At 33.9% G+C, this 144,179-nt stretch overlaps 1 protein-coding gene across 1 annotated transcript; it reads left to right on the forward strand.

Moving 5' to 3' along the window:
• Positions 1-30,896: 30,896 nt before the first annotated feature.
• Positions 30,897-101,149, forward strand: TACR3 (tachykinin receptor 3). Its single transcript, XM_074273111.1, has 5 exons — positions 30,897-31,829; positions 63,070-63,258; positions 68,006-68,156; positions 90,960-91,156; positions 100,075-101,149. The coding sequence occupies exons 1-5, from the start codon at positions 31,258-31,260 to the stop codon at positions 100,394-100,396; spliced, it is 1,431 nt and encodes a 476-aa protein (XP_074129212.1). The 5' UTR covers positions 30,897-31,257; the 3' UTR covers positions 100,397-101,149.
• The last annotated feature ends 43,030 nt before the right edge of the window (positions 101,150-144,179 follow it).

Here is a 144,179-nt window from a genome sequence, read left to right on the forward strand (position 1 = left end):
ACTATAATGAACCAAAATGCACAGGAATCAAAGGGAAAACTTCACTCAATAAAAAGGGAAATTGAGAAGAACAAGTAAGAAAAGGATATCTTTTTTCATAAGGGAAGAACCAGATCATTACTATGGACGTATACTTTTCAAACAGAAAAGCATTGCTGTTATGAAGCCTTTGAAAAAGCTTTAAATATAAAGAAGATAATGCAATTTGTACCGAATGTTCCATTGAAGCATAAGGGAGAGAATTAACATCAATTATAGTGATCCGAAATGCAAAGGAAACCAAGTGAAGACGAGATTCAATAGAATGTGAAATAGAGAAGAACAAGTATGGAAAGGAATGGATTTTTCACAAGGGAATAAGTGGAAGATTTCTCTACACATTCACTCTTTCTGCTGAATAGGACTGCTGTTAAGAATCCTTTGATCCAGCTTTAAATGTAAAGAAGATAATGCATTGTGCAAAAAAAAAGTTGCATTGAAGCAAAAGTGACTGATTTGATATCAACAATAATATCGTAAACTGCACAAGAAACAAAGGTAAATCTAGACTCAGTAGAATATGAAATAGAGAAGAACAAGTAAGAAAACGAATTTTTTTTTTTGTAAGGGAATAAGCAGAATGTTGCTTTGGACTTAGACCATTTACATTGAAAAGAATTGCTTTTACAAAACCTTTTATGGATTATTCCAAAGGGAAAATCTGGAAGATTTCTGTACACATTCTGTCTTTCCGCTGAATAGGACTCCTGGTAAGAATCCTTTGACCTACCTTTAAATATAAAGAATATAATGCATTGTGCACAAAAAGTTGCTTTGAAGCAAAAGTGACTGAGTTGATATCAACAATAATATTGTAAACTGCAGAAGAAACAAAGGGAAATCTAGACTCAGTAGAATGTGAAATAGAGAAGAACAAGTAAGAAAAAGAATTGTTTTTTGTAAGGAAATAAGCGGAATGTTGCTTTGGACGTAAAATTTTACATTGAAAAGGGTTGCTTTTACAAAACCTTTCGTCAAGCTTTTAATATAAAGAAGATAATGCAACTTGTACCGAAAGTTCCATTGAAGCAAAAGTGACAGAATTAACATCAATTATAATGATCCATAATGCAAAGGAAACAAAGGGAATACTATACTAAATAGAATGGGAAATAAAGAAGAACAAGTATCAAAAGGAATGGATTTGTCACAAGGGAATAACTGGAAGATTTCTCAACACATTCACTCTTTCCGCTGAGTAGGACTCCTGTTAAAAATCCTTTGATCTAGCTTTAAATGTAAAGAAGATAATGCATTGTGCACAAAAAGTTGCATTGAAGCAAAAGTGACTGAATTGAAACTGCAAAAGAAACAAAGTGAAATCTACACACAGTAGAATGTAAAATAGAGAAGAACAAGTAAGAAAAGGAATTGTTTTTTCATAGGGGAATAAGGAGAACATTACTTTGGACGTAAAACTTTTACATTGAAAAGGGTTCCTTTTACAAAACCTTTCATCAAGCTTTTAATATAAAGAAGATAATGCAACTTGTACCGAAAGTTTCATTGAAGCAAAAGTGACAGAATTAACATCAATTATAATGATCCCAAATGCAAAGGAAACAAAGGGAAAACTATACTAAATAGAATGGGAAACAGAGAAGAACAAATATCCAAAGGAATGGATTCGTCACAAGGGAATAACTGGAAGATTTCTCTACACCTTCACTCTTTCCGCTGAATAGGACTCCTGTTAAGAATCCTTTGACTCACCTTAAATTATAAAGGAGATAATGCATTGAACAAATAAACTTCCATCAAAGCAAATACGAGAGAATTAATATCAAAAGAAACATCCCAGGGGCAGAGCCAAGATGGCAGAGAAGATACACGCCACTGTGTAAGCTCCTTTCTTCCCTCACAACCAACTAGATTTAATTAGCCTCAGAAATAGCTTTGGACTGATAGAATCCACAAGTACTGGAAGCACGACTTAGCAGCTGAAGAGAATCTGGAGTTTCAGCAGGAAAGGTCAGCTCCCAGGGGAGGAAGAAGAGAGGCCAGCACAGACCGTGCCATAGTGGCACACTGTGCTGGTCGCGCTGGGGAAGGCTCTGGGATCAGAGAATCCACTGACATAAAAGAATCTGGCACAGGCTGTTAGCTCTTCTCTGCTTATAAAACAGCAGTTCAGAGGAGAAATATAAGCCACTTTAAAATTCAAAACTAGATTGGATCTTCCCGGATCCCAGGGGTGACTCAGCAGATCTTGGCACCAGGGGTGTGGCCAACATAGGCAATACAGGCTTTCACCTCTGGGTAGTTAAGAGATTGAAGAGTGGGCGGGGCGGTAACTCATAGTGCCTGGCTTGGCTGGCTGGAGGCTGTGGAACGGAAGTCCCAGAAAAGCGGAACCTTTGAACTAGGGACTGTGGTTCCTGGCAGACACTTCCAGTTTGAGTGCAGGGGCTTTTCACTTCACCTGCTGCAGACATCCACGTCCCACCGGGACGCATAGGCTAGGCTTTGAGTGGCCTTTACTGTTCAGTCTCAACCTCAGGGAAGCCGCTAAAACACAGTGCCCTCAGGGCACAGCAGTGCTGATCACCTCTGGGGCACTTCCAGGGATAGGGTGGGGAACTCTCTCCCAGAGCTCTCTCTTAGCTCAGGCGCAGGGGCCGCTGCATCCATCCAGTCTGGGAGGAAGCTGGTAAAGAAATAAATAAATAATTTCCTACCCCAGGGACAGACCCCAAAAGATTTTTTTAAGTATGAGCAAGAAGCCCCCAAAAAACCATAGATTCCTTCTACACAGAGAAAGAGCGGGTATCCAACCCCAAGGAAATTAACAGCAGAGAGTCAGCAGATAACAACCTAAAGGGGAACGATTCCTGCCTCCCTTCACATAACTCTGTCCATGAAGAGACTATTAAAAAGTTAAGAGAGTTTGAAGAAAAATGGGGAAAGGAAAGGGAAGCTATGATAGAGAATAATAAGGTTCTGAAATTGGAGTTGAAAAAAATAAAGAATTCACAGGAGATGCAGGGAAACAAAATTAGTGAATGAGAAAAGGTAAAAAAATCACAGGAAAATAGGATTTCTGAATTGGAAAAAGAAAATAATTCTCAAAAAAAAATTAGGGGAATGGAAAAAAATTCAATAGAGCAAAATAATTCATTTAAAAACGAAATTGGGCATTTACAAAAAGAACTAAAAACTGTGAAAGAAGAAAATAACTCCTTAAAAGTCAGGATGGAACAAATAGAAATGAATGATTCACAGAGAACCCAAGAATCAGTCAAACAAAACAAAAAAAAATGAGAAGTTGGAGAACAACGTCAAATACTTACTGGGAAAATCTATAGACCTGGAAAATAGATCTAGGAGAGATAATCTACGGATCATTGGACTTCCAGAAAACTATGACCAAAAAAAGAGCCTAGATTCTATTTTACAGGAAATTATCAAAGAGAACTGTCCAGAGATAATAGAAACAGAGGGGAAAGTAGATGTTGAAAGAATTCATCGAACTCCTTCTGAAATAGACCCTAAAAAAAAGAAAAATATAGTGGCTAAGCTGCAGAATTACCACACAAAGGAGAAAATCCTGCAAGCAGCTAGAAAAAAACAATTTAAATACCAAGGTGCCACAATAAGGGTCACCCAAGATCTGGCTGCCTCCACATTAAAAGATAGAAGGGCCTGGAACCTGATATTCCGTAAGGCAAAAGATCAAGGACTGCAACCAAGAATGAACTACCCAGCTAAGTTTAGCATCTTTTTCCATGGAAGAAGATGGTCATTCAATGAAACAGAGGAATTCTATATGTTTCTAAGAAAAAAACCAGACTTAAACAAAAAAATTGATCTACATCCACAAGACTGAAGAGAAACAGAAAAAGGTACACAGAACCCTTGAGAACTGTAACTCTGTTGTGGGTATATAAAAAAAATACTCAAGGATAATTTGATTTTACTGATATAAAAAAAAAGGGGGGGGTGTAGTAAAGGGAAGGAGGTCGGTTCAGAAAAAGGGGAAGGAGTGATAAAAAGAGGGAAACTACATCCCAGGAAGAGGCATAGAAAATACACCATATCTGAGGGAACTTAGTGAGGGGGAGAATCATTGTGTGAATCTTACTCTCATCAGGAGAGGCTCAAAGAGTAAATAATTAACATATTTGTTTTTCAGAGAATTTTCTCTCACCTCATTAAAAGGGGGGAGAGGAAAAGGGAAAAGGAAAAGGAGAATAAGTGAAGGGACTTGGAGGGAGGGGGGAGGGATCCTAAAAAAAAAATAAAGAGGGAGGGTTGCGCGTCACAAAGGGGGTCTGTAAATTAAATATCGGGGAGGGGGATCAGGGGGGTCAAGGGAAAAAAGCATAACCTGGGGATAATACGATGGCAGGAAATACAGAATTAGTAATTTTAACTGTAAATGTAAATGGGATGAACGATCCCATCAAACGGAGACGGATAGCAGATTGGATCAAAAAGCAGAACCCTACAATATGTTGCCTACAGGAAACACACTTAAAGCAGGGAGTTACATACAGAATAAAGGTAAAAGGTTGGAACAGAGCCTATTATGCTTCAGGTAAAGCCAAAAAAGCAGGGGTAGCTATGCTTATCTCAGATCAAGCAAAAGCAGAAGTAGATCTCGTTAAAAAAGATAAGGAAGGAAACTATATCCTGCTGAAAGGTAGCATAAATAATGAAGCCATATCAATACTAAACATATATGCACCAAGTGGTATAGCATCTAACTTTCTAAAGGAAAAGTTAAGAGAACTGCAAGAAGAAATAGACAGTAAAACTATAATAGTGGGAGATCTCAACCTTGCACTCTCAGATTTAGACAAATCAAACCACAAAACAAACAAGAAAGAAATTTAAAAAGTAAATAGAATATTAGAAAAACTAGGTATGATAGACCTTTGGAGAAAACTGAATGGCAATAGAAAGGAATATACTTTCTTCTCAGCAGTTCATGGATTCTATACAAAAATTGACCATATATTAGGACATAAAGATCTCAAAATTAAATGTAGGAAGGCAGAAATAATAAATGCCTTCTTCTCAGACCACAATGCAATAAAAGCTACATTCAGTAAAAAGTTAGGGGTAAATAGACCAAAAAGTAATTGGAAACTGAATAATCTCATCTTAAAGAAAGACTGGGTGAAAGAGCAAATTATAGAAACAATTAACAATTTCACCCAAGATAATGACAATGATGAGACATCATATCAAAATCTTTGGGATGCAGCTAAAGCAGTAATAAGGGGAAATTTTATATCTTTAGAGGCTTACTTGAAGAAAATTGAGAAAGAGAAGATTAACGAATTGGGCTTACAACTTAAAAGGCTAGAAAAAGACCAAATTATAAACCCCCAACCAAAAATTAAACTTGAAATACAAAAATTAAAAGGAGAAATCAATAAAATTGAAAGTAAAAAAACTATTGAATTAATAAATAAAACCAAGAGTTGGTTTTATGAAAAAGCCAATAAAATAGATAAACCTTTGGTAAATTTGATCAAAAAAAAGAAAGAGGAAAATCAAATTGATAGTCTTACAAATGAAAAGGGGGATCTTTCCACCAATGAAGAGGAAATTAGAGAAATAATAAGGAGTTACTTTGCCCAACTTTATGCCAATAAATTTGATAACTTAAGTGAAATGGATGACTTCCTCCAAAAATATAAGCTCCCTAGATTAACAGAGGAGGAGATAAATTGCTTAAATAGCCCCATTTCAGAAAAAGAAATAGAACAAGCTATTAATCAACTCCCCAGGAAAAAATCCCCAGGGACAGATAGATTCACATGTGAATTCTACCAAACATTTAAAGAACAATTAGCCCCAATGTTATATAAATTATTTGAAAAAATAGGGGATGAAGGAGTCCTAACAAACTCCTTTTATGACACAGACATGGTACTGATACCTAAACCAGGTAGATCGAAAACTGAGAAAGAAAATTATAGACCAATCTCCTTAATGAATATTGATGCTAAAATCTTAAATAAGATATTAGCAAAAAAGACTTCAGAAAATCATCTCCAAGATAATACACTATGATCAAGTAGGATTTATTCCAGGAATGCAGGGCTGGTTTAATATTAGGAAAACTATTAATATAATTGACCATATTAATAATCAAATTAATAAGAACCATATGATCATCTCAATAGATGCAGAAAAAGCATTTGACAAAATCCAACATCCATTCCTACTAAAAACTCTTGAGAGTATAGGAATAAATGGACTATTCCTTAGAATAATCAGGAGCATATATTTAAGACCTTCAGTAAGCATAATATGCAATAGAAATAAACTGCAACCTTTCCCAGTAAGATCAGGAGTGAAAAAAGGTTGCCCACTATCACCATTACTATTCAATATAGTACTAGAAACGCTAGCCTCGGCAATAAGAGCCGAGAAAGAGATTCAAGGAATTAGAGTAGGAAATGAGGAAATTAAACTATCACTTTTTGCAGATGACATGATGGTATACTTAGAGAACCCCAAAGACTCTGCTAAAAAGCTACTAGAAATAATTCAAAATTTCAGCAAAGTGGCAGGATACAAAATAAATCCACATAAATCCTCGGCATTTTTATATATCACTAACAAAATGCAACAGCAAGAGATACAAAGAGAAATTCCATTCCAAACAAATGTTGAGAGTATAAAATATTTGGGAATCCATCTACCAAAGAAAAGTCAGGAATTATATGAGAAAAATTACAAAACACTTGCCACAAAAATAAAATCAGATTTAAATAATTGGAAAGACATTCAGTGCTCTTGGATAGGCCGAGCGAATATAATAAAGATGACAATACTCCCCAAACTAATCTATTTATTTAGTGCTATACCAATCAGACTCCCAAGAAACTATTTCAATGACCTAGAAAAAATAACAACAAAATTCATATGGAACAATAAAAGGTTGAGAATTGCAAGGGAACTAATGAAAAAAAACTCAGAGGTACACTCTAAGTGTACCTGATCTAAAGCTATATTATATAGCAGCAGTCACAAAAACCATTTGGTATTGGCTAAGAAATAGACCGGTAGATCAGTGGAACAGATTAGATACAAAGGACAAAAAAGGGTACATCTATAGCAATCTAATCTTTGACAAACCCAAAGATTCCAACATTAGGGATAAAAATTCATTATTCGGAAAAAACTGTTGGGAAAACTGGAAATTAGTATGGCAGAAATTAGATATGGATCCACACTTAACACCATATACCAAGATAAGATCAAAATGAATCCATGATTTAGGCATAAAGAGGGAGATAATAAATAGATTAGAGGAACAGAGGATAATCTACCTCTCAGACTTGTGGAGGAGGAAGGAATTTATGACCAGAGGAGAACTAGAGATCATTATTGATCACAAAATAGAAGATTTTGATTACATCAAACTAAAAAGTTTCTGTACAAATAATACTAATGCAAACAAGATTAGAAGGGAAGTAACAAATTGGGAAAATATTTTTAAAAACAAAGGTTCTGACAAAGGTCTCATTTCCAAAATATATAGAGAACTGACCCTAATTTATAAGAAACCGAACCATTCTCCAATTGATAAATGGTCAAAGGATATGAACAGACAATTCTCAGAGGGAGAAATTGAAACTATATCCACTCACATGAAAGAGTGTTCCAAATCACTACTGATCAGAGAAATGCAAATTAAGACCACTCTGAGATACCACTACACACCTGTCAGATTGGCTAAGATGACAGGAACAAATAATGATAAATGTTGGAGGGGATGTGGGGAAATTGGGACACTGATACATTGTTGGTGGAGTTGCGAAAGAATCCAGCCATTCTGGAGAGCAATCTGGAATTATGCCCAAAAAGTTATCAAACTGTGCATACCCTTTGACCCAGCAGCGCTACTACTGGGATTATATCCCAAAGAAATACTAAAGAGCGGAAAGAGTCATATATGTGCCAAAATGTTTGTGGCAGCTCTTTTTGTTGTAGCTAGAAATTCCATATGTTTCTAAGAAAAAAACCAGACTTAAACAAAAAATTTGATCTACATGCACAAGACTGAAGAGAAACAGAAAAAGGTACAGAGAACCCTTGAGAACTATATCTCTGTTGTGGGTATATAGAAAGTACGCATGGATAATTTGATTTTACTGATGTAAAAGAAAAAAAAAAAAAGGAGGGGCGTAGTAAAGGGAAAGGGGTAGTATCAGAAAAAGGGGAGGGTGTGATAAAAAGAGGGAAACTACATCCCAGGAAGAGGCATAGAAAATACACCATATTTGAGGGAATTTAGAGAGGGGGAGAATCATTGTGTAAATCTTACTCTCATCAGAAGAGGCTCAAAGAGTAAATAATTGTCATATTTGTTTTTCAGAGAATTCTCTCTCACCTCATTAAAAGGGGGGAGAGGAAAAGGGAAAAGGAAAAGGAGAATAAGGGAAGGGACGTGGAGGGAGGTGGGAGGGATACTAAAAAAAAAAGGGAGGGCTGTGCATCACAAGGGGGGTCTATAAATTAAATATTGGGGAAGGGGTTCAGGGGGGTCAAGGGAAAAAGCATAATCTGGGGATAATATGATGTCAGGAAATACAAAATTAGTAATTTTAACTGTAAATGTGAATGGGATGAACGCTCCCATCAAATGGAGACGGATAGCAGACTGGATCAAAAATCAGAACCCTACAATATGTTGTTTACAGGAAACACACTTAAAGCAGGGAGATACATATAGAGTAAAGGTAAAAGGTTGGAGCAGAATCTATTATGCTTCAGGTAAAGCCAAAAAAGCAGGGGTAGCTATCCTTATCTCAGATCAAGCAAAAGCAGAAGTTGATCAAATTAAAAGAGATAAGGAAGGAAACTATATCCTGCTGAAAGGTAGCATAAATAATGAAGCCATATCAATACTAAACATATATGCACCAAGTGGTATAGCATCTAACTTTATAAAGGAAAAGTTAAGAGAGTTGCAAGAAGAAATAGATAGTAAAACTATAATAGTGGGAGATCTCATCCTTCCACTCTCAGATTTAGACAAATCAAACCACAAAACAAACAAGAAAGAAATTTAAAAAGTAAATAGAACATTAGAAAAACTAGGTATGATAGACCTTTGGAGAAAACTGAATGGCAATAGAAAGGAATATACTTTCTTCTCAGCAGTTCATGGGATCCTATACAAAAATTGTCCATATATTAGGACATAAATATCTCAAAATTAAATGTAGGAAGGCAGAAATAATAAATGCCTTCTTCTCAGACCACAATGCAATAAAAGCTACATTCAGTAAAAAGTTAGGGATAAATAGACCAAAAAGTAATTGGAAACTGAATAATCTCATCTTAAAGAATGACTGGGTGAAAGAGCAAATTATAGAAACAATTAATAATTTCACCCAAGATAATGACAATGATGAGACATCATACCAAAATCTGGGTGATGCAGCTAAAGCAGTAATAAGGGGAAATTTTATATCTTTAGAGGCTTACTTGAAGAAAATTGAGAAAGAGAAGATTAACGAATTGGGCTTACAACTTAAAAGGCTAGAAAAAGACCAAATTATAAACCCCCAACCAAAAATTAAACTTGAAATACAAAAATTAAAAGGAGAAATCAATAAAATTGAAAGTAAAAAAACTATTGAATTAATAAATAAAACCAAGAGTTGGTTTTATGAAAAAGCCAATAAAATAGATAAACCTTTGGTAAATTTGATCAAAAAAAAGAAAGAGGAAAATCAAATTGATAGTCTTACAAATGAAAAGGGGGATCTTTCCACCAATGAAGAGGAAATTAGAGAAATAATAAGGAGTTACTTTGCCCAACTTTATGCCAATAAATTTGATAACTTCAGTGAAATGGATGACTTCCTCCAAAAATATAGGCTTCCTAGATTAACAGAGGAGGAAATAAATTGCTTAAATAGCCCCATTTCAGAAAAAGAAATAGAACAAGCTATTAATCAACTCCCCAGGAAAAAATCCCCTGGATCAGATGGATTTACATGTGAATTCTACCAAACATTTAAAGCCCCAATGTTATATAAACTATTTGAAAAAATAGGGAATGAAGGAGTCCTAATAAACTCCTTTTATGACACAGACATGGTACTGATACCTAAACCAGGTCGATCGAAAACTGAGAAAGAAAATTATAGACCAATTTCCTTAATGAATATTGATGCTAAAATCTTAAATAAGATATTAGCAAAAAGACTTCAGAAAATCATCCCCAGGATAATACACTATGATCAAGTAGGATTCATACCAGGAATGCAGGGCTGGTTTAATATTAGGAAAACTATTAGTATAATTGACCATATTAATAATCAAATTAATAAAAACCATATGATCATCTCAATAGATGCAGAAAAAGCATTTGACAAAATCCAACATCCATTCCTACTAAAAACTCTTGAGAGTATAGGAATAAATGGAATATTCCTTAGAATAATCAGGAGCATATATTTAAGACCTTCAGTAAGCATAATATGCAATAGAAATAAACTGCAACCTTTCCCAGTAAGATCAGGAGTGAAACAAGGTTGCCCACTATCACCATTACTATCCAATATAGTACTAGAATTGCTAGCCTCGGCAATAAGAGCCGAGAAAAAGATTCAAGGAATTAGAGTAGGAAATGAGGAAATCAAACTATCACTCTTTGCAGATGACATGATGGTATACTTAGAGAACCCCAAAGACTCTGCTAAAAAGCTATTAGAAATAATTCAGAATTTTAGCAATGTGGCAGGATACAAAACAAATCCACATAAATCCTCAGCATTCTTATATATCACCAACAAAATGCAACAGCAAGAGATACAAAGAGAAATTCCATTCCAAACAAATGTTGAGAGTATAAAGTATTTGGGAATCCATCTACCAAAGAATAGTCAGGAATTATATGAGAAAAATTACAAAACACTTGCCACAAAAATAAAGTCAGATTTAAATAATTGGAAAGACATTCAGTGCTCTTGGATAGGCCGAGCGAATATAATAAAGATGACAATACTCCCCAACCTAATCTATTTATTTAGTGCTATACCAAGAAACTCCCAAGAAACTATTTTAATGACCTAGAAAAAATAACAACAAAATTCATATGGAAGAATAAAAGGTTGAGAATTGCAAGGGAACTAATGAAAAAAAAGTCAGAGGAAGGTGGTCTAAGTGTACCTGATCTAAAGCTATATTATATAGCAGCAGTCACCAAAACCATTTGGTAGTGGCTAAGAAATAGATCAGTGGAACAGATTAGATACAAAGGACAAAAAAGGGTACATCTATAGCAATCTAATCTTTGACAAACCCAAAGATTCCAACATTAGGGATAAAAATTCATTATTCGGAAAAAACTGTTGGAAATACTGGAAAATAGTATGGCAGAAATTAGATATGGATCCACACTTAATACCATATACCAAGATAAGATCAAAATGGGTCCATGATTTAGGCATAAAGAATGAGATCATAAATAGATTAGAGGAACAGAGGATAGTCTATCTCTCAGACCTGTGGAAGATGAAGGAATTTATGACCAGAGGAGAATTAGTGATCATTATTGATCACAAAATAGAAGATTTTGATTACATCAAACCAAAAAGTTTCTGTACAAACAATACTAATGCAAACAAGATTAGAAGGGAAGTAACAAATTGGGAAAATATTTTTACAGTTAAAGGTTTTGAAAAAAGTCTCATTTCCAAAATATATAGAGAACTGACCCTGATTTATAGGAAACCAAACCATTCTCCAATTGATAAATGGTCAAAAGATATGAACAGACAATTCTCAGAGGAAGAAATTGAAACTATTTCCACTCATATGAAAGAGTGTTCCAAATCACTACTGATCCGAGAAATGCAAATTAAGACAACTCTGAGATACCACTACACACCTGTCAGATTGGCTAAGATGACAGGAAAAAATAATTATGAATGTTGGAGGGGCAGTGGGAAAACTGGGACACTAATGCATTGTTGGTGGAGTAGTGAAAGAATCCAGCCATTCTGGAGAGCAATTTGGAACTATGCCCAAAAAGTTATCAAACTGTGCATACCCTTTGACCCAGCAGTACTACTACTGGGCTTATATCCCAAAGAAATACTAAAGAGTGGAAAGAGACCTGTATGTGCCAAAATGTTTGTGGCAGCTCTTTTTGTTGTAGCTAGAAACTGGAAGTTGAATGGATGTCCATCAATTGGAGAATGGTTGGGTAAATTGTGGTATATGAAGGTTATGGAATATTATTGCTCTGTAAGAAATGACCAGCAGGAGGAATACAGAGAGGCTTGGAGAGACTTACATGAACTGATGCTGAGTGAAATGAGCAGAACCAGAAGATCACTATACACTTCAACAACAATACTGTATGAGGATGTATTCTGATGGAAGTGGATATCTTCAACATAAAGAAGATCCAACTCACTTCCAGTTGATCAATGATGGACAGAAATAACTACACCCAGAGAAGGAACACTGGGAAGCGAATGTAAATTGTTAGCACTACTGTCTATCTACCCAGGTTACTTATACCTTCGGAAGCTAATAATTAATGTGCAACAAGAAAATGGTATTTACACACATATATTGTATCTAGGTTATATTGTAACACATGTAAAATGTATGGGATTACCTGCCATTGGGGGGAGGGAGTGGAGGGAGGGAGGGGATAATTTGGAAAAATGAATTAAAAAAAAATATGTATGGAACTACATGCCATCTAGGGGAGGGGGTGGAGGGAAGGAGGGAAAAAGTTGAAACAGAAGTTTTTGCAAGGGTCAATGTTGAAAAATTACCCCTGCATATGTTTTGTACACAAAAAAGCTAAAACAAAAAATAAAATAAAATAAAAGAAGTAATGCTTGCTGTTAGTTTTAGATAAATACTGCTTATAATTTTGTGGAAAGCTCCCTTTATGCCTATGCTTTCTATTATTTTTAATAGGAATAAGTACTGTATTTTGTCAGAAGCTTTTTCTGCCGCATTGACATTATCATATAATTTCTGTTAGCTTTGTTATTGATCTGGTTGATTATGTTAATAGTATTCTTGATAATGAACCAGCCTATAAATCCCACTTGTTTATAGTATATTATACTGCTGATAAGTTGCTGTAATCTCTTTGCTAATATATATATTTTTTATTTATTTTATATTTATTAGGGAGGTTGGTATGTAATTTTCTTTCTCTGCATTTGTTCTTCCTGGTTTAGATATCAGTGCTATATTTGTGTCAAACAAGGAATTTTATAGTATTCCTTGTTTACTTATTATTCCAAATAGCTTATATTGTGTTGAAAGTGATTGTTCTTTAAATGTTTGGTTTTACGTTACTTGTGAATCCATATGGCCCTGGAAATTTTTTCTTAGGGAGCTCATTATTGACATGTTTCTATTCAACATTTTTTACCAATATCTCGAATGAAGGCACAAGGGAATGTTTACAAATGAAAACAATTGAAGATCTTTAACAACACATAGTAATAGAACACAATAGGGCCTATAAGCTTTTAGAATTAAAAGAGATCTCAAGTCAGACTAGGTTACCAGATTTCTGTAACTTTCTTAAAGGTCTGTTAGACTGGTGGATTAGGAAAATGGCAAATCACACACATATGTTATGTATTATATATAGATTCATATGCATAAGTAAATAAAGATATATAGACGTATCTATAACATTGAACCAGAAGGAACTGTAGAGTCCATGGAGTTCAAAAACTCCTCATTGAACAAATGAAATAACAGAGGCAGAGTGAGTTCAAGTGGCTTGCCCAGAATCATATAGCTAATAAATGTCTAAGATGGAATTTTTTGTTTGATTGTGCTTTGTTTTTGTTTTTTTTTGTTTGTTTGTTTGTTTGTTTGTTTGTTTTGTTTTTTGTTTTTTTTAAAGAGGCAATTGTGGTTAAGTAATTTTCCCAGGATCACAATTCTTAAATGTTAAGTATCTGAGGTCACATTTGAACTCAGGGCCTCCTGACTCCAGAGCAGGTACTTTATCCACTGTACCATTTAGCTGCCCCTGCTTTTTGTTTATGTTTTCCTAAAATTGAATTTTAACTCATCCTGAGTACATTTGCCAACACTCTACCCACTATACCATGCTGTTCTCAATTCAGAGGCTGGTATTAGAAGAGACAACTAGATGAGTGAAAGGATGAAAAACCATAACATCTGAAGACTTATTGGAAAAAATGGGGATATTTGTCCAAGATAAAATAATTTAATTTATACCAACATCTGTCTTTAGACATTTGGAGAGCTATCATGAGAATTAAACGTGTTTGATTCAACCCAGAAGAAAAAATTAAGAGCAACCTGGTACAAGATTCAGAAGGGCAAATTGGTTGAATATAAGAAATAAATTTCTAATGATGTGAATGCTTTAAAAGTTAAATAAAACATTTTTTTAAAATAGGAGGTTCTATGGCTCTTTAAGTAAATCAACTTATCACAGGAGGTCACAACTCTCAACATTTATCTGTGATTTCAAAGCACTTTTGTACTTTAATATACTTATTATATTGTGTTTATTTGTAAAAAATTCTTCTCTTTCTAGTATCTTGTAGCATCTATGAGATCAATGATCATATCTTTCTTTATGTTCAGCTCTAGGGCCTGCCAATGTATTATATGTAGTAGGAATGTAGCAAATGTGGCTTAAAATTTAAGATTAAAAAAAGGATATCCATTAATAACACTATTATTCAATATAGTCATAGAAATATTAGTCTTAATAATAAGAAAAGAAAAAAATTAAAGGAATTATAATAGTCAATGAGGAAATAAAACTATAACTCTTTGCAGATAATATGAGATAGTTAAAGAATCTTAGATCATGCAAAACCTCTTCAAAACAATTCACAGCTTTAGCAAAGTTCCAGAATGTAAAATAAAACCACACAAATCATCAGCATTCTTGACAAAGCTCAGCAGTAACAGAGAAATTTCATTTAAAATTACATAGATAATATAAAATATTTGCTAAGACAAAACCAAGAACATAAACCCATGAACACAATTACAATACACTTCTCATACAAATAAATTCAGATCTAAACAACTGGAAAAATATCAATTATTTATGGATAGGCTGAGCAAATATAATAAAAATTGACAATTCTGCTTAAATTGTTCTGCTTGTTCCTTGACATACCAATCAAACTGCCAAAAATTTATTTTATAGAAATACAAAAAAAAAATAACATAATGAACACAATGTCAAGAATATCAATATGAAAAAAATACAAAGGATGGTGGCTTAGAAATACCATACCTAAAACTATATTATAAAGCAGCAGTCATCAAAACCATTTGGTACTAAGAAATAAGAGTGGTGGATCAGTGGAATAGGTTAGATACACACAATACAATGATTAAGGTCTATAGCAATCTGGTATTTGACGAAGCCACAAACTCCAACTTCTAAAGTAAGAATTCACTATTGAAAAAAAATTGATGGGAAAACTGGAAAACAATATGGCAGAAACTCAGTGTAAACCTAGATCTCACACCCCATACCAAAATAAGGTCAAAATGGACAGATGATTTGGGCATAAAGGATAATACCATAAACCAATTAGGAGAGCAAGGGATAATTTATCTATCAGATCTCTGGAGAAGGGAGGAATTTATGGCCAAAAAAGGACCAGAACATTATGAAAGGCAAAATGAACAGTTTTTGCACAAACAAAACCAGCAGAGATAAGATTTAAAAGAAAGTACAAAGCTTGGAAAAAATCTCTATAGCCAGTGTTTCTAATAAAGATCTCATTGCTAAAATATATAAAGAACTGTGTCAAATTTATAAGAATACATGTCATCCCCCAATTGATAAATGGTCAAAGGATATGAACAGATAAATTTCAGATGATGAAACATAAACCATCTATAGTTATATGAAAAAATGTTCTAAATCACCCTTGATTAGATAAATGCAAATTAAAACAACTCTGAGGTACCATCTCACACTTCCCAGATTGGCTAAGATGACAAGAAAAGTAAATGATAAATGTTGGAGAGTATGTGGGAAAACTGGGACACTAATGCAATATAGGTGGAGTTGGTAAATGATCCAACCATTCTGGAGAGCAATCTGAAACTATGGCCAAAGGGTTATCAAATTGTGCATACTCTTTGACCCATCAGTGCCATTACTGTGTCTGTATCCCAAGGAAATCATAAATAAGGGAAAAGGACCCACATGTGCAAAAATGTTTGTAGTAGCTCTTTTTGTGGTAGCAGAGAATTAGAAAATGAGTAGATGCCCATCAATTGGGGAATGGCTGAACAAGTTGTGGTATATGAAGATAATAGAATATTATTGTTCTATTAAAAAAATGATGAACAAAATGATTTTAGAAAAGCCTGGAAAAATTTACATGAACTGATGATGTAGAGCAAAACAAGCAGAACAAGAAATTCATTGTACACTATAATAGTAAGAATATATGATAATCAACTATGAAAGACTTGGTTCTTCTCAGTGGTTCAATGTTCCAAAGTAATCTCAATAGACTTTGGACAGAAAATGTCATTTGCATCCAGAAAAAGAACTATGGAGATTTAATGTGCATCAAAAAAAGCTATGTTCACTTTTTTCTGTTTTTTCTTTTCTCCCATGGTTTTTCTCTTTTGATCTGATTTTTCTCTCCCAACATGATTCATAAAGTAATGTGTATTAAAAATAAATAAATTTTAGAGGAACAGTGCCATATATTTGAAATCATTTTAAATTTGATAATAACTGTTAATCTCCATCTTTTAAAAAAAAAGTCACTTTTTTCTGGGAAGCATTCAAAAAAGAAATATTGCCCCCAAAGTCCTATGAGCTTTGACAAAAGTTTAGAATGATTTTCACTAATATTATTAGTGTTTTCACCCTTCACTTCAAAAGGCATCCTATTGCCAACATCATTTCCATATATGTTACGTGCAGTCCTAGAGCTACTACTCTCATAATTCATAATTATATTATATCACCTACTTAAGAGGACAAGAAAATTAAAAGAACATTTGGGATTAAATGACTTTTGATTTTTAAATTTTTTTTTTCCACTAGTAATTGAAATGAATAGCCAATGAGTTTAATCATATACTACCCATGAATATCTTGTACAGATTGAGGAAGAAACATTAATTTTTTTCAAATATTTTAGGGTGTATTATAAAACAAAGTTAAATTTCATTTATTTATTCATTCATTTGTTTATTATGATTATTTATGCTTTTAGTGAAAAAGCGAATCACTCATAGCTATAATTAAGGCAGAGAAATCAGCTTTTGTCTCAGGGTGCTGACATCTGAGGGAAGAAACATTCTTTGTCTCCTTAATTGTCTTCCAGTCCAAAATACCAGCATCTCTTTATCCTCCCTCCCCTCCACTACTGAATATGGACTTTTGACATAATTATATTAAATTGAGTGCCAGTATCTTTTGCCATTCCCTTTTTATCTGCACCACTTCCCTTTACCTATGGAGTAAACTTATTTTCTAGAACCTCAAGAATTCCCTCCCAAGTCCCTGTTTAGCTGTCATGGAGATATTTCTTAAATATGGACATTTAAATTAAATATTTAGAATTGTGAATTCTGCTAAAAATCATTCCCTTGTTCTTTTTTTGTATAATGCAAATGGGTATTCCGATTTAGCAGAAATATATACAGTATTCAAGCGATTATTAATAATGTAAGTAGGTTCTAAATTAGGTTTTTAAAAAGCTATCAGTCACCTGGAAAAACTCAAGTAAGGCTTAATATAGTCACTGAAGTGAGGAATATAAAATGCATTATTAGTAATAATGCAAGCATACCTTGGAGGACTTACCATAAATAGCTCTTAAAAATAATAGGATTATATATCAGGAGCTAGAACAGTCTACATAAATTCTCTACTCCATTTCCCTCCTTTATAGATGGGGAAAAAAATTAAAAGCTCTCTGATTAAGCAACTTGAAGTTTGAACTCAGAACTTCTTACTCAAGAGCTTATATTCTCCCCACAGTGTCATACTGCCATCATCTATTCGTCTTAGTCTGGATACAATTTTCTGATGTATTATAGGCAACTTCAACTGAGATGTTAATATACTTAAGAAATACCAACTGAACTGAAACCCAAAACAATCTGTAATATAAGCAAATAAAAACAAAAATACAAACCTCTTCAAAACTGCTACTTGACCACTATGGATCTTATCAAGAGGCTAATGATTGTTTTCATTATGGTTATTATTTTATGAGGTTTTGCTTTGATTCTTTTCCTATCAAAAGGACTACTTATCAGTCACTTTTTAAATTCCTTGCACATATACATGGGAAAGCAAGGGGTAATGAAACAATGTCAAAAATTCTTTTCAAAAAGCAACTGTTACTCAAATATTTATTTAAAAATTAACCCATTCCCTTCTTCCACAACTCTACAGCTAAAAAAAATACAGCATATACTATTAATTTTTTGGTCTTAATAAAATCCTTTATGCAGTACTTTTTATTTCAGTTTCCCTCTTCCAACTGCAATCACAACGTCAATTCCCAATATTTCTACTTTGCTCCAGAAGCTTCTCCATTCCAGCTCTATATTTCCTATATTGGTAATACCTTCATCCCCATTAGAATGTGAGTTCCTTGAGGATAATAATTGTAACGAGCTGTCGTCTCTAGAAGCTGCCGGATCACTCTCTGGGAAGAGATCTGCTGTGTCTTCTACTCAAATCTCTCCAACAGATTCTTCTTCCTGTAACGAACCGTTGTCTCCAGGCAGTTGCTGTTAACTCTTGTCCAGAGAAGTGACTTCCCTTCCTGCAGAGAGCCCCGTCAAGCCTGATGCAATTCAGAGTCTTCTCCTTGAATCCTGGCTCTGAATCTCCTCCAGCTCTTATCCTTCTCCAGGCAGACTCACTTTCCAGGCCCACTGTTGCTTTTTATCCTCCCAGAGAATGGGCGTGGGATAATGCAAGGGCTTCTGGGAAGAACCACTTCAGCCAATGGGCTTGCTCCTTCTATCAAGTCAACCTGAGTTCTCACCTTGTAATTGTCCAACCTGAATTCTCTCACCTTGTCACTATCCAGACAACCTCAGTTCTCACTTAGTAATCCTAACAAATAATTGTCTTTCTATTTGTGTTTGTGTTCCTATTTTTCAGTACAGGGTGTATCATATAATAAATTTCATAAATGTTAATTTGAAGAAAAAATACTCTCTTTTTTAAACAAAAAAAAAAATTTGTCAGGATTTTTTCCTGTTTATTTAAATTGAAAAAAAAAAAAAAAAAAAAAAAACACCAGTGGACTTTGAAAACAACTACAAATGTTCTGTATTACTAGAGTAATGAAGATCTGGTGTGTGATCAGAGCTTGATTTGGGAAGAATAATGGAAATGTCTGGGGTGTGTGTGTGTGTGTGTGTGTGTGTGTGTGTGTGTGTGTGTGTGTGTATTTAACTGGGTGTTCAACTGATTCATGCTGACTAAGCACAAGGTTGAGAGAAAGCTTTTTGATTGTCCAGCACCAGATGAGAGACAGATTTTAATAATTTCTTCTCCAATATCACATGGCCTTAGCAAGAAACCCCAGTTCTTGGGCTCTAGGTTTGTTTTTTTGGTTTTTTTAGATTAAAAAAAGATTGGAGCTTATTACCTTGTAAGTTTCACAAAGTGAGATGAGCAAGCCACAAAAATTCAAAAGGCTAAATCCAACCCTGGTTTTTCAGACAATCTGGCATCAATGCTAAAAAGAACAGGGAGTGAACTAGAGGATATAGGGTAGCATTGGCTCTGAGGTATTGGAAACAGTTGGGGCAGGGTGGAGTAGTATCCGGACTAGCTCTCTGGAGGATCTCCATAGCAGCCTGCTATGTTTTTGATCTTAGGAGAAGAGTGAAGGGATGGGACCCCACATGGATGGTCAAACATAGAGTCTATTTATTTCAAGTTCTCTCAGCCTTAAATACCCTAGTACAATTATATTACTACAGCACACTGAGCATAATGCTAATAACACCAAGCATTCACCAACTATAGGATGCAAAAACACCTTATTATTATTATGTAGATGCCTCTTTGCTGCAAATATCTCTGCTTCAAGTAGAACACATGCTCCCTGAATTCTCAGAAAGGCTGACACTTCCAAGGGAAGATGAGAGCCAAACCAGACATTGCCTATAGTCTCCCTCTGGGCTTAAGGTCTTATATCTCACCCAGAGTTCCCCTACTATCTGTGGCCCTCTATGGTGGTGAGGGACTGGGGGGGGGGAGAGAGAAGGAAATCTGTGGGACCTTGAGCCATAAAAAAGACAAAATACTGACTCTAGGATGCCTTGAACTGAAGCTCCACTAGCACTGGCCTTTAAGTTCTCAGATCACATGTGCATGAAGACGATATGTCAAGAGAAGACTTTAGTGGAAGACAGGATAAATGAGAAATTACCTGAAAAAATGCATTTAATTAATATAAAGCCATGACAGACTAAGTGATCTAATATTTGCTTGTTTTTATAGATACATTTTATATGCAAATACTTGAATTCAAATCTCCTATATCACATATTGTACTTGTTTCCCAATCTTTCATAATTTTTAAAAATTATACATGTTTGCTACAGACATAGCAAACTCTCTGAGAGAGAGGGATGAAATATACTATATCACACTAATATTTTTGCAACACATATTTTTGTATTTCTGTTTTAAAAAGTCCTTGGAATGCCTTCCTTCTTAATTTAATCCTTTTAGAATCCCTAGCTTCCTTCAAAGCTCAGTGAAACTTTTTAGATGAAAATGTTACTGTTTCCCCTTTGCTAATGCCTCCATCTCCCCAAATCCCATATTTTTGTATACATAGTTTGAACTTAAATATTTTCTCTGATAGGATATGATACTTGAGAAGAGAGATGATTTCATTTGTATCAGTACATAATAGATACAATGAATGTTTGTAAATTTCAATCCAATCCAATAAACATTCATTAAGCATCTATTAGGTGCTGAACATTGTACCAGTTGCGAGGGATACAAATTAAGAACAAGAAAAATAGTCCCTGCCCTCAAGTAGTTTACAATCTATTAGAGAAATACAACAGACAAAAGGAGGTAGTAAAGAAGTCAGGAAACACTAGGGTGAAGCAGATATAAGGGTATCTTTTTCCATGGAGTTGAAACAAGGTAGAGCAACAAGTGTACAGATATGTAGCAATTGATCCAAGTCTCTCAGCCTCTTCTCTCCTTTGGGGGGGCTATAGGGTAAAGCACTAAACTCCTTCCAAAGTTTTCCTTTATAAAGAGCTGGTATCTGGACTTTTCAAATAATTCTCCACTTTCCATCTACAGCTCTTCTTAGTTTGAACTCTAAGGAGAAACATGATGTCCCTGATGGCCCTACACTGGGTACCACTTGATCTCCACTATCACCACTTACAGCTTCATTTTGTGTTTTGCCTTTCCTTATTAAACTTTCAAAGCCTGGCATATAGAAGACATTTAATAAAAGCTTGTTGAATTTAATTGAATGTTTTTTGTTGTTCATAGATTAGCACCAGAAGAGAACTTAGATGTCACTTAGCACCACTTTTCTCATTCCATAGATGAGAAAAGTGAGACCTGGAGGGTTTAAATGATTCACCCAAGGTTATACATGTGTTAAGTGCCTGAAATGGAATTTCAAATTATTTCCTCTGACTCCAAAATCAGCACTCTTTCCATTATGGCAAAGAGTTCCTAAACTCTGTTTGTAATGCATTTTTAATGTTAGGACAAGTCTCTAGTGTGTACAGCATCAGCTGTGAGCACCATCTGTCAAGTCTAGCCTAGCTTCTAGGAGGAGATCCAGGAAGGGATCTAATGAAGGAAGCAACCACAGGTCAATCAAAATAAAGATAGAAAGAGCCAGAGGCAAAGAGTCTCTCTGTATAATGGATATTTAATCAAAACTGTTAAAAAGAAAGGGGGAATAACACATAAAGAATTCTTCAATGAGAAAAAGATGGGAAGGCAGAGAAACAACCAGAATGAGAGACCAAAGAAAGAAATCAATTAAAATTAAAATGAGAACTCTATGAGGCCAGAGAAGTTCCAAGCAATACATAATCATTTGTCTCACTATTTGTCTCTCTATTTGTAGAATATCCTGGAGGCTTTTATGCTGGGGAGTGTTTAGTTAGTTCCACAGATGTGGTTTTTTCACTCGTTGCCAAAGATTCTGATTTTACTTTTTCCTTTTTTCTAGGTGCAAATTTGTTATAAGTTATCCATTGAGAAGGAATCTCAAAGATCATCTTATCCAAATCTCATTATTTTACAGATGAGGAAATAAAGATCCAGAGAAATTATGTGACTTACTAAAAGTTACACCAAACCTGATACTGTTTTTTCCTGATCTCTAACTGTGTGTAACCATACTGCTTAAAAGAGACACTTGTGTGTAGAATAACAGCAGAAACAATCTCTCAGGGATGTATGGTTTCACATGGATAGATGCTTCCATTGCTACCTTTTAGCTTTTGGGTTGGGGGAACTACTAGAGAATGGAAGGAATAAAATTTGCTATGACAATTTCAGTCATTTTTCAGTCATGCTCAACTCTTTGTGACCCCATTTGGAGTTTTCTTGACAAAGATACTGGAGTTGTTTGTCATTCCCTTCTTTAGCTAATTTTACAGATAAGAACCTGAAGTAAGCAGGGTTAAATGACTTCGATTTGAATTCAGAAAAATGAATCTTCTTAATTTCAGGATGAGTATTCTATCCATTGTCTCCTTAGCTGTTCACTAAGACCATTAACCAATCTAAAATTCCTGAGCTCCTGCTCCTCTGCTAGGATTTGAAAACTTATGGCAGCAATGAAGAGAGAGCAAGAAAGAGAATTGTAGTAGAATGAAAGATTCCTTCTTCCACTATTCTTTGAAATAAAATAATATTCATTTCCATTTAACTTTGGAAAAAAACTATTTTTAAAAGGTTATTTTTCTCAAAAATGTTTCATTTATCTCCATATTATTTTAGTTTTCCATGCTCACATGAATTTAGAGCCCCATAACACAGGAAGGTGTTACAAAATCCTTTTAAATAATGAGTGTAGGGAGAGGTACCAAATACTATTCTTAAAGTACCATATTAAGAATAAAGCTCTAAATCCTGAATCAAAAGGAATATTAGTTCCATAAACTCAAAGTCAACTTCTTTCCATGTGGAGAAAATGTAGTTCCCTAAAAACCATAGTTATAGAATTAATGTCAGTTTCATACTCAAAAAGGAAAGATTTTCTTAAACATACCAGAATAGTAGAATCATTAATTCAAAGATGGAAGAAACTTCAGAAACCATCTAGGATAATTCATTATCATTTTATAGATAAGTAAATCAAGGTACAAGAAAATGAAAGGTCAGGCTGAAGTATCAATTACACAGATTGAAGGATCAGAGATGGTAATTAACAGAGATCCTGTGAATATAGGGGCAATATTCTTTCTATTATATCATGCTGGAATGGATTTTGGATTTTTCTTTTTTACCTTTTTGCTTATTCCCCAGAAAACATTTCTTTTTTTTTTCTTTTTTAAAACTTTATTTTATTTTCAGTTCATGGAACAAAATAATCATTTCCATAAAATAGAACAATAAAAAAGATGATTGCCCCTGAAACTGAAAGACCTACCAGGTACAATTATTCCTTCCTTTTTTTCTACCTCAAACCAGAGATGACTACCATTGAACACAAATAGATAAACACATACTTTTATTTATTATTTCTTTCTCTGTATTTAGATGTATCTTTCTTCATATCTTTATTTTTAACTTGTGTATTTATAATAATCAAAATTATTAGTCACTCAAAGTCTTTCTTAAAACAATAATATTATTGTTACTGTATACAGTGTTCTCTTAACTCACTTTGTTCTTCATCATTTCATTCAAGTCTTTCCAAGTCTTTCTAAGATGACAAAACACATCATATCCTATAGTACAGTAGTACTTCATCACAACAATACATCACAACTTATTCAGTCATTCCCCAATTAATAAAGATCTCTGAAATTGCTAGTTCTTTGTCATCAAAAAGAGTTGTTATAAACATCCCATTTACATTCAAAGTTATACTTATTAATTGTGAATTTCCCACCATCTTATTTTTTTCATTATTTTCTTTCTCAAACTCTCTTTATATTCTCCATTATCTTATCTTCTCCCCTATATTCCCACCCTTCACTTCAATAACCTCTCCTATAGTCTCTCCATCCCCTAATTACAATACACATACACCTCCAAAATTACCCCTATTTTCTTCTGCTATCCTTCTAAATCCCAATCCAGTCACTCTTCTAAAACTCCCTTCCTTGCCTTATTCTCTCACCTCTCAACATGTTCAAAGGACTTCTACATCCATCCAGATATACATGTTGTTTCCTCTTCTATCCAGAATGGTAAGGTTCCAATAGGGCTAGTAAGTTCTCCATCCTCACCTTTTTTCCACTGTATAAGTTCTGCTTTTCATTTATTATTTTTTTATAAACAATTGTTCCTTTTTCCTACTCAATTTTGTTTAGAATTATATATTTCATACACTTCTCAACCCCAACTTATCTTTCCAACTACTCTAGTAATGAAGACAGTTTTAAAAACACTGATAACATTTTCCAATATATAATTAGTAAACAGTTGGACCTCGGTATCTTATATTAGCCGTTATGGCTTTTATTATATTTCTTCTCGATCTTTTATATAAAATTTTCCACTGAGTTCTGGTCTCTTTGTTAAAATACCTGAAAGTTCATCAAATATCCCTTTTTCATATAGGATTATACTCAACTTTATTGGGTAAATTATTCTACAATGTAACCCCAGATCTTTTACTCTTTGATATATAAGGTTCTAATTTCTAAAATCCTTTAGAGTAAAACTACTAGATCATGTGAAATCCTGACTGTATTTTCACAGTATTTAAATTGGTTTTTTTCCTAGTTGCTTGAAAGATTTTTTCCTTACACTGGGAGTTTTTAAACTTGACTACAACATTCTTGTAAGTTTTATTCTTGGAACTTTTTAGGTAGTAAACAATAGATTTTATTTTCTATTTCTACTTTATCTTCTTGTTCTAGAACTCTAGGGCAATTTTCTTCAATAATTTCTTGTAATATTATATCCAGATTCTTTTTTTCAATCATGACTTTCTGGTAGTCTTACAATTTGTATACTGTCTCTTTTTAATCTGTTCTCCAGATCAATTGTTTTTTAATGAGATGTTTTCAGATTCTTTTCTTGTTTTTTAGTTTTATTATTTCTTGGTTATTTCTTATAACCAGTAATTTCATTATTTCTTCAAATGTAAATGAATATAATCTTGTCTAACTCTAGATTTCAAGGAGTCATGTTATTCTTTAAGATTTTGTACCTCTTTTTCCATTTGGTTGACTTACTTTATTTTTCACAATTGTCTTGCATTGCTTTTTTTTTTCCTAAATTTTCCTCAAACTCTCTTATTTTACTTTTGAATTTCTTTTTAAGTTCTACCAAGAAGTCTTTTGGGGTTTTTGACAATTTAATGATAATCTTTTTGGGTAGAAATGTTTGTGTTTTTTGTTTTTTTTTTAACCTCATTATGTTCCTCTAAATATGAATGCAGATCAGAATATGTATCCAAAGTATCTATCAGTGGTGGGCTTCTTTTTCCTTTGCTTATTCATTTTTATTTTGTTTTTCATTTGTTTGTTTTTAAGAATATTATTATAATGAAGTTTTAATTTCTAAGATGTTGCCCTAAGTCCTCCTTACTATTGTTTTTATTATTATTATTATTATTATTATTTATTTATTTATTTTTTATTCTGTCCAGGAGCACAACCTCTGGGACTCCTCTCTTTCTTTCCTAAGTCACACTTACACACTGTCCTAAAAATGTACTTGCTTCTTATGGTACCAGTTCTGCATTCACCAAGCATGTTTTCATCCCTTCTAGCCCATAGGCACAACTCAAGATCACCTCTGGTTAGCACTGCTAAGCCTAGGTTTTGAAAACAGACTCAAAGATGGCTATTCCCTAGATCAAAGTTTGTGAAGTAAATAATTTCTGAGGCCATGGGTGAAAATTTTTGAGGTGAAATATCATGAGGCCTAGTCTTCTTTTTAACAGAGTTATCCCAGGGCCTGCTGTTTATTGATTCATTGAAATCAGCCTGGAGTTGTCTACACTTTACTCAGGTCAAACTTCAGCCCCTGAAATCTTCTCTGAAATTATCTCAACTTGTCTTAGGATAATTGCTTTAACCTTTTATTTTTTGCTTTTTAAAAGAAATCTTGTTTTAAATCTTCCAGAAATTCTAGTGGTGTTTAAGCCTAAGTTATGTTTCTTTTTAATCATTGCTTGTAATATTTTTTAATTTCTATTTTTAAGTAGCTCATTAGTACTCTGTAATTTTTTTCCTACCACATATTTTTATCACCACATATTTCTATTCTTTGAATATTAAAGATAAGGGAAGGAACAATATTTTGTGCCATTTTTATTCTAAATTAAAAATTTATCTGAAGTTCATGATAACAATTAAGGACTATTAAAAAGAAATGTGCACTCAGAATTTTTATGCACATATGTAAAGTTCATTAAATTATATCTTGTTCTCAATACTATATGATGATCATTTCTGATGGACGTGGCTTTCTTCAACAATGAGATGAACTAAATCAGTTCCATTTGTTCAGGAATGAATAGAACCAGCTATACCCAGCAAAAGAACTCTGGGAAATGAGTGTGAACCACTACATAGAATTCCCAATCCTCTATTTTTGTCCACCTACATTTTTTATTTCCTTCACAGGTTAATTGTACACTATTTCAAAGTCTGATTCTTCTTGTGCAGCAAAATAACTGCATGGACATGTATACATATATTTTATTTAATTTATACTTTAGCATATTTAAAATGTATAGATCTACCTGCCTCCTAGGAAAGGAGGTGGGGGGAAAGAGGGGAAAAATTGGAACAAAAGGTTTTGCAATTGTCAATGCTGAAAAATTACCCATGCATATATCTTGTAAATAAAAAGCTGTAATAAAAAATGTTTAAAAAATAAATTATACCCAAGGAAATACTAAAGAAGGGAAAGGGACGTGTATGTGCCAAAATGTTTGTGGCAGCCTTTTTGTAGTGGCTAGAAACTGGAAAATAAATGGATGTCCATCAATTGGAGAATGGTTGGGTAAATTATGGTATATGAAGGTTATGGAATATTATTGCTCTGTAAGAAATGACCAGCAGGAGGAATTCAGAAAGGTTTGGAGAGACTTACATGAACTGATGCTAAGTGAAATGAGCAGAACCAGGAGATTATTATACACTTCAACAATAATACTGTATGAGGATGTATTCTGAATACATGGATATCTTCAACATAGAGAAGAGCTAATCCAATTCCAATTGATCAATGATGGACAGAATCAGCTACACCCAGAAAAGGAACACTGGGAAATGAGTGTAAACTGTGAGCATTTTTTTTTCTTCCCAGATTATTTTTACCTTCCAAATACAATTCTTCCTTTGCAACAACAACAACGACAAAACTCGGTTCTGCACATATATATTGTACTTAGGATATACTGTAAGATATTTAATATGTATGGGAATGCCTGCCATCTAGGGGAGGGGGTGGAGGGAAGGAGGGGAAAAATTTGGAACAGAAGGGAGTACAAGGAATAATGTAAAAAAAAAATTACCTATGCATATGTACTGTCAAAAATTGTCATAATTATAAAATTAATTTTAAAAATCTTCATTTAAAAATTTAAAATAAATAAATAAATTATATCTTGTGCTTAATAAGGAAAAGGGGAGAGTATATCATCCAGATGTCTTCAAAAGTCCATCATTAATATTGTTTCCTCTTCAATAAAACTAGAGAAATCACTATTGATCTTATTTAAAGAAGTCTCAATTTAACAACTATAAAGTGCAGAAGAATTATGGATGTGTGGTAGTATGCAGAGGAAGCCATTTCTTGGCTAATAAGATCTTTTTAAAATCATAATAAGATTACTTATTTTAATACACATCACTATGAATCATATTGGGAGAGAAAAATCAGAACAAAAGGGAAAAACTATGGGAAAGATTTTTTAAAAAGAAAAAAAAATGAACATAGCATGTTTTAATTTACATCCAGTCTCCTTAGTTCTTTTTCTGAATGCAGATGGCATTTTTTGAATTTTGGGATTGCTTTGAATCACTGGACCACTGTGAAGAACTATGACTTTCATAGCTGATCATCACACATTCTTGCTGTTATTGTGTACAATAAGCTGTTAAGATCTGGTATAATTCTTTCTATAGGGCTCAGCTTCCTCAAATATAAAGTACATAAGTGAGCAAAATGGGGGCTGATTATAGATAAATGAAAAATATAGACAGATGAAGATAAAGCATTTATTACGTATAAAAAGTGTGTTATTGTTGTCTTTGCTGTGTGTCTACCTAGGTCTATCTAGATGTTGCTCAGAGAAAGAAAACAGATATTTCTATAGGCTCTTTCAGCTACCTTTCTCTAAGAAAAACTAATTCCTGCCAGGAAGGGAAGCAAGAATTTGGGTCCAGAGGCTGGTGACCACTTTCCTTGGGGGAAAAGGCAGCAGAGTAGAATATTATTTATCTGTTCTTTTAAACATTGATAGATTAGAGGGGATAATTTTTAATTTCAAGTTGAGCTTTTGATGTCCACCCTTTTAATGTAGAAGGATTCTTCCAAGTTATATATCTTCTGAAAGGGGGAATCTTTGACAGAGGAGAGGGTCTCCAAGACATTGTCCCCACTGAAAGACATATTTCAGAAACAAAGAAGTCAATTCTGAATAGAACAGTGCTGGCAAGGTATAAAGGACAAGGTTGGTCAAAAGAACGCCATCTAGGGTTCAGTCACATGAGGAAAAGGAAGTCCCTCCATATGGTCACATTATTTTAACTAATTGTTCTTTTTCACAAGATGCTAAGGTCAGTTGTGTTCACTAAATTTCAGCAATGCAATAAAGGTCCGAAATTAACCACACTTCCTTTTTTGATATATGTGTGCTAGACTGGCCTATCAAAGGTAGTTATGGACAGCATAAAGAGACTTCAACAAAGCGTGTAAAAAAAAAATCTTGTATATATGATAAAGAAAAAGGTAAATTGCCTTTTAACCCAATGCTATCACTGGAGGGGTGAAAAGCAATCAGTCATTAAGATAAGTAGTATTTTCCTAAGAAAATGAAAAATTCCATCTTCATCATTAGAGTAGCTAATAGTTGCTTACCTGTAAAGAGCCATAATCAATCAATTATACCTGTATATTTTAATGAGCATCCTGATGGTTTGTTGGTGATAAAATTTGTGGAGGGATGAAAGGTGCAAAGAGGAGGACCAGGAGAGTAATTCAAATGTTCTCGTAGGAATGTATTGCTTTGTCTTTATTCCTCTTCCATTTGAGTTCCTGACTCTCCATTTGACTTGATCTATCATGTCAGAAAATTGTAAACTCACTCCACTTCTGAACTACTTCGAATACTGGAAGTACCTTTTGTCTCTGTGACTTCTCCTCATTGTCTGGTTCCTCCTAGAACTTTTCTCTTAGAATTTCAGTTCCTCCCCAACCTGTATTCTTCACTCTGGACTTCATTTCTTCTTCTCTGACCTTTTCATCTTCCTTTTCTACATTTTTTTCCTCCACTAGAATGTAAGCACTTTAAGGGCAGAGAATGAGATTGCATTTGTATTCCCAGAATTTAACATAGTGCCTGGTACTTTTGAAGAGCTTGATAAATGCTTGTTAACTTGATTTTTCTTCACCTCTCAGTTTCACAAAGATGTCTTCCAAGACTATAAATTGCAGAGCACATGCTGATTAACCTTGGCAGACAGACTGCTCCCAAATGGATTCCTACACACACGCACTCAGAATTCACACAAAAGAACCCCCAGGTCTGAGTCAAAACAAACAGGTAAACATTCACCAACAAAAATGTTTATAGAAAGAAAGCCTTCTCTTGGAGTCGCCAGAAATTGTTAGTTTGCTTGAGTACCCCAAATGGGTAAAAGGCATCTCCCCATTATCTTTTCCATCCTGAGATAATCTCATATTCCACCTCCTCCTTGCTTTAGCACCTGAGCTCCTGTATTTGTTTGACTGACCACCTGGAGATCCAACACTTCTCCTATGATAGCTTCTGCCAAAATTCACACACCTGTCTGTGTTTCGTGTCCTACTCTCCTCATGGGTATCTGACCAAACACCATTGCGTACGCCAAGTCCAAACTCCTGGAATTCCATCTTCTGAAATCGAGCTTCTGGCTGCCTCTGCATTAAGGTTGGCTATACTAGATGAATTAGAACCTTCGCTCCGCCCGCCCCCTGCCCTCCCCCCCCCCCAGCCCCGCCGCCCTTTAATTTAAGAGTATTTCCACTGAGCAATTTTGTTTTGTTTTGTTTTGGTTTTTTCCGCTTGACAATAGAAATTGGAAGAAAGAAGTGTATTGATTTCAAGGCTGTGAAACAGTGAATAGAAGAACAATCTTGGGGAAATAAAGATGAAAAGGATTTTGACTGGAAGCAGAAATGTCACAGAAAAGCATGTATATCTGTAGTTTGCATGAATGATGACTTTTCTCCCCAATCCCTTCAATAGCCTTAATAAGACACTTAATCATTTGATTAAAGAGAATTTCCTGGAGCACGGGGAGCTTTAGAATAGGTATCTGCTATAGGCACAAGATGACCATCTAAGAGTATCTGAAGCAGCTAAATGAGCCTCGCGGCTTCAGGCAGCTTCTAAGTACATAGCGACAAAGCCTCTAGCCTCGGTTCTCTCTGACGTAGTCTATAAAGGACGTGCAGGTTGCTGCAGCGCAGTTACTTTAAGCCCAGAGCGAAGGATGGCTTGAGCTACACTTCCTGCTATCCCAGCCCCGCCAAAAGGACAATAATACTTCCCATAGCCTCCGTGGGGCTAGGTTAAACCCTCTAAGAGAAACACCGGCTTCTTTCCTTAGTTATAGTTTCCCTGCTCATGTCCCTCGATCTTCCGGCCCCAAAATCTCTCTCGACTGTAGAAGTGTGTTTTGCTACTCGTGCAGTTCAACCCTCAGGGTATCACTTTGCTTTCCAAGAGGTAGAAAACGACGTTTGCATTGCTCCGTTGGAAGGAGAGAGAAGAGAACAGGAGGGAGTCAGGGAAATCTGAGAGGATCCGTTGTCTGTGGCACGAGGGTGGATTAACTTCAGCAGCAAATGCAATGATGGAATCTATCTCTGGATTTACAAACTGTACAGAGGGGGTTAGTGGAGGCAGCACCACAGACTGGGAAAACCTGAGTTCTGCTGTCCCAGGAGCTCTGGAGGCAGCGGGAATCTCAAGAGATGACTGGATGCAACTGATGGCTCAGGAGAGGAACTTCTCTTCAGCCTTGCCCTCTCTGGATTTACTCGGAGGTGCATTATCTACTACCTCCCCAGGCTCTTTGGAACCAACTGTAAACCTCACCAACCAGTTCGTACAGCCGTCCTGGCGCATCGTGTTATGGTCCCTTGCCTATGGCATAGTAGTGGCTGTGGCTGTCTTTGGGAACCTTATAGTAATTTGGATCATCCTGGCCCACAAACGCATGAGAACGATGACCAACTACTTTCTGGTAAATCTGGCTTTCTCAGACGCCTCCATGGCTGCCTTTAACACCTTGGTCAATTTCATCTACGCCCTGCACAACGAATGGTATTTCGGAGCTAACTATTGTCGTTTTCACAACTTTTTCCCGATAACTGCAGTTTTCGCCAGCATCTATTCCATGACTGCCATTGCGGTAGACAGGTAAGAAGGAAGAAGGGAGAGGAATGAGGTGAGCAGGACTATGAGTGAGAATTTAAAAAGAGAAGATGAAACATCCAGGGAAGAATCCTCAAACCAGTTTGCAACAAGGGACAGTAATTTGGGAACTGAGTGAAAATAGCCGGGAAGAGGGAGGAGATGGGTTAGATAATTTGAAAGGGAAAATACAAGGAGGTCGTATTCCCTGGAAAGAAAGATTCCTTTTTTCTTTTTTCTTTTTTTTATTCTTTCTTTGCCAAAGGGGAGAGTCCTGAATTAGAGCCCTTTTCTTCATAATCCTAGCTTTTAGGACCTTAGTTTTCAACCTGAAAGGGATTTCAAAGAATATACAATGCAATCCCTTTATTTTACAGATGACACTGAGATCTGGGGCAGTCAAGTAATTTTTGAATCCACTTCCTTAGATTGCAGGATTATTTCTCTTTCCACTCTACTATGTTCCCTTGTAATTTCATTTTTCTTTCACGTGCTTATCACCAACCTATGCAGCAATTCGTTTTTGCTAGGTTGGTTTGGGATTACATGTAAGAACCCTTCCTTAATCCAGGGTATGATGGGGAGGGAGGGCTGGGGAATATTGACTATGACCTTGATTTCTTTCTCTACCTTTGCCGAATGGGTAGAGTTGAACAAAACTTAATTATTATTATTACCTCAAAACTAATTAATCTGGCTAATATTCTTCGGGCGGCAGTTTGGAATTTCATTTACCTGTTGCTGGCTTAAACTTTATTTCCTATAGTCCTAGGATTTAGCCTGAATCTCTCCATCCTCCTCCCACAACCTCATTTTGTGCTTAGAGGCTTTAAAGCCCCAGTTCCCTTTGGTTTGGGGCTGGTGACTCACTGCCTCAGCAGAGTTTCCTGTGTTTGATGCAGGACCCACAGCAGAGCTGCAGGCAGAGAGAGAGAGAGAGAGAAATAGCACTAAGGGACTCATCATCTCCCCGGACCCCTCCCTCCCTGCCCCGCTCCTTTCCTTCTGTCATAAAGCAAGAAAGCACACTAATGGAACTGGTCTAGTGGTTTCCCAAAGCGGCATCTTGCCCAGGGATTGGGATTATCAATTATCATCTCTATCTTTCTATTATATATCTTTTTTTTCTATTATCTTATATCTCTTTTTCTTTCTTTATCTCTATCTCTATCTACCTTGCAGTGACATAGTGGATAAAGAGCTAGCCCAAGTCAGGAAGAATTGGGTTCAAGTGCTTCCTCTGACATATTAGTATGCAATACTAAGTGTATTACCTTTTCCCTGGATATGGGCAGCAAAAGTCTGCCTATAGATAGGACTAAAGGAGTTGGATTGTACATACAATACATATTGCCCATCATAAAGATTGCTTCCTTATAAATTACATTACTTATATTTGTAAAGAACTCCAAAGTCCTTTCACATCATAATTTTAGGGGAGGTAATTCCCTTTCCCAAGATGCCCAAATTATTAGTGTTACATAGATATTGTGCCCTTTAAAATATATATATATATATATATATATATATACATATATATATGTATATGTTTTTATATAATATAAAATAACTTTGTTGAATCTCCATTCTCAGTATGAACACAGTGAAGCACATCCAAGGAAAAACAACTGTGAAATCCTTATCTATCATGAAAGTTACTTGCACATTCAGTTCAACCTGTATTAGGCAAATATATGGATAGATGTATGGATATATAAATGTATAATAGAGATAGGAACTGCTTTTATGATTTCTTTGATTTAGAAGATTCTACCAATGCAAGTCATCATTTTCTCTACAATTTACTTATTGTCTTAGAGAGTTACTTAAAGCACTAAGAACAATAGCTTGCCCAGGGTGCCAGAGGTGAGATTTGAACTAAGGTCTTTCCACTTTGGAAAACAGTGCTAAGATCACTATGGTGATGTTCTTTCTCAATGTAATATATAAATATACATGAATGCAGATATATCATTTTAACTGAAATAACTTTAATATCCATCTTTCATCTATATACCTCTCTAGCCTTTTTGAAATGAAATAACTTTAACATTCATCCACGTGTCTATGTGTATGTGTGTATCTATCATATATCTTCTCTCTATCATCTATCCTTTCCCTATCTATCTAGCTTTTTATAATCAATTTTTCTCTCTTTCTTTTACTTTCTCCTAGTCTAGGCAACTTTAAGATTTCAAAATTGCAGAGCCATGGAAAGGTGGAGGGAATTTCCTTAAAGAGGTCCCCATACCATAAAGTGCTATGTCTAGTCTAGCTGACAATTTATACACACACACACACACACACACACACACACACACACACACACACACACACACCCCACACACACCTAAATTGTATTTCCAGTTCTCTGTCTTTCAGGATAACATTGACTAAATCACTTAAGAACTTGGGCCTGAGATGGTTTGCTTTCTGTGACAGAAGATGAAAGAATTATTTTCCATAACTCACAGAATTCTTTTGAGATTAAAAGAAAATGATATGTTTCATGTATCCGAATCTTTTTATCACTTACCCTTCTCTATTTAAGGAGGAAATTAAGAAGAATAGTTTTCTTGTGTAATAGCTCTTTTTGGGGGGTCCACTCCCTCTCCCTGTGCTGAAATAATAATCACTTTGGATTTGGAGGCATTTTGAAGAACATCAATCAACAGAAGTGACAAATAATTAAACCAAAGGAACAGGGACTGCTTGCCACTGGCTGGGATGAGGATAATGAATCAGCATTTACAGCTTTAATCCCATAGTTGCCTCTTCCCCTACCCCTTCTTTGTATCTTTATTTCCTTCCTTCTCATCTCCATCCCCTGAGCTTCATCAGAATGTTAATTGCCCATAAACAGTTTCTGCCTTGCTACAAGGTAAATATTGGCCTTTGGGTATTTGTTGCATTTCCTAAAGTGAAGTAGTATATTACTGTTACAATTGTTACAATAAGAAGTTATTCCTTATGGTACTGTGGAGATGGGGAGTTTTATTCCTTTAGTCAGTTTTCCTGAATCTATCTGTCTCTTCTCCTCTCCTTCCCTTCCTTCTTCTCTTCCTCTTCCTCGCCTCCTTCTTCTCTTCCTCCACCTCGCCTCCTTTTTCTCCTTCTTCTCCTTTTCCTTCTCCTCCTCCTCCCCTTGTTTTCCTTATTCTCCTTCTCCTCCTCCTCTTCCTCTTTTTCCACCTACTCTCTTCTTTCTCCTCCTCTTCTTCTTCCCCTCCTCCTCCTCTTCTTCCCCTCCTCCTCCTCCCCTCCTCTTTCTCAAAACTTCCATTGCATGAAATTATTTAATATGCTATTTTAACCACCCTAAAAGATTTCCAATAATTAAAAAGCCCTAAAACTTTTTGAAGAGGATCAAACTCTCTGAACCACAAGCCTTCCTGAGTAAATAAATCTTTTTTTAAAATTTTATTTTATTTAGAACTTTTTTCACAGTATATATGCATGAGTAATTTTTTTTTATAATATTATCCCTTGTATTCATTTTTCCAAATTATCCCCCCTCCCTCCATTCCCTCCCCCCATGAAGGCAATCCCATACATTTTACATGTGTTACAATAAAACCTAGATACAATATATGTGTGTAAATACCATTTTCTTGTTGCACATTAAGTATTAGATTCCAAAGGTATAAGTAACCTGGGTAGATAGACAGTAGTGCTAACAATTTACACTCACTTCCCAGTGTTCCTTCTCTGGGTGTAGTTATTTCTGTCCATCATTGATCAACTGGAAGTGAGTTGGAGTAAATAAATCTTTAAACAAGAATTTTCAATATATTGCAGAATAAAATGAAACACAAAAATGATATCAATACACATACCTCTAGAGAATTAATTTGACTTTTAGTTTAAACCCATTCAAAACAAAGAATTCCTACGTGAAGTAGATAAGAGTATATAAAGATCCTTACATAGAGCAAAATTTAAATGATATGAGCTTTTAAAATCAAATGTTGATGTATTTAGACTATACCAAAAGGATATGCTTTATAAAACATAGGAAGGAAGGTTCATGATTATAATAATTTATGCAATGCTGAGATCAACAGATCATAGAAGAAAAATATGAATGTGACTTTATTGGTTAAGTTTTTGGACAATGAAAGTTTTTTTTTATTAATTTTATAATTATAAAAATTTTTGACAGTGCATATACATGAGTAATTTTTTTTATAACATTATCCCTTGTATTCATTTTTCCAAGTTTTCCCTTCCCTCCCTCTACTCCCTCCCCTAGATGACAGGAAATCCCATACATATTAAATGTGTTACAGTATAGCCTAGATACAATATGTTGAGGGCCGTAGCCCCTTGATATTCCTTGTTTGATCTCCAACTTCCTTTGGGACTTGGACCTTTGATACAAGATCTGGTCAAACTAGTTTGGGCTATGTGAGCTGGCTGGGGTTTTACAGCTCCCATTCTAATCTGCTCACATAGATCAAATGCCAGCAGGAAATTCCTTTTTGGGAAGAGACTTCTGCTTGTCCCCAAAAGATAACAAGAAATCCTTATCTTATTTACATCACTCTCCAGAACCTCCTTACATCACTGCATCTGAATGATTGTGCTCTTGTATAAAACAGAGTCCTCAAAAATCTATTCTTTGCAAAATTGGCCTTGTACCATGCAGCCATTTTGCCCACCGGCTCTCCGGTGTTTCCATTCTAATCAATAAAGACTATGTTTCCATACAGCATTAAGTAGCAAATTCCTTTGCTGCCGAACCCGCCCTTGGTTAATTTGGGGAAGGAAGGAGAGAGAGAAAAGGAACTGACCCATCTCTGTTTAGAACCTCAGTTTACTCCTCATCACAATATATGTGTGTAAATCCAATTTTCTTGTTGCACGGTAAGAATTGGATTCCAAAGGTACAAGTAACTTGGGTCAAAAGACAGTAGTGCTAACAGTTTACATTCAATTCCCAGTATTCCTTCTCTGGGTGTAGCTGTTTCTGTCCATTATTGATCAACTGGAAGTAAGTTGGATCTTCTTTATGTTGAAGATATCCACTTCCATCAGAATATATCTTCATACAGTATTGTTGTTGAAGTGTATAGTGATCTTCTGGTTCTGCTCATTTCACTCAGCATCAGTTCATGTAAATCTCTCCAAACCTCTCTGTATTCCTCCTGCTGGTCATTTCTTACAGAGCAATAATGTTCCATAACCTTCATATACCATAATTTACCCAACCATTCTCCAATTGATGGGCATCCATTCATTTTCCAGTTTCTAGCCACTACAAAAAGAGCTGCCACAAACATTTTGGCACATACAGGTCCCTTTCCACTCTTTAGTATTTCCTTGGGATATAAGGGTATGCACTGTTTGATAACTTTTTGGGCATAGTTCCAAATTGCTCTCCAGAATGGCTGGATTCTTTCACAACTCCACCAACAATGCATTAGTGTCCCAATTTTCCCACAGCCCCTCCAACATTCATCATTATTTTTTCCTGTCATCTTAGCCAATCTGACAGGTGTGTAGTGGTATCTCAGAGTTGTCTTAATTTGCATTTCTCTGATCAGTAGTGATTTGGAACACTCTTTCATATGAGTGGAAATAGTTTCAATTTCATCATCTGAAAATTCTCTGTTCATATCCTTTGACCATTTATCAATTGGAGAATGGTTTGATTTCTTATAAATTAGGGTCAGTTCTCTATATATTTTGGAAATGAGGCCTTTATCAAAACCTTTAACTGTAAAAATATTTTCCCAATTTGTTACTTCCCTTCTAATCTTGTTTGCATTGGTTTTGTTTGTACAAAAGCTTTTTAATTTGATATAATCAAAATCTTCTATTTTGTGATCAATAATGATCTCTAATTCTCCTTTGGTCATAAATTCCTTCCTCCTCCACAGGTGTGAGAGGTGGACTATCCTCTGTTCCTCTAATCTATTTATGATCTCATTCTTTATGCCTAAATCATGGACCCATTTTGATCTTATCTTGGTATATGGTGTTAAATGTGGGTCCATATCTAATTTCTGCCATACTAATTTCCAGTTTTCCCAACAGTTTTTTTTTTCAAATAATGAATTCTTATCCCAAATGATGGTATCTTTGGGTTTGCCAAACACTAGATTGCTATAGTTTTACCCTATTTTGTCCTGTGTTCCTAATCTGTTTCACTGATCGACTAGTCTATTTCTTGGCCAATACCAAATGGTTTTGGTGACTGCTGCTTTATAATATAGCTTTAGATCAGGTATAGCTAGCCCACCTTCCTCTGACTTTTCATTAATTCCCTTGAAATTCTCAACCTTTTAGACAATGAAAGTTTATTTATTCATTCAATATATGTCAGTTGAGAGCCTAATATATGTAAGGCATTGCTTTAAAGAATATCATGATGAATTACACATGATTGTTTGTCTCAGGATACTTACAGTCATTACACTTTATGCATTTATTGGAAAAGGAAGCTGTATAGGTTATATTATATTTCACATGCAGTGGGGACACTATATAATATTATGTTATTTCATGTCATACCAATTATGGTATTAAAAATAATTTAATAAGATAGTAAAGACTACATAAGTTGGTCAGTTTCACTGGAATACCTTAATATGTATTCCTCTAAAACTTTTACCACTTAAAAAGCAAATAGCTCAATCTTTTTTGAGACAGGAAATTTGGGAAAACCGAAATCCCATTGTCATATCTCTTGGCTTTCATTTTGTACTTGGCTTTTAAGGAATATGGTCCCTTCATTATTTTAGCAGTTAAATTGGCCATGTTTGGAAGTTACATCAACTCTTTCCCAATACTATTTTAGTATTTAGTATATTGAAATAGTAATTTATTATATAATAGTAAATAGTTTTAGTGCAGTTTCCAAAAACAAATTAATTCAAATACTAAAAGAATCTGGCTCATTAATACAATTTATTTAATTTAAGAGACCTAAGAAACTAGTCACTTAATCTCTCCATGTCCCAGGAAAAACTAAACAAAGATTAATTGCTAAATAGTTGTAGATGTGTTAGTACAAGTTGAGTCAAAGAGACAAAAAATTATTCAACATTTGATGTTTTGTGGAGAAAATATTTCTTTTCTATGATTTTAGTACATGAATAATATTCAAAGCAGCACTACCACTGGTGCTCCTAAGACTTTATTGTGCAGATATAAAATTGTGTCCTCATATTATGAAACAAAGCCTCAAATTCAAAATAAATCACAAAAAAAACTTAATACAATTTAAATAATTATTGCAAATATTTTAAGCACAAAAATTTTCTTCAATCCTACAAAAAAATACTGCTTATTTTTACCTAAAATACAACTATTATTCCACTCATGATCCTTTCCATGTGGAAAGAATGTACTTTTTAATGCATTATATAAGCATTTTTTTTTACCATGTAGCCTTAATCATTGCTTAGTTTAGGAAAAGCAATAGACTAACTTAAGTTACATTATTATTATTATTATTATCATTATCATTATCATTATCATATCATTATTATTAGAGACAATGAGGAATCACCAGAGCTGCTTGAGAAAGCAAGTGACTTGGATAAGACACTTGCTTTAGGAATATCACTTTAACCACTTTAATCACTCAAATCCACACTGGATTTGAATAAAGACTTGAAAGCAGGAAGATAAATTAGGAGACTATTTTAATAGTCCAGGTGAAAGGAAGAGCTGGAAATGTGTGGTAGAGGAAAGGAGTTAGATGTAACAAACTTGGACGGAAGTAGAATTGATAAGACTTTACAACCCATTAGATATGGAGTAGAAGGTGAAGCAGATGGAAAAGTTTGTAATAAATTTTGAAGTTTTGAACCTGAGGGTTGGAAGAAGAATGTGTTCAACATCACAAATAAGGAAATTAAGAAGAGGAGATGACTTGGGAGGAAGATGACAACATCTCTTTTGGATATGTCAAATTTAATATTGCTTACAGGATATCTAGTTGAAAATATTCAAAGAGCTGTTGGTGATTCAGGACTGGAATGCAGTGGAGAAACTAGGGCTGGATATTTGGACTTCAGAGTCATTTGCTTAGAGAGGGGGAAAAAAATGAACTAATGGAAATTAAAAAGATCCTAATTGAGAGACAAGAGAGAAAATCTAGGAGAGCTAGCTAGGGGCCAAAACTCAGCAAAAAGGGAGAGAGAAAAAGACAGACAGAGAAAGAGACAGACAGGCAGAGACAGCGATACAGAGAGACATAGAAACATAGAGATAGAAAGCCAGAAACAGCGAGTCACAGAGGGAGAGACAGAAAGGGAGAGACAAATACGCAGACACACACAGACATACAGAAGGTGTTGGGTCTGGGGTGAGATGAAAACTCATGGAAACAAGAATACTTAGAAAGCAATTCTATCAAATGCAAAAGAAAGGTTAAAAAAACAGGGAATGAAGATTAAGAAAATGTCATAAACATTTGATTAAGAAATCAGTAATAACCTGGAGATGGCAATGTTAGTTGAATTGTGAGTTCAAATGCCATTTTGAAAAGAAGAGAAACAAGCATTAAGAACCTCACTGCTTTGTATCTTCCACTATGCTAAGAACATTATATTATCTCCTTTTGTCCTCACAACCCTAAGAGGTAGATGCTACTATTACAATAATCCTAAGAGGTAGGAACTATTATTATCCCAGATTGAGGAAATTGAAACTGACAGTGGTTAGATGATTTACCTAGAGCCACACAGCTACAATATGACTGAGTCTGGATCAAACTCAGTGATCCCAATTCAAGATCCAGATCTACCCACTGTGTCTCTAGGGGATGAGGAGAAAGGCAAGGAAAACCATCAGAATTTTGTTTTATTTTTGTTTTTCTGGATTCAGACTATGGAAGCTTGCAGTGATATAAAACAATAGTTTGAGACACAGTCAAGGAAGGTTGGTTTTTTATGATTCTTTAGAAGATGGAGAGTAGTGGAGCAAGCTTATTGACATCAGGGGAAAAAAATCTAATACGTAAGTGTGTTATTAGAGATTACTGAAACTGGAAAAAGTGATATTTATCAACCATTATAATTCATTTATTTATTTTATTTATTTATTATTATTTCATTTATTTATGAATTAACAAAACCTTATGGTTTACTTTTATTTAGATTAATGTTGGTAAAGAATTCAAGGAACTGTATATTTTTTTTTTATTTATTTGATTTATTTCACTGATCCTAGTATCACTTGTCTATAATTTAGAGATTAATAGATTTGCCAAAAACTTTGGGGGCCCCACAATTACTAAGTATCATTCCAAAGTTGAAATCAGAACCATGTCTATGCCCCATACCAATTTGCATCTGTCAAAGAGAAGAAAAGAATTTAGAGAGCTTCACCATTAGTTAGAAAACTTTTGTTTAAGTTTATAGACTATTCTCAAAAATATTAGCAAATAGTTTAAATACACATATATTGCTGTTGTTCAGTAGTGTTCCACTCTTCATTACTCCATGGACCATACTATCCATAGGTTTTGGGTTTTTGTTTGTTCATTTATTTTTGGTGTAGGAGAGGGAGTTTGGTTATATATGGCTTTTTATCTTTGTTTTTTTGACAGAGAAACTGGAGTGATTTGTCATTTCCTTCTTCAATGGATTAAGATGAATAGAAGTTAAGTGATTTGCCCAAGATCACATAACCAGCAAATGTCTAAGGTCAATTTTTGACTGCAGGTTCTAATCCCTGAGCCATCTAGCTGCCAAGTATATGAATAATGTACTTGCCCCCTTGTTTGATGCCTTTCTTGATGTAAATACTTATTCAGGCACTGAACAGTTATCTTCAGAGTCTCATTCCTCACAAAATCATTAAACTATAACATCTATGTAGAAGAAAATATTTTTTTGGAGGAAAGTCTTCAAGATTTTATTCTGTTTTTACTAAGGAAAATGCTTTTACAAATCAATAAACAAAAACATAGAGCAAAGCTTCTTAAACTTTTTCCACTGTCAACCCCTTTTCACCTGAGAAATTTTTATGTGATCCCAAATATATAGATATGTAAAATAGGTATACAAATCAAACATTTACTGATAATAAATCATAATTTTGTGAGACCCCAAATGGGGTAATGAACCATAGCTTAAGAATCTGAAACATAGAAGAATGTTATATTTTTAAAAACTGTCTATCATATCTATAACTATAAATTTGTAATCTATCCTAGAAAATCATATGGAAAAAAACCTGCCTCTTTCAATCACATGGCTTTATTAAGGATATTCTTGATTCATGGAAAGATCATTCTTATAAAGAATTCATAGAATTCTATTCTTTCATTTTAAATTACTTTTTTGGGAGCTGATATAGCAGCAGTACAATCTGTGACCTTCAAAAAAAATATAGTTAATTTTAATTTTTAATGATGCCTTTTAATTAATTTAATTTTTAAATTATTTTGTGAATATATTTTGAATATATTCTTCCCCCTTTCCTACTACTCAATGGTCATCCATTATGATAAAAATACCATTATATAAAATCAACTTTGTCATATAATAAAGGCTAAACATCCACTGTCCCCACCTCTATTTTCAGAGACTTAGAGTATTTTACATGACAACGATAATAACATTTATATCCTTCAAGTTTTATTAAGTGCTATGAAAATATTATTCCATTTTATCCTCATAACTACCCAAGAAAGTAGGTGCTATTATTAATCTCATTTTATAGTTAAGGAAACTGATGAACAGAGTGGTAAAGTTACATGCCCAGAATTAAAAAGAAGTAAGTATGAGGCCAGATTTGAACTTGGGTTCAGAAAAGTGAGGTGATTCACTAGCATGGAATTTAAGGTATTGCATATTTAATACCAGAATATTAATTATGCAGTACCTTAAGTTTTATGACTTCCCCCATTATTATAACTAAAGGTCAAATTTAATTGTATGAGAAATATTGACTTCATCTTGAGTATGATAGTAAATTTAGAAATCTACAAATGGATTTCACAATTTAAATGGTTGAAAAACCTTTGAGAACATGAATTTCTCAGAAATTTTGAGGAATTTGGGAATTCTAGATCTCATTAATTCTTACCTAAAGCTTCTCAAAAAGTTTGCAGAACCTTCATTTTAGAATTTCCTTGGACAAAGAGGAAGCCAGAGAGGATATTTAACCATTGCTGTATATTTGATAATTTGATATTAAATCCAAATGGAAATCCTTGTGTCAATCCAGGGGTCCTAGACATACCAAGTGCACCTTATAATTTAGGATTCGTCTCAGAGACCTCTTTTACATCCAGAAAATCCAAGCAGAAAGCTACAAAACAGAACTAAGATTTAAATCCAAGGACTATGACTTCAAATCCTGTTTACTTCCCATGATGCTATAGTACCTTTTGAATGGTTCTGGGGCTAAAAGTTTATTTAGAGAAGAGGGTTATTTTGGAAGGCTGGGTAAAACAGGATAGAATGAAAAAAAATTATTTGAGATCCTTTGGAAATTAATGGATTATATAATAAACCAGAAAATTCCACATTAGATTTATTTCTTTGTTCTGTTGTGCAAAGCAGTTATATACTTTGTATTTATACATTCTTTTATTTGGTAAATACCTATTAATTACCTATGTACACTACATGATTAGGTTCCAGTGCTCTGTATGTGTGTATATAGATAGGTAGATATAAATATAGAATATGTATGTATACATACAACATAAATATAGATAAGTGTATTCTATTGTGTACATATATCTATTAAATACAAAAACATCTTTTATATGCATAGATATTCATCTATCCATTTATATTTATTTATGCATACAAAAAACAAAAAAAGAGATCCCTCTCCCCAAAGATCCTAAAGCAAATAAGACTGACTCACAAGTAATTATAATACATTTTTCCTGATAAGTGAATAAGAAAAGTGAAAAGTACAACAATTCTTCTAGAACATTCCTGAAACCTAAAATCCTGAACTAAACCAATCCAAAAGACTTATTTGATGATCAAGAAATGTAATATAGAAGAAAATTTACTTATTTGCCTGCTATTAAATTCAGATTCAACTTAAATGAATGGCTTTCTTGAATGGTATTTAATGAATAACTTATTTAATGAATGACTTTATTTAGATCCTAGAATAATTTGGGCTAATAGCTCCAAATCACATGAGAGATAAATTAGTAGTTTTATTTATTATATAAATATAAGTTTATATTTAATGGAAAGCATTATGCATGTATCTAAACTTTTAAGAAATCTATCAGTACTTAAAATATCTAAATTAAATATTTATCAGTACTTAAATTCTATATTAACTATTTCTCTTCAAGCATTCTCCTTGACTTTCAGAAGTTATAGCAATAAGAAAAAGTTGCAGGTTACAACAATAAGAATGCCTTCAACAATAAGAAATCTCTCCACTCATAGAATCAGAAATGCAAGGCATTTATCTGACATTTTAAATGGAAAGATAGTCATATATACTATATAATCTCATGATTTATCTACAATCTAATGTTCCATTATAAATGCATATGTATATATGTATATCTAAAATAGATCTAGGTAAATAGATCTACAGAGCTACTAAATTCTTATTAGATGCAAAGCTCTGGACAAGATATATAAAATATGTAATTATGGGAAAAGTTGGGCCTAACATGGAAGGACATATTCAACAAAGCTCAAATTGGAATGGAGATGGTGAAAGGATGTGGGGAAGAAATGATGGCATAACACTGCATGCACAGGAATGCTTCAAGTCAGCAATAAGGATACAATAACTTCTTATGCCTCAGTTTCTCATTTATAAAATGGGGGCAAACTGGAGAAGAAAATGGTAAACCAGTGCAATATCTTTGCCAAGAAAATCCCATGGACAAAAATCCATATGTTTTATAAACATTTTATTTGATCCTCACAACAAACCTATGAGATAAATATTGTTATTATTATTATTACCATTTTATAGTGAAGAAAATCAAGGCAGACAGAGCAAAGTAACTTGTAGATCACTTGAGCTCAGGAGTTGTACATTGTAATGGGCTAAGAAGATTGAATATTTACCCCAAATTCAGAACCAATTCAGTAACAATCCCCCATCGCCCCTTCCGCCCAAAGCTGCCTGAGAAGTAGGATGACTGACCCAGATTATCAATGGAGATTAGTGCAGATCAAGCCCATAAACGGCCTTTGCACTTCCAATCTGGTCAGAATAGGGAGACTTAGATTCAAAAACAAGCAAACACAATTATCATCTCTTCTCCATCTCAGTTAAAAACAGAGTAGAAAGAAATGGGCTTAATTTAGGGAAAAGAAAGAATTTCCAAGTATCTTGAAGAGTCATATTTTTAGTCAAGCTTGAAGTACAATTTTGAAACTTTTTGACTCCTCCCTCTCTTTTACCAGTCACCAAACCCTTCATACATTTCCTTTATTTCATAATCATTTGATTACTGACTTTCCCCGTGGTTTCCTTATTTCTATTATTTATTTCTTCATTCCTGTATAACCTGGACATTTCTTAGGTCCTACTTGTTTTGAAACACTTTTATTATCACCTATGCTGTTATGTCATTTACAATGGCTTTCATTTCTGTGTTAAATGGTATTCAAGTTCCATAGCCTTAAATTCTACTAATCAGTAAGTACTTATTGAGCAATTAGTATGTACCACACATTCTATTAGGTTCTATGAATATAAAAGCCAAAATAATGAAATAATTCTTGTTTTCAAGACACTTATATTGCTTTGAGAACCATGTGTACAATGTGAAGCATAGGCAGAATAAATTTTTAAAATACAAAATTAAAAAAAAAAACATGATAAAGAGAAACTGAGGCCAAAAGTTTTGAATGTGATTGGGTACATATCTATATACCAAAAATAGTTGGGTAATATAAACTAAACTAGGACTGTGACCTAACACAAAAATGGAGAATAGGTTTTTCTTAGCTTTACTCAGGTAAGGGTGGGTTTCCAGAACTCAGAACAGGAAAAGCACAGGATTTACTAACATGCTCTGGAAAGTTTTATGGTGAGCAAATATCTTAATACAAAGTTGATTTACACCCTCCATAGTCTGCATAAGTTGACAGATTCAAGTCTTGGTGGTTTGACTTAGTACATAGGAATAGAGAAGTTAAACTTTTACAAATTCTGCCATAAGATTTATACTATCAAGTCCAAATCTGATACATAAATATTGATTCCAGTGATTATATACAATTGCAATAATAAATAAATAATAAAATGGGGTATCAGATTTTAATTTCACAGTACTTAATGATTAGTTACAAGGTAGTTTGAGAGGGAAAGCACTAATAAGGAGGGAGCAGGGAAGTTTGTAGAGCAAGTGATATTTAGAAAGAGTTTTGAAAGAAGTGGTGATGCTATGAGTAGAGCTGAGGAATGAGTGAATTCCAGATATGAGGGTCAAATAATTCAAACACAAAGAGATAAGGCATGTAGAGTTGTGTTTGAGTAACAGAGAGAAAACCAGTTTGGCTGGGCTATAAAATTATGAAAAGGGAGTAAAATATAATGAGGGTAGAAAGAGAAATTGAGGCCAAGTTTTTTAAAGGTTTTAAAAACCAAACAGACAAATTTAAATTTTGCCCCAGACACAGTAATGAGCTGCTGCATTTAATTGAGTAGGGGAATGATAGTCAAATCTTCACTTAAGGGGAAAAAAATCACTTTAGTGTCTATACAGAAGATCTATTCAAGTGGATAAGTGACTTAAAGGTTGGAGACCAATTAGGAGGACCTTGCAATAGTCTTAGGGGCTTACTTAAGCTGTGTAAGAAGAGATAAGGGGTCAAGGGTGAGAGATGTGGAGATTAATTTGGCAGATTGGGTATTTAAGGTGAAGGATAATGAAAAATCAAGAAATTTCATCATTTGACAGTATCATACTCATTTAACCTTATCTATGAATGCTTTTCAATCCTAACTCTCCTCCTCAACCAAAACAAATTTTTATAATTTGCAGTTCCTATTTTGTTCCTTTATTCCTTCACATTTTTAGTTAAGTATGGACAAATCTTTTCTTATGGTAGTGATGGGGAGAAGACCTAGAAGCAAAAAAACTACTGATGCAGGCATAGCCCCCTTTAAGATTCCTTTTTCTGATCTACAACTTCCTCTGGGACTGACCTCTGATTTACAAGATCTGGTCAAAACCACTCTTTTGTATTCCAAGGGGAAAGATCCGGATCTGAGCCAGTTTGGGCTATACCCAGCCCCCATCCTAATGATCTGCTCAGGTAGCCCAATCCCCACCTGGTGGGTTCTGGCTATCAAGGAATCAACCTGGGCTCCATCCAAGGGTGCAATGGGCTGGTTCTTGTTTTTGTTCAAAATTGATGGAATGGTCGTTATTGATTTAGGCATTGAGTACTTGGAATTGACAACATGGCTTGCAATTCCACTGCTTATCATTCTCATAAAAGTGCCAATATCTGGGAATCACATCTAAGAAAAAAAAGCAGCAGTCAATAGGTGGAGAGATTGGCCCTTCCTTAAATAGAGGAGAAACCTTACCTTCCTTGTGTGGGCTATACCATTCCTAGCAGTTTTCTTCACTTTTCAATCTAGATTTTGTCTTTGCAGCATTTTCCCTGGTAGGAAGCCAATGTTTTATATATTAACTCCAATCTGAATCTATATTTTATGATCTTTTGAACATCACATTTATTGAGGGGATACAAAAGAAGGAAAAAGGAACTAAAGAGAGCTGAAGAGAATCTGGTTCACTTCATGGCTAATGTTGTAAATATATTCAGTGAGTAGAAATGAGGATCTTGAGTTGGGGTCTGTGAGACATTTAAACTGTTTATTCTTGGGAGCAAAGAGAAGCAAAGATTAAAGAAGAAAAGAATAAAGGAAGATGTCATCAAGTTTTTAAAGATCCGAATTATTTAAATCTCTTGAACATTTATCTCAGCCAATCTCTAGGTTTTAAAGCTATGGGGATTGGTGGAAAGAAAACAAACATTGACTTAGGTATTTTGTTCAGCATTTTTTCTTTGGGGTATTTTGCTAATTGGTAGTGCTAGTAGAATACTAATAAAAAATATCAAACTAACAGAAAATCAAGCTAAAATGAGTGCAATATGGGAGGCAATGTAGTATAATGGAAAGATCACTGGTATAAAACGCAAGCTCTTTGAGGGGTATTTTTGGTTTGTGGTTTTGTTGCTGTTTTACTTTTTAAATTTTTTATTCCCAGCATCTATTGAAGAATGTTGACATAGAAGGTTACTCGTAGAACATTGTTGCTTATTAAATTGAACTTAAATCAGAAGATTTGTGTTCAAATCTTGGTTATAGCCTTTATTCATTGGACTACATAGTTCCTAAATGTCTTTCTTACACATTACACATGGATCATTTGTAAAAATGGATGATGTTTACTTTGGAGAAGAAAGAGATGACTGGGACACCTGTTTGCTGTCTCCAAATATTTCAATTTAGAATTTTTGTGTAATCCAGTTCCTATCCTTGGATAAATTCTACTAGATCAGCAGTGGGGAATATTCAGCATATAGGCTGTATAAGGCCTGAAAAATCAAGTGTCAATTGCAGATGATGAAAACTAGGTAGCACAACTTTCCACTGCTTTAGCTGTATAAGTTGATAATTTTATATGGCCCACAAATTTATGTTATCCAAATGGCCCTTGGCCAAAAAAAAAAAAAAAAAAAAAAAAAAAAAAAGTCCCCTATTCCTGAACTAAATGAAGCTGGATACTCATCTTTTAGAGATGTTGCAGAAGGGGGTCATGCTTAAAGTGAGAGTTTTATTACATCACTGAGGTCTCTTTGAACTCCAAAATTCTATGAGTTTATGCTTCTTTAACTTATAATCTGTAATGGATAACATTCTTCTTAATGGGCAGAACCATGTAGATTCTTTAACTCAAACATAGATTTATGACCAAATTCCCCAAAATTAGGTTACAATTTTCTTGAAGGTAGGAAGTTATCTTTTTCATTTAGTATATTTCTATGATATTTTATTTGCTGCAAAAAAAATGAAGTGGGACAAATATCCCATTGATTACCATTTTACAATACCTTATGCTATCCTGACTTCTCTTAAGGCTGGCCAGTTCACACATACAGCTTATTTTTTTTGATATTTATAAGAGTAGTTTATTCATAAGCAAGAACTTCCTGACAGCAAAATTGCCAATATGACAGGATATATTGGAAAGTTTTGAATCTCCTTCTGGGGAAACTTTAGAATTCTTACATATCTGCTTAGAGTGGTTACAATGAAGCTTATTCATAAGAAGGGAGAGAGAGAAATACCAGGTCAGTGTTTCTACTATTTGATTATTGTAGGCAAATAGTTCAGGTTTTAATAGAATGCATTTTCATTATCATTTGAATTCTACTATTAGTTCTCAAAATGGACATTTATTTTCTCACTCATGTTCCAGCATCATTTAATTTTTATTTTCTTATACCCCCTTCTGTGATCAGATTACAAAGTACCTAGAATGATTCTGCTTCAGTTAATGATGACCAGTACATTTCTTTCGAATAATTTTGAGAGTTTGCTCAGGCCTACAATTTTAGAGCAGGAATGGCTCCACTAAATATACTGTGTGGAGAATCTATTCCTTCTCCCTTTTGTGTGGAGCAAGTATGAAGTAAGATATGGTGAAGAACTTACAGGAATGTTAAATTCCTTTTCTGTATTCTATCTTCTCTAGGTCTCTGTGACCTGCATAAGTATGTTCAATGTTTAGGCGACTAATTGCTTAGATTTTGAGATATATTATGACATTTATGTCTGTCCAGGCTATCAATGTTTAGGTGACTAATTGCTTAGATTTTAAGATATAGAATGACATTTATGTCTGTCCAAGTTACCAATGTTTAGGCGACTAATTGTTTAATGTATGGTTCTTCCCTGAACCGGAGAATCTGTTGTTTTTGACATGAATAATAACATTCAATTAACTGGTGGGGAAAGGAGCACCTATCCCTTAATGTTCCCCAAACTCATGATGTAATCCTTTTGCAATTAAATCTATAAAAACTGTATATCTTCCCTTAGTTCTTTAGCCCTTCTACTGTGAGCTTTCTTTCCCTCCTCACGGTGCAATTGCTCATTCTCAAGAGAATTTGTTAAATAAACTACTTTTCTGCTTTTTACTTTGAGAGGTCTCTAAGAAGTCATTTTTGGATAGGATTTTCTATCCCTCTCACTTTCACAAGAAAAGAGAAACTGAAGAACTTCCCACAGATTTTAGATACCACATATTCATTTCCATGGGGGAAAGAAGCTTTGAAAACATCACATTTATAGTAAGCTGAATATTACTATCTTATCATAGTTAGACTCTATGAATAAGAAAGACATTTTCTTTCAACAAGAATTTGAATTTTCAAATGAAAGAAGTAAGCAGTTCTGGTTGTTAAATCACAAAAAAAAAAAAAAAAAAAAAAAAATGCCATCTATTAAGAAAGAATTAAGCTTCCATGCTGAACAGACCCTCTCAATTTTAATCAAGATGCCCTTTTGAAGTTCTAAAAATACAAGACTACAAAATAGTACCATTTTTAAATTTATGTATATACAAGAGGGACTGCAACACAATGACACTAGCCTAAGGATGCTTAAGCCAAGAACTTTAAGCCTTCATTATATTTAGCTTTTATCCTTTACTGAATTAAATACAGATATTTTAAAGGCTTCATCAGAAAAGATTTAGATTAACATTCAGAGCAAAGACTATAATTTTTTTTTTTATAAAAAGGGATTAAAGAAATCCAATTTTAGCTACAAAAGAAAGCACTAAAATGAATAGCTTTCCTCTGTAAGCAACTAGAGACAGCCAGTATTCCACAGCCTTAGGAGCCCAGTAGATAATGATCAGTAGTTAACAAAGAGTTAGATAAGACTCCTTTGACACAAATCAAAATTACATGTTAAGCTGCAGCAACTCATAAATGAAGCATAAATCTCAAAGATTAAAAGAGTTTTCAATTTTCAGACACAGATGAATAATCATATTCCAAATATCCTAGAAATAACTACTTTTGTTTTTGTCAGAGTATAAGAACACCATACAATATTTCTAACTGGTTGATAAATTCTACTCATAAAATTAAAGCAGGTATAAATATTGTTGTTATTTAAAAAATGTATTAGAGAAATGAATTACATAATGGAGTAATGAAGGAAAAATGTCAACTGAAGCTAAGTAACTCAATTCCATGGGGTTGCAACTAGATTTAAAACTGTTTTGTAAGTTTCCTTTTCCAACATCAGAGTTTTTCCTTGCAGAGGTTTTCAAACTACAGCCTGCGGGCCACATGTGGCCAGCTGAGGAAGTTTATGCAGCCTGCAAATGAACTGAGAGGCGGAAACAGAGTGTGAGCTTTTGTTTTTACTATATATAGTCCAGCCCTAGACTGAGGGACACTGAAATGGCCCCTTATTTTAAAAGTTTGAGGAGCAAGTGTTTTTAACCTGGAGCCTATAAACTTTATTTTTGAATATTTTGTTAATTTTGTTTCAACATAAGCAACTATTAAAATTCTTTGTACTTTATTGCATATATTTAAAAACATTCTGAGAAAATGTCCATCAAAGGGATCCATGACATATACACACAAGAAAAAGGTAAGGAACTCCTTAGTCTATGAATATGAATAAAGCTTACATTTACTCTAGATTTCCCAAATGTGGGTAATAGACTTCTCAACTCTTTCAAGACATTAATTATGAACTTTTAAACCTTTGTGAACTTTTAAACAGAAGAAACACCAGGTCCCAAAAAAAAGGGGACCTGGAATGAACTAGAGTCCAAGCACAATTTACACAGATTGTAATTTCTTTTTTGTTTTGTTTTTTAATAGCCTGAAAAAAAAAACACTTGCAAACTGGAACAATGTCTGTTTTAATATGTTCAAAGCCCAATTGGAAAGAGTGTCATATTTATACAATTTTTGAACAAAGAAAGAATAGGCAAGAATTTGGGCAGATACTAAGAAGAAGCCCCAGGAAACAAGTGAAATGAATAATTCTAGGTGTTAGAATGGAGGCCTTTTGGTCCACAAATCAGAAGGCATTCTTGATGATAAACAATTCATAATTCAAGGCTTGATAAGGAGATGTCTCCAAAAACAACATATTCCTTAAGTCTTATAACCAAAGTTAGGTGATTCTCTAGAGAAAAGTTTGTCTTTAGAAAAACATAAAATTGCATGTCTCTAAAATCTCATAATATATAGAAATCTTTGAATAACTTTTGCAAGTCCATAAAATAGGTTCAAATCTTATATGAGCTTTGCTGATTTTTCTTGCAAAGGATTATTGATAAGTCAGACATCCTTAAGTATCAGAAGTCCTCCTGATTGACGGATTGTTGTGCTATTTCATCATCTGATTCCCCTATGAAAAAGTGAAGTTCTAGAATATTTAATCAGTTAGTACAAGCTTTACAAAGCCCTTGCTCATGGTATCAAGTACTGAACAGCATTTATTTTATTCACCACTGTAAATATGAAATATGCAAAATTCTCACAGGATCCTATCTGCAGAAGTACTCAAGTAATCCATTAGTCAGTAAATAGGCAATTATTGAATATCTACTATGTGCTGCCACTGTCCCTGGAGGAGTTTGCAATCTAATGAAGGAACAAAATACAGAAAGTTATGTACAGGATAAGTTGGAAATAATAAATAAAGGGAAGATAAGAGGAATTATGTTGCCTGGATTGTGCATTGTAACTCCCTATAGAAGATGAGATTTTAGCAGGAATCTGAAACCAAGAGGTCAATGTAAGAAAGTATTGTAATCATGAAGGATAGCGAAAATGTCTAGATTAGAGTAATAGAGTGTCTTCTTTGAGAAACAGCAAAGAGGCCAGTATTACTAGATCAGAGTATGTGAAGGAAGGTGGGATGTTACATGTAACCCATATGAAAAGGTTTTGGTAATGTTGGTAATAAAGGACTTGAATAACAAACAGAAGATTATTAATCTCCTCCTGGAAGATAACGCCATTTCAAAGATCTGTCGAACAAGTGATCCAGATCACCTTGCCCATTTTCTTTTTCTTTTTTTTTTTTATTTATTAATTTTATAATTATAACATTTTTTGACAGTACATATGCATAGGTAATTTTTTACAACATTATCCTTTGTACTCCATTCTGGTCCACATTTTTCCCCTCCTTCCCTCCACCCCCTCCTCTATGGAAGGCATTCCCATACATATTAAATATCTTATAATATATCCTAGGTACAATATATATGTGCAGAACCAAATTTTGTTGTTGTTATTGTTGCAAAGGAGGAATTGGATTCGGAAGGTAAAAATAACCTGGGGAGAAAAACCAAAAATGACAGTTTACACTCATTTCCCAGTGCTCCTTTTCTGGGTGTAGCTGATTCTGTCCATCATTGATCAATTGGAATTGGATTAGCTCTTCTCTATGTTGAAGATATCCACTTCCATCAGAATACATCCTCATACAGTATCATTGTTGAAGTGTATAATGATCTCCTGGTTCTGCTCATTTCACTCAGCATCAGTTGATGTAAGTCTCTCCAAGCCTCTCTGTATTCATCCTGTTAGTCATTTCTTACAGAACAATAATATTCCATAACATTCATATGCCATAATTTACCCAACCATTCTCCAATTGATGCACACCTTGCACATTTTCTAAAGAACTCACCAAGGTTTGGTCCAAATCTCTAGACTTGCTTTAATTCTTTAGTTATAGAATGACTCTGTTTTTTCTCAAAGGGATGTTATTGAGGAATGCTGCCACCAGGAGGAATTCTCTAGCTTGAATTCAAGCTGGAATTCAAGCCTATGAAAGCTTGAACTAAGGAGTTTTGGAATTCAGGGTATACCAAGGTATATTTTAGTATAGACCTATAAAAGTGTATATATTCAAAGTATACCAGGATATATCTTAGTATAGATTTAAGAAAGTGTAGAATACTAAAAACCAAGTATTAGGAAACATGGAGCTCATTATAAGACAGTTAAACAAATTACGTTTATTGAAGGAAGATCTTCACAAACAGGGAGATGGAAATGACATTCTACTGAGATCTCAGAGGGAAGGAATTACCCTCCCCAAATGAATAGTTTTTTAGGTAAAGGTTTTTTAGGGCTCTTATTTGGGTAAAATTTTGTGCTAATAGATTAGGGAGAAAAAAATTGATATTCAAGCACCTCTCCATGAGAAAGGGGCTTTGGGCCTTTAAGTCTGGTCTTAATCTGACAGGTGACTCAGGGAGTTGAGCTTCCTTGGAGCTTCTTCATTTGATAGAATGTAGAGATTTACCAGTAAAGTTATTGTAATACCAATGGGGCATTACATTTCCCAAGATGTAGCCTCCATGGTTGGAGATATCCAGTTTCAGGAACTCTAGTTCAAAGAAGCTAGGTTTCATTGGAAAAAAAAAAAAATCTTTTGTGCTGGGAAACATTTCAGGGAAAAGAAAAGGGAGATGGCAGAGGATAAGACTAGTAGATAGTGTCATAGAAACAACAAATATGAATTGACAGACTTTTAGAGACAATAGAGGGTAAAAGAATCTGACATATATGATCCATAGGGTCACCAAAAAGTCAGATAAGACTGAATGACTGAATAAAAACAAATACATTTAAAATAATTATTCTGGAGTTGAAAAGGACATTAGGGACCATCTGCTAGTCTAACCCCCTCATTATTAGAAAGACCGGGCTCATCAATTGCATCAATTGATACAAAAACTTATTTAAAGATTATGATTTTACTACAGTTTCTCCAATCTATGCAAATATACTTTAATGTAAGTGATTACAAGCAGATGTTATGATTTTTCTTTGAAGTAGAATTTTTTCTCCTAATATTTTGGTATATACAAATGTACTATGTCAATTGCCACAGCATATGTCTTCTGAGGTATTCTTCAAATATGGTCCTTCTTAATACTTGGGAAAACCAAAACATACAGATATTAAATGAATCATCTGAGATCAGACTTAGAATAGTAAGCATCAAAGAGGGGATTTAAAAGAGTGTTTTTTTGACTGTACCACACTCCTTCCCATATGTAGACTTTAATTGCCTTTGTGCCTTTTCCTATCAATATATTATTTTGTTACTTAATATCTAGAATTCAGGATAAACATTTTTGTTATATCGTGTATGTTCATGCAAATTTTTGTAGTTATTAAATGGAAGTCACTTGCCAATTGCTAACATCATCTGTTAAGTACTGATGGAGGCAGAACATTGTGAAAGATGTATCTTCAATGGGTGGGTGTGTGTGCTTAAATTTATGCAAGACTTGATCACAAAGAAGAAATTATAAACTATATATCCCTCCCTTCTTTGAAGAGATGAAAGACTACATAGACTATCATTTGGATGGTATTGTTTGGTTTTGCTGAAATTCATTTTTCCCTCTCACTTATTTGTTCTTTCATGTATGAGATGACTGAAGAGGGCAGGATGATGATAGGTATATTTGAAAATGAAAATTATATAAAAATGAAATTCATGAATAAAATTTTTTTTTAATTCATAAGAGTTGGATGGATTTACAACATTAAGGCTGCTGTTTTATTAGGTTTGTTTAAAAAAAAAACATTGGCAACATGCACAAAATATTTCAAAATAAATGGAACAAATGAGGAGTACAATAGTTCAGAATTGATGTGCCTTTTGTTCCATTTCCCATTTTAAAATCTTGATATTGTTAATTATGACAAGGTATAATGCAGTCCATTGTTGAAATTCTACTGTAAGATATTTTTATATTCCTTAAATTTCTGAGGTTTCTTGTAACTTGAAATATCCAAATAAATGGATGGATAAAGTATCCATCCACCTCCATTTGGAGACTTCCAATTATAAGAAATCAATTGTAGATGCTACTTAGGATCTGGGTTATGAATTGATCTAGATTAGGAATTTTTAACCTGGTATCTAAAAACTCCTTAAGTATCTATGGATAGATTTCAAAAGGCTCATGAACTTAAATGGGGAAAACAGTTTTATTTTTAACTAACCTCCAACAAAAATTTATCATTTCTTGTATTTATTAATGTAGCAACAAACATTATTCTGAAAAAGGGGTCCATAGGTTTCATTGGACTGGCAAAAGGTAAAACAGGCAGATATAAGAATCACTGCTGGGAATATTGTCTGATATTCCTTCAAAATATTAAAATTTTATTATTTTAAGGCAACATTTGAATCTTAAGATACATCTGAAGGAACTTGTTATCATTTATTGCTTTCAGACAGTATAATCATTCTGAGTAGCATCTACCAGTGAATTTCTTAGAACTGAAAGTCTCCAAATGTAGAGTGCATAGGTTATCTATCCATCCATCCATATGAAGACTTCCAGTTACAAGTAACTCACTGTTGAAATGATTGTTCATTCTATTTTTAGACAATGTAATTTTTAAAATTTATGTTGAGTCAAATCTACTTCGTTTTCAATAGCAGATTTTCCAGGCATTCTCTTCAACTAGATTAGACTTTTGTCTTCTATTTCCTGAGAGGCAGCAACCAGACAGCCAATTTATTATGATGAAATCCAGAAGATAGGCTTAATAATTGTGTTGCAACACAGACTCAACCAGATCTTTCCAAACTCATCAACCAGAAATAAGTTAAGGACCTCTCTAGCAATTGTAACTTCTGTAATATAAAGTTCTTACTATATTCTTGCTTTTTTTTTTATCATGGTAACAAAAGTAACAATAATTTTGGAAAAAATATTTACCTAGCAAAATGTAGTGTATAAATATCATGAATATAATTGTACCATAAGAAATAATGATGAACAAATGAATGAAAAAATATTTATTACATATTTATTAAGTGATACAGTGAGACTGTATTCTAAAAGGTAAAGGTAACATAAATAGATAGACAGATAGATAGAAGATTGATAGATAAGTAGTGAGCCAGAGGAATTGGTAAGTTGGATCTTTAATTTATAAGAAATCAAACCATTCTCCAATTGATAAATGGTCAAAGGATATGAACAGACAATTTTCAGATGATGAAATTGAAACTATTTCCACTCATATGAAAGAGTGTTCCAAATCACTATTGATCAGAGAAATGCAAATTAAGACAACTCTGAGATACCACTTAGATTGGCTAAGATGACAGGAATAAATAATGATGAATGTTGGAGGGGATGTGGAAAAAACTGGGACACTGATGCATTGTTGGTGGAGTTGTGAAAGAATCCAACCATTCTGGAGAGCAATCTGGAATTATGCCCCAAAAGTTATCAAACTGTGCATACCCTTTGACCCAGCAGTACTACTACTGGGCTTATATCCCAAGGAAATACTAAAGAAGGGAAAGGGACCTGTATGTGCCAAAATGTTTGTGGCAGCCCTTTTTGTAGTGGCTAGAAACTGGAAAATGAATGGATGTCCATCAATTGGAGAATGGTTGGGCAAATTATGGTATATGAATGTTATGGAATATTATTGTTCTGTAAGAAATGACCAACAGGATGAATACAGAGAAGCTTGGAGAGATTTACATCAACTGATGCTGAGTGAAACAAGTAAAACTAGGAGATCATTATACACTTCAACAATGATACTGTATGAGGATGTATTCTGATGGAAGTGGATATCTTCAACATAGAGAAGAGCGAATCCAATTCCAATTGATCAATGATAGACAGAATCAGCTACACCCAGAAAAGGAACACTGGAAATGAGTGTAAACTGTGAGCATTTTTTTGTTTTTCTCCCCAGATTATTTTTACCTTCTGAATCCAATTCTTCCTTAGTAACAATAACAACAACAAAATTTGTTTCTGCACATATATATTGTACCTAGTATATATTATAAGATATTTAATATGTATGGGAATGCCTTCCATCTAGGGGAGGGGGTGGAGGGAAGGAGGGGAAAAATTCAGAACAGAAGGGAGTACAAGGGATAATGTTGTAAAAAAAATTACCTATGCATATGTACTGTCAAAAAAAAGCTATAATTATAAAATTAATTAAAAAATAAAAAATAAACAAACAAATAAATAAATAAAAAGAAAAAATCTATTATAGTAAACTGTAAGAGTCTATGCAGATTCTGCTATAATTTTATTGGAATTTGATGTCTTCTCCTTCTAATGGGATTATGATCTTTCCACTTGTGAAAAAAAAGGGATTTGATTAAAATTGATAAAGTGGTTAGTTTTATTCCATTTCTGGTTGGAGTTTATTTGATATACCTTCTTTGTTTAGATTGAGTAATTTTAGAAAATATCTAAATCTTATTTGGATTTGAACAATTTAATAAGGTTTGAGGTTGGATTTTGTTTTGTTTTGTGTAACAAGCAAAAATTTGGGCCTGATTGTAGGTCAAAAAAACAATATTTTAGTTCAGTTCATGGCTTGAAAAGTTAATTGATTCATCATAGTTTGTAGATCAAATGGTCTGGAAAACAAAAACAACATTCTTTTATCCTAAGAGATAGAAAATGGCAGTTTATTTTTCAGTTGTTAAATGAAAGCCAAAAAAAAAATTCTTCACATTAAGTCTGATGAATTCAAATTTCATGTGCAGCAACAGGCATTAATCTTTATGATGGGAAGAAGAGTTGCCAGGCTTCATTCAACATTGGGCTTCACAGATTAAACTATTTTGTACAGAAGCTAGAAGCAAATGGAAATACAGTCAGGTACTGTAATACAAACAAATGTGTACTACCAAGTCCTACCAAGCAAGTGTCTGAAAATGTTTCATGACTTTAGAGAAGTAATAATGAGCAGCCAAAGAAAATATGTTACAGTAATCTCACCTACAGGGTGTCCAGAGATACAAACAGTAAAGACATCAAGTAAGATAAAGTTGACTTAACAATGGTAGCTAGAGAGGAAGATGACAAAAATCATCTAGAAAAGCAAAGAAGTTTCAGATAGAAGGAGATAGTTAATAATAATAATAATAATAATAATAATAATAACTGAGATTTATACAGTACTTACTACCAGGATTCTGTGCTAAGTGCTTTATAATTATTTTCTCATTTGATCCTCACAAGCATCCTATGAGATAGATGCTATTATCATTCTCATTTTTAGGATGATGAAATGAGGGAGACTGGGGTTACATGACTTGTCCTGGATAACAAAGCAAATGTGTAATGTTCTTCTTTAAAATGTAGTGTTTTCCAAGAGCAGGTTTCTTGAGGGGCTTCTGGAGGCAGCCTTCCTTTCAGTTCAGTGTAATAATCACCCCAAATGCACCCAGGAGCTAAAAGTTCAGATCCTTTTTTGCCTCCTTCAAAATAACCTGGTTAGCTTTCTTAGAGGCCTATCTCTCTCCATGGTTACGAGAGTCTTGCCACTAGTCCTTTGCCTCTGCCGGTTTCAGACTCTCCTCCTCCAGCACAACAAGGTGGAAGTTGGGATGAATCTCTCTCTGCCTCCAAGAGTGGGCTAGTGTTCTAGTGTGCTTGTCCTTATAGTGGCTTGTGGGAGCTCCTCTCTTATGTATGTTTCTCTTAAAAGTGTGAATCTTGTGGAAATATAGTAAGTACTAAGTACATGTCAATTAGAGAATCATTATCTCATCAAAATCCACGTAGTACCTTTGTTTCAAATTCCTGGCCCATAACATATCTTTATAGAAATCAGATCAGTCATACACTGAACTATGCTAAATTAGATAATTATTGTCTCTATCAATTCCACTGTCTTAGTAACTTATAAGAATCTTAACATCTCCTGCTTTCTTTTGAGTTAAGGAACATAGGTGGTCATAGACCTCCCTAGACTTCTCAAGAAGGGAGATGAAAACACCAAACAAAATAGGAAATCAAATCAGATTATCAGGTTTCTGAAGGACTCACTCTTAAAACAGGTATACATAAATCCATCAATATGGATAATTATATAATTACATAAATTACATAAGCACACGCTAGAAGTGATGTAACAAATAACATGAATCAACATGAGGGATTATACATATCCATAAGTCCTAGAAATAGTCCAAAAGGAATTTATTGTCCATTAATTCATGTGGCAGGAATCTAATAATTCCTGCAAGTTTTGAGGTCCTGAAATACTCTCATCAACAATTTTTCATCTCAAGGAATTCAATGATCCCTGCTGGTTTTCAAGTCCTGCAACAGTCTCATCTTGTGTTAGGCAATCCAGTGATTCCTGCATATTTTGTTCTTAGGTCTTCTCCTTTGTTTCGAGGTTTCTCTCTCTCTTTTTTTTTTTTTTTTTCTGTCTCTCTCCAGGTGCTTGTTGCCACCCATCTGATTCCCTCTCCATCTGTTTCCTTCTCCATCTGTAAGAATACGAGCAAGCCCTCTCTACCAGGCAGTTAACCTATCTAATCCCTTCTATTTACCATTTTCTAAATCTTTCCTCATCATCTGGTAATTACATTGGAGCTGTTTGCATTGGACACTGCCGTGTTGGTTTAAAAAGCCTGTATTCTCCCCAATTGTAATTTCTTTCTGCTATCTGATTGCTTTTTAATTGATAGATCATGTAATACCTTTCTGCCATGTGATGGCTTTTCAGCTGATTGATCACATCAGAATTCTGAACTTCTAAAGACTCTCTGGGTATAAACTCAATTGCCATCATGTCTTTTGTATATATATATTGGAGCTGGCCCTGCCTCTCATTTCCCTGGGTCAATCTACATTCTGAGGCCCAGTGGAAGCCCTTGTGGCATTTTGGACATAGGATTTTAGGTCTTCTCTCACCCTGTCTTCTCACTTTATCTCTGTATCTATACTGGGTTCTCAGATGTACTAGTTTTCCACAATGAAAACATCGATGATTTTCTCTAGAAGTCCCTGGCCAAGAGGGTCCCTGTGTTTCCATGTTCATCATATCTGGGTATAATAAGCATTTGTGCCCACTGTGGCACAGTGTCTTATGATCTCCTCTAAAGGAGCATCTTTGTGTAGTCCCCATATAATTCTTCTGCAAACTTCATTGGCATTTTCCTTAGACAGTTGTCTGATCATTATTCTTGTAGCTACATTTTCTCCAATAGTTCTTGTGACAGCTGTCTGCAGACGTCCCACAAAATCAGCAAAAAGTTCATTGGGACCTTGCTTTATTTTTTGAAGGCTTTACCTCCATCTTTCTCTGGAAGAGAAAGCCAAGCTTTTGTTGAAGCAGCAAAGATCTGTTCATAACCTGTCATGGGGTTCTGTTCTGAATTCTCTCCATACTGATCTGCTAGTTGGTCAAAAGTGATTTGTACATTAACTCCTGTTTGCCTATTGTGTCTGGCTTGAATCCTAAATAATTCATAATACTCCAAAAGCCACAAAAAGTTTTGTCCAAGTTCTAAACACGTCCTTGCTATGGATTTCCAATCACTAGGAGTTAGGATTTCATAAACCAAACTATCTAATAATATCTTAACATAAGATGATGTAGCCCCAAAGAGTGAAATCCTTTTTTAAATCCTTAATTTTTTTCCAGATCAAAAGGAATGTATCTTCTCCTTTTGTGACCTGAAAGGTGAAGCTCTTCAATCAGAGGATATGCATTTATTTTTAAATCAGATATATCCTGTCCTTCATTTTTTGCCGTAACCAATGCCTTTTGTAATCTTGTCATAGGCTACTTCATAGATGGTGCTGAATGTGTTACTGCCTTTCCCCCTCTTCCTTCTCTCTACCCATGAAGGGTTACTTGAGGAATGTAGGTCAGGAAATGGGAAATGAGCCTGCTGTGAAGTGCCACACTCAGAATTGTACTTAACTTCATTCTTATCTGATTCTTCATCCTTTTCACCTAGTTTAGTTGGTACCACCCCCTCCTGTTCTTTTTTCTTTTTCCTTATTCTATAACATATAATTTCCTAAAGCCAGTTGTATTAAATTATGTGTATTAAGTGTGTCTTTGGAAATTGAGTCAGATCCATTTTCATTTTAGAATTGACATAGTTGCTCTCCTACTAATTTCCACTCCTCTAGATCCAATTATTTTTTCATAGAGAACCAAGGAGATGTGTACTGTACAGTTTCTAAAAGTTCAGTGATCTGCTCCCAAATTATAAATTTGAATTTATTTATTCAAATATTTGAATTCAATATTGTTCTACTTGTGCTAAGAAGGCAAAATAATTGAAAGTTGAAAGAGGCAAATCTGCACTTGATGTTAGGAAAAACTGGTAATGATTAGACTATCCAAAAGTAGAATGGGCTGACTTGAAACGTAATAAAATCTCTCTTATTAAGGGTCTTCAGTCAAAGATTAGGGGACAAATAGTGAGGTAGTTTATAGTGAGTTTCCCTTTTAAATATAAAAATTCTGTAATTCTATGATATCCTTACCATTTGATCTAGTACTCAAAGATTGTCTTTTTATATTCAATCTGATTGTAAAAATATCAAGGAAATGAGTAAAATGTCCAGGTTCAAGAAATAATCCATAAAAGAAAGGAAGTCATGTTTTACTCAAGTATATAATTCATGATACAAACTTGGATCCTTAATATATTTTATTCTCAGTTCTCTGTTGTCAAAAATCTGTATTTCAGAAAATGAATAGGTGTCATCTTCGTTTTTTCAGAAACATATGCAATATGGAATTGCTCTTGGAATGTAACATTTAAAAGAAAAAAGAACCTATATGTACTAAAATATTTATGACATTCTCTTTACAATTACAAAAGTGGAAATTGAGGGAATGTCAGTCAATTGTGGAATAATTGAACAAGTTGTGCTATGTAATTGTAATGGAATACTACTAATGTTATAAGAAATGATGAGCTCAATGATCTTAGAAAAAACATGCATAGACTTACATGAAATGATGAAGAGAAAAGAAGAAAAAACCAAGAGAACAGTAGATACAATAATAGCAAAATTGTTTTAAAAACAACTTTGAGTGACCAAAGTTATTTTGACTATTATAAATCCCCAAATTAATTATAAAAGACATATATGAAGGAGGAAAGAACTGATAACTAGAAGAATATATAGAATGATTTTACATAAGCATACATATTTGCATCTAATAGTAGCCATCTTGGGAAGAAGAGAAAAAAAGTCACATGATAACTTTATCATAACAGATTTGCAGTTTCCTATATAATCAACTATTGTGTTATGAAAATGTTTGTTTTATTAAGTTCAGAATAAAACAAATAAAATTTTAAAAAGTTTACCCATCTTCCTTTTGCTTTACAGGACAAATTTAAGAACTGAATCTTGAACTTTTTCTATATGAAATTCATTCTCCTAACAAGAATTTGAATTATTATTTTGTTTTCCAAACAGGTACATGGCCATTATACATCCTCTGAAACCCAGACTATCTGCAACTGCTACTAAAGTCGTCATTGGAAGTATTTGGATTCTGGCTTTCCTTCTTGCCTTTCCCCAGTGTCTTTACTCCAAAACCAAAGTGATGCCTGGTCGAACACTTTGCTATGTACAATGGCCAAAAGGTCCAAAACAGAATTTTATGTGAGTTTAATTTCATCTTTTGTTCTCCTTATAAATAAAATCAGGGCAGGAAAAAATCATGAAAGACATGGAATAGTAGGAAGGGCTTTGTGTTTCTCTACTATGATTATATTTGGGGTATATATTGAAGAAGAAAAACAAAAAGGGAAACATTCTTTTTTTAAGAACTTCAATTTTAGACAATATGTCCCATTGAATGATGAGAGAAATAAAAACATTCAATTATGCATGTCCTGGAAATCTCAGATTGTTTTAATCCTGTTCGATTATATAAGGACATCTGAAGATGTTTTATTTTGTATTGCTATTTGCTTCTACTGTTCTTATGGTAACATTAAATGTTATATATAATAAAAGACATGAGAGTACATATAATACACAATTATGTATCACTTATTTTCAACTGAAATTTCAGTATTTTCTCTACCAGATTGATTTTTCCCTTTAGAAATAATAAATTATTCAACTATTGTGAAGGTCCCAGCTAGCTCCTCTGAAGGGCTCAGAATAAGTCCTTGTCAGGATAAGTAAATGTCTTTGCCCCACATTGTGGGCGCCAAATTGTAAAGTTCTGATCGTCTTTCAGTTATAACCCTTCTCTGGGAGGAGGTTTCTTTTCTCTGTGAATCTTTTTCTCTGTCCTCTTCACTTGCAAACCCATGGATGTCTTCTCCTTGATCCAATACAGAACTGACTTTCCAGACTCTAACTTCTTCTTTTATCCTCTCAGAGAATGTGTGTGGAATAATTCAGGAGCTTGTGGGAGAAATACTTCAACCAATTTGAACTTGCTCTTCTTAAACATGTAAGCTCCTGTCCAAAAGTTCAAAGGTGTAAAACTCCCTTTAAAGGCCAGAACTAGAGAATTGTTAAGTATCAATTTAGCACTTAGTAAGAACCTAATATCTCATTATCTCATTAGCACTTAGTAAGAACCTAACAAACTATGATTGCCCTCTATTTACAATAATCCTGTCCCTGAATAAAGATGGAGATATACTTTTCTAAACTTTATTTTTCTTGGCTTTCTTGGGGAGAAGAGGGGTCTGAGTTTTCTTTCACAACATGATTAATATGAAAATAAGTTTTGCATAATTACATATGCATAATTGATAATCTATACTAAATTGTTTGCCTTCTCAGTGAGGAAGGTGAGAAGGGAAGAACAGAGAATTTGGAACTCGAATATTTTAAAAATGAATGTTTAATTTTTTTTTACATGTAATGAGGAAAAAATAAAATATTTTTTAAAAGTAAATTGCAATTTAAAAAATAATAATCCTGTCAGCTTAGATTACCAAAAGATGAAAAATAGTGAAGAAAAAAATGTAAGGGAGATCTTAAGAAAAATAAGATGATAAGAATTCATATTCAATACATTAACCTTCAGAATCTTTGCTTTAATAATGCTAGCCTTTCGATTTGTTTAATGTCATCTAAATGTCAACAGGATTATTCTGTCAGGTAATCTTAAATCCACACATGTATAACAAAATAAGAAAATAGAAACTAACAGTTTAAATTTTTTCCCACCAAATTCATCAATCTATTTATGAGGTTGTTTGCCTTTTTTTAAGTTCCCAGAATAGTTAAGGATCTTTCTTTCTATCTTTAGCATCTAGTAAAGGTTTGAGACTCAAACAATTTCAGAAAGATGGCATCTCATACTTCTGGACTTTATAGTCCAGATTTTAAAGTCTGGACCCTGAAATCCAGGACTTTCTCTTGAATTAGAAACTATCCATGTAACTTTGAAATATTGTTTGTAATTGCTGTGAATTTCTTTATATATTTAAAAAAATAATTTGTACTGTTCCATTGCCTTTATAAAGTAACAAATGTATTTACTTTGACAACTTAAGAATGTAGTTCTGCTGCCTGCTAAAAGATGTCAGTTATACTTTGACCTTAACAAGAGGTATAAACAATTGTTTCAAAATTGTTTCAGCTGATAAAAAAATGAAGACTGATGGATCTATGTATAATATCTGAACCTATTTATAATATCTATTTGTTTATAAATATATGTTTTTAGATAATTATGTATTTAATTATATTACTTAAAATTAAGAATCTATTTATAATATCTGTTTCGGGATAGGTGGCAGAAAGTGCAAATGCTCGACCCACTTCAAAAAGGAAATGTGACAGATAATTCCTCTTGTATCAAACAGGTCTACTAAAATTAATTATATTTGTTCATCTAGATCTGGGGACTTATTTTGCCATTCATTATGGCATTTATTATGTGCTTAGGCTCAGCTTTAGTCACTGGGAATACAAAAGAAAAAAAAAAAGTAAAACAGACTTTGTCCTCAAGAAAGTTGAATTCTATTCAAGTGGTCATCATGTGCATGAAAAAATAAAGACAAAACAGAAAACTTATATGCATAAATGATAACAAACTGAGCTTTGAAGGAAGCTGGGAGAGAGAGGTAAGAGCAAGTGAATTCCAGGTATGTCCTGAGTACAAGGCATAGAGGTGGTAGATGGAATTCCATAGATTAGGAACAGCAAACAGTTTGATACCTTCAAGTTTTCAACATCCTACACTGTATAGTGGCATCATGAATAGATAGATCATTGGTTCTGGAATCAAGAAGCCTCTTCTTCATGAGTTCAAGTCCTACTTCAAACACTTTATTAGCTATGTGACCCTGAGCAAGTCTCTAATCCCTGCTTGTCTTAGTTCTGCATCTGTAAAATGAAATGTAGAAGTAAATGGCAAATCACTTCAGTATGCTTGTCAAAAAAAAAAACCCAAATGAGGTCACAAGACTTCCTTGAAAAATGACTCAATAATAATAAAAACACTTTTTAGACTGATGAGGGTCTAGTGGTAGAAAATGAGGTGTTAGAATCCCCTCTGGTCAGCGCACTGGTTCAATGAGAAAGAATTTGCAAACCCGAAAAGTCTGAATGGCCAAAGGAATTTTTTTTTCTTATTTTTTTTCTTATATTTTTTTAATAATATTATCCCTTGTATTCATTTTTCCAAATTATCCCCCACCTCCCTCTACTCCCTCCCCCCGATGACAGGCAATCCCATACATTTTACATGTGTTACAATATAACCTAGACACAATACATGTGTGTAAAAATCATTTTCTTGTTGCACAATAAGCATTAGATTCCGAAGGTACATGTAACCTGGGCAGACAGATATTAGTGCTAACAATTTACATTCACGTCCCAGTGTTTCTTCTCTGGGTGTAGCTACCTCTGTCCATCATTGATCAACTGGAAGTGAGTTGGCTCTTCTTTATGTTGAAGATTTCCACTTCCATCAGAATACATCCTCATACAGTATTGTTGTTGAAGTGTACAGTGATCTTCTGGTTCTGCTCATTTCACTCAGCATCAGTTGATGTAAGTCTCTCCAAGACTCTCTGTATTCCTCCCGCTGGTCATTTCTTACAGAGCAATAATATTCCATAACCTTCATATACCACAATTTACCCAACCATTCTCCAACTGATGGACATCCATTCATCTTCCAGTTTCTAGCTACAACAAAAAGAGCTGCCACAAACATTTTGGCACATATAAGTCTCTTTCTGCTCTTTAGTATTTCTTTGGGATATAAGCCCAGTAGTAGTACTGCTGGGTCAAAGGGTATGCACAGTTTGATAACTTTTTGGGCATAGTTCCAAATTGCTCTCCAGAATGGCTGGATTCTTTCACAACTCCACCAGCAATGTATTAGTGTCCCAGTTTTCCCACATCCCCTCCAACATTCATCATTATTTGTTCCTGTCATCTTAGCCAATCTAACAGGTGTGTAGTGGTATCCCAGAGTTGTCTTAATTTGCATTTCTCTGATCAGTAGTGATTTGGAACACTCTTTCATATGAGTGGAAATAGTTTCAATTTCATCATCTGAAAATTGTCTGTTCATATCCTTTGACCATTTATCAATTGGAGAATGGTTCGGTTTCTTATAAATTAGGGTCAGGTCTCTATATATTTTGGAAATGAGACCTTTGTCAGAACCAAAGGAATTTTTATTGGCACTGGGAAGCCAGCTTTGCTAGGAAGACAGACTCCTTAGTGGCAAAAGGTCCTGAGAGAAGTAACAAAGGTTATCACTGAAAAGAGAATGTCTTCATAACAGGCAAGAGTCCTGGAAGGCAGCTGTGCCAAGAAGAGAGGTCCCTTGGCAAAGCATAATCCTGCTTTGGACTTCTGCAGAGATTGATTTCAAAATTGTTTTATTAGGACAATTTAGGCTGGGGCTTCTATTGAATGAGATTTCTTCAATGTTGTCAATGCCCCCAGGCTTGGAAAAGAAAATACTTATCTTGGAGTTTCAAGACACTCAATAGGAATATCAGGCCCAGATCTTCAACTGAATGAGACCACTTAAGTTTGAGCTACTGGGAGTGGTCCTGGGCTAATCTTCAACTCCATGGAGGGTGCAGCTACTCAATAGAAGGTACAGCTAGCCACCACTGAGATTTCCAACAGAATGAATCTACTTAACTACTTCAGGGCAGGTCTCTGTCAGAGGAGAGTTTCAGAGTCCACTCCCATTGCTTCTCCCCAAAAGTCAAAGGGGAAAATTTCAGGGTTTACCCCCGTCAAAACTACTTCAATGTATATATGCGTTTTTTTCTGTTCTGTTTTTAAATGTAAAAAGCACATTCAGAGGATAAGGCAATGTTTTTTTGAAGTTTTTCTGTTTGATTCATAACCAGTCATGTCTTTTCTTAGGGTCCTCTTACAAGATTTGTCTTTTCCATTGCAGGTACCATATTGTTGTGACTGTACTGGTGTATTGCTTTCCATTACTCATCATGGGCATCACCTATACCATTGTGGGAACTACCCTTTGGGGAGGAGAGATACCAGGTGACACATCAGACAGGTATCATGAGCAGCTCAAAGCCAAAAGAAAGGTACCACTGTTCCTAATTACATGTTAATTCCCTCTTCCCCATCTCCCTTTGATTAAGATGAATTAGCTAATAAGCTTCATGGCAAATGGAATGATTTCATCATGGTAGTTACATTGAGAGGGGAAAAATACCTTGATGAAAGTTTCTCCTTCCAAAAATATTTTCTCCTAGATTTATTTCTAGTCAGTAGGTTTTTAATTAATTAAAAATATCTCAAGAAGGAACATGCTTGGCTCAAATTACTCAGCAACTGAAGACTTTCTTGGACTCCCAGTTATTTAGGCTTTTTCTACTTCAAGCTTGATTCATCATGCCTTAAACCCAAATCACTTTGATTCTTTCTCATTGATTGTCCACCAAAAGGACCCAGGCCAAATCCCATTTGGTCATTGCATGGTCTTGATTGACTCAAGTTGAATGTAAATAGCAGTCATTTCTGCTTTGGCCAGAAACCCTGAGGGTCTTCCCCTCCTAGATTTATTTATTTATTTGTTTGTTTAGAGAATTGTTTTGTTGTTGTTGTTGACTAGATAAAGAAGAGATTCTTTGCCTCAATTGCTGCCTTGCCTTGTAGGTGTCCCATTGCATCCAGTTGTCCTGAATTATATCTAGCCACTGGACCCAGAAGGCTCTGGAGGGAAAAGTGAGGCAGATGACCTTGTCCAGCCCTCCCTCACTTAAATCAGAGGTCCTCTTTAAGAACAAAGGATAAACAACAACAACAGCCCTAAAGGCATCTTAGAGAAGGCTGATCAAGGATCATGTGCTTCATGCTAATTATGCGATTATTCTATTCCCCCCCCCCAGCCTTTTAAAAAGGGGGAGTTAGTTCCAGTCATATCCTACTATTTATGACACCACCTGAAGTTTTTCTTGGCAAACATTGGAGTAGTTGCCATTTTCTTCTCCAGCTCCTTTTATAAATAAGGAACTGAAGCAAATCAGCTTAAGTGGCTTGCCCAGCCAGGGTCACACAGCTAGTAAGTTTGTGAGGTGAGATCTGACTTCAAGAAGATGAATCTGACTCTAAGCTTAGTGTCCTCTCCACTATAGACTGGCTGTCTATGCCTCTAGAATTATGAGAATCTAAATGGACATTTTTACTTTTTTAATACTGTAAAATTCAGCAATCATAACAACACAGCAATTTTTTTTAACTATATATGGAAATCATTCAATAAAATCTAAGAGCTATATTCTCATTGTGCTTATTCTCAAATCAGGTAACAAGACCCATGAACTTTAGAGAGCCAATATCATCCTCAATATTTATTTTTAAGTGTTATCTAGTCCTTAGAGATTCTTCTACCAGTGTATATAATATATGTATGTATACATAAGTATGTATATGTCTCAGACCAATGATTCCATTGCTATAGGTAACTTCCTATAAGAAAACTCTATTAATAAAGATCACAGCCTGCTTGATAGTTTATTGCTTTAGAGGTTTGCCTAAGAGATATCAGTACTATAGCCAATAAATATCAGAAATAGAACTTGAATCCAGACTGCTTAGCCCAGCTCTTAAATATTATTTTCATCACAAGCCTTTCTTTTTTTCTTTTTTTCCTACTTCATGGGTTGTTGTGGTGAAAGAAAGTTCTTTACAAACTTAGACAAATGAGTTATTTCATTCATTTCATGTTTTTATGAATTTTGTCATTATTATTTATTGTTGTATTTAATGCCTTAAATCTCACAAACTGTTTTTTCCACAAACCCTAGGGAGTACAAATGATTCTGAGAAAGTCTCTTAAACTATCTGCCTCAATTTCCTCATCTATAAAATGGGGATTAATAAATAATTATATCTAATTCTCTCTTTTTAAATTTTTTTTTATTTTTTATTTTTTTAATTTTATAATTATAAATTTTTTGACAGTATATATGCATGAGTAATTTTTTTTATAACATTATCCCTTGTATTCATTTTTCCAAATTTTCCCCTCCCTCCCTCTACTCTCTCTCCTAGATGACAGGCAATCCCATACATTTTACATGTGTTACAGTATAACCTAGATACAATATATGTGTGTAAATCCAATTTTCTTGTTACACGTTAAATATTAGATTCTGAAGGTATAAGTAACCTGGGTAGATAGATAGTAGTGTTAACAATTTACATTCACTTCTCAGAGTTCCTTCTCTGGGTGTAGTTGTTTCTGTCCATCATTGATCAATTGGAATTGGATTAGCTCTTCTCTATGTTGAAGATATCCACTTCCATCAGAATACATCCTCATATAGTATCATTGTTGAAGTGTATAATGATCTCCTAGTCCTACTCGTTTCACTCAGCATCACTTGATGTAAGTCTCTCCAAGCCTCTCTATTCATCCTGTTGGTCATTTCTTATAGAACAATAATATTCCATAACGTTCATATACCATAATTTACCCAACCATTCTCCAATTGATGGACATCCATTCATCTTCCAGTTTCTAGCCACTACAAAAGGGCTGCCACAAACATTTTGGCACATACAGGTTCCTTTCCCTCTTTAATATTTACTTGGGATATAAGCCCAGTAGTAGCACTGCTGGATAAAAGGGTATGCACAGTTTGATAACTTTTGGGGCATAGTTCCAAATTGCTCTCCAGAATGGCCAGATTCTTTCACAGCTCCACCAACAATGTATAATATCTAATTCTCAAAATTGTTGTAAGGATAGAATAAGATGCTTGTAAAGCATTTTACAAATCTTAAAGCTTAAATCTTATAAAATCTTAAATCTTATAAATGTTAGCTTTATTGTTCTTTTTCTTTCCTTGGCTCTGCTTATTTCCTTTTGCATCAGTTCATATAAGTCTTCTCATGATTCCCTGAATTTTTTCGTAGTCATTTGTCTTACAAAACTGTGATATTCCATTTGTAGTCATGTACTAAATTTATTTATCCATTCCCTGATCAATGGGCATCTATTTAATATCAAATTTTTCAGGACTACAAAAATGGCTGCTAGACCTTTTTTGTTTTCCTTTTTACCTTTGACCTCCATGGAATGTGTATCTAGTACTAGGGATCCCTGGACTAAAGGGATATTTTGACAACTTGCTTATATAATTTAAAATTGTTTTATTGAATGGCTTAATCAATTCAAATCAGTGACTTATTCTTCTTTCTATCTTTGACCTCTTTGGAATATGCAACTAGAAATAGGATTTGTGGATGGAAGGATATGGACATTTTAGACACTGATGGCTTAATTAAAAAAAAAAAAACACAAATAAACAGGAATGGTGAGTTGGGTTTAATTTTTACACAGACAGTCTTGTTTGTATGCTATGTCAAATTTTCCTCCAAGCATTAAGTTTCAGAATAAAAATGTAGGAGCTATTTTTAGGGAATCCTTTTAAGGACAAAAAGCAGTATTTGGGGCATGGTTTTATTTGAAAGCACTAACACTATCATGTCTCTCCCTCCTGAATTCATTTACTCACTAGTGAATTATAATTAGCATGATATAGCATGCTGTTTTATTTTTGCCATTGAATCTTTACAGCTGTAGCACAGCACAGAGTAGCTGCTTAATAAATGTTTGTTGAATGAGGGAAGTGTTTTTTGATATCTATCCCACATTCACTAGCTACATATCTTACCTAAATTTAGTATCTCCCTGAACCCAAGATAATTTTCTGCCTTCAAATGGCAGTTAAGAAATAGTTGTTAATCAGTCATCTTTGCATCATCGGGGCCAACATAGTTGCTTACATGCAGTAGCTGCCAAAGAAGTATTTGCTGAATTGAATTATATCAATAATCTCTCCTAGATGGCATAGAAGATAAAATGGTGAACTTGAAGTTAAGAAGACTCTACTTCCTGGCTGTGTGACTCTGGGCAGGTCACTTAATGTAAAGCTATTAGTAAAATGAGGAGGTTAATCTTCATAAATATCTAATGTCTCACAGTTCTAAATTTTGAAAATAATTTAAAAACTGTGGACCCTTTATTCAGAATTTATGGATTTTAGGTGGCTCCATTTTAAGGAGCTGAAGATGGTTCATCAAACCTCTCCTTAGGAAATGCTGAGTTTTAACAATTGGACATAAAATGCAATTCAGAAATTCTAACACTACTATGGTTTTATTCATTTCTTTATTTATTTAATGTTTAATACACATTGATTTATGAATCATGTTGGGAGAGAAAAATCAGAACAAGAGGGAAAAACCATGGGAGAGAAGAAAAAACAGAAGAAAATAAATTAATATAGCATGTGTTGATTTACAGTTAATCTCCATAGTTCCTTTTCTAAATGCAGATGACCTTTCTATTCAAAATTTATTGTGATTCCCTTGGATGACTGAACCCCTGAGAAGAGTCAAGTTTTTCATAGTTGATCACTGAATATTCTTGCTGTTATTGTGTACAGTGTATTCCTGGTTCTGCTTGGTTTCACTCAGCATCAGTTCATGAAAATCTTTCCAGGCCTTTCTAAAATCATTATTTTTTATAGAATAATAATATTCTGTTACCTTCATATACCACAATTTATTTAGCTACTCCCCAATTAATGGGCATATACTCATTTTACAACATTTTGCTACCACAAAAAGAGCTGCTACAGTTTTGCAAATGTGAATTCTTTCCCCTTCTTTTTTCCTTGGGATACAGACCCAGTAATGACACTGGTAGGTACTGTTATTGTAATGCTGGAGAAACTGAGGCAAGATAGAGTTAGAGAGTTTTAATATTTTATTTATTGGAGAGCTTAATTAATTGACTGGATCAGACTCAGGTCTCAAAGTATTCAGTATTGAATGTGAGATTCCAGAGATTCTTTATAGGACTTTAGGGATTAGGGAGAACAAAGACAGAAGAGAGGGAGGCAGAATGAGCACTGGACATTCTGAAAAGTTGGGAAGATCTGGAGTCATGATGTCTAAAATGTTCCCCTTACTGAGATTAAACATTTGCAGTTTATAACCTCTAGAGTAGCCAGCCCTAAGTTATATCAGAGTGGGTGACGGTACTATACTCTAGATGGATTGTACATTCATTGCCCAAGGATAAGAAACACTTTTACCAGTAGTATGTTGTATAGAGGTAGATTTTGGAGATACTGGACCCAGAGGTTTTGTTAGAGCAGAATAAATGGCTTCAGTATCAACCAGAAACCCAATTTGTAAGCATAACCTAGGTTCTCTGGGTTCTAGAGGAAGAGAAAGAGAACCAGAGCCACCTCAGTCTGCCCTGTCAAGAAAAAGGATATTCTTGGGACAATTCTAAGCCCACCATTTCCTTTAGAGGCAGAACAGGTTTTGGGAGAACTGAGAATGGCTGAACAGATCCCAAAACAATTTATGAGACTCTACCTCAGTACAAGAAGGTGAGAGAGACAGAGGAGACAAAGGGGAAGGTAGAGTGGGAAACAGCACAGGAGAAAAAGGGGAGGTAAGAGGCAATGGGGCGGGAGTACTTCTGTGCTGGTTTTACACAACCCCTGTGTGCAGGGAGGAGGAAAAGAAGGGGTTGGGGAAGCAGAAGGGAGAGGAAAAGAAGCTGACAAAGGGACCAGGCTGAAAGGTAGTACATCAAGGTAGTTTTTCTCCCAATTAGCTATTTAAACACTACAGAGAATTCTCTTACAATCAGTTCTTTCAAATAAGAGAACTTTCTTCTAGTCAGATCCATTGTTTCATCAATAGCAGAGTGTACAATTAATTGTTCTTTGCTACTGTCAGCATGTCAGCACCAACAGCTTCTCAACTCAATATGATTCAATTTTCTTTCTCCTCATGTCTCATTCTCACATGCAGTCTCCATTAGCTTCACTTATTTTTTATCCTCACGTGGTTCTTCTGTTTCTTATTTCTCATCCTTTTATCTGGCTTTTCATTTACTTTCTTTTCTGAAATCAGTCTTTTTTATATATAGTGATCTCTCTCTAGCTTAGGTCAAAAAAATCCCAAATTCCACATTACTGTCAGATATGATAGAAATAGTCCATATATCATAGCCGTAATTCAGCTTTTTAGCAGTAACCTTCAAAGTTTCATTCAGATAAGCTTCTAGGAAAAAATGCATGGCACTCATCTCTATCTGTCCCTCTGGGGTGTTATTCTTGTCTCAGGTCCTCTCATAATTTTTATTTGAGGAACTGTTTTTCTCTCGGGTTCTCTCAACACATTGTTTTTCTCAATGTTCCACACAGAATGTCCTTTTTCTATTTTCTTCAGTAAATAAAATGTCCACATAAGAAAAGGAACAGTACTTTACTTTTCCCTACAACAAATGTTTTTATTCTTACAAATCAGAAATCTGAATGACAAAGGGTGTATAAAGCATAATATAATCAATAATATCTCAAATATTGCATATGGGCAATATATTTTGTATTAGCTCAACAAAAAATATTTTTTATTCAAGACACTATACATTACATATATTTAAGATTTTCCAATTGTGTCAGTACATATATAATGATATACATTACAGCAATAATATGTTCTGGATATATTATATACATATATATGTATTTATGCATATACATGTATAATAACCAATATATATGATGAAAATTACACACAAAAAGCATATAAATGTATATGTACACACATATACACATTTATATGTGTATGTCTAATGTGTATATATATATATATATATATTACAACTCTATAAATAATTCAAAACACATTTCTCAATAACATTGAATGATATAAAATAAAGCAAAATGTAGTTGCATGCATATAATCAATTAAAGAATTATTTGGCTCTATGAGTAATTGTTTCTCCTATTGTATTTAGTGTATTATATAGATCTAATCATTGATTTAATTATGTTAACATTATTATCCTGAGTTCTTAAATTTTTAGCTGTTTTATTTTAGTATCATGTAATAACTCTGAATTTCTAAGTGATACTAGGTTGGTTATCACTGTCTCTTATTGATATAGTCCCTGCCTTTATTGAGATAAAATAGGTTACTTTGGGATTCAATACTCTCTCATCACCTGACCTAGAATTGTCTTATGACTGAAATATATCTAGTAAAATTATTTGAACCTCTACCAACATAGGATCACATCTTTATCTGAGCTAGAGTTTTTCTCAGTTCTAGGCATAGGGTTTTGGGGGTTTTGGTGGGGTAGGGAACAATATGTTTTTGTTTGTTTTGTTTGATGGAATTCTTTTTAGACCTTTCCTGTCTTTATCATCTTAGACACTTTGCAATCACAAGATCCTGACATCATGGCTGTTTCACTATCCTCTATGTCAGGAATTTTCTCCCTTCTCATCTCTAACTCCTAGTTTTCTTATTTTTTTTTGTTTGTTTGTTTGTTTTGTTTTGTTTTTTTAATAACCTAAAATCCCATCTCATATAAGAAACCTTTCAGAATTCTCTTTAATCTTAGTGCTTTTTGTTTTCAGATTGTCCTCAATTATCCCATAGTTGTTGCATGTTGTCTCTTTCATTAAGACATGTGATCTCCTTGAGAGCAAGTACTGTTTTTTAAATTTACTTTTTGCTCCTTTTTGTACCCCTTATGATTAGCACAGTGCCTCACACATAGTAAGTATATAATAAATGTTAGTCAACAAGCTTTCTGCTTTCTCAGAAAAAAAGCTTATTTACCTAATCATGGATTGCTTCTTTAAAGCAGCATTTTTTTTTAACCAATTGAATTATGGTCACATTCATCTTTTGGTTCATTTATTTCATTTTATAATTTTCTCTTTATCTGACATAAGTAATCTTAAGCATATATTTATGGATATCCTTTTTGGATATGAAATCATAGCATGGAAATTACCTGAGTCCTTAAAGATTACTTTTGGAGAACAAGCTATGGTTCAAGTTTATAGACTTGAATACATGCATGTATATTTCTACATGTACATATGTCATACAGTCAGAGAAAGAGAGACAGAGATAAAGACAGAGACAGAAACCAAGAGAGAGAGAGAATAAATCAATGCAAAGATTTGCCACAAATCTACATAACAAATTTCTATCTTAAATAATTGAAAAATAGAATACTTCTGAATTTTTTAGTCTTCTTCAAATAAAGTGTAATTAGTGTGTTCTTTTTGCTATCAATTCTGTAAAATGGAATTTTTTTTCAGGACACCAAATATCAGAATATTAAAATTTGTAACATTTTCTAAATCACATTTAGCATGTTCTTATTAGCTATTTTCATTACCATGCTAGCTAATATGAAAAAAATTAAAACTTTGTGACTAAATCCCTTTAGATTATGCAAAAAAAAACCCTAGCAGCCTCTTTAAGTATATTATATAATTTATTTGCAAAAATTACTATGAAGAAACTGGAGTACATTACAATAATTAGTTGTTTTTCTTTAATTTCTTCAAAATTGGGGAGAATTCTATATATGATATAATTCATTTGTCCTATAAAACAGAGGATGTTGAAAACTGAAACAAAATCTCAACAATCTGGTGCTGTTTTAGTTATATTTGAAAGTGGAAGGTCCTTGTCATTTTTTCAGGTGCTGGGCAAGATTATATGAGGATGCCAGAATCCTAAATACTTGAGAGATAGTAAAAGTACATATTATTGAAATGCTACACTATTTTCCTCTACCTCCAATATTTAAATATATCTTGCTTTATGACAAAAGTTTAAACTATCGCTAAGGTCAGGATGACAAAAGTTGTTTCTGCATTACTAGTGAGAATGTAAAGGTAGTGAGGCAACATGGCATAGAAGATAGGATGCTAGACTCATACTAAGGTTTCAGATATTGCCTATGATATTTACTGGTTATGTAACTCCCACAAGTCAATTAAATTCTCAGAACCTTAATTTCCTCATTGGCACAAGGAAGAGATAGTGTGGATGGTTTCTAAGAACTCTTACATCCCTAGGCTTCATATCACAACACTACTCTTTGAATTCCATACATACACACACACACACACACACACACACACACACACACACACACACACACACACCTGCAATGTATGAGAAACCAAGTCATCCAAGTAGAAGATACCGAAATCTAAAGCTACCTATGAGGTTTTACATCTGTTTAAAAAGGGTTGAAGTGAGCAGGGACCCATGGAATACCTTATCAATTTGAACATAGGTTGCCATAAATATAGGCCACATCCGTAATGTTATTTAAAAAGGAAAAATATGGGTAGATATTAATACTGTATATATAATCATAAGATACCAAGTTAGTAATAATTTGGAAAATAAGTTTTTATCTTACAAGGGGGACAGTGTCAATGTCTTTTTCTGGTAGGTTGATGACATCTTCAGACTACTGGTATGGGGAATGATCTAAACAATTAGGTCTCCTACCATACACCTATCAACTTATTCTACAAACTATCTCCATTCTTTTTCCCAGGTAACTGAGCAGTGCATTGTGCAGGTGGGTACACTACTAGATCTAGAGAGAGGAAGAACACATTCTGATCCTGTCTTAGACATTTACTAATGTCTGTCTACCTCAACTATATAATAATAGCACTTATCCCTTGAGGTTTGAGTTTTAACATAAGATTTGTAAAGCACTTTTTGAACTAAATTGCTATATAAATGTTAGCTATTGTTATTCTTTATTCATCACTCACAATGCATTTAGTTGCTTATCACACATAGTTACACACAAATCCCTTCTTTTTATCCCTTTGGCAAGTTGCTTCAACAAAATTGTTTTTCTTCTTGCTTTTTCTTTCCTTCTTTGTTACTCATGGAAGTAAAAGCATAACGTTAAATCTTGAGAGTATTAGTGCTAGGTATTTGCCAAGAGAAAAAGAAGGCATAAGGTCAGAAACAACATCTCACATAATAAAGCATTTCTGACATTATTCTCTGGAGCTCTCAGTTTCCCTTCATAACATTTACAAATATCTCTAAATTTCTCTTCATGTTTCTTCATATTTCTTATTCAATATCATTTTACTTCTACTTTGTTTATTACGGTTATTGGAATTATGAGCTTAGTGGATAAAGTGCTGAAAATATAGTACTGGGATCTATAGCTGAAAGAGACTTTAGAGGATATTTAATCCAAACCCCTCATTTTACAGATAAAGGAGCTTCCATGATGTACTTATGGTCACATAAATAGTAAGGAGCAGAAACAAGATTCAAACTCAAATCTTCAGACTAAAGCCAGCACTCTTTCTATTGCACAATTCTGGATCACTTAGATTGCATAAGTAACTTTGACACTTATTAGTAGTTTGATCAGTTGTTTGGGCAGGTCCTCATTTTACTGATAAAGAAATTGAGGCAAACATATGTTAATTGACTTGCTCTGGCTCAAACAAAATTCTAAGACTTGATTTATACTCAGATCTTACTGAATCTATCTAGGCTTTAAACTCTATCTCCTACATCAACTGAGGAGGTAGAGATTACAAAAAAAAAAAAAAATCAGCACAAAATTATAAAATTTTAATATAATTTATCATTTTATCATCTTTATTTGCCCATTACTTTATAGTCATAGATAAATTACTTCATCTCTCTAAAACTCAGGTTTTTCATCTATAAAATGAAGGAGTTGGATTTCTTGTCTGACTTTCAGTTTTTAAATGGGTAGGACCTATCTTTTAAGAAAGGGAAAGGAAAAGGAAGAGAATATATATATATATATATATATATATATATATATATATATATATATATATATATATACATATATATATATATATATATATATATATATATATATATATATGTATGTATTACCAGGCATTGTACTAAGTACATATGCTATATTATCCTATTTAATCTTCACAATAACCTATGAAGTAGGTATTATTATGATCTCCATTTTATACTTGAGGAAATTGAGGCAAACAGCAGTTAAGTCACCTGCCAAGGAACACAGTTAATGTTTGAATTCAGGTTTTACTTGACTGAAAGTCCAACACTATCTACTATGCTACTTAGTTGCCATTAATATTAAAAAAAAAACTTAGAAAATATCAAACTTAAAAGAAAAATATATAAAAGAAACAAAAAGGATGACAACAGAATTCTTATAGCCTCACTAGTTTTGTTTTGTTTTATTTTTATTCTAACCTTAAACACATTCTCACTCCTGGAAAAAAAGCATTCTCATGCATATGACAGAATAAGAGGATTCCATATAAAAGACATCCATCTCCCTTTCATACCACTTGATTTTTCTTTGTATCTGTTCATATACATCTTCTCAGGGTTTCTGTTTTTATTAGATTTTTTTACATGTAATATGGTTTGAGATCTAATACTTCTTAAACCACCTTCCTTCACAATTTTTTCATTGATTCCCTTCATATTTATGATTTTTTGTTCTTCCAACTGAATTTTGTTAATTTTTGTCTACCTTTACAAAATATTTTTTGGTAGTTTGACTGGTATGACACTGATTAAGTTAATTAATTTAGGTAGAATTGTCATTTTTGTTATATTAGCTCAGTCTCCCCGTGAACAATTAATATTTCTCCAGCTGTTTAGATCTGTCTTTATGTGAGTGAAAAGGTATTTTGTAATTTTATTCGTATAATTCCTTGGTATTTCTTAGCAAGTAGAATCCCAAATATTTTATGTTGTCTGCAGTTATTTTGAAATGGAATGGACTGTGTGATGTTCTGTTTCTTTAAGTTATGATCGTTCTCTTGGGGGCAGGTTTCTTGGGGGAGCTTCTGGAGGCAGCCTTCCTTTCAGTTCCAGTTTAATAGTCCCAAAATATAGCCAGGAGTTAAAGTCCAGATCCTCTTTTGTGTCCTTCAAAATCCTGAATCTTTTCCTGGGGCCTTTAGTAGAGGCCTATTTCTCTCCTTGGTTCCTCAATGAGCTGTTGTCAGAATGTCTCCAGCCAGCTTCAGTCTCTAGCTCCCTCTGAATCCAAAGCCTCCAGGAAGCATGAAGGTAGACGTGGGAATGAATCAGACTCTGCCTCCAAGTGTGTGGGATTGTGGGTTATATCCTCCCAGAGAATGGGCTTGTGGGAGCTCCTTAAAAGTACGCTCTGCTAAAGGTGTAAAAAGTGTGAACTCTAAGTACCATGCTAAATTAGATAATTATATCCATTCCAGTGACTTAGTACCTTGTAAGAATCCTAACAGGACTGAAAATTTTTTTCTGCTGAATTTTGTTGGTAATATATAGATAAGCTGATGGTTGATGTGGGTTTATTTTATAACTTAAAACTTTTCTAAAATTGTTAATTATTTCAGTTAGTGCTTTCAATTGATTCTTTAGAGTTATTTAAAATTTGCAAAAGTGATTATTTTGTTGGCTCAGTTTTAATTAATCCTATTTATTGTCTTATTTCTATAATTAGCATTTGTAATAGTATAGTAGTATATAATTGTGGTGAGAGTGGGCATCCTGACTTCATCCCTGATTTTACTGGAAAGGCTTCAAACTTATTACTATTATAACTAATGCTTTCTCATGATTTCAGATACATGTTACTTTAAGGAAAGTTCCATTTATTCTAATGCTGCCTATGGTTTTTAATAGGAATGAGTGTCATATTTTGTCAAAAGCTTTTTTCTGAATTAGTTGAGATAATTGTATGATCTTGATTGTTTTTGTTATTGATATGCTGATAGTATTCCTAATATTGAACCAGCCTTGCATTCTTGATATGTCTCATCTGGTTATAGTGTATAATTTTTGTTATATGTTGCTGTAATCTCCTTGCTAGTATTATATTTAAAATTTTTGCAACAATATTCAAAGGGAAATTATTCTGTGCTTTTCTTTCTATTTTTGCTCTTTCTGGTTTGTTATATTGACACCAAGTTTGTATCATAAAAGGAATTTGGTAGGATTCCTTAATTTTCTAATTTTTCCAAACTGTATTGGAATTAATTGTTCATTAAATGTTTAGTAGAATTGACTTGTGAATTCATCTGGTCCTAGGAATTTTTTCTTAGAGATCCTCTTTTTATGGGATTTTTTTTTCTAAAATAGCATTATTTAAGTGTACTCTTCCCTCTTTTCTTAAGCAAGACATTTAAGCTGTTAAATTTATTGACTTATAATTGAGCAGAAAACCTCCTTATAGTTGTTTTAATTTCCTTTTCACTAGTAATTTTTTCTTCCTTTTTAAAAAAAAATCAAATTTCCCAATGATTTGGCTATTTTACTGGTGCTTTTTTTCATAGAAACAGTTCCTCATTTTATTTAAAAATCCATTTTTGTTTGTTTTTACTTTTAGTTTTATAAATACCTTCTCTGACTTTCAGAATTCAAATTACTGCTTAATTGAGGATTTTTAGTTTGCTCTTTTTCTAGTTTTTTCTTAGTTGCATGCAATTCATTTGTTCTTTCTCTATTTTAATTATATAAGTGTTTAGAGAATAAATTTTCCCTTATTTATTGCTGTGGATGCATCCCACAAATTTTGACATGAATTATTGTTGTCATTCCCTTTAATGAAATTGCTAAGTTTGTGGGTTTTTTTTTATTCAATCATTCTTTAGAATTAGACTAACTTCCAATTTTTTTGTATTATAATCTGAAAAGGATGCATTTACTATTTTTGTTTTTCTGTGTTTGTTTGTGAGGTTTTTATGCCCTAATACATGGTTAGTTTTTTATTGCCATATATATAGATGAGTGAGAGTAATATTTATTTCTAGTTCTATTAGTTTTCAGAAGTCTGTTTTAAACATGACAGATAATTTTTTTCTAAAAGAACATTTTATGTTCTTTCTTGTTTATTTTATGATTAGATTTATCTCTGATAGGGGAAAGCTGAGGTCCCCCATTAATATAGTTTTATTGCCATATATATGGCAATAAAAAACTAACCATGTATTAGGGCATAAAAACCTCACAATTTAACTCCTGGCTGCATTTAAGATGATTGAACTGAACTGAAACTAAGGCTGCCTCCAGAAGCCCCCCAAGAAACCTGCACCCAGAGAATATTATACTTTAAAGAAGAGAATATTACAACTTTGTATTTACCTCCATGATATTTTCCTCTATCTAGTCCTCTCTCTGTGTGTTTGTCTGTCTGAATGTCTGTCTGTCTCTCTTTCTCCCCTCCACCATGTATCTCTCCTCAAGAGTGTTTTGTATATGGCTACCACTCTTTCAATCTGACTTCCCTTCTATCAGCTCCTTCTTTCCTTATCTTTTCCCTCTCCTACTTCACTATAGCTAAGACCCTTTTCCTCACCTAATTGAGCATGTGAACCAAAATGAACTAAATCTGATCAGAATGAGATTAAAATATTTCCTGTTACCACCATTCTATTTCTCCCATTCTATGAAAACTCTTCCTTGTATGCCTCTTTTATGAGAAATAATTTTCCCAATCTTCCTTTCTTTTCCTTTTTCCTAACACATCCCTCTCTCAATCTTTAATTTTGTGAAATCATCCCATCATAGTCAACTAACACCTGTGCTTTCTATATACTTCTTCTAACTTCCCTAATAATGATAAGGATCTTAGAATGTAGAAGTCTCATCTTACCATATAAGGATACAAATAGTTTAACCTTAACATAGCTTTTCTCTTTTTTCTTTCATGTTCACCTTTTTATACTTCTCTAGAGTCTTATATTTGAAAGTTAAACTTTCTATTCAGCTCTGGTCTTTTCATCAGGAATACTTGAAAGTCCTCTATTTCATTATCTTTTCATTTTTCCGTGAAAGATTGTTATTTCCACCCCCAAAAGAAACTCATCCCTTTTTTCAAACTTACATGTTATTATCAAGGGCAACACCATCCTTTTCAGTGTCCCAAGTTTTAACCTTCTCTTATGCTTGCCTCCTCAGTTAAAAAGTTCAGTTAGCAGTAATCTCTATTGTCAGTCCTAATGGTCTTCTCTTAGTCTTCATCTTTCTTGACAGTGTGTAGATCTATCTTATTCTTACTTATTCTTTCCTCTCCTTTGCTTAAAATGATATCTATGTGTCACCTATAAAAACACTCAAAGGGTTTTAAACCAATATATTAAAAACATAAAAATGCAACATCTTCTCATTAGTTTTCAATTGGCATTAGGTAAGATGGGAATGTATTAGCCACATTTCAACAAAAGTAAATGGATGGAATTTAAAATTTTTATGATTTATGAAGCATAACTAAGGCTGAAATCTTTCATTTGGATATATGTCAAAAAATTACTTTTCAAAGATATATATTATATATATGATGGATATAATATATATCTTTGCAAAGTTTTTTCCAACTATAATAACCATTACAACAAATAACAAAATTTAATTGTACAGGACTGGACTTCGAAATTTCTGTATCACAAAATTATGAAACCAAAATTCTCAAGAATAATAGAGTGTATTTATCTGCAATACTTTCACTAAAAATGCAATTATTAACAGTTTTAAGAGATAAAAAGTTTTATGTATCATTAATTAATAAAATATTTCTTTTTTTTCCCCTGAAACTGGGGTTAAGTGACTTGCCCAGGGTCACACAGCTAGGAAATGTAAAGTGTCAGAGACCATATTTGAACTTGGGTCCTCCTGAATTCAGGGCTGGTGCTCTATCCACTGTGCCACCTAGCTGCCTCAATAAAATATTTCAACATTATCTTAACTGGCATGCGATGGTCCATGGAACAACAAAAAGCTAGACACAACTGAACAACAACAACAAAGCCTCTTGCCATAATCTCTCTATAAGCTCTGTTACAAGAAGAAACAATATTTCGAGTGAAAAGGAAATAAATGCATGCATGTGTCTTCATGCCCCACATTCCCTCTTAGAAAAGAGAAGGGACTTCTTAACAAAATAAAATCAATTAGCTCCACTGATTAATGGAAATAAACATGAAACACCAATCTTCACCAGAGAAAACACAAGACCCTTCTAAAGGAAGTGTTTTTAATCTGGTATCTGAATTTTTAAAAATAATTTGTTAACTATTTCTAAGTAACTGGTTTTCTTTTCCTATGTGACCCTACATATCTTTATTTCATGCATTTATAAATGTCATTCTGAAAATGAGTTCACAATGCAAAAAAAGAAAAAATCATTAGAAGCCCCTCTTTTACAGCTATCTATACTGATTGGGAAGCCAAAAAGGAGAATAACAACTCTCTTTGGAAGGAGAGTTCTCCAAAGGAAAGTGAAAGCTAAAGGTTGATTCTAATCCTACATAAGGGCATATACTCTAAATAAAACTGGATTTTTATGCCTCATTTATAAGAGGAAATTTCATGGGCAAGTGGAGAGATTCCATGAAAAAATAAACACTAATGTTTTATTTATTAGAATTCCATGATCACTTGAGGATGAAAAACACATTCTTCATCTCTCAATTCTTGTCTATTTTCTCTGTATTTGTGAGTTTCAGACTTGCATGGCCATCAGTTGAAAGCACTAGGATTCTATGTTCCATCATATTACCAAGATGCTACAATATCAGAGAGATTCTATAGTGTATTGCAAAACAAGAGTAGTAATTTTGGACTTTGCAAATAAAATTCACTTACATTGATTTAAGGATCTCATGTTTCTCCATAGAAAAGGAGAAGTTGCTATCTGTCACCACATATTACTTTCTTGACATTCAATAATGCTTTCAGTGACCTCCATTTTTTCCTGCTCAGGGCTAATCTGCAACAGTTTCTGTCCTCAGCGAGTCTAACTACAAAGAGAGAGGATTAAACTTTCTTTAATTCTCTGGCTTGTTATACCCCTATCTCAGAATAGAAATCTAGGAGAAATTTCCAATAATGTGCTAATAAATGTTTAACAACCAATTCTCAAAAATCATGGCATATCTACATTATTGACATTTTCTCCATAATATTCTTTAGTCTGAATAATCAACAAAATAAATCAAGCCCTAACTCATCTTTGGTCATTTCTAAGATATAAAGGCTCACACTAAAAATTTGCAATGATAGAAGCCCGGGGGAAAAATGGTTCTAGTATATCCCATAAAACTTTCTAAAACAAAGTTTAGGCATTGTTCATGTGTAAGGTCTTCCCTAGAAGGAATTATTAACAGGGTTCCTACTAGAAAATGTACTCTTTTATTATGTTTTTATATAACTCAGTGTACAAAATAAGTATAAAGTACAGGGATAGCTGAACATACAAAAGACTCATAAATGCTCACAAATCCTTCAAGCAAAATGATAATCCAACACAACTATTATACTTTTCCATGAGAAAATGCATTGGGACTTCCAAACTGCTGTTTTATATATAACTCAATAATGTATTTGAGCAATTTGCAGGGTTCTATCAATCCTTACAACTTTGGATGAACCTCCTCTAAATCATATTTCCCTCTTAGAAAGTATCATGGTAGGAAAAACATTATTCCAAGCAGCCAATACTGCCTTAGGAATCCTGACCTTTCAAACTCATATGATAACACCACAAGCAGTAGAAACTTCCATTTCTCAGAACTGCTACTCAGGAAAAGAAATTTTAAAAAACAGAGAAGGCAGGTGAGGACAATCTCAGGATTGCTAGAGGCATACAAAGCTTCTCATTGCTATTTGCTAAAATTATAATGACTATTGCTCCTGGATGGAACAAGAAAGAAATCTCACTCACAAACACACACACACACACACACATACACACACACACACACACACACACACACACACACACACACACACACACACACACATACTTCCCTACTTCCCACCCTTTCTTTTGGAAGTTGAAGGGAAACTGTCACTGTACCTGTCCCAAGAGAGGGTAATCCAAAAAAAGAGAGGAAGAACCTTTCTACAGTGGGGAGGTTCCTTCAGAAGAGTAAGTCTGTCATAATGCTTAGTGGCCTTTCCTTTTTGACCCAATTTCCAGTAATGGGAATACTGAAGGGACTGGTTAGAAATTGTCACACCATCTTAGGAGAATAAAGAGCCTATCCTTCAGTAATTAGCCAATGTCCATGTTCAATCCCTGTTGACCCTCATTGTTTATGTAGGAAAGTCCACACTAATTGCAAATATTAGATACTATCAGTAGAAATAAATTATAGTTTACAGGACATTATCCAAGAAGAAATTAAACAATAAATCTCATTGTCTCACAATCTACTTACATATAAAATAAATTTTGATAAAAAGGCAAACTAGAAATTCTAATCTAAGGAATAAAAATCAATCTCAGATCTTCCTGAACTTTGATAGAATGGAACTCATGACAAGAATATAGCCAAGGAAATGCATGTCTTATTAACAACGAGTAAGGTAAATAAAAGAGGTAGTGGAGAAACATTAAGAAAATGCAATTATATCAGGAAATAGTTTAGAGCATTTGACAGAGGCTCAGTGGAGAAAGAAACAAAATTCATATTTTCTACATTAGGATGAAATAGCTAAAGAATTTTGGAAACATGGAAATTAGGCATACTATACCAGACAGTGAAGCAGAATTTCAGTTTTCCCAAAAGATGAGAAGATAATTACATTTTGGTATGTCTTAATGATAATTTCATTCTTCAAGAGGTGAAGAAAGTAACAAAGGAGCTGCTTGTCTGAATTAGGTTCTGAACAAGAACAAGGAATTTGTTGCTGGAGTAGAAATTATGAGACTTACCGATTCTTTTTGTACAGCAAAACAACTGTTTGGACATGTATAATATATAGTCTTTAATTTATACTTTAACATATTTAACATGTATTAGTCAACCTGCCATCTGGCAGGGAGAGGAGGAGGGGAAAAATTAGAACAAAAGGTTTGGCAATTGTCAATGTTGTAAAATTGCCCATGCATATATCTGGTAAATAAAAACTATTAAAATAATTTAAAAAAAGAAATAATGAGGCTTAGAAGAATGTGATAAATAGAATTTGTATCAAAGGGAAAAAAAGGAGGATTAACACTAAATTTGGAAAGAGTGACTTCAGAGTTTAGGGAAAGCTTGGCAATGATTTCAAATGCTAAGAATCTACATAGGACATTTACCCAGAAGATAGAAAGAGCAAAAGAATGGATTCTGGTGTCACAAAATAATGATGATGATGGTAAAGGAAAGGTAAAAAAAAATTCTAAAAACATCTATAAGGATGCACAGGGAACTCATTAATCGACTTAAATTTTCAAGGAACATATATAGAAAATGGAAAAAAAGGAGAAGTTATTGAATACAAAAGGTGGCAAGATTCTGTGGCAATAGAAACTCTATAAGAAAATTTAATGATGATGAAAAGCATTTTTAGTGAGAAAAGGGAAGGAACAAATAAAGGATGACTATTGCTAAGTAAGCTACACTGACCACTTCATATGGAGCAATTTTGTGATGAAAAGGACAGAAGTGTTTTTATTTAAATAAAATGTTTTTATTAGCAAAATAAAGGATGCTTTAAGATACTGCCCCTTTCATAGATAAACAATTTGATCCCTGAAAAAGGTACTAAAATATGTATTAAAACCAACAGATTTCAGGCAGGATTTAAACAGTTTGGGACAGAAAATAAACCGGCTCTGATCACTTTGTTGAGGATATGAGATATCTCATTTGTATTGGAATAATGTGATGGTTTAAATAGACAGGAAATAATTTTTAAAATTTGAAAGTTCATAACTACTGATTATGAAAAAAGTTTTGAGGACACAAAATGTGATGAAGGATAATGGTCCCTTAACTAATTTGCATAGAACTGTTTTTAACACAATAGGGGAAAACTAACAAAGTAAAAAGTCATAAAATTGTTAAGTGAGTATGGGATAATTAAGTAAAGACTGTTAATTTCATTTGAAGATATATAGTGAATTTGTACCTCTTAAGTGAAACTTAATCATAAGTGAAACCTCAGGAGGGTTTGAATTAAGCCACTGAAAAATAGAAGGCAGAGACTGAGAAGTTATTGTGGCAATGAGATAGAAGTAAAGGAAGGCTTTACAGGGAAATGAAAAGTAGTTTTTAGGTTCTCCAAAATTCTCTGGATTGCAAACAGTAAATCAGCTTTAGCTACTAGTTTCTTTTTAGCTGAATTTGGGGTTCTAATCATTATTCTTTGATCTAATAATGAAGAGAGGTGAAGTTTTGATTGACTGGCTAATTGTGCATTATTACATTCTACTTAAAGTGATACTTGATCATAAGTGATACCTTAGGAGGGTCTGAATTAAGCCACTGAAAAATAGGAGGCAGAGTCTGAGCAGTTATTGTGGCAATGAGATTGAAGATTAGATAGGAGAGGAACACTTTATAGGAAATTAGAAAGTAGTTTTGAGTTTCTCAAAAATTCTCTGAAGAACAAAAAGTAGTCAGAAGCAAAAGTAGTCAGCTTTTTTCTTGCATCACATAGCTATGAACATGTTTGAGGTCAAATTTGAACTCAGGCCCTCCTGACTTCAGGGCTGGTTCTCTGCCACCTAGCTGCCCAGTAATCAGCTTTCAAGACTTTAATTGTTAGTTCCTTTGTAGCTGAATTTGGGGTCCTAATCATTACTCTTTGATATAAACTAATAACGAAGAGAGAGATGAAGTTTTGACTGATTGGCTAATTGTGCATTATATCATTCTACTTAATTTCTGAGACAACTCAAAATGTGACCAAAAAAGGCTAAATATTGTTCTTTTTTAAGTGTTACCAAAGTCTTCTGATTTATGGTCTGCTCTGTAACATATGCAAATTGACTTATTACAAAATAACTGTGCCATAGAGAGTTCTCAAACATTATAATATGTGTATCAATAAAAAGAAATATTAAAACATATCCCTTATTATGTCTTACTACAAATTGTGCCTTAAGCAGATAGCTGTTTTCCCTATTCCTAGGCTTTAAGATTAGAAGGGAAACAATAAACTGGGAAAACATTTTTACAGTAAAAGGTTCAGATAAAGGCCTTATTTCCAAAATATAGAGAGAATTGACTCTAATTTATAATAAATCAAGCCAATCTCCAATTGATAAATGGTCAAAGGATATGAACAGACAATTCTTGGATAAAGAAATTGAAACTATTTCTAGTCATATGAAAAGATGCTCCAAATCATTATTAGTCAGAGAAATGCAAATTAAAACAACTCTGAGATACCACTACACACCTGTCAGATTGGCTAGAATGACAAGGAAAGGTAATGCAGAATGTTGGAGGGGATGTGGGAAAACAGGGACAATGATACATTGTTGGTGGAACTGTGAATACATCCAGCCATTCTGGAGAACAATTTGGAATTATGCTCAAAAAGTTATCAAACTGTGCATACCCTTTGACCCAGCAGTGTTGCTACTGGGTTTGTATCCCAAAAAGATCTTAAAGAAGGGAAAGGGACCTGTATATGCAAGAATGTTTGTGGCAGCCCTCTTTGTGGTGGCCAGAAACTGGAAACTGAGTGAATGCCCATCAATTGGAGATTGGCTGAATAAATTGTGGTATGTGAATATTATGGGATGTTATTGTTCTGTAAGAAATGGCCAACAGGATGATTTCATAAAGGCTTGGAGAGACTTATATGAACTGATGCTGAGTGAAATGATCAGGACCAGGAGATCATTGTATATTTCAACACCAGTGCCATATGATGAGCTATTTTGATGGATGTGACCATTTTCAACAATGAGATTAACCAAATCAGTTCCAATAGAGCAGTAATGAACTGAACCAGCTACACCCAGCAAAAGAACTCTAGGAGATGATTATGAAACACTACATAGAATTTCCAATCCCTCTAATTTTGTCTGCCTGCATTTTTTATTTCCTTCACAGGCTAATTGTACACTATTTCAAAGTCTGATTTTTTTGGTACAGCAAAACAACGGTTTGGTTGTATATACAATATATATGTTGTATTTGATTTATACTCTATTTAATTTATACTCTAACATATTTAACATGGATTGGTCAACCTGCCATCTGAGGGGGGCAAGGAGGGGAAAAATTAGAACAAAAGGTTTGGCAATTGTCAATGTTGTAAAATTACTCATGCATATATCTGGTAAATAAAAACTATTAAAAAAAAGATCAACCAGAGGAGTTATAATTATGAAATAATAAATACATGGGGGAGAGAGAGACAATTTGGAACACAAGGTTTTGCAAAGATAAATGTTGAAAACTATCTTTACATGTATTTGGAAAATATATATATATATAAAATGAAAGAAAAATAATTTTTTTAAAAAAATATAATATACAGTCATAAGGGAATGTGAGCTATTAATAAATAACAAAAATAGAGCACAAATACTTGAGAGCAGGAATTGGAAAGGGTTAATATGTACAGAAAACTTAAATAAAACCTCCCCACCTCTGAAAAACAAAACCACAGATCTTTACTTCTTATGGCTGTAGTTAACATTACTTATGCAATTGAATTTTCAACTCCAATGACCAAACTCCAAGAGCTCAATGTCAGCCATCTGCTTGGTGATTCCTTAGGGATTACCTTCAATTTGACTTTCTTTAGTGCCCTAGTTGATTGTCTCTAGAATCATACCTCTTACTACTTGTGTGATCTTATGTAAATTGTTTAATCTTCCTGGGCCTCAGTTTCCCTAACTCTAAAATAAAAGAGAGTTCAGAGTTCAGAGAATCAGAAGTACTGCTGATAGAAGAATGAAGGTTGGCCCACCTGGGCCAATATGGAGGCTCTAGACAGACATTGTCACCTGGTGAAAGGAGCCAACATTATGGAGGAATCTTCTAGAACTCTAGCTGAGGCAGTGTTAAAATCTGGAGAAGTTTAAATCATTTTTAGAGAAAAAAATTATTCTGTGTGCCATTGATGTATTAACAACTGATGTCAGTTAATCAATATATTAGTTTCAAATTCAATTACTTTTTTCCTGTATGTGTATTATATATGAGTAATATGACAACTTTAAAAGCTTGTGAAAATAATATATACTTGTCTGATGACTGTAATAAAGAAATATATATATTTAATAACTTCTCTCTCTTTTGTAGGTAGTAAAAATGATGATTATTGTTGTGGTGACATTTGCCATCTGCTGGCTGCCCTATCATATATACTTCATCATTACTGGAATATACCAACACTTGAATCGATGGAAATACATCCAACAAATCTACTTGGCTATCTTTTGGCTAGCCATGAGTTCCACCATGTACAATCCAATTATCTATTACTGTCTCAATAAGAAGTAAGGATGAAATGAACAAATGTATGGATATAATTTAATTATAAATTTTGTATGCAAATATATTAAGGTGTTCTTCAAAATCGGTGTAAATTTAAATAGTAGGGAAAAGAAGAGTAAAGGGATATATAGATGATTTTGAAACTTCTTACCATTTTGGCATTAGAAGGAAATATGTTGTTTTAAAAATCCTATTTTAATCCACCAAACAAGCATTAATTAAGCATATACTTTTCCTATGTTAGTCATTGGGAATATACTACAGTATTAACAATTGCTCATTTTATAAAATTTACACAAAATAGAGATTTCAAAGAAAGAGATAAAGAAGAAATAACACTTTTTGGTGTTATCTTCCTATGGATTGTGTTGGAGAGAGATAGGTGAAGCAAGGTGACCATTTGGCTATTATAATAGTCACACATTCTTGTTCATTTTATGAGATTATGTCCCACTCAAAAAAAAAATGTGAAAGGCAGTGATCTTACTCACCAGCTCCTGCCAAAGTTCAGAGATCGACCTCAGAAGGACCCCTGCCTCAACTATGAGGGCTGAAATGGGGTGCTCTTCTTAATGGTACCAGTCTAGCTGCAGTGGTTGCCCAAATCCATTACATTTTTTTTAAGGTATAGAAGCAGGGAAGGTAGGAATAAGATCACTGGAAGGAGGGCAAAGTGGAGAAGAATTGTGGAATAAAGTTAAGTGCCTTGTTGACTACAAGCCTCATAATTAACTCGCAAGGAAGGTAGAATAATAATCCCCATTGGGATATTGCTATGATCTCCTTGAGATATCATATAGAACCTCTTTGGAAATCATTACAAAAATCATTGTTCTAGAAGAAAGAAAGCTTGGCCTGAAAAGAGCTATGTTACCCTGGGCAAATCCTATAACTGCTGTTTGACTGTCTATGCTTCCTTAACAATAAAATAACAATGGGACAGCTAGGTGGCGCAGTGAATAAAGCATCAGCCTTGAATTCAGGAGGACCAGAGTTCAAATTTGGTCTCAGACACTTAACACTTTCTAGGTGTGTGACCCTGGGCAAGTCACTTAACCCCAGCCTCAGAAAAGAGAAAAAAAAAAAAAAAAAAAAGAAAGAAAGAAACAGTAAAATAACAACCCCTACTTTGCAGGGTTATTTTGAAAAACAAAGGAGATATCTTTTTTCATTCTTTTGGGACCCTAGGAGAAATACTTGCCATTTTCTATAAATTTAAATGTACTTTTCCCACCCATCCTATTTTCCAGTCCCATTTAAACATTAATTTCCATCCTAATTTCCAATCCCATTAAACATTTAAAAAAATGAAATCAAGGTTTTTCTTTTAAAATGTTATTCACATTGTTTTTGTTTTTGTTTTTGTTTTTCAAATCCTCTCAAATTTTTTCTTTTAAGTTATGGAAGTCTAATTTTGAAAATAGTACCCTAATAAGGATCTTGCTGATGCTCTGTATGGGAAATGTTTTACCTTGTAATTCCTACATTCAATAATATGATTTTATAAATACCATATTGCTATTATTTTCAGCTTGCCATCCACCATGATCTTACGCATGTTAACCTCTCTGCTTGTAATATTCATTTATTCTCTATATCCTGTGCTCTAACGAATATACGATAGAAAATACATCTTTAAATTCATATATTATATGTGCCTATTATTTGAAAGATTGAGCACTAAGCACTAGGAATTCAAAGATGAAAAACAGTGCAGTTTCCTTAAGGAGCTTATAATCAAATTGTGGGGAAGATAGGTGGCATAGTAAATAAAGCACTAGACCTGGAGTCAAAAAGACCTGAGATTAAAAACAGCTTCAGTTACTTAATGTGTGGGCAAGTCACTTATCCGTGTTTGCCTCAGTTTCCTTATCAGTCAAATTAACCGAAGAAGGAAATGCAAACCACTCCAGTATCTTTGCCAAGAAAATCCCAAATAGGTTAATGAAATAATTGAAGAACAGCTATGTAATTGAAGGCCTTCCAAAGATAGTGAAAATAACCAAGCATTAGTTTTTATGACAATCTCTCTGGCTCTCAGGCATTCACTTAACTTCTCTCAAATAGTACCTACCTTATGGAATAGTATGAAAATAAAATAAATAATGAATGGAAAACACTTTGTAATTTTATCTTATTTTATTGTCATTTTAAAAATTAATTTTATAATGATAATTTTTTGACAGTACATATGCATAGGTAATTTTTTACAACATTATCCCTTACACTCACTTCTGTTCCGAATTTTCCCCTCCTTCCCTCCAACCCCTCCCCTAGATGGCAGGCAGTCTCATACATGTTAAATATTTTATAGTATATCCTAGATACAATACATATGTGCAGAACCGAATTTCTTGTTGCACAGGAAGAATTGGATTCAGAAGGTAAAGATAACTTGGGACAAAAACAAAAATGCAAAGAGTTTACACTCATTTCCCAGTGTTCCTTCTCAGGTGTAGTTGATTCTGTCCACCATTGATCAATTGGAACTGAATTAGATCTTCTCTTTGTTGAATATATCCACTTCCATCAGAACACATCCTCATACAGTATTGTTGTTGAAGTGTATAATGATCTCCTGGTTCTGCTCATTTCACTCAGCATCAGTTCATGTAAGTCTCTCCAAGCCTTTCTGTATTCATCCTGCTGGTCATTTCTTACCAAATAATAATATTCCATAATTTACCCAACCATTCTCTAATTGATGGGCATCCATTAGTCTTCCAGTTTCTAGCCACTACAAAAAGGGCTGCCACAAACATTTTGGCACATACATGTCCCTTTCCCTTCTTCAGTATTTCTTTGGGATAATAAGCCCAGTAGTAGCACTACTAGATCAAAGGGCATGCACAGTTTGATAACTTTTTGGGCATAATTCCAGATTGCTCTCCAGAATGGTTGGATTCTTTCACAACTCCACCAACAATGCATCAGTGTCCCAGTTTTCCCACAGCCCCTCCAACATTCATCATTATTTTTTCCTGTCATCTTAGCCAATCTGACAGGTGTGTAGTGATATCTCAGAGTTGTCTTAATTTGCATTTCTCTGATCAATAGTGATTTGGAACACTCATATGAGTGGAAATAGTTTCAATGTCATCATCTGAAAATTATCTGTTCATATCCTTTGACCATTTATCAATAAGAGAATTGACTCCTTATAAATCAGAGTCAGCTCTCTATATATTTTGGAAATGAGGCCTTTATTAAAACCTTTAACTGTAAAAATGTTTTCCCAGTTTGTTACTTCCCTTTTAATCTTGTTTGCATTAGTTTTGTTTGTACAAAACCTTTTTAATTTGATGTAATCAAAGTTTTCTATTTTGTGATCAATAATGATCACTAGTTCTCCTTTGGTTACAAATTCCTTCCTCCTCCACAAGTCTGAGAGGTAAACTATCCTATGTTCCTCTAATTTATTTATGATCTCGTTCTTTATGCCTAAATGATGAACCCATTTTGATCTTATCTTGGTATATGGTATTAAGTGTAGGTCCATGCCTAATTTCTGCCATACTAATTTCCATTTTCCCAGCAGTTTTTGTCAAATAATGAATTCTTATCCCAAAAATTGGGAACTTTGGGTTTGTCAAACACTAGATTGCTATAGTTGTACACTATTTTGTCCTGTGAACTTAACCTATTCTACTGATCAACTAGTCTTATTTCTTAGCCAATATCAAATGGTTTTGGTGATTGCTGCTTTATAGTATAGTTTTAGATCAGATACAGGTAGGCCACCTTCATTTGATTTTTTTTTCATTAATTCCCTTGAAATTCTTTACCTTTTTTCTTCCATATAAATTTAGTTGTTATTTTTTCTAGATCATTAAAATAGTTTCTTGGGAGTCTGATTGGTATAACACTAAATAAAATAGATTAGTTTAGGGAGTATTGTCATCTTTATTATATTCGCTCAGCCTATCCAAGAGCACTTAATGTCTTTCCAATTATTTAAATCTTGACTTTATTTGTGTGGAAAGTGTTTTGTAATTTTGCTTATATAATTCCTGACTTTCCTTTGGTAGATAGATTCCCAAATATTTTATACTATCGACCGTTATTTTGAATGGAATTCCTCTTTGTATCTCTTGCTGTTGGATTTTGTTGGTATGTATAAAAATGCTGAGAATGTATGTGGATTTAGTTTATATCCTGCAACTTTGCTAAAGTTGTGAATTATTTCTAATAACTGTTTAGTAGAATCTCTGGGGTTCTATATGTATACCATCATATCATCTGCAAAGAGTGATAGTTTGGTTTCTTCATTATGTACTCTAATTCCTTTAATCTGTTTCTTGACTCTTATTGCTCTTATTGCTAGCATTTCTAATACAATATTGAAGAGTAATTGTGATAGTGGGCAACCTTGTTTCACTCCTGATCTTATTGGGAAAGATTTCAGTTTATCCCCATTACATACGATGCTTACTGATGATTTTAATATATGCTCCTGATTATTTTAAGGAATAGTCCATTTATTCCTATACTCTCAAGTGTTTTTAGTAGGAATGGATGTTGGATTTTGTCAAATCTTTTTCTGCATCTATTGAGATGATCATATGGTTTTTGTTAATTTGGTTATTGATATAGACACTTTGTAATTTTAAAGCATTATAGAAATGTTCATTATTGTTTTGTTCTTTTTACATATTCTATCCTTATTTTTTTTGTAAGATGACAAAATTGAATCTAATCCAGACATTGAAGTTTAATTATAAAAAGTAGATTTAAAAGAAATTAAATGTATCATACTTGTCATTTCTATTATAAGCTTTTTTTAGAGGAAAGATGTGCATTTGTACCTATCTAAGGCATAAATTAGACCCTAACCACTAAAGAAAAAAAAAGACTTTCATTAATTTTCTTAAGAATCTGTGATTGTGAAGAAAATATATAAATGTGTTTGGAGCTGCATGATCCAGTGAAATATAAAGGGTTAAAAGTACTAGATAGGAGGAAACAGCACAAGTCAGATCTAATCATTTTGAAAAATTACTCTTAAGAACTGAATATCTTTTTTTCACTCTGTTTGCATTTGGAATTTATTCCTCCAATAAATATTGATTCATTGTGCACCATTTGCCATGAGTGCACTGTGCTAGGCACAAATTAAACAAGACACATTCTCTGGTCTTAGATAAACAGGAAGATTCATAGGATCCTTAGACCCTTTACTTGGAACTAGAAGAGAACTCAGAAATCATTTAATTTAAATCTCTTATTTTATAGGAGAGAAATCTGGGACACAGGAAGGTTAAGTGTCTTAGGTTTCAAATCCAATTCCTCTGAATCTTGATCCATAATTCTTTCCATTGAACTCTACTGCCTTACAGGGACATTGGCAACAGTAGCATATATACCTGCATTATATTATATTCTATATATATTCTATTATACAACAAGAGAATTCTCCTCTTAACTACGCACCTAAGTGGTACAATGAATAGAGTCCAAGAATCAAGAAGACCCTGAGTAAATTATTTAAATTTTGTTTGCCTCAGTTTCCTCAAACTATAAAATGAGAATAATAATAGTATCTATCCATTAGGTTGTCATAAGGATCAAATGAGATAATGTTTGCAAAACATTCCTTGCACATTGTAAATGCTTATTTCCTTCCTTCTCTAACTCAACCAACTGGTTATCCTAAGATGGTAAACCTATGAATAAAATGCAAAGACATTTATGATAAAATGAGAATAATTATTCCATCAAAAGTACCCCGATATTGTTTTATTCTATCCAACTTCTACACTTACTAGCAGTATCTTAAGATTGGTTGATTCCTTTAGTAGCATTTTAGCCTTAAAACCTAGAAGTTATGGGATTTCAAGTATATAATTCTATGATCCACTTTTGTGGATCATAGTGTCTTGCAAATCTAATCAAAAGGGTTATAACCTGAGAAAGAGTTGAGGACAGAAAATTACATATGTATATCCACCAAGCAAGACACTATTGAGAGCAGCTATGATGTAGAAATTAAAATCAGCAGCCAAATGTTCACAGGAGACAATATCTAAGAAAGAAGCCAGTACTAAAATCCACAGCTTCTGGTGACTATTTATCTGCCTAAAGTATGATTAAAAAAAAAAGGTAGAATTAATGATCCTTTTACAGAGAATCAGATCTGACCCACAAATTCTTTCTGAAATTAAACATATCTGTGTCTAAAATACATGTTACTGTCCTATTCAAAAATATATGATGCATTAATAAGGAAGGTAGGGTAATATTTCATATTAAGAAAACATACTTATGTATTGAAATCCAGGAATCAAAATTAAGTGAAATTTAGGGAAATGATTGATTTTCTTTTTTTGGCAATTGATTTACAGTTAGAATTTATTATTTGAACAAATATTGTTGACTACAAAGAGCAGTCAGAGGGGAGACCAACAGAGTTGAAATAAGATGGAAATTATCACTGGAGACTATTACTGACTACCAGAACAGGACCAAAAAAAGGGAATTAGATGAGAGCCTCAGCAAAGAGATCACAAGTTTTGTGAGAGACCCGGGAGTAATGATGGGAGACTTCAATTGCTCATATATCTGCTGGACCTCACTCTGCCAAAAAACAGAGTTGCTAATAATTTGTCTTGTCTTAATGATGGTTCCATTCTTCATGGAGTAATCAGTAAAGGAAAGTCTTTTTCAAGATCTAATTCCCACTAAAAAAAGAAAAAAATTGTTTCTCATATAGGGAGGATGGATAGAAACCCTGGGGAAAACCAACTATTCCATTTTGAAATGTCACAAAAAAAGAAGAAAACCTAGAATAACCAGACATGCAGAACTAGATTTTAGAGAGCTAATTTTAAAGACTTCAAAGAAAACATAGGTAGGACTTCATGGACTAAAATACTATGGGCAAACTCAGCCAAGGAAAATCTCAATATTGTAATTCTGAATTATCCAATAAGTAACTATTAAATGCCTTATATTAAATAATAGTCACTGTACTATGGAGACATAAAAAAAGAAATCATTCCTGTCTTCAGGTGTATATTCTATTCTAGATATCCAATAAAAGCATATGTAAATGACTATCTAAATTAGGAATTTTTTTGAGCTGAAAGATGAAAGCAAGGAAGGGCAAAATAAACTGATTACAAAAACTTGACATTCCTGTAAGAATAGTGTCAGGAGTTCTATAGCTCAGAATGAACTAAAGATGGTAAGGACATTGGAAGGTTACAAAAAGGAGGAAGGGAAACAATTGGAGGAAAGAGGGAAAACAGATCAGGTAGATGAAATGATCACTCATGACAGAAGGAAGGCAGAATTGCTTGGTTGTTATTGTGCTTATTTCCTTTGCCAAAGATAAGAGTTGGACTGGAATGGGAAAGCAGCTTAATAAGTTCAGTAACCAATCCAAGAAGATGGTAAAAGGGGAGCTAGATAAAGCCAAGTCACTAGGGTTGGTAAATTAATTTCTCAGGATACAACAAAAATAGATAAATATAATTATAAAGCCAATAATCCAGCCACACTGATTATTGAACAATAGCAGTGAACAAGAAATTTACCTCAGGATTGGAGAAGGTAAAATATTAAGATTTTTTTCCCCAATGGGAAAACAACAGATTCTTCAAAACTATAGGCCAATGAAATTTGACATCTATTATAGATTTTATTACTTATAGGATGGTTACAGAGCACATAGGAAAGGAATAATAATAAAGATAAATATAATAGTAGTAATAGCTAGAATTAACATAGTGTTTAAAAATTTTCAAAGCATTTTACATTTGTTACCTAATTTAATCCTTATACCATTATGAGGTAGGTGCTATTATTATCCCCATTGTACAGTTGAGAAAATGGAAGTAAATAGATGTTATGTAATATGCCCAAGGTCACATAACTGTTAAATTCTTAATTTTAACTCAGATCTTCCTGACTTCAGGCCCACTGCTCTATCTACTGTGCCACAAGTTGCCTCATCTTAAAAATATGCCATATACCAATGCCATATTGTATTGGGCTTGAAGTAAGGAAAACATGAGTTTCAAATCCAGTTTAAAATATTAAGTATGTTACCTAGAAAAACCATTTAATTTTCTTCAACCTCAATTTCCTTATTTGCAAAATGTAGTTAATAATAATGCCTAACTCTTAGGTCTGTTGTTGCAAACCATAAAATGCTGGTAATTATTACTTTATCCTTAAGTCCAACTTTCTTAAAATGTCATGTTAAATCATGGACTCTTTTGACAGGCTGGTGAATTCTTATATCCCTTCTCAGAATACTGTTTTTAATTGCATAAGAAAAAATATATAAAAATTACAATTATAAAAATAAACCAATTATATTAAAAACCATCATGAAAATACTTTCAGAATTAAGTTCATGGACCCTAGATTAAGAATCTTTTAAATAATAGAGAATCATTGAAAGGTTTTAAGAAAGAAATTTTCATTTTTTGTCATTTACTTGTTTCAGTCCCATCTGACTCTGTGTGATCCTATTTGGAGTTTTCTTGGCAAAGATATTGGAATAGTTTGTCGCTTACATATCAGCTCATTTTTATTCATATGTAAGTTCATTAGGGACTCACTAAAATTTAGATTTTTTATAATACTAAAAATTCACAAATCATTGTTAGAAATACCTATCTCTTTCTTAGAATATATATGTTTTTATATATTAAAATATTTTAAAATATATATTTTAATATTTACTTATTAAATAATAATATTTAATAATTTAATATATAAAATATATTTTATATCTTAAAAATAAGAAAGGAACATTAAATCATTGTTTTGTCATAAATTCCAGGGGCCTCAGCAGATTTTCTAAAAAATTTGCATGTCATAAGTAGATATATATATATAATTTTAAATCACAATTTTATGAAATCACAGAGTAGAAAAAAGTTTCTTATTCTCTTGATTTTCTACTTTTCAGATTCCGAGCTGGTTTTAAGAGGGCCTTTCATTGGTGTCCTTTTATTGAAGTATCCTCTTATGATGAGCTAGAGCTCAATGTCACCAGATTTCATCCTACCAGACAAAGCAGCCTGTACACTGTGACCAGGATGGAGTCCATGAATGTAGTATTTAACCCCAATGATGACCCCAACTCTAAATCCACACGAAAGAAGAAGGAAGCTTCAAGAGACACCAGCTTCAATGGAGGTTCAAACAGGAATTCCAAATCAGCTTCTACCACCTCTAGTTTCATCACCTCCCCTTATATATCTGTAGATGAATATTCTTACAACCCTTAAGCTATTAGTAATGATTCCATAAAATGCAGAATTATGGTAAAAAGAGGCCATGTGTATTAGACCGATGTATTTTTTTAATCCCAAGAACAAAAAAGTATCTATGGGCAATCATGCTTTGGTGCATGTAATGATTATAAATGACTCCATATCAGTATTACCTGTGAGGAAAAGGTTGAGGCTATTATAACATGTTTCAATACAGCAATCTGTATCTCACATGCAGGAACATCACTTAATCTGTTTAAAATACCTTGTGGCTCTTTTGTTTGCTTGTTTTCTATAAAGTTAAAGTATTGCTACATTCCCCTAACATGACATAATTCTGTTGTTTTTTTGACTCTCCTAAAGCTTAAAGCAAAAAGGTTTTAAAATTATCATAGCAGAATGGGAATGAAATTTGTTCAAATTCAGCTTATAAGTGGTTAAGTTAAATGAACTAGAAGGCTTCCAGAAGCCATCATAGTTATTGCACAGAGAACTCAAGAGAATTAAATGTCTTGCCAAGGTCACACAGATAGAAATCATCAGGGACAGAATTCAAACCCAAAGCTTCCAACTCCAAATTACTCTTTTTTTTTTTTTTTTGTATGTACTGCAATGGTTTCTCTGTAGACTGAATGCTTCTACAACTCATTTTTTAAATTCCCAAAGTACTTTGCCTCTCCCCCCCAAAAAAATGATCATCTCTTTTTTTTCTAAATGAGAAAGTAATGGCTCAGATGGTTAAATAGTCACCATAGCTGATGTCTTAACTATGACCCAAACTCAATTTTTTTTATCCTATACTAGAGATGTCAAACTCAAATAAGAACAAGGGGCTACCAAATCATACATAAAGATTCCCTTTGGTGCATATATGTGATATGTTGTGCTTAGAAAACCACATATCAATATTATCTGTTTTATTATATTTTATTTATTTTTGTTAAATATCTCTTAATTATATTTAAATTGATTTGGGTGGGTCATATGTTTGACATCTCCATCCTATAATAATATTTTTTTAGTATACCACATATTATCCATAAACTGCACAAGGATTATCTAATGTTAATTAGTATATTATAGTATGATTGGAAATAATTCTTTAAGAAAATTCAAAAGTATCTTTTAACTTAAAGGAAAAAATAATCCCTTTATTTTGCCATCTCATCTAGTTTACATGTTCTTATTTCCTATTTTCCCTAAGAAAATGAATCTCAAAAGAAAAAAATCTATTCTCTCTTTCGTTATCTTAAAATGAGTAATTGGTTATTCAAAATAGAAGACAAAAATTGAAAAAAAAATAATCCTATCATTTTCCTTTCTCTTTCCCATTAATCAAAAGATGAGAATGAATTATAGAACATAGAATGCATCTCAGACTAGGTCACAGCTCTTAATTCAACAACACTGTGTCATCAGTTTCTCAGAACAAGTATTTAGTGGATAGACAAGGAGGGAGGACCATAGATTTCACAATCCACAGGCATGAAAGTATCATGTCATCTTTAAAGATAACTTTTTTTTTCCTGTCAAGGAGAAATTTTTATGGGAGAAATTATGGACACACCATCACAAAGGTTTAAAAACAGATTCTGTTTACAGACTGAGAGCCAGGAATGGTATAGTACACAAAGGAAAAATACATACATATTCAATTCGACAAAGACAAATACTATTGGAGCTAAAAGGAAGAATTACTATAAAGTCAAGCTAAAAAATATTAGAGTTGATATTCATATACAAGCAGAGAACTCAGCTAATTAAAAATGAACACAATAGTTTGATTACATTTGTTAACCACTTGAATGCATGCAAATAAGGACTGAGAAAAGGAAATAGAACCTCTCTACCATACATAGAAGTTTCTTCTATTAGGTGACTGAATTAGAACACAATCTAATTTCCAGACAGAAAGGAGAATATCTTCTCAAGAATCATATATTTTCTTAGCTAAGATATTATTTTAAAATTTTTCCCCCTGAAAACCATTACAAAACTGGCAATTTTTTAATAAGAATTTTTAAGAGACCAATTTATCAATGTGATCTATTCTAATATTCTCCTTTATTTTAATAAAGGATACTGCCATTAATTACTACTGAATTTTCAAGAAAGCAATACACTGGAACCAAATAAAGTTTAGACTGATTTAATCAATCAATGAGCATTTTGTAGACTCCTACTATATGACAGACACTGAGCTAGGAACTAGGGACATATAATCAAAGTGAAACAATCCCTGCCTTACATTACATCAGCATAAAGATATATGTAAAATAGATGTGAGATAATGGAAAACACTGAAAAGTAGTGCTGAAACTTGAAACTGAGACTTTTTTCCCCCAAAATTAAATTTTTTCAGATTTTACCCTGTTTTGTGTCCTGAATTCCTTTGGCAATCTGATGGTGCCTAGAACCCTTTTCAAAACAATGGTTATCAAAGAAACCAACTAAAAAGTTGTTTTTTTAAGTTCTGAGACCATAGATTAATACATCCTAAATTTAAATGAATAATAATAATAAATAAAGAAATCCTAAATTAGATTTTTGAAGAAGTCCTTGTAAAATAATTATCTCTAGCATATCAACAAAGTGGAATCTTTCCCTATCTTCTTTTTGGCTCCCAAAAAATAAGACTAAGAAAAATAAATTATTGAAATTATGAAAGTGAGTCTTCCATGGCAAACCATGGCCAATTTTTCCAAGAACATCAACTTATTTCAAAATTTCACTTTTAATTTTGAAACAGCATGAGCTGAAACTATGATTAAATTTTTTAAATATTAAGAGTTTTAATAGTTATGTATTTGCTCTAGAATTGGTTTTAATGCATAGCATTTTGTGATAATAGAATATAGTTATTTTAAAACTGATGTTCACAGACCGCAGGAGACAAAATGTCTGTACCCATGTGCATGTTTCACAAATTTATTATTCCTGTTTAAGTGTTTTAGTTGTTTGATTAGTATAACTTTTTGAAATATTATTGGTTTTATAAACATGGGAATTTATGTTATACTATGTAATATCTGGAGGGAAATGTTTAATATTTTAAAATTGGAGGGTTCTTGTGCTCTTGAAGGTCTAAATTATGAAGGTATTATTTCTTAATATTATGAACATGTGGCCAAAATAATACAATGCATGAAGCATTGAGGACACAAAATTCTAAACTATCTATGTTTCATATCAACACATTTTCAAGGAATGATGACTCAATCTTCACCTAAACTAAAGGAGCTTCACTGGAAATTACAGGGAAGAACTAAGGTAAAAAATGTCAGATATCAAAGACTTCAAGGTATTAGTCATGACTTTACTCTTGTCACTAGATTTTGATGAGTCAAAAAAAGAGAATGAAGCTGATGATTTTTTTTTTTGTTAAACATGTGCAATTCTTCTTCACATTTTTCCAAAATTGCAATTCTTCTACATTAATTTCCAAAATTATCTTGCTGTACACAAGAAAAATCAAATCAAAAAAGAAAACAAAATGCAAGCAAACAACAAAAAAAGATGAAAATACTATTTTGTGATCCACACTTAGTCCCCACTGTCCTCTCTCTGAGATGGCTCTCTCTATCACAAGATCATTGGAACTGGCTTAAATCTCTCATTGTTGAAATGAGCTATGTCCATCAGAATCAATCATCATATAATCTTGTTGTTGCCATGTACAATAATCTCTTGGATCTGCTCACTTCACTTAGCATCTCCAGGCCTCTCTGAAATCATCCTGCTGATCGTTTCTTATAGAACAATAATGTTCCATAACATTCATATACTATTATTCAGCTGTTCTCCATCTGATAGGTATCCACTCAGTTTCTAGTTTTTGACCACTAAAAAAAAAGCTGCTTCAACATTTTTGTATATGTGGATCTATTTCCCTTTTGTATGGTCTCTTTGGGTTACAGACCTAGTAGAGACACTGCTAGATCAAAGGGAAGGCATAGTTTGATAGCTCTTTGGAAATAGTTCCATATTGCTCTCCAAAATGGTTGGATCATTTCACAACAATGTATTAGTGTTCCAGTTTTCCCACATCCCCTCTAACATTCGTCATTATTTTTTCCTGTCATCTTAGCCAATTTGAGAGGCATGTAGTGGTATCTTTAATTTGCATTTCCCTGAACAATAATGATTTTGAGCACCTTTTCATATGACTAGAAATGATTTCAATTTCTTTATCTGAAAATTGTCTGTTCCTATCCTTTGACCGTTTATCAATTAGAAAATGGCTTTTTTTATTCTTATAAATTTGAGTTCTCTAGATTTTAGAGATTCTCTATATATTTTTAAAATGAGGCCTTTATCTGAACCCTTGTATGCAAAAAAAAAAAATTCCCAGGTTTTTGCTTCCCTTCTAATCTTGTCTGCATCGGTTTTGTTTGTACAATAACTTTTTAATTTAATATAATCATAATTATCCACTTTACATTCCATAATGTAATCTCATTCTTCTTTGGCCACAAATTCCTTCCTTCTCTAACAGATCTTAGAGGTAAACTATCCTTTGCTCTTTTAATGTTCTTATGCATATATGCATATATGTTTATATATGCATATATGTTTAATTATTACTCTTTATGCCTATCTAAATCATGAACCCATCTTGATTTTATCTTGGTTTGGGGTGTTAGGTGTGAGTAAAGGCCTAGTTTCTACCATACTAATTTCCAATTTTCTCAGCAACTTTTGTCAAGTAGAGAGTTCTTATCCCAGAAGCTGAGGTCTTTGAATAGATCAAATGCTAGATTATTATAGACATTTACTATTGTGTCTTGTGAACCTAAACTATTCCACTGATCGACTACTCTATTTCTTAGCCAATACCAAATTATTTTGATGACTCTTCTTTATAATATATATTTTAGGTCTGGTACAGCTAGCCACTTTAATTTGCATTTTCTTCACTAATTCCTTTGAAATTCTTGACCTTTTGTTCTTCCAGTATGGCACTGAATAAGTAGATTAATTTAGGTAAAATTGTCATTTTTTTTTATATTAGCTCAGCTTACCCATGAGCACTTAATATCCTTCCAGTTGATTAGATTTGACTTTATTTGTGGGGAAAGTGTGTTGTAATTGTGTTCATATAGTTACTGACTTAGTCTTGGCAGGTAGACTTGCAAATATTTTATGTTATCTACAATTATTTTAAATGAAATTTCTCTTTATATCTCTTGCTGGTGGACTTGGAGACATATAGAAATGCTAATGGTTTATGTGGATTTATTTTGCATCTTGCAACTTGGCTAAAATTGTGAATTGTTTTTAGTAGTTTTTTTTTTTTTTAGTTGATTCTTTAGGATTCTCTAAGAATACCATCACATTATCTGCAGAGTGATGATTTGGCTTCCTCATCATCTACTCTAATTCCTTTATTTTTTTCTTCTCTTATTGCCAAAGCTAGCAGGTCAAATACAATATTGAATAAATGATAGTGGGCAATCTCATTTCAGCCTGATCTTATTGGGAATGGTTCTAGTTTATCCCCATTATATATGATGCTTGTTGATGGTTTTAAATAGATGTTACTAATCATTTTAAGGAAAAATCCATTTATTTTTATAGGAATGGGTATTGGAGTTTGTCAAATGCTTTTTCTGCATCTAATTAGATAGTCATATGATTTCTGTTTGTTTGGTTATTGATATAGTTAATTATGCTAATAGTTTTCCTGATATTGAATAGCCCTGTATTCCTGATATAAATCCCATTTATTCATGGTGTATTATCCTCTTTGCTAATGTTTTATTTAAGATTTTTTACATCAACATTTATTAGGGGAATTGGTCTATAAATTTCTTTCTCTGTTTTGATCCTGTTTAGGTTTAGGTTTCATCACTGTGTCATATCTGTGTCATAAAAGAAATTTGGCAGGATTCCTTCTATCCTTATTTTTCTAAATAGTTTGCACAGTATTGGAATTAATTGTTCTTTAAATGTTTGGCAGAATTTACATGTAAATCCATCTAATACTGGAGATGTTTTCTTAGAGAGTTGATTAAAAGCTTGTTCAATTTCTTTTTCTAATGTGGGACTATTTACATAATTTATTTCTTCCCTATTAATCTGGGAAATCAATGTTTTAGTAAGTATTCCTACATTACACTTAGATTATCAGATTTATTGGCATATAGTTGGGCAAAATAGCTCAGTCATTTTTCTAATTTCCTCTTCATTGGTGGAAAGTTCACTATTTCCATTTTTGATACTAACAATTTGATTTTCTTCTTTTCTTTTTCTAATCAAATTTACTAAAGGTTTATCAATTTTGTTTTATTAGTTTAATTTTTTTACTTTCAATTTTTATTAATCTCCCCTTTTATTTTCAGAATTTTAAATTTGGGACTTAATTGGGGTTTTAAAATTTGTTCTCTTTTTAGTTTTTTTTTTAAGTTGCATGCCAATTCATTTATTTTATCTGTTTTATATAAGTAAGCCTCTGGAGACATAAAACTTCCCTTTAGAACTACTTTGACCCCATCTCATAAATTTGGTATTTTGTCTCATTATTGTTGTTCTCTTGGATGAAATTATAGATTGTGCCTATGATTTGTTGCTTCACCCCCTCATTCTTTAGGATTAGATTATTTATTTACAATTAATTTTTGGTCTATTTTTCCCTGGCCCTTTATTACATGTAACTTTTATTGCATCGTGATCTGAAAAAGATGTGTTTACTATTTCCGTCTTTCTGCATTTGATTTTGAGGTTTTTGTGTTCTAGTATGTGGTCAATTTTTATGAAAGTTCCAATTACTGCTGAAAAAAAAAGTATATTCCTTTCTGTCTCCATTCAATTTTCTCCAAAAGTCTACAATACCCAGCTTTTCTAAATCTATTTACTTCCTTATGTTCTTTCGTATTTATTTTGTGATTAAATTTATCTAATTCTGAGAAAGTAGAGATCCCCCACTAGCATAGTTTTGTTGTCTATTTCCTCTTGCAGCTCTCTTAACTTCTCTAGGAATCTGGTTGCTATACCACTTGATGCATATATGTTTAGTATTGATATTACTTCATTATCTATGGAACCTTTTAGCAAAATGTAGAATCTTTTCTTCCTTCTCTCTCTCTCTCTCTCTCTCTCTCTCTCTCTCTCTCTCTCTCTCTCTCTCACTGAGACAATTGGGTTAAGTGACTTGCCCAGGATCACACAGCTAGAAAGTGTTAGGTGTCTGAGACCAGATTTGAACTCAGATCCTCCTGACTTCAGGACTGGTATTCTATCCACTGCACCACCTACCTGCCCCTTCTTATCTCTTTTTGCTCTTATTTGAGGCTGATGATTTTATACATCTCTGCCATACTTTAATCCACTTCATGAACAAGTCAAGATTTACCCTTCTTGTATTCTCCAAAAATGAAGGACCACCACCAACAATAGCAACTTTTTCCTACTTTTGCATTAAAATTGCTGATTATGAGAATATTCACTAATTCAATTTGACAAATCTTATTGAATTATTCGTGGAACTTCTCTACCCTTCATCTTCAACAACTGTTGTTGAACTATAAGCTGCAACTATCTTCATGGTGGTGTTTTTTTTTTAAATATATCTATAAATTCTTATAATCAGGTTTACAAGATAAAACATCATATATATATATATATATGTATATATATATATATATATATATATATATACATATATATATATATATATACAATATCACAATAAGATATGTAGTATATACATAGATACACACACACATATATATGCATGTACATGTATATGTCATGTGAAAATAAAGGGGGTTTTATGCTTTGGAGTATACAACAAACCTAAATCCAGTCTTTGCTTTTCTGAGGAGTACCTATGAGATAGCTGGTAATTTTAATTGCAATTTTATTGCTTTATTTTAATTAATAATGAGGTCAAAGCCACTATAATTCAAATTCTCTACTAATGTATAAAATTATTGGCAACTGGATAAGAATCTCATATCTAGGCTACCTAAAATATAATCAAAAACAAATAGTTTAAAAACCATGTGATTAGGTATGTTTTTCTATTTCTCTTTCCATTCTTATCTCTGTCACTACAGAATCATAATGGGGCCACACAGGACTAAGAGTCATTTTGTATTTTTTCTTAGTTACATGAATTGCCATGGTCAAAGACCAATCACTAAATAGTCAGCCATGTACTGTGTTACACTGGTCTTCAGAAAACAGTCTTGTCAGAACCATACTTGAAGTTTTTGTGGCCTATTTAAATCTGACTACACTTGTCCTGAGATCACCTTTGAGAAGCAAACCATGATGAGCAAGCCAAATAGGACTGTTTGGAGGTTATTACATGACTTTAATTTATATTAAGTCTAGTCAGCAGTTTCATGACTTTCTCTATTTCCAAGTAGCATGTGAAGAGGAATGAAGAAGGTGAATGGTGAGAATAATCTAAGGTTTGGGTTTAGCAAGAAGTGATCTCTAATAGAAAAAATAAAGTATACTGGATCACAAAGGTGATAAAGGAAGAGAAGAAAAATGTATCCAATGTGGCCTTTGAAAGATCTGAAGGAGGGGAGTGATTAGAAGCTAGAGTGAAATTGAATAACAAAGTGAGGAATCATAAGGACTATGGAAAGATGAAATGATAGATTATAATCAGATATCAAAATTTCAGAGCTTATGAATTATTTGTAGGAAATGCAAGACAATGTTATGTAGGATGAAGGAGTAAGTCATAAGAATGGAATGATTAAGGAATTAGGAAAGTAGAAGTAAGAGAGGAGAAAAAAGTATTTATGAATCAGGCACTCAGCTCATTGAAAAAGGAAGGAAAGCATCTTTTGGATAACAGCTACTAGAATCTTGATTGTCATAATTACAGGTTGAATGAATCTCAAAGGAGCAAAAATTACTAAAAGACTGTGGTAAAGGGAGAATCTGAAAGTGTCAATGAAAGCAAGAGTAAGAATGTTCTCATCATGACCAATAAGTTAGGGAGTATGAAATCAGCACTGGAAAGGCAAACATGGGATTTAAGAGTATCAAGACAGACAATCAGGTAACATCAGATATGAATCTGGCATATATAGATTATATGCGAGAAAATATAAGAAATGAGAAAAGAAAAAATTTAAGATAAAGGAAATTTATTAATGTGGGGGCAAATATTCCACAGAGCACAGAGAGAGACTAGGGTAGATCTAGAGAGGGACATTGCAAAAGAGTTAGGAGAAAGAGTGAGCGAGGAATGTAGGGTTAAGGGAGATGAAAGTGAATTGACGGGTGATGAGGGACAGGATTTGCATATTGGCATCTGAGAGTTCAAAATAACTGGAAAAATTGTGAAAAAGTTGTAGGATGCTAACTATTGAGGAGAAGCCCAGTTAGTGTTAGAGAAAGTTAGATCAGTTGTAGGCAAATGATTAAACTCTTCAAAGTGGTCCCTCAAGGTTGAACCCTATAACAAATAATGTTGTATCCTGCAAGGCTCAACTTCATAGCAAGCAAGAACTTGGGGGTAGCAGTGAGAGATGGGTTTGGAAAAGGGAGATTTAGTCTCTTGTGCACTGAGGATGTTCTTGGGGCAAAGACAAAAGTCAAAGGTGATTGGGGACAAAGAAGTGAGTGAAGTTTTATAGGTAGGGAGAATGGGGATTTCTGGTGGCCAAAATATAGTATCAAAGAATTCAGGCTTTGCTGCTGACATATATGCACAATAAATACAAAAAATTTGGCCAAGGTATTTTGAAAATACTAAACTTGCCTTTTTAGTCTACTTTGTGTTCTGAATTAAACTATTTAACCAATATCCACAAAATACCATATTAAAAATAAAGACCATTTTTGTCTTAACTTCAAATGTAAGGCTGACAGATACTTATAATACTAAGGTTAGCAAAGGGCATAAGTTTTTAAATGTTAAAAGGTGTGGGCCAAGTAGGAACAAACAATAGGATAATTGAGAATAATTAAAAATCATTACTAACTAGATGAAATGCCACAATCACAAAGATAGTACACACACATACACACACACACTAAACCTCCTTTGACTATCAAATCTCTCTTACATAAAAGAATTCATTAATTATATAGTCACCCTTTTAACAATTCAAAAGTCATGAGTTTTATAAATACAAGGTGAAGACATATTTTAATAAGCTATATTTAAAAATTATAATGGATATTCTCTTGGACTTATATTCAGAAGCCTTTAAAGTATAGGGGTCTCATTTTAAGAACCACAGTAGGAACAAACACATTTGAAACATAAGTCTTCTTCTAAGTCATGGATTCTTAAACTGGAATCTATATATTCTTAAGGGTCCATAGGAAATATTAATAATGAAGATCAAACTTCAAATTTTGTTGTATACATTTTTTCTGATGATTGATTACTAAATATTTATCAGCACATCTTTGTTTAAAACTATAGGGAAGCTCAGAACTCAGGATTAATAGTAAGTTAATATGTATGTCAAGATCAGGAAAACCTGGGATCCCTTCACAATGTGAGGCTATAGATTTTCTAGTAGTTTTGGGGATGATTTGTTTAGTTAAGGCACATTATCAGTAAGTGTAGAGTCTCCTTTAATTTTTTTACTTATTTATGGGAAAATGGCCCCAAATATTAAGTCTAGAAGGAAGAATTGAGAATCAAATATCATGAAACAGCAATGATGACAAATTTTTTCACAGATAGAAGCTGATAATATAGTACTCATGGGAGTAGTTTATATATGTGGAAAAGAACTATTCATTGTGGGAATGGGAGGGAGGGAGTAGACAAGTCAAAAGGAATACAGCAGAGTACCATACATTAGTTCACAATAGGAGTGGGTCAATATCTCTTCAGGTTTCCCTAATAAAAGTATCTGATTATAAGATAGAAAGAGGAGGACAAAGAGAGGGACATATAATAGAAGAACCTCTTACAGTCTGGTGTACAGCAGTGAGCACTGACCAAAAAGAACACAGTGGGGAAATCCACAAAAAAGCCAAAGGTAGCAAAAAACCTTTTTTTTTGAGAATAAAATATAAATATGTCATAGTAATTACCCAAAACCAAATTTTATCAACATCTCAAATTCGACTTGAACCCAGATACCACAGTTTCCTATCACTAATGTATTAAAATTAAAATAATAGCTGTGTTGATCATTATAAAATTGAAGTATGAAGGGGATTTGGCTGAATATATCCTATTTATTTTCCTTTCTTCTATCTCTTGTGCACCAAAAATCAATAGGAAGGGATTAAAAAGAAAAGGGTAGAAGGATGTGGAACAACTTCATTAATTTTCACTTTATCCAAGTCACTGATGAAGAAATATATGGTCAAGATCCCTGGGCGTTCTCCACTAAAAACCTTCTTAGAAGATATTATTCACTAGTAAATACTCTTAGTCATTTATTCAGTCCCGAATTACCAAATTATATTGTTACATAGCATGACAAATTGGTAAAATCTTACTTCATGATATTCTTCCTTCTCAAAAGATGTTTTTTTTTTCCAATTAGGCTATTTAGTCTAAATTATTACAAAAATTAAATGAGACAGATCTCCACATTTCATTGCCTAATTATCAATCAAAACACAGCACAGTAAAATCAGTAACTATTCTTTTCCATGTGAAGTACTATTAGAATAACAAATGGTTAACAATTTGGCTCGTAATTAATTCATGCATGTATACATGCCTCCATGAATGAATTTATAAATAAACAAACTTATTAAGCACTTGACAAAATATAGGGTTTGGGTTTTTTGTATTTTGTTTTGTTTTGTTTTGTTTTTAGTTAAATGCTTACTAAGTGCCAAGTATTGTGCAAAGAGTTTGACATACATAGATTTATGCATACATATTTGGCCTGTATTTATATATGTAAATATATATGTATATATACACAGATAGTGGGGCAAAGAAGGGAGAAACAGACAGTTCCTTTTCTCTAGAAGCTTATTTTCAAATAGGGGAGGAGGAGGAAAACCTCTAAAAGTGTACAATAATTAGGAAAGACTGTTTTGCTCTAGGGAGGTGGAAGGGAATGGACACTCATGGTGGGATATGATGGAAAAAATCACCTGGATGAAGGAATAGATATTGTGTAAGCCAGAAGTATAATCTGGTGTCTAGAGCAGCTATTATAGTGGGATAACTGGATTAATTTGCATATACTCAGTTACCAGTCAACTGAATTGGTCTCCAGAATTTGCATTTCAAAAATGAATTAACTTCCCTAGTTTATCAAATGTGTATTTTTTTTCTTCTTGAGACACACAAGATTGTTACTTCTGAAAAAGGAATGGTTGTTCCTTATAAAGATATATCTACTTATCTGTGATCCATTCTCCTTAACAAACAAGTTAGTGCTATATTATTAGAGCATTGAATGAATGGCAAATCATAGTAGTGTATTGCACAGAGATAGATGGAAAGAAAGCCATATTTGCATTAACTCTGACCTGGAAATCATTGTTAGAAAACATGACATAATACTCATGATTTTTAAAGCTATCTCCAGCAGTAGCTGAAAAGTAATGATGAAAGGGTATGTCTGCTATTGTCCTACAGTGGACTTCCTATGGATTCTTTGGAATGACATCCAACTCACATTGATTGCCTTGCCTCCTTCCTGCCTCCATACCACTTCCATAAGGCCAGTTCAATGGCTGAAAAAAGAGACCTTTCTCTGCTTCATCTCTTATCTACCCTTAATTACTAATAATAGCTTTGCCTCAAAGACCTTAGCTTATAAAGACCTGGCAAAGACCTTAGCTTATAAAGGCCACTGTATCCAAGGGTTAGCTCCACTCATAATTATCTATATCTTTCCATTGGACCTAGATGGTTCAGGAAGAGAAAATGAAGCTGGACATTTTGCACAGACCTTTCTCACTTAAATCCAATTCATTTGCCTGTCTTGATATAATTTCCATGACACCATGGTAGTTTTTCAAGAACAAAAAAACATACAACAACCACCCTCCTCATCCTAATAATTCTGAAAGTTTGGTCACCATTGTACAAATTCTGTCCCCTATTATTCCCATTTCCCTCAATCTGATCTCTCACAATCTTCCATTAAACTCTCTATACTATCTGGTTCATAATTAAACTGTTGTTTTTTTCACTCTTTCCATATTTAGTACTCTTCCAGACCACTCTTTCAAGTCCCCCCTGAAAATGTTGCATCCCTAACTATACTTTCTAGCATTAAATTTGTATGTATAAATATATGTATGTATGTACATATATATGTATATGTGTGTATATATACATATCTTCACATCCCAGTCAGTAGCCATATAGCCATAATAGGGAAGTTCAAATATTCCTTACTACATATTGCAACTTGCAGACTTTCCCTCTACCACCATACCTCCTTTGAGGAGCATTTAATTTATATTTATCACTCAATAAAGATTCTAGTAAATGCTATTTACCAACTTTTAGGACATCATTTCATCCTCAGTGCCTGGCTTACATATGCTTTTTCTCCTTCAATATTTTCTCTGAGATTAGAGAACTTCAATATAAATATTGATACTCTAATACCCTTACTTCCCTGTTTCTCAACTTACTTATTTCCCATCATCTAGTCTAGTCTCTACCTCAATTACACATAGAAATGATCATATCCTTCATCATCCATAAGTGTTCAACTTTTATGTTTATAAACCCTGAAATTCCTCTGATTATAGTATTTTCTCATTCTTTGCTCTCTGCTGTATAGTCCCTTAATTTTTTTCCCAGGGCATCACACTTGTACTTCTTATTTGTATTTTATTTCCCTTCCTTCTTCATATTGACATTCTACCTAAAGTAATTTATTTAATCAATCTCATAGCAAACAACCATAAATTATTTTATAGAGCTACAAAAATAATAACAAAATTTAGCAAAAGGTGAAAATAATAACAGCAAAAGGCCAAAAAATTAGTGGGAAAAATTACAAAGAAGGTGACTCCACAATACTAGATCTTAAACGATATTATAAAGCAGCAATCATCAAAACTACTTGATGTTGGCTAAGAAATTAAGTCATGAATCAATGGAATACATTAGGTACACAAAATACAGAAATCAGTGACTATAGAAATCTGCTGTTTGATAAACCCAAAGACTTCAGCTTCTAGGATAAGAACTGACTATTTGACAAAAAACTGCTCAAAAAAAACTATAAAACAATATGGCAAAAATTAGGCATAAATCAACATCTCATACTATACATCAAAATAAGGTAAAAATAGATACATGATTTTGATGTAAAGGATGATACCATAAGCAAATTAAGAAAACAAAGGATAATTTACCTGTCAGATGTAAGAATTTCTGACCAAACAAGACAGAAAACATCGTGAAATTCAAAGTGTATTCACTTTTTATTTTTATTTTTGTATTTTTAATATATTTTATTACATTAAACTAAAAAGATTTTGTACAAACAAAATCAATGCAATCAAGATTTGAAGGAAAACAAAAGTCTAAGAAACCATTTTAATAGCGAGTGTTTCTGATAAAGTCTTATTTCTCAAATTATAGAAAATGAACTCAAACTCTGTAAGAATACAGAGTCATTAACAATTCCAATACTATGTTAACTACTTGGAAAATTCCTAAAGGAGTCCTGCCAAATTCTTTCTGTGACACAAATATGGTATTGATACTTAAACCAGGAAGAGCCAAAACAGAAAAAGAAAATTACAGAGCAATTTCCCTAAAGAATATTGATGCAAAAATTTTAAATCAAGTATTAGCAAAAAGATTACAATAACTTATCAACAGGCTAATATATTATGACCAAATGGAATTTATACAAGGAATGCAGGGCTGGTTCAATATTAGGAAAACTATTACCATAATTAACCTTATCAATAACAAAACTAAGAGAAATCATATGATAATCTCAATAGATGCCAAAAAAACTTTGACAAAATACAGCACTCATTCCTATTAAAAACACTAGAAAGCACAGGAGTAAAGAGAGTTTTTTCTTAAAATATTAAACAGCACTTTTGCTCACAATTGTCCATGTTGGCTTTAGCAATAAGAAAAGAAAAAAATTTAAAAATTAGAATAGACAATTAGGAGATAAAGCTATCACTCTTTGCAGATGATGTGCTGATATACTTAGAAATTCTAAAGAATCATCCAAAAAACCTACTTGAAATAATAAACAGGATATAAAAGTTGCAGGATATAAAATAAATCCACACAAATCATAAACATTTCTACATATTACTAACAAAACCCTGCAGCAAGAAATAGAAAGAGAAATTCCTTTTAAAATCACTGTAAAACAAAATAAATATTTGATATACCTGACAAGAAAAAACCAGGAACTATATAAACACAATTACAAAACAGTTCTCATCCAAATAAGGTCAGATCCAAACAACTGGAAAAATATCTATTGCTCATGAATATGCCAAACTAATATAATAAAATGATAATTTTATCTAAATTGTTCCAATCTTCAGTTCCATATCAATCAAACTGCCAAAAACTGATTTTATAGAGCTAGAAAAAATAACAACAAAATTCAGTTGGAAGAATTAAAAACTCAAGAACATCAAAGAAATTAATGAAAAAAAAATACAAAGGATGGCCTAGCAGTAACATACCTAAAACTATATTATAAAGCATCAATCATAAAACTGTTTGCTACTAGATAAAAAACAGAGCGGTAGGTCAGTGGATTAGGTATATATATATAGGTATATACATGACATATATATATACATATAGGTATATATATATATATATATAGGTATATATATATAGGTATATACATGACATATATATATATACATATAGGTGTATATATATATATATATAGGTATATACATATAATCAAGGACTATATTAATCTAGAATTTAATAAACCCAAAATGTATATGTATATGATTTGAGCATAAAGGGTACTATTCTAAGCAAATTTAGAGAGCAAGGGACAGTTTACCTATCAGATCTTTGGATAAGGAAATAATTTATAGTGAAAGAAAAACTAGACAAGATTATGAAATGCAAAATTGACAACTCTGATTATATTAAGTTAAAAGTAAGTGTACAAACAAAACCAACAAAAACATAAAGCTGGGGGGGAAATTAGTGCCAGGGTTTCTGATAAAGGTCTCTTTTAAAAAATATATAAAGAGCTGTCTCAAATTTATAAGAATACAAGTCTTTCACCAATTGACAAATGGTCAAAGGGTATGAACAGACAATTTTCTGATAAAGAAATTAAAGCCATCTATATATGAAAAAATGCTCTAAATCATTGATTAAAGAAATGCAAATTAAATACCACCTCACACCTCTCAGATTGATTAGGATTACAGGAAAAGATAATGATAAATGTGGAAGGGGATGTGGGAAAACTGTGACACTAATGTATTGTGTCTGGAGCTCTCTGGAGGATCTTGGTACCAGCCCAAGTCCTTGGTCTTAGAAGAGGAGTGATGAGGCAAGACTCAGGTGGATGGTCAAACATGGAGTATGTTTATTCCAAATTCTCACAGCCTTATATACCTTAATATCCTTGTATAACCAAAGGAAACTATATACTGAGCATGCTCTTTGCCATTTGATATCACTGTGTTCTAACTATAACACAGGTTGTCACTGCCCCTGACTTCTCAGGAAAGCTGAGAGTCCTTGGGGGAGATGGAGAGCCAAACCAGACATTGTCAGCAGGTTCCCTCTGGGCTGAAGAGTCTTATATCTGACCCAGACTTCCCCCACTATCTGTGGCTGTCTACATCGCTACCTTTCTTTTGTTTTAACTGAAGCAGGTTTACATCACTGGTTAAATCCATCAGAATGTGGAGAATAATACGAGCAAGTAGTAATATCACACAAGCAAGTAGTAATATACCAAACGATATGAATAAACAACATACTATAAAAGACTTCAATGAGTCCCAGAAGGAAGGTATAGAAAATCACTATTAATTCATAACACATATACTTCCTTCAGCAGCCAAGAGATTGCTCAAAGCCATTCTACTGTCCTCTATTTCATGTGTCAGGGAATCCGATGATTCCTGCAGGTTTTGAAGTCCTGCAACAGTCTTATTAACAATTTTTGGTGTTTATAAGTCAATTGCCATACATATAGCGTTAACTACCATACTCTTTCAGTGGTAGACATAGTCAGAGATAGAACCACCGGATGTTTCTTGGGTCTTCTCCTTTGTGTTTTTCTGTCTCTCTCTCCTATGAATATGGTGGATATAGCTCATTAGCACCCAGTTCCTTCTCCATCTGTAGAGATACAAGCAAACCCTCTGCCCCAGCAGTTAACCTATCTGGTTCCTTCCATTCACTTCTCTCTGGATCTCTCCACACCACCTGGCAATTATCTAAAGATACTGGAACTGCTCACACTGGACACTGCCATTCCAGTGGGTTATAAAACCTGTCTGCAAGAGCCAGTGCATCTCCATCAAAAAATCAAAAAATTAATAGTATAAAGGGCTAAGTTTATAAATTCTCTAGGATTACCTATGGCTCCCCCTTTCTTTTGTTTTCGGAGGAGTGTTTTGATGTCTCAGTTATTCTTCTCTACAAATTGCCTGTCCTAGAGAATTGAAGGGTTATGGCAGTAGTGTGTGAAATCTGAAACTGGGGACAAAAGTGTGTGAAATGTTTAGAAGTATACGCAGGTCCATTATCTGTTTTTATTGCTTGTGGCATACCCATAATTGCAAAAGTCTGTATAAGGAATTCAGTGACCACCTGAGATGCCTCTTTTGCTGCCAATACTACAAAAGTAAATGCTGAAAATGTGTCCACAACAACGTGGATAAAAGACAGACGAAATGTATAATGATGTCCTGGTTCTGCTCATTTCACTCAGCATCAGTTCATGTAAGTCTCTCCAAGCCTCTCTGTATGCATCCTGCTGGTCATTTCTTACCGAACAATAATATTCCATAACATTCATATAATATAATTTACCCAACCCTTCTCCAACTGATGGGCATCAATTCATTTTCCAGTTTCTAGCCACTACAAAAAGGGCACATACAGGTCCTTTTCCCTTCTTTAGTATTTCTTTGGGATGTAAGCCCAGTAGTAGCACTGCTGGATCAAAGGGTATGCACAGTTTGGTAACTTTTTGGGCATATTCCAGATAATTTGGTGACTGCAGTTTTAGATCAGATACAGCTAGGCTACCTTCATTTGATTTTTTTTTCATTAATTCCTTTGAAATTGTCAACCTTTTGTTCTTCCATATGAATTTTGTTGTTATTTTTCTAGGTCATTAAAATATTTTCTTGGGAGTCTGATGGGTATAGCACTAAATAAATAGATTAGTTTAGGGTGTATTGTCATCTTTATTATATTCACTCAGTCTATCCAAGAGCACTGAATGTCTTTCCAATTATTTAAATCTGACTTTATTTTTGTGGCAAGTGTTTTGTAATTTTGCTCATATAATTCCTGACTTTTCTTTGGTAGATGGATTCCCAAATATTTTATACTCTCGATATCTATTTTGAATGGAATTTCTTTGTATCTCTAGCTGTTGGATATTGTGGTGATGTATAAAAATGCTGAGGATTTATGTGGATTTAGTTTGTATCCTGCAACCTTAGTAGAGTTGTGAATTATTTCTTTTTTTTTTTTCATTTTTGATGCTATCTTTAATTGTATGAAAATGCAAAGATAAAATTTCTGAAACTAGTTTATCAGCTTGAATTGCAGTAATTGGTAGAATTCGGTATTTTTAAAAATTACAATAAGGTATAATTTTTTTTATTTTTTTTATTATATATATGTATTTTTATAATATTATCCCTTGTATTCATTTTTCCAAATTAACCCCCCTCCCTCTATTCCCTCCCCCCGATGAGAGGCAATCCCATACATTTTACATGTGTTACAATATAGTCTAGGTACAATACATGTGTGTGAATATCATTTTCTTGTTGCACAATAAACATTAGAATCCGAAGGGACATGCAACCTGGGCAGACAGATATTAGTGCTAACAATTTACATTCACTTCCCAGTGTTTCTTCTCTGGGTGTAGCTACCTCTGTCCATCACTGATCAACTGGAAGTGAGTTGGATCTTCTTTATGCTGAAGATTTCCACTTCCATCAGAATACATCCTCATACAGTATTGTTGATGAAGTGTACAGTGATCTTCTGGTTCTGCTCATTTCACTCAGCATCAGTTGATTTAAGTCTCTCCAGGCCTCTCTGTATTCCTCCTGCTGGTCATTTCTTACAGAGCAATAATATTCCATAACCTTCATATACCACAATTTACCCAACCATTCTCCAACTGATGGACATCCATTCATCTTCCAGTTTCTAGCTACAACAAAAAGAGCTGCCACAAACATTTTGGCACATATATATCTCTTTCCGCTCTTTAGTATTTCTTTGGGATATAAGCCCAGTAGTAGCACTGCTGGGTCAAAGGGTATGCACAGTTTGATAGCTTTTTGGGCATAGTTCCAAATTGCTCTCCAGAATGGCTGGATTCTTTCACAACTCCACCAGCAATGTATTAGTGTCCCAATTTCCCCACATCCCCTCCAACATTTATCATTATTTGTTCCTGTCATCTTAGCCAATCTGACAGGTGTGTAGTGGTATCTCAGAGTGGTCTTAATTTGCATTTCTCTGATCAGTAGTGATTTGGAACACTCTTTCATGTGAGTGGATATAGTTTCAATTTCTTCCTCTGAGAATTGTCTGTTCATATCCTTTGACCATTTATCAATTGGAGAATGGTTCGGTTTCTTATAAATTATGGTCAGTTCTCTATATATTTTGGAAATGAGACCTTTGTCAGAACCTTTGTTTTTAAAAATATTTTCCCAATTTGTTACTTCCCTTCTAATCTTGTTTGCATTAGTATTATTTGTACAGAAACTTTTTAGTTTGATGTAATCAAAATCTTCTATTTTGTGATCAATAATGATCTCTAGTTCTCCTCTGGTCATAAATTCCTTCCTCCTCCACAAGTCTGAGAGGTAGATTATCCTCTGTTCCTCTAATCTATTTATTATCTCCCTCTTTATGCCTAAATCATGGATCCATTTTGATCTTATCTTGGTATATGGTGTTAAGTGTGAATCCATATCTAATTTCTGCCATACTAATTTCCAGTTTTCCCAACAGTTTTTTCCAAATAATGAATTTTTATCCCTAATGTTGGAATCTTTGGGTTTGTCAAAGATTAGATTGCTATAGATGTACCCTTTTTGGTCCTTTGTATCTAATCTGTTCCACTGATCTACCGGTCTATTTCTTAGCCAATACCAAATGGTTTTGGGGACTGCTGCTATATAATATAGCTTTAGATCAGGTACACTTAGACCACCTTCCTCTGAGTTTTTTTTCATTAGTTCCCTTGCAATTCTCGACCTTTTATTCTTCCATATGAATTTTGTTGTTATTTTTTCTAGGTCATTGAAATAGTTTCTTGGGAGTCTAATTGGAATAGCACTAAATAAATAGATTAGTTTGGGGAGTATTGTCATCTTTATTATATTCGCTCGGCCTATCCAAGAGCACTGAATGTCTTTCCAATTATTTAAATCTGATTTTATTTTTGTGGCAAGTGTTTTGTAATTTTTCTCATATAATTCCTGACTTTTCTTTGGTAGATGGATTCCCAAATATTTTATACTCTCAATATTTGTTTGGAATGGAATTTCTCTTTGTATCTCTTGCTGTTGCATTTTGTTAGTGATATATAAAAATGCTGAGGATTTATGTGGATTTATTTTGTATCCTGCCACTTTGCTGAAATTTTGAATTATTTCTAGTAGCTTTTTAGCAGAGTCTTTGGGGTTCTCTAAGTATACCATCATGTCATCTGCAAAAAGTGATAGTTTAATTTCCTCATTTCCTACTCTAATTCCTTGAATCTCTTTCTCGGCTCTTACTGCCAAGGCTAGCGTTTCTAGTACTATATTGAATAGTAATGGTGATAGTGGGCAACCTTGTTTCACTCCTGATCTTACTGGGAAAGGTTGCAGTTTATTTCTATTGCATATTATGCTTATTGACGGTCTTAAATATATGCTCCTGATTATTCTAAGGAATAGTCCATTTATTCCTATACTCTCAAGAGTTTTTAGTAGGAATGGATGTTGGATTTTGTCAAATGCTTTTTCTGCATCTATTGAGATGATCATATGGTTCTTATTAATTTGATTATTAATATGGTCAATTATATTAATAGTTTTCCTAATATTAAACCAGCCCTGCATTCCTGGAATAAATCCTACTTGATCATAGTGTATTATCTTGGAGATGATTTTCTGAAGTCTTTTTGCTAATATCTTATTTAAGATTTTAGCATCAATATTCATTAAGGAGATTGGTCTATAATTTTCTTTCTCAGTTTTCAATCTACCTGGTTTAGGTATCAGTACCATGTCTGTGTCATAAAAGGAGTTTGGTAGGACTCCTTCATCCCCTATTTTTTCAAATAATTTATATAACATTGGGGCTAATTGTTCTTTAAATGTTTGGTAGAATTCACATGTGAATCCATCTGGCCCTGGGGATTTTTTCCTGGGGAGTTGATTAATAGCTTGTTCTATTTCTTTTTCTGAAATGGGACTATTTAAGCAATTTATCTCCTCCTCTGTTAATCTAGGGAGCCTATATTTTTGGAGGAAGTCATCCATTTCACTTATCAAATTTATTGGCATAAAGTTGGGCAAAGTAACTCCTTATTATTTCTCTAATTTCCTCTTCATTGGTGGAAAGATCCCCCTTTTCATTTGTAAGACTATCAATTTGATTTTCCTCTTTCTTTTTTTTGATCAAATTTACCAAAGGTTTATCGATTTTATTGGCTTTTTCATAAAACCAACTCTTGGTTTTATTTATTAATTCAATAGTTTTTTTACTTTCAATTTTATTGATTTCTCCTTTTAATTTTTGTATTTCAAGTTTAATTTTTGGTTGGGGGTTTATAATTTGGTCTTTTTCTAGCCTTTTAAGTTGTAAGCCCAATTCGTTAATCTTCTCTTTCTCAATTTTCTTCAAATAAGCATCTAAAGATATAAAATTTCCCCTTATTACTGCTTTAGCTGCATCCCAAAGATTTTGATATGATGTCTCATCATTGTCATTATCTTGGGTGAAATTGTTAATTGTTTCTATAATTTGCTCTTTCACCCAGTCATTCTTTAAGATGAGATTATTCAGTTTCCAATTACTTTTTGGTCTATTTACCCCTAACTTTTTACTGAATGTAGCTTTTATTGCATTGTGGTCTGAGAAGAAGGCATTTATTATTTCTGCCTTCCTACATTTAATTTTGAGATCTTTATGTCCTAATATATGGTCAATTTTTGTATAGGATCCATGAACTGCTGAGAAGAAAGTATATTCCTTTCTATTGCCATTCAGTTTTCTCCAAAGGTCTATCATACTTAGTTTTTCTAATGTTCTATTTACTTTTTTAATTTCTTTCTTGTTTGTTTTGTGGTTTGATTTGCCTAAATCTGAGAGTGCAAGGTTGAGATCTCCCACTATTATAGTTTTACTGTCTATTTCTTCTTGCAGTTCTCTTAACTTTTGTTTTGAAAGTTAGATGCTATACCACTTGGTGCATATATGTTTAGTATTGATATGGCTTCATTATTTATGCTACCTTTCAGCAGGATATAGTTTCCTTCCTTATCTTTTTTAATGAGATCTACTTCTGCTTTTGCTTGATCTGAGATAAGGATAGCTACCCCTGCTTTTTTGGCTTTACCTGAAGCATAATAGGCTCTGTTCCAACCTTTTACCTTTACTCTGTATGTATCTCCCTGCTTTAAGTGTGTTTCCTGTAGAAAACATATTGTAGGGTTCTGCTTTTTGATCCAATCTGCTATCCGTCTCCGTTTGATGGGATCGTTCATCCCATTTACATTTACAGTTAAAATTACTAATTCTGTATTTCCTGCCATCGTATTATCCCCAGATTATGCTTTTTTCCCTTGACCCCCCTGATCCCCCTCCCCGATATTTAATTTACAGACCCCCCTTGTGACGCGCAACCCTCCCTCTTTTTTTTTTTTTTTTTTTTTTTAGGATACCTCCCCCCTCCCTCCAAGTCCCTTCACTTATTCTCCTTTTCCTTTTCCCTTTTCCTCTCCCCCCTTTTAATGAGGTGAGAGAAAATTCTCTGAAAAACAAATATGTTAATTATTTACTCTTTGAGCCTCTCCTGATGAGAGTAAGATTCACACAATGATTCTCCCCCTCACTAAGTTCCCTCAGATATGGTGTATTTTCTATGCCTCTTCCTGGGATGTAGTTTCCCTCTTTTTATCACTCCTTCCCCTTTTTCTGAACCGACCTCCTTCCCTTTACTACACCCCCCTTTTTTTCTTTTATATCAGTAAAATCAAATTATCCTTGAGTATTTTTTATATACCCACAACAGAGTTACAGTTCTCAAGGGTTCTGTGTACCTTTTTCTGTTTCTCTTCAGTCTTGTGGATGTAGATCAAATTTTTTGTTTAAGTCTGGTTTTTTTTCTTAGAAACATATAGAATTCCTCTGTTTCATTGAATGACCATCTTCTTCCATGGAAAAAGATGCTAAACTTAGCTGGGTAGTTCATTCTTGGTTGCAGTCCTTGATCTTTTACCTTTCGGAATATCAGGTTCCAGGCCCTTCTATCTTTTAATGTGGAGGCAGCCAGATCTTGGGTGACCCTTATTGTGGCACCTTGGTATTTAAATTGTTTTTTTCTAGCTGCTTGCAGGATTTTCTCCTTTGTGTGGTAATTCTGCAGCTTAGCCACTATATTCCGTGGTGTTCTTTTTTTAGGGTCTATTTCAGAAGGAGTTCGATGAATTCTTTCCACATCTACTTTCCCTTCTGTTTCTATTATCTCTGGACAGTTCTCTTTGATAATTTCCTGTAAAATAGAATCTAGGCTCTTTTTTTGGTCATAGTTTTCTGGAAGTCCAATGATCCGCAGATTATCTCTCCTAGATCTATTTTCCAGGTCTATAGATTTTCCCAGCAAGTATTTGACGTTGTTCTCCAGCTTCTCATTTTTTTTGTTTTGTTTGACTGATTCTTGGGTTCTCTGTGAATCATTCATTTCTATTTGTTCCATCCTGACTTTTAAGGAGTTATTTTCTTCTTTCACAGTTTTTAGTTCTTTTTGTAAATGCCCAATTTCCTTTTTAAATGAATTATTTTGCTCTATTGAATTTTTTTCCATTTCCCTAATTTTTTTTTGAGAATTATTTTCTTTTTCCAATTCAGAAATTCTATTTTCTTGAGACTTTTTTATCTTTTCCAATTCAGAAATCCTACTTTCCTGTGATTTTTTAACCTTTTCTAATTCATAAATTTTGTTTCCCTGCATCTCCTGTGAATTCTTTATTTTTTCCAACTCCAATTTCAGGACGTTGTTATTCTCTATCATAGCTTCCCTTTCCTTTCCCCATTTTTCTTCAATCTCCCTTAATTTTTTAAAAGTTTCTTCTAGGAGAGAGTTATGTGGTGGGGAGCAGGAATCGTTCCCCTTTAGGTTGTTATCAGCTGTCTCTCTGCTGTTAACTTCCTCGGGGTTGGATACCCGCTCTTTCTCTGTATAGAAGGAATCTATGGTTTTTCTGGGCTTCTTACTCATACTTGAAAAATCTTTTGGGGTCTGTCCCTGGGGTAGGAATTTATTTACTTCTTTACCAGCTTCCTCCCAGACCGGATGGATGCAGCGGCTCCTGCGCCTGAGCTAAGATAGAGCTCTGGGAGAGAGTTCCCCACCCCCTCCCTGGAAGTGCCTCAGAGGTGATTAGCACTACTGTGCTTCGAGGGCGTAGAATAGTAAAGACAGCACGAAGCCCAGCCTATGTGTCCGGGTGGGGAGTGGATGTCTGCAACAGGTGACATGAAAAGCCCCTGCGCTCAAACTGGAAGTGTCTGCCAGAAACCGCGGTCCCTAGTTCAAAGGTTCCGCTTCTCTGGGACTTCCTGGAGCTGAGTTCCACTCCCTCCAGCTACACTAGGCAGTGTGTGTTGCCTTGGGCCGTATCCACCCACTTGTCAATCTCTTAACTATTCTCAGGAGGTAGCTGAGGCCACACCCCCTGGTGCCGAGATCTGCTGAGTCACCTCCAGGGTCCGGGGAAAATCTAATCTGAGTTTTAAAATATTTTGGCTTTCTCTTCTGAACTGCTAAATTATTAGCAGAGAAGAGCTAACAGCCTGTGCCAGATTCCTTTACCTCAGTGGCTTCTCTGATCGCAGAGCCCCTCCCAGCGCAATGGGCGCAGTATGCGAGCACCCAGCCCTCTGTGCTGGTCTCTCTTCTTCCTCCCCTGGGAACTGACCTTTCCTGTTGAAACTCCAGATTCTCTTCAGCTGATAAGTCGTGCTTCCAGTCCTTATGGTATCTATCAGTCCTGAGCTAATTCTGAGACTTAATTTATCTAATTGGTTGTGAGGGAGTGAGGACGTTCACAGAGACGTGTGTTTCTTCTCCGCCATCTTGGCTCCGCCCTCCGAGTTGTGAATTATTTCTAATAGCGTTTTAGTAGAATCTCTGAGGTTCCCTAAGTATACTATGATATCATCTACAAAGAGTGATAGTTTGGTTTCCTCATTACCTACTCTAATTCCTTTAATCTCTTTCTTGACTCTTATTGCTGAGGCTAGCATTTCTAATACAATATTGAATAGTAATGGTGATAATAGGCTACATTGTTTCACTTCTGATCTTACTTGGAAAGGTTCCAGTTTATCCCCATTACATATGATGCTTACTGACAGTTTTAAATATGTGCTCCTCACTATTTTAAGGAATAGTCCATTTATTCCTATCCTCTCAAGTGTTTTTAGTAGGAATGGATATTGGATTTTGTCAAATGCTTTTTCTGCATCTATTGAGATGATCATATAGTTTTTGTAAATTTGTTATTGATACAGTTGATTAACAGTTAAATTAACAGTTAACAAATTAACAGTTTTCCTAATATTGAACCAGCTGCTGCATTCCTGGTATAAATCCTACTTGGTTATAGTGTATTATCCTGGGGATGATTTTCTTTAATCTTTTGGCTAATATTTTATTTAAGATTTTAGCATCAATATTCATTAGGGAGATTGGTCTATAAATTTCTTTCTCTGTTTTCAACCTACCTGGTTTAGGTGTCATTATCCTGTCTGTGTCATAAAAGGAATTTGGTAGGACTCCTTCAATCCCTATTTTTTTGAATAGTTTATATAACATTGGAGTTCATTGTTCTTTAATTGTTTGATAGAATTCACATGTAAATCCATCTGGTCCTGGGGATTTTTTCTTAGGGAGTTGGTTAAAAGCTTGTTCTATTTCTTTTTCTAAGATGGGACTGTTTAACCAATTTACTTCTTCATCTGTTAATCTGGGCAAGCTATATTTTTGAAGGTATTGTTCCATTTCATTTAAGTTATCGAATTTATTGGCATAAAGTTGGGCAAAGTAACTCCTTATTATTGCTGTAATTTCCTCTTCATTAATGGCGAGTTCTCCCTTTTCATTTTTAAGACTAACAATTTGATTTTCCTCTTTCCTTTTTTTAAATCAGATTTACTAAGGGTTTGTCTATTTTGTTGGTTTTTTTATAGAACCAACTCTTAGTTTTATTAATTAATTCCATAGTTTTTTACTTTCAATTTTATTAATCTTTCCTTTTATTTTTAGAATTTCAAGTTTTGTGTTTGTCTGGGGGTTTTTAATTTGTTCCTTTTCTAGTAATTTTAGTTGCAAGCCCAATTCATTGACCTTCTCTTTCTCTATTTTATGCAAGTAGGCCTCTAGAGATATAAAATTTCCCCTTATTACTGCTTTGGCTGCATTCCACACATTTTGGTATGACATCTCATTATTGTCATTTTCTTGGGTGAAGTTATTAATTATGTCTATGATTTGCTGTTTCACCCAATCATTTGTTAGTATGAGATTATTTAGTTTTCCATTATTTTTGGTCTATTTTCCTCTGGCTTTTTATTGAATGTAATTTTCATTGCATAGTGATCTGAAAAGGATGCATTTACTATTTCTTCCTTACTGCATTTGATTTTGAGGTTTTTATGCCCTAGTATATGATCAATTTTTGTATAGGTTCCATGAACTGCTGAGAAGAAAGTATATTCCTTTCTGTCTCCATTTAGTTTTCTCCAAAGATCTATCATATCTAACTTTTCTAGTATTCTATTTACCTCTTTGACTCCTTTCTTATTTATTTTGTGGTTTGATTTATCTAATTCTGAGAGTGAAAGGTTGAGATCTCCCACTATTATAGTGTTACTGTCTATTTCTTCTTGCAGCTCTCTTAATTTATCTTTTAAGAATTTAGGGGGGGGAGGAGCCAAGATGGCAGAGAAGATACACGCGACTCTGTGAGCGTCCTTATTCCCTCACAACCAATTAGATAAATTCAGCCTCAAAAATAGCGCTGGACTGATAGTAACCACAAGGACTGGAAGCACTACTTACCAGCTGAAGAGAATCTGGAGTTTCAACAGGAAAGGTCAGTCCCCAGGGGAGGAAAAAAAAAAAAAAGAGGCCAGCACAGACGGTTGGGTGGTGGCACACTGCTCCGATCGCGCTGAGGAGGGCTCTGGAATCAGAGAAACCACTAAGATAGAAGAATCTGGCACAGGCTGTTAGCTCTTCTCTGCTTATAAAACAGCAGTTCAGAAGAGAAATCAAGCCACCTTAAAATTTTAAAACCAGATTAGATCTTCCCCGATCCCGGAGGTGACTCAGCAGATCTCAGCACTGTGGGTGTGGCCAACTTAGGCTGTCCAGGCTTTCACCTGGGAGTAGTTAAGAGATTCAGAAGTGGGCGGACACGGCCCAAGGAAACACACAGTGACTTGCTTGGCTGGAGGCTGTGCAACTCAGCTCCGGAAGTCCCAGAGAAGCTGAACCTTTGAACTAGGGACCACAGTTTCAGGGCAGACACTTCCAGTTTGAGCACAGGGGCTTTTCACGTCACCTGCTGCTGATATCTACGCCCGACCGGGACACATAAGCTGGGCTTTGTGTCGCCTTTATTGTTCAGTCTCAAACCTCAGGGAAGCCTCTAGGACACATAGTGCTGCCCTCAAAGCACAGCAGTTCTGATCACCTGTGAGGCACTTCCAGGGAGGGGGTGGGGAACTCTCTCCCAGAGCTCTCTCTTAGCTCAGGCGCAGGAGCCGCTGCATCCATCCAGTCTGGGAGAAAGCTAGTAAATAAATAAATAAACAAACAAATAAATAAATAAATAAACAAACAAACAAACAAATAAACAAATAAATAAATAAATAAGCAAAGCTAGTAAATAAATAAATAAATAATTTCCTACCCCAGGGACAGACCCCAAAAGATTTTTTAATCATGAGTAAGAAGCCAAAAAGAACCATTGACTCATTCTACACAGAGAAAGTAGGATTTCTGAATTGGAAAAGATAAAAAAGTCTCAAGAAAATAGAATTTCTGTATTGGAAAAAGAAAATAATTCTCAAAAAAAATTAGGGAAATGGAAAAAAATTCAATAGAGCAAAATAATTCATTTAAAAACGAAATTGGGCATTTACAAAAAGAACTAAAAACTGTGAAAGAAGAAAATAACTCCTTAAAATTCAGGATGGAACAAATAGAAATGAATGATTCACTGAGAACCCAAGAATCAGTCAAAAAAAAAAAAAAAACAAAACAAAAAAAAAAAAATGAAAAGCTGGAGAATAAAATCAAATACTTACAGGGAAAATCTATGGATCTGGAAAATAGATCTAGGAGAGATAATCTGCGGATCATTGGACTTCCCAAAAACTACGAACAAAAAAATAGCCTAGATTCTATTTTACAGGAAATTATCAAAGAGAACTGTCCAGAAATAATAGAAACAGAAGGGAAAGTAGATGTTGAAAGAATTCATTGAACTCCTTCTGAAATAGACCCTAAAAAAAGAACACCACGGAATATTGTGGCTAAGCTGCAGAATTACCACACAAAGGAGAAAATCCTGCAAGCAACTAGAAAAAAACAATTTAAATACCAAGGTGCCACAATAAGGGTCACACAAGATCTGGCTGCCTCCACATTAAAAGATAGAAGGGCCTAGAACCTGATATTCCTGTTTCTCCTGGATCTAGCCTATTTTATTTAGCTCTGGCAACTCACATACTAGAGGTTAATTCCATCCAATGGCTATTAATTGGTGATAGAAGTGGGATGGAAATAGAACTAAAAAACTCTTCCTGAAGTATTTTCTTGTAATAAAAACTTTATTTCATAAAATTTTCTACTTAAAGTGATTGGAAATACAACTAATTACTATTTGAATACAATTAATTGCTATCTTATCTTGGCAGTAGTAAAGTCCAAAAAAGCAATTGAATTTTCTCTCTTCCTTGCCCAATAAAATGTTAATTTGGATTGAGAAATCCCAAAAGGAAGGCAGATATGAAAGAATTAAGAGGATACTTTGTAAAAATGAATAGTAGACCACAGAAAAGCTAAATACTGAGTCTAGATTGAGTCTTTTTCTGTATAAATAAGTACTTTGCAATCAATACTATTTTTTCTCAATAGTCCTATAGTGCATGCAATCCACCCTGGGTATGAGACTGACACACAAAAATTTAGAGAATGTACTTTATAGGTGTATGATAGCCTTGAAGCTTGAACTTAATGTCCCCTAACTTTTAAGCTCTCTGAGGTCTCCTATCTCCTAGCTAGAAACAGCAAATATAAAATATGGCAAACTTTCTAGCTCCCAAAACACAAATTAAATAAAGTTCTACAGGGAAAAAAAACTAAAATAAAACAATAAAGAAATAATTCCCATGCTCATTTTTCCAAAAAAAAAATTTTTTTTTGCCTATATTGTTCTATTCTGGGACTGTAGAAAATGAACTAAGGTGATTCCTAATAGAGAAATACATTCCATTTCTAGAAAAAATGATGCCATTTTCTGAATTACATTCCAAAATAGAAAGACTTTCATTCAATGCTGTCTAGGTTAGAATTTTTAGAATTGGATCAAAATATCTTTTTATAGAAGGTTCATGTCTATTAGAACACCTTCAAAAAAAGATCTGACTGAAGACCTAAAATTGCAGTATATTAGACTAGTCAGGGACCTTAGAAATTAGGTAGTCCAATCCAAACCTGAATAATGATTCTCAGGTCTGTGCCTAAGAAATGAAGTTACCTCTAAAAGTAGCTCTAATCGTTGGGAATTTTCCCCTTAGAGTGACCTCAAATCTGCCTCTATATAAATTTTACCCATTATTCCTAGTTCTTCTCTTTAGAAATAAGTTATTTAATATCCTTTTACTATTTATCTCCATTTCCTTTCTTGGATTTAAGTCAAGATTGGGAGTTTGAGAGAATGATCGTATGGTCTGAAGTTTGTCACTTAATCTCTCTGGGTCTCCATTTTCAAATGTATAAAATAAAAAGATGAAAGGGGTCCAAAGATCCCTTCCAGTTCTAATATGTTGTCACTTTTTTAATGTCTTAATACTGAGCAATCTTCAGAAAGTGAGAGAGCCATTTGGACTCTCATTTGAGAAAAGAAATGTATTTTTCTGACCTATTAGATTGATTTTTTTTATTAAATATGTGTGATTTTTTCATGGCTAAACATTCATATCATAGATAAACCACATCCTGATATATTAAGCATTAGAGTCAACTTTTTTTTCATTTTTTAAATAAAAAACAGAGCTAGCAAGGTGGTGCAATGGATAGAGTGTCAGATATGGAGTCAGAAAAACTCATCTTCCTAAGTCCAAGTCTGGCTTCAGACATAGCATCCTAGCTGTATGATCCTAAGCAAGTCCCTTAATCCTGTTTCCTTATCTGTAAAATGGTATGGGCCAGAACTCTGTACTTAAAACAAGGTGCTAATTCAGGGGAATTGATGAGATGATGGCTATCTAGTTTAGTTGTCCAAGTTCAGTATGATTGATTTAATCTTACAACAAATAATGGTTTCCTAGAGATATAATGATTGGTTTATACTCAAAATAGAGCATATAAAGCTGTGACAAACTCAGCCAGAGTCAGAGCCAGAGACAGACTCAGAAGGGCCAGACACAGAAGGGACCCAGAGCCAGATTCATTCACTCCATCTCACACCACCATGGTGGCAGACTCTCCTTTGCTTCTCCACTGAAACCAAGACTCCAGAAGACCTCAATAAAGCTAACTGGACCCCATACAAGGAAACGAGATTATAAGGGAGATGATAAAGGAATTGGACTTTAACACCTGTATATTCTTGTGATTACACAGCTAAAATGAAGGCTGCTCCAAGATCTCCAGAAAAATCAACAAGAACATTGCAGTAAAATAAGCTGGAAAAAGAAATGGCAAACCACTTTGTTAGGTTCTTACTAAGTGCTAATGAGATAATGAGATATTAGGTTCTTACTAAGTGCTAAGTCAGTGCTTGACAATTCTCTGGTTCCGGCCTTTCCTGGGGAAGAGCCTGCATGCTTAGGAGGAACAAGCTCATTGGTTGAAGTACTTCTTCCCAGAAGCCCTTGCATTATCCCACACCCATTCTCTGGTAGGATAAAGAGGGCAGCTCTGGAAGAAAAAGTCAGTCTCTGCTTTAGACCAGGCTTGACGCAGCTCTCTACAGGAAGGGAAGTCATTTCTCTGGATGAGAGTTAATGGCAACTGTCTGGAGACAACGGTTCTCCACAGGAAGAAGAATCTGTCCCAGAGATTTGAGTTGACACAGCAGATCTCCTCCCAGAGAGCTATCGGCAGCTTCTGGAGACAACCGCACGTTACACCACTTCAATATTTTTGCCTAGAAAATTCCCAATGTGGTCATACAGAGTCACACAGGACTGAGTCAGATGAAATTCCCCCAGTTAATCCCCTCTTTTCTCCTACATTTAAAATAATGACCTCCCATCATATTCTATACCCACTTCAGTCTTTTTTTAAAAGTATCAATGAAGTACAGGCATATTAGTGTCTAATGGTAGCCATCTCTAAAATAGGGTGGGAGGGAAGGGAAGAAAAAAAGGAAAAAAGTTACATGATAACTTTATTATGTATGTATAAGAAGTAACAAGCTGGGAGGGCAGAGCCAAGATGGCGGAGAAGAAACACACGACTCTGTGAACGTCCTTACTTCCTCACAACCAATTAGATAAATCAGCCTCAGAAATAGCGCTGGACTGATAGATACCACAAGGACTGGAAGCACGACTTACCAGCTGAAGAGAATCTGGAGTTTCAGCAGAAAAGGTCAGTTCCCAGGGGAGGAAGAAGAGAGGCCAGGACTGTGCTAGCATACTGCACCAATCGTGCTGGGAAGGGCTCTGGGATCAGAGAAGCCACTGAGATAAAGGAATCTGGCACAGGCTGTTAGCTCTTCTCTGCTTATAATATAGCAGTTCAGAAGAGAAATCTAAAATACTTTAAAAATTCAGATAGATTAGATTTTCCCGGATCCTGGGGGTGACTCAGCAGATCTAGGCAAGGGGTGTGGCCTCAGCTCCCACCTGAGAATAGTTAAGAGATTGACAAGTGGGCAGATACGGCCCAAGGCAACACACACTGCCTAGCTTAGCTGGAGGGAGTGGAACTCAGCTCCGGAAGTCCCAGAGAAGCTGAACCTTTGAACTAGGGACCACGGTTTCTGGCAGACACTTCCAGTTTGAGCGCAGGGGCTTTTCACATCACCTGCTGAAGACATCCATGCCCTACCAGGAAGCATAGGCTGGGCTTTGTGCCTTCTTTACTGTTCAATCTCAAACCTCAGGGAAGCAGCTAGAACACAACGCCCTCAAGGCACAGCAGTGCTAGTCACCTCTGAGGCACTTCCAGGGAGGGGGTGGGGAACTCTCTCCCAGAGCTCTATCTTAGCTCAGGAGCAAGAGCCACTGCATCCATCCTGTCTGGGAGGAAGCTGGTAAAGAAGTAAATAAATAATTTCCTACCCCAGGGACAGACCCCAAAAGATTTTTTAAGTATGAACAAAAAAGCCAGAAAAACCATAGATTCCTTCTACACAGAGAAAGAGCGGGTATCCAACCCCAAGGAAGTTAACAGCAGAGAGTCAGCAGATAACAACCGAAAGGGGAACGATTCCTGCTCCCCATCACATAACTCTCTCCTAGAAGAGACTATTAAAAAGTTAAGAGAGTTGGAAGAAAATGGGGAAAGGAAAGGGAAGCTATGATAGAGAATACCAAAGTCCTGAAATTGGAGTTGGAAAAAATAAAGAATTCACAGGAGATGCAGGGAAACAAAATTTGTGAATTAGAAAAGGTTAAAAAATCACAGGAAAGTAGGATTTCTGAATTGGAAAAGATAAAAAAGTCTCAAGAAAATAGAATTTCTGAATTGGAAAAAAAATAATTCTCAAAAAAAATTAGGGAAATGGAAAAAATTCAATAGAGCAAAATAATTCATTTAAAAACGAAATTGGGCATTTACAAAAAGAACTAAAAAATGTGAAAGAAGAAAATAACTCCTTAAAAGTCAGGATGGAACAAATAGAAATGAACGATTCACAAAGAACCCAAGAATCAGTCAAACAAAACAAAAAAAAATGAGAAGCTGGAGAACAACGTCAAATACTTACTGGGAAAATCTATAGACCTGGAAAATAGATCTAGGAGAGATAATCTGCGGATCATTGGACTTCCAGAAAACTATGACCAAAAAAAGAGCCTAGATTCTATTTTACAGGAAATTATCAAAGAGAACTGTCCAGAGATAATAGAAACAGAAGGGAAAGTAGATGTGGAAAGAATTCATCGAACTCCTTCTGAAATAGACCCTAAAAAAAGAACACCACGGAATATTGTGGCTAAGCTGCAGAATTACCACACAAAGGAGAAAATCCTGCAAGCAGCTAGAAAAAAACAATTTAAATACCAAGGTGCCACAATAAGGGTCACTCAAGATCTGGCTGCCTCCACATTAAAAGATAGAAGGGCCTGGAACCTGATATTCCGAAAGGCAAAAGATCAAGGACTGCAACCAAGAATGAACTACCCAGCTAAGTTTAGCATCTTTTTCCATGGAAGAAGATGGTCATTCAATGAAATAGAGGAATTCTATATGTTTCTAAGAAAAAAAACCAGACTTAAACAAAAAATTTGATCTACATCCACAAGACTGAAGAGAAACAGAAAAAGGTACACAGAACCCTTAAGAACTGTAACTCTGTTGTGGGTATATAAAAAGTACTCATGGATAATTTGATTTTACTGATATAAAAGAAAAAAAGGGGGGTGTAGTAAAGGGAAGGAGGTCATCTTAGAAAAAGGGGAAGGAATGATAAAAAGAGGGAAACTACATCCCAGGAAGAGGCATAGAAAATACACCATATCTGAGGAAATTTAGTGAGGGGGAGAATCATTGTGTGAATCTTACTCTCATCAGGAGAGGCTCAAAGAGTAAATAATTAACATATTTGTTTTTCAGAGAATTTTCTCTCACCTCATTAAAAGGGGGGAGAGGAAAAGGGAAAAGGAAAAGGAGAATAAGTGAAGGGACTTGAAGGGAGGGGGAGGGATACTAAAAAAAGGGAGGGCTGTGTGTCACAAGGGGGGTCTATAAATTAAACATCGGGGAAGGGGTTCAGGGGGGTCAAGGGAAAAAGCATATTCTGGGGATAATATGATGGCAGGAAATACAGAATTAGTAATTTTAACTGTAAATGTGAATGGGATGAACGCTCCCCTCAAACGGAGACGGATAGCAGATTGGATCAAAAATCAGAACCCTACAATATGTTGTCTGCAGGAAACACACTTAAAGCAGGGAGATACATACAGAGTAAAGGTAAAAGGTTGGAACAGAGCCTATTATGCTTCAGGGAAAGCCAAAAAAGCAGGGGTAGCTATCCTTATCTCAGATCAAGCAAAAGCAGAAGTAGATCTAGTTAAAAAAGATAAGGAAGGAAACTATATCCTGCTGAAAGGTAGCATAAATAATGAAGCTATATCAATACAAAACATATATGCACCAAGTGGTATAGCATCTAACTTTCTAAAGGAAAAGTTAAGAGAATTGCAAGAAGAAATAGACAGTAAAACTATAATAGTGGGAGATCTCAACCTTGCACTCTCAGATTTAGACAAATCAAACCACAAAACAAATAAGAAAGAAATTAAAAAAGTAAATAGAACATTAGAAAAACTAGGTATGATAGACCTTTGGAGAAAGCTGAATGGCAATAGAAAGGAATATACTTTCTTCTCAGCAGTTCATGGATCCTATACAAAAATTGACCATATATTAGGACATAAAGATCTCAAAATTAAATGCAGGAAGGCAGAAATAATAAATGCCTTCTTCTCAGATCACAATGCAATAAAAGCTACATTCAGTAAAAAGTTAGGGGTAAATAGACCAAAAAGTAATTGGAAAATGAACAATCTCATCTTAAAGAATGACTGGGTGAGACAGCAAATTATAGAAACAATTAATAATTTCACCCAAGATAATGACAATGATGAGACATCATACCAAAATCTGTGGGATGCAGCTAAAGCAGTAATAAGGGGAAATTTTATATCTTTAGAGGCTTATTTGAAGAAAATAGAGAAAGAGAAAATTAATGAATTGGGCCTACAACTTAAAAAGCTAGAAAAAGACCAAATTAAAAACCCCCAACCAAAAATTAAACTTGAAATATGAAAATTAAAAGGAGAAATCAATAATATTGAAAGTAAAAAAACTATTGAATTAATAAATAAAACCAAGAGTTGGTTTTATGAAAAAGCCAATAAAATAGATAAACCTTTGGTAAATCTCATCAGAAAAAAGAAAGACGAAAATCAAATTGGTAGTCTTACAAATGAAAAGGGGGATCTTTCCACCAATGAAGAGGAAATTAGAGAAATAATAAGGAGTTACTTTGCCCAACATTATGCCAATAAATTTGATAACTTAAGTGAAATGGATGACTTCCTCCACAAATATAGGCTCCCTAGATTAACAGAGGAGGAGATAAATTGCTTAAATAGTCCCATTTCAGAAAAAGAAATAAAACAAGCTATTAATCAACTCCCCAGGAAAAAATCCCCAGGACCAGATGGATTCACATGTGAATTCTACCAAACATTTAAAGAACAATTTGCCCCAATGTTATATAAATTATTTAAAATATTGGGGATGAAGGAGTCCTACCAAACTCCTTTTATGACACAGACATGGTTCTGATACCTAAACCAGGTAGATCGAAAACTGAGAAAGAAAATTATAGACCAATTTCCTTAATGAATATTGATGCTAAAATCTTAAATAAGATATTAGCAAAAAGACTTCAGAAAATCATCTCCAGGATAATACACTATATTCAAGTAGGATTTATTCCAGGAATGCAGGGCTGGTTTAATATTAGGAAAACTATTAATATAATTGACCATATTAATAATCAAATTAATAAGAACCATATGATCATCTCAATAGATGCAGAAAAAGCATTTGACAAAATCCAACATCCATTCCTACTAAAAACTCTTGAGAGTATAGGAATAAATGGACTATTCCTTAGAATAATCAGGAGCATATATTTAAGACCGTCAATAAGCATAATATGCAATAGAAATAAACTGCAACCTTTCCCAGTAAGATCAGGAGTGAAACAAGGTTGCCCACTATCACCATTACTATTCAATATAGTACTAGAAACGCTAGCCTTGGCAGTAAGAGCCGAGAAAGAGATTCAAGGAATTAGAGTAGGAAATGAGGAAATCAAACTATCACTCTTTGCAGATGACATGATGGTATAGGCTCTGCTAAAAAGCTACTAGAAATAATTCAAAATTTCAGCAAAGTGGCAGGATACAAAATAAATCCACATAAATCCTCAGCATTTTTATATATCACTAACAAAATGCAACAGCAAGAGATACAAAGAGAAATTCCATTCCAAACAAATGATGAGAGTATAAAGTATTTGGGAATCCATCTACCAAAGAAAAGTCAGGAATTATATGAGAAAAATTACAAAACACTTGCCACAAAAATAAAGTCAGATTTAAATAATTGGAAAGACATTCAGTGCTCTTGGATAGGCCGAGCAAATATAATAAAGATGACAATACTCCCCAAACTACTTATTTAGTGCTATACCAATCAGACTCCCAAGAAACTATTTCAATGACCTAGAAAAAATAACAACAAAATTCATATGGAAGAATAAAAGGTCGAGAATTGCAAGGGAACCAATGAAAAAAAAGTCAGAGGAAGGTGGTCTAAGTGTACCTGATCTAAAGCTATATTATATAGCAGCAGTCCCCAAAACCATTTGGTATTGGCTAAGAAATAGACCGGTAGATCAGTGGAACAGATTAGATACAAAGGACCAAAAAGGGTACATCTATAGCAATCTAATCTTTGACAAACCCAAAGATACCAACATTAGGGATAAAAATTCATTATTTGGAAAAAACTGTTGGGAAAACTGGAAATTAGTATGGCAGAAATTAGATATGGATCCACACTTAACACCATATACCAAGATAAGATCAAAATGGGTCCATGATTTAGGCATAAAGAGGGAGATAATAAATAGATTAGAGGAACAGAGGATAGTCTACCTCTCAGACTTGTGGAGGAGGTAGGAATTTATGACCAGAGGAGAACTAGAGATCATTATTGATCACAAAATAGAAGATTTTGATTACATCAAACTAAAAAGTTTCTGTACAAACAATACTAATGCAAACAAGATTAGAAGGGAAGTAACAAATTGGGAAAATATTTTTAAAAGCAAAGGTTCTGACAAAGGTCTCATTTCCAAAATATATAGAGAACTGACCCTAATGTATAAGAAACCGAACCATTCTCCAATTGATAAATGGTCAAAGGATATGAACAGACAATTCTCAGATGAAGAAATTGAAACTATATCCACTCACATGAAAGAGTGTTCCAAATCACTACTGATCAGAGAAATGCAAATTAAGACAACTCTGAAATACCACTATACAGCTGTCGCATTGGCTAAGATGACAGGAACAAATAATGATGAATGTTGGGGGGATGTGGGAAAACTGGGACACTAATACATTGCTAGTGGAGTTGTGAAAGAATCCAGCCATTCTGGAGAGCAATTTGGAACTATGCCCAAAAAGCTATCAAACTGTGCATACCCTTTGACCCAGCAGTGCTACTACTGGGCTTATATCCCAAAGAAATACTAAAGAGCGGAAAGAGATATATATGTGCCAAAATGTTTGTGGCAGCTCTTTTTATTGTAGCTAGAAACTGGAAGATGAATGGATGTCCATCAGTTGGAGAATGGTTGGGTAAATTATGGTATATGAAGGTTATGGAATATTATTGCTCGGTAAGAAATGACCAGCAGGAGGAATACAGAGAGGCCTGGAGAGACTTACATCAACTGATGCTGAGTGAAATGAGCAGAACCAGAAGATCATTGTACACTTCACCAACAATACTGTATGAGGATATATTCTGATGGTAGTGGAAATCTTCAGCATAAAGAAGAGCCAACTCACTTCCAGTTGATCAATGATAGACAGAGGTAGCTACACCCAGAGAAGAAACACTGGGAAGTGAATGTAAATTGTTAGCACTAATATCTGTCTGCCCAGGTTACATGTACCTTCGGAATCTAATGCTTATTGTGCAACAAGAAAATGGTATTTACACACATATATTGTATCTAGGTTATATTGTAACACATTTAAAATGTATTGGATTGCCTGTCATCGGGGGGAGGGAGTGGAGGGAGGGGGTGGATAATTTGGAAAGATGAATACAAGGGATAAAATTATAAAAAATATATATATAATAAAAAATTATTAAAAAAAAAAGAAGTAACAAGTTGTACATAATACATTGTCAGTTTCATGTACAAACTTCTTTTTTCTGTTCTAATGTATTATGAATTTTTTTTTATTTCTTAAGTTTAGAATAAAAATATATTTTAAAACATAATAAATTATAGACAGATGATAGGTAGCTAATAGGTGGTTACATAAGAAGAAGATAGACAATAGATAAATGGATTGATGATAAGTAGAAAATATAGATAGATAAATAGATAGATAGACAGATAGACAAATAATTGGTGGCTCCTTATTCCATCACTTAACTTCAGTTCCTAAGTTTGATCCAATTTCAACTCACCTCCATTTTTTTGTTGAAAGCTGTGAGTCCTCTAGGCCCGTACCCATAAAAAGATCAAAAAGGAAAAGACAAGCAGATAATCAGACAAAAAGAGACATGATAGGAAGACAGATAATCCTTATTAATAATTTCTTATTCCATCACTAACCTTGAATTACTAATGTTAATCCAATTTCAACTTGTCTCCATTTTGTTGTTGTTGTTGTTGTTGTTGTTGTTGTTGTTGTTGTTGTTGTTGTTACTGTTGTTGTTGTTGTTGTTGAAAGCTATGAGTCCAACTCTGGAGAAATATATTTGAGGCAAGGATTCTTACACAAGGTGTTATGAAATTGATAATATGATGGTTATCTAGTTTAACATGTTGATTAATAATTTTCTAGTTCAGTATGATTGATTTAATCTTACAATAAATAATGGTTTCATAGTGATATAATGATTGATTTATATTCAGTATAATGAATGGGTTTAATTGTTTTAGAGTGTTTCATAGGTCAGAGTCAGATCTAGAGAAGGACTCAGGGATAGACAGGGAAGACCGAGGACTGAAGGCTGATTTGATGGGAGAAAGGGATTATAATTGAGGACAATACAGGTTTTATAACCCAACAGAAGGGCAATGTCCAATGCGAGTAGCTCCAATACAATCGCCAGATGACATGGAGAGATCCAGAAAGTGGTAAAAGGAAGGAACCAGATAGGTTAACTGCTTGGGAAAGAGGGTTTGCTTGTATCTCTCCTGATGGAGAAGGAATCAGATGGGTGCCAACAAGCCGTATTCACCTTGTCCATCAGAGAGAAACAGAAAAAGAGAAAAACCTTGAAACAAAGGAAAAAACACAAGAAACATTGGGTGGTTCCATCTCTGACTATATATGCCACTGAAAAAGCATGACTGTTAACCCAATGTGTATGGCAATTGACTCATGAACATCAAAAATTGTTGATAAGACTGTTACAGAACTTCATAACCTGCAGGAATCATTGGATTTCCTGAGATGAATAATCATTGATAAAACTGTTGCATAATTTCAAAACCCACAGGAATCATTGGATTCTCAGAGACATGATAAGATTACAGGACTTGAAAAACACCAGAAATTATTGGATTCCCTAACACATGATGAGACTTCAAAAACTTGCAGTAATCATTGGATTCCCTGACACATGAAGTAATAGACAATAGATTAGTTTTGGACTATCTCTTGGCTGCTGAAGGAAGTGTATGTGTGATTGTTATTTATATACCTTCCTTCTAGGACAGTGGTCCTCAAACTTTTTAAATAGGGGGCCAGTTCACTGTCCTTCAGACTGTTGGAGGGCTGGACTATAGCCTATGGGCCATAGTTTGAGAACCCTTGTTCTAGGACTTGTGGAAATCTTTTACAATACCATGTTGATTCATATTGTTTTTTTATATCACTATGTGCCTGTATAATTCATGTTTATTACACCACCTTGAGCCTGTGCTGGCTGTGGGGAGAGCCACCACTATTAACCTGTGTTATATTACTATGTGCTTGTGTAATATCTCCCATGCTGATGGATTTATGTATACCTGTTTGAAGTGAGACCCTTTAGAAACCCGCTAACAAAATCTGGTTTGACTCCCGCATTTCCCTTTGGTGTTTTCATCCCTTCCTGAGATGTCAGGGAGGGCATGATCACCTCCTTTTGGGGGTTCTCACCTCCCTGAGAAGTCAGAGAGGACATGACCACCTATGTTCTTAAACAAAAGAAAGTTGGAGATGTAATGGATCAGAACTCTGAAGAAATATACTTGAGGCAAGGATTCTTGCAGCAAGGTGTTAATGAAATTGATAATATGATGGTTATCTAGTTTAGCATGGTGATTAATAATTTTCTAGTTCAGTATGATTGATTTAATCATACAATAAATAATGGTTTTATAGTGATATAATGATTGGCTTATACTCAGTATAATGAATGGATTTAATTTTATTAGAGTGTTTCATAGGTCAGAGTCAGATCTAGAGAAAGACTCTAGACAGAAAAGACAGAGGACTGGAGACTAGAGGACAGACTCAAAGACAAAGACCCTCAGCATGTCTGTCCTGTCTTCTTTACTTCTCCACTAAGAGAGTCGGGCTGGTCCCAAGATCCTCCAGAGAGCTAGTCTGGAGACTATATTTTAATCACCCCAGTGTGGTGGCTCTAGAAAGGAACAGTACATTTTGTCATCCCAACTTGGGGGCTCCAGAAAGCAGGACATTACATTTAGATGTGCAGATTGCTCACTGGCTGACTGACTGAGACTGATGACACAGACTGGGAGACTGAAGGAGACAGGATAGCCACCAGAGGGATTTTGTCTTGAAGTTCCAGCCTCCAGTTCTCTGCCTTCTCTGTCTATCCCTGAATCCTCCTCTAAGTATGATTCTGACCTCTTAAATATTCTATTACAATTAAATCCATTCATCATACTGAGTATAAGTCAATCTTTATATTACTAGGAAACCATTATTTGTTGTAAGATTAAATAAATCATACTGAACTAGAGAATTATTAATCAGCATGCTAAACTAGATAACCATTGTATATTACTAGGAAACCATTATTTGTTGTAAGATTAAATAGAAAGGATGTAAAGTGAATTGAGCAGAACCAGGAGAACAATTAATTCTGGAAATAAAGGGCCATAATAATTTTAGTCAGGGTATAATCATTCAGGACATACCAGCACACACCATTCAATAATTTGGAAATAATAACCCAAAGTCACATCACTTCCATCATGTGAACTTTGCAAAGAAATAGCTGCTTTTGTAAAATTCTTTAAAGAAAAAAGCAAAGAAGCACAAATCCTGTGATTTGTCCTTATAACCCCAGTCTAGATCATCAACTTCCTCTTCTTTTTTCTAGCAACTCTTTCTCAGACCCCTCTGTGAACCAATTCCAGCTACCTTCTTATGGCCTTCCCAAGGTTTCTATTCCAAAATATGTATTGTGCATTTGGAGATTGGTATGACTCACAAGTCAGCACTTCATAGAGATTCATGTTTTCATATTTCATTCTGTTTTTCTGTTTTACTTCATATATGAATATTTTCTCTGAGGGATTATGGTAAAAACCTTCACTCATGGTTTTTATATCTGGGCTAGCTCCCTAAAGACTCAGAATCAGCCAGAGTCAGGATAAGCAAAAGTCCTTGTCCCATGTTGGGCACCAAAATGTGATGTTTCTCCAAAATGTAATCATTCTCTTGGGGGGCAGGTTTCTTGGGGTAGCTTCTGGAGAAGCAACCTTAGTTTTGTTCCAGTACCAGTAATCCCCAAAATGCAGCCAGGAGTTAAAGTCTTTGATCCTATATTGCATCCTTCAAAGTTTTGAATCTTTTCCTGTCAGAATGTTTCCAGCCAGCTTCAGTCTCTAGCTCCCTCTGAATCCAAAGCCTCCAGCCAGCATGAAGGTAGACGTGGGAATGAATCAAACTCTGCCTCCAAGAGTGTGGGATTGTAGGTTTCCCAGAATTCAATCCGAGATGTGAATCTCCCAGAAGTCCATGAACAGGCTTTTCCTTTAGACTTGTGAATTTGCTCTTGTCCAAGTGTCCCCAGCCAGCACCACAGTAGAATCTCGAATGACCTCTCTTTCCTGAATCCTGGCTCCTTATATCCTCCCAGAGAATGGGCTTGTGGGAACTCCATGGGCTTGTAGGAACTCCTTACAGAATCAATGAGTAAACACCTTTAAAGGTATAAACTCCTTTAAAGGTTTGAATTAAAGGTGTGAACTCTGAGCTAGATAATTGTTAAGTACCAACTTAGCACCTAGTAAGGATCCTAACACATGGTATCTAGTAAAATGAGTGGAATTTCCAGCAAGGTAAGAGACAATCACAAGAATCCAGGAATCAGAGTTTATTATGAATATCTCAGTGTAGCATCAGTGCCTGGACACTGAGAAGATGGAGCAAGAGCACACACTGTCTCAGGCAAGCCATATCAACTCTATTACTCTTAAATTGAATGAAAAATGCTGTTAATCTTGGATTATTTGTATTTAAATTTGTAGAAATATTAACATCACTTGCATATTTACCTCAAATGACAATCTTTCTGATAGTTCATGAAATACACACAAATATAAAAAAAAAAAAAAAAAACTTAGGAATGTTGGTTTACTTGTTTATGTGTGTTCTCTTTAACACAATTATACTGATGTAAACTAGTCAGGAAAGGACAAAGTAGAAAAGATATTAAGAAAACCTCAGCAAAAAAAAAAATAAATAAAAATCTCTCAAATTATAAATGATATAAATTAAGTCCAGAATCTGAAAATTAAAATCTCTTAATTTGTAAATTCAAAGTGTCAAATGAAATTCCAATTAAACCGAGATAATCTGTATTTTTGTGACCAAGGACTGACTTTTGAAATCATCCATTTCTTAGCTTTCCTTAAAAATCCAAATATTCAACTGAGCAAAAGAAGCAAATAGTTCCCTTGTGATATTCTAAAAGACCCGTTCAACCAAATTTGCTGACTCTTTTTCTAATATACCATTTAAGACTGTTTGAAGTGTTATCTGTCTTAGCTAAGATCAATCATCCAATTCTTTGGCCCAAAGCTTCCACTTCTGAAGAAGGAAGAAAGTCACGATACATTAAAAGATTATTACCCATAGAATCTGGTTTCTAATGGTCATATCTTATAGCTATGATTTTTAAAAAGAAGAAAAAAAAGAAAATGTGCAACAGAATTCATT

The sequence above is a fragment of the Sminthopsis crassicaudata genome, chromosome 6, assembly GCF_048593235.1.
Source record: "Sminthopsis crassicaudata isolate SCR6 chromosome 6, ASM4859323v1, whole genome shotgun sequence".
NCBI classification, from domain to species: Eukaryota; Metazoa; Chordata; class Mammalia; order Dasyuromorphia; family Dasyuridae; genus Sminthopsis; species Sminthopsis crassicaudata.

Excerpts from the sequence above, each read along its gene's own strand:
- TACR3 (XM_074273111.1), top strand. The coding sequence starts at position 31,258 with ATGATGGAATCTATCTCTGGATTTACAAACTGTACAGAGGGGGTTAGT. Across the intron at positions 31,830-63,069 it reads ACTGCCATTGCGGTAGACAG|GTACATGGCCATTATACATC; the intron begins GTAAGAAGGAAG and ends TTTTCCAAACAG. Across the intron at positions 68,157-90,959 it reads AGCTCAAAGCCAAAAGAAAG|GTAGTAAAAATGATGATTAT; the intron begins GTACCACTGTTC and ends TCTCTTTTGTAG.